The 144,179-nt window shown below is 38.6% G+C and overlaps 1 protein-coding gene across 1 annotated transcript; it reads right to left on the bottom strand.

Moving 5' to 3' along the window:
• Positions 1-50,325: 50,325 nt before the first annotated feature.
• On the bottom strand, positions 50,326-113,786 carry LOC131030411 (protein HHL1, chloroplastic). Its single transcript, XM_057961242.2, has 6 exons — positions 113,302-113,786; positions 113,081-113,218; positions 63,949-64,035; positions 63,784-63,831; positions 51,082-51,239; positions 50,326-50,758 (listed from the first exon to the last, which is right to left on the bottom strand). The coding sequence occupies exons 1-6, from the start codon at positions 113,617-113,619 to the stop codon at positions 50,740-50,742; spliced, it is 768 nt and encodes a 255-aa protein (XP_057817225.2). The 5' UTR covers positions 113,620-113,786; the 3' UTR covers positions 50,326-50,739.
• Positions 113,787-144,179: the final 30,393 nt, after the last annotated feature.

The raw sequence follows: 144,179 nt of genomic DNA, 5'->3' as shown, positions 1-144,179 counted from the left end.
GGCTTTCTTATAAATATCTAAGTATAATAAGACTGCTTCCTCTACCTCTCTTAGTATAATAAGACTGCTTCCTCTACCTCTCTTTGTTCATCATCCTCTAAATGTTCATAATAGAACTATACATTCTTTAGCATGCAATCCTTGGTGATTTCATCTACTAATTCTGCACAAGTTTTAGGTGGAACCTTACCAGATTGAATAGTTGTATCAGTGTCATTCTTCTTCTTCCTCTTTACAGTACTGGATGCAGCTGAAGGTGTTGCCTTTGGTTCTTGCTTTTGTGCCTGTATTTTGAATGCAACCTTTCTAACTGGTTGCTTTTTAGCTTCTACCTTTGTTTCCTCTGTTTTCTTCCTAACAACCCTCTTTAATGCCAACAATGTGTCATCCTCAAATTCAGACTCGGCAGTAATAGGCTCAATGTGTACCTCTGGATTCTTCCTCTTCCTGCCTTTCTCTGGGACATCATCAATTAATGCTTTGATGTCCTGTGAGACCTTCTCCACAAATTTGCTAGCCTTTCCTTCCTGCTTCTCTCTCTTCTTTTGGTTGAACTTTGTTTCAACCTTATGTGTTTTCTGTTGTGCAGTACCACAGGGCTTCTCTGCCTCATCAACAGGTGCATCAATTAGCATTTTCTCATAGGCATCAAGAATCTATGCATCCACCTCATAGCCCATTTCCTCAATCCAAATCTTTCAGGGCTTAACTGCTTCCATAAGTGTTTCATCCTTCTTCACCATTAAGCATATGTCGGTTGAATATTTTTCTACAATATGCTCAAGTACCCTTACCCTAGACCTCATAGATTTTTGAAATGCTTTGAAATATCCCCAAACTTTATCATCTCTCTGACTTCCTAAGGAAGCAATTGACTATTTTAATTGTCTCCCTACCAAAATGTCAAATGCCCACTGCCTTTTACCAAAACCGAGTGTATCATTCATGAAAAATAACATTAAGCAAACTATCAAGTTGCCATACCGGAAGGTTCCCTTCTTTTCACCCTTAATCTTTCCTAGGTTTATTAACAACTCATCTAGCATCCAACTGCATAGATCCAATTACACATTCTCTCTCATCATTTTGTATGCAGATAAAATGCAGGAACTGGAAACAGAATTCAGTCGGTTTAACTGAGTTACCTTATACCTGATGATCATGCTACTGATTCTAATGTTTGTGTCGGTAATAGTTCTCGCTCTCATAGATCTCCTGTCAGATGTCGCATCAGTTATCTTGTGCATGAAATCATTCAGAACCTTCTTATCCGGATGTTGCCCAACCAATGGTAAACCAATGATTGCCCGAATGACTTCCTTGGTGATTTTGTAAGGTCTGTCTAACCATATATATTCCCCATGCATTCTGCTCAAAACATATCTAATTATCTCATATTCAAATTTTGGAATGTCTAGAATGTCGGTAAACCCTAAGTCTTCAATATGCTTGTATGCCAGTTTGATCTTTCTAGATTCTCCCATCAGGTCTCTCATGTACATGCCCTTAATTTCTGATGTTCCCAAGTCCTCAATGTGATAGTTAATATATCCCCTTACATCTTATACATAGACAAATCCCTCTAGAACACGAGAAAATGCTCCAACCAAATCTTCCAAGGTACCCACATGTGGATACCGCTTGAAAATTGGCCCGAGGCGGTCCTTGACCTCTACTATAGTCGGGTTTGCAACAAAAATAGGAGTAGATGATGATCATGCTTCCATGTTTAAAGATAAATACCTTTTGATCGCTCTTGGTGAAAACCTCCAACAAATTCTTCCAAACACCGGTGAAATTGCTCAAGAAGAAATCTGATTTCTCTGAGATTCCTTGATCGCTCTTACTCGCTCTGAAATCGCTCTGAATGCAAGGTGATCAATATGAAGTCAATTCAACATTTTAACCTTTGAGAAAAACCCTAATCTTCCATTCACATAAATGACTGTCGGTGAAAGATACTGGATCTCGAACAAAACATATCCATGTCAGATAACCCTCTCCAATGTCTAGAACATCTTCCAGAACCTCTTCTCGAGGCATATGCAGCATCTTCATGAATTTTGCCTACCCCTAAGGCATCTGCCTTAGTTACCGGATGAGCTACCTGTCGTTGAAGGAGCAACATCCTCTTCTAGATAAGTGACCGGTACATTTCCATCTGATGATTGTTCTTCAGTCTTCCTAACCCATCTCTGAGCATGATCTTGTTGTATTTCACTAACCTTCTCTTTCCCTTTCTCATTTGATCCTCCATTATCAACTGGTGGATTTTTGCTTCTACAGAATTTAGCAATATGTCCAACCTCATTATATGCATAACATGCAATATTGTTCCTTTGAATTGCTTTTCTAAAACCGGTGAAATTGCTTGACCTGCACTGATTTGCCATATGTCCAAACTTTCCACATGCATAGCATTTAACATTCATTATGCAATCTTCTGTCTTATGACCATACTTATTGCATTTAGAACATTTACCGAGAGCAAAATCAGGGTTATGATTTGCTCTATTTCTATATTGTCTAGCCATGTGACCAAATCTATTGCAAACAAAACATCTACCATTAAATTTATAAACATTGAATTGCCTTACCGGTGCCTTATGGTTTTGATCTTCATTAGCAGTACTGGAACTTTGTCCTTGCTCAAATCCAAGCCCACTGGAATCTCCAATCTGCCTTTGTCTCTTCAATAACTCATCTAGTTGTGCTGAGCTAATTTTGAATTTTTCTTTATACTCACTTGCAGTAGTTAAATCTTCTCTCAGAATTATCATTTGTCTCTCAAGCTCTTGTTCATTACTATGGGATTGTACTAAATTAGTTCTCAACATATCATTCTCATGAACCAACCTACCACATTCTTCAAATTTGTTCTTCAGGGATACATCAAGATTTTCTTCCTTTTTCTTTCGGTCCTCAATCTCCTTAGACATTCTCATAGTTATAACTTGCATTTCATTTTTCATAAGCATGTTCTCCTGACTCAATTTCAGACATTGTTCCTTAAGTGCATCTTTCTCTTCATCATCCTCACTTTGCAAACATTCCTTCCTCCTAGCTTGAACAAATGATAGCCTCTCTTGTAGGACAAGAATGAATTCCTTAGCAAAATTCAATTCATCTTGTAGCTTTAAATTCTTCAACCTTTCAACATCATAATCTTCAAGTGCCATCTCAAGTTGCTTCTCCAAAGCCATATCCATGGATTTCGGATTTAGGATCTTCCTCAAGCTATTAAACTTCTTTCGAGGCACGAGGCTCTGATACCAACTGTTGGAATCCAATAACACTGAGAGGGGGGTGTTATATCAGAATGATCAATTTTAGCCTTATTAAAACATGCATACACCAATTGGTATACCGGTACATACACAATTGAAAGAAGTAAAGCAACCAATAAGCCAATCACATACATAAGAATCATAACACACAAAATTATACGTGGAAAAACTCAAAGATGAAAAACCATGGTGGAATCTGTGACCTACAATATCAATCCACTAACCATATGAAGAGCTATTACAAAATATGAAGAGCCTGCACTTGCAGGAAGGCTTGCAGCCTAGAGCACACTGCTCAATCACAAAAGGAGCCTCACTGACTACATTTAAATCTAGACTACAATCTGAAGAAGTGTGAACTACTAAGATAGAATCTTTTATGCCAGAATACAGCTACGATTTAAGCTATGTTTGTTTCGGTCTGAAACCCTAAACCCTTTACCAAAATAACCCTTACATGAATTTCCTTACATACATAATCTCTCTGATATATTTCGCATCATATTACATTCGCATATCCATAATCTCCTATATAAAAAATGATCTAATCCAACTGACCTATATACCCTATTAAATTTATCATGCCTTATGTTGCCTTACAAAGATATATACAATATCAAATTACATGTCGGCCATATAACATAAATGCATAAATATTAAAACCAATTGCCGATGTTGGATCCAAGAGATGTTGGCCTCCAATACCGATAACCTTTTTTCTAAACCATGTCGGCCTGCATTGTCGGTAACCAAAGAAATCCTTTTGTCCTGTCGATGTCGGTGTAGTGTCTATGAAGTGCCTGTCGGTACACAACTGAACCAAAACATGAAGTCGGAACACAATACCATGTTGCCATCAATGAGAACATAGTGAAACCAACCAATTGAGTGTCAATTGCCAACACTTTACTACTTGGTTGCCTTCATAAAGAGTTTCAAGCTTCAATCAGATCTGCTTTGCATTCTCCAACTCTATGGCATTCAATATATTTTCATTAGATAGGGCACTCAACAATGCTTCTTTTTCTCTAACATCATTTTCAACTATCTCTTATTCATCAACAGGTGTCGGTATTCCAAAATTAGGATCATGAGGTATATACCCTTTCTCCACTATCTCCCAAACTTCAGCTCCAAGACATCTCAGATGAATCTTCATTCACTCCTTCCATATTTTATAATTTTTACCATCAAATCTAGGACTCTCCTTCCGACAGGGGTTGAATGTAGAAATTAATTCTAATGCCATCAGATCTCCTCAAACGGTTAAGCTTCTATAGAGAGGACCTCGCTCTGATACCTATTGTTGGAATGATCTAATACCGGGAGAAAACTGAGAAGGGGGGGGGTGAATCAGTTTTCTCACAAGTACAAAATTTAATGCAAATTATAAGATTAATATCGAAGCACAACACAATTAAAGATAAAGCATGAAACAACAGTACACATGACACCAATATTTTGACGTGGAAATCCCGATAAAGGGAAAAACCATGGTGGGAAACCCTACCCACAATCAGATAATACTTATGCAGTAGTATGTGAAATCATTGCAATGGGGATTGCACTTGCAATCAAGCCAACATCCTAGAGCTCATTGCTCATCACAAAAGAGAAGTCTCACTGACTTACAAAACATCGGACTACAATCTAGAGAAAATGAACTGTGAAAGTAGCATCCACTTAAGCTTGATACAGTTTTGGTTAAGCACAGATGTCTGCCCTCAAATACCAAATCCTTTTGATCCCTTCGCTAAAATATATGACTTTAATCACACATAAACCTTTCTCTCATTATGCAGACATAACCATCAATCCCAAATACCATACCCAATTACATGAATAAGTTACCTATAAATATAGATCATCAACCTTAATGATACGATCGGCTAAACCCTAAACCCAAAAACCATAATTACAAGAATTACATCACACGATACCATCAGACCAATATTATGATTTGCATTACATAGCATGGTCCTAATTCAAATATCCAAACAATTATATCCATCATAAATTCTGCTAAGACCAAAATCCAACACGTTTCATCACTCAGTAGAAACCCTCAGTGCAATAACACAGAAAGTCTAACCGGATCTAAATAGGACCATCATAACAGCAAGCCAGCAAATGCAAAGTCACCAAACACTCAGGACATGATCAAGAAGCACCTTCAGCATGATAGAAATTGATTCCATAATCCAGACCAAAATCATCTAACCAAAACATCAAATATCGCTAACTAGTAAAGCTAACCGGTACCAAGAAATATCAACTAGAAACATAAGCGATAGTTACTGGAGCATCAAATCATGAACCAACAGAATATGGCAAGCATATATCCATCCTGAATAAGAATCCAAAACCGAATCCAAGGATTTCATCATACTGGATCAGAATCAAAGCCAAAACCAAGATAAACACCAAGTCTAACCGGGGTAGCAGAACCATATCCAACCGGGATATAGTGTTGACATCAATGACAACACTTAACCAAATCCAGCATATGCCAACAGTTTCATGAAGGAAGAGTTAGTCTATTTGGGGTTTGTGATATCTATAGATGGATTGAAGATGGATCTTGAAAAGGTAAGAGCAATTGTTGAATGGCCTACACCTGAAAGCATTGGGGAGGTAAGATCATTTCATGGATTGGCTAGTTTCTACCAAAAGTTCATTAAAAATTTCAGTTCAATTTGAAACCCTATGACAAAAAAAATGAGAGATAGGAAGGATTTCAAGTGGACATTTGGAGCAAATAAGAGTTTGAGTTGTTGAAGCAAAAGGTGATAGAGTGACCTGTGTTGGATTTACCAAACTTTAGCAAAGTTTTTCAAGTGGATTGTGATGCAAGTGGGAATGCAATTGGAGCAGTATTAAGTCAAGAGGGAAGACTAGTAGCTTATTTTAAGGAAAATTTCAATGATGCAAGGAGAAGATATTATGTGTATGATCAAGAGTTTTATGCAATAATTCAAGCATTGAAGAAGTGGAGTACTTGCAGAGTTATACCTTTGTTTTGAAGCATAGAAGTGGTAAGTCAAATAGAGTTTTTTATTCTTTGAGTAGAAGGAAGAACTTGCTGACAAAGATGAGAATGGAAGTATTGGGTTTTGAGGAATTGAAGAACTTGTATGAGAATGATCTTGATTTTGCAGAACCTTGGAGAGCTTGCATAGAACCTGTTGTGGTGGATAGGACTAAGTGGTTACATTATTTCATTCAAGAAGAGATTTTGTTAAGAGGAAATCAGTTGTGTATACTTTGAAGCTCTATGAAGGAAAACATGATAAAAGAGAAGCATAGTGGAGGATTAACAAGACACTTTGGTGTTGATAAGATAGTAGCCTTGGTTATTGAGAATTACTTTTGGCCTCAGATTCATAAGGATGTTAGGAAATTTGTTCACAGCTGTAGAATTTGTCAACTTGCAAAAGGTAGTAGTCAGGATGTTGGATTGTATAAGCCTTTGACAGTTCCAGAGAGACCTTGGGAGGACATAAGAATGGATTTCATACTTGGATTGCATAAGAAACAGAGAGGGAATGATTCTATATTTGTGGTGGTAGACAGATTATCAAAGATGGCACATTGCATACCCTATAAGAAGACAACAAATGTTGTGCATATAGCTGAACTATTTTTCAAGGGGGTGGTGAGACTACATGGATTACCTAAGAGCATTATTTCTGACAAAGACACTAAATTTGTTGGATATTTTTGGAGAACACTTTGGAAGAAGATGAAGACAGATTTGAAATTCAATTCTACTTTTCACCCACATACTAATGGATAGAAAGTAAGTAGTAAATAGGAGTTTGGGAAATTTGTTGAGATGCTTAGCTAGAGAGAAAAAAAAGTTGGGACTTGGTTCTTGCACAAGCAGAGTTTTCCTACAACGATTCAGTGAACAAGAGTACCGGAAGAACACCTTTTGAGATTGTTATAGGAGTACACCCTAGAGACAATCAGAGTTCAGGGATATCAGTAATGAGGATAAAAGTAGTGCAGAAGCAAAAATATTTGTAGAACATATGAAGACAGTACATAGTCAGGTCAAACAACATCTAGAGGACATGAACAATAGGTATAAGGAGAAGGAAGATGAAAGGAGGAGACATAAATAATTTGAAGCTGGAGATGAAGTGATGGTGTATTTGAGAAAAGAAATATTTCTAGTTGGTACCTATAGCAAGTTGCAGATGAGGAAGTTTGGACCTTGTAAGATTTTGAGGAAATTTAGTTCTGGAAATGCATATGAAGTGGAGTTACCTGATACCTTGGGTATTTCACCTATTTTCAACATTGCAGACCTACATTAGTATCATAAGGTGGAATTCAGTGAAGACGACACAATAGATTTGGAGAAACAGATGCCTCAGAGGGTACCGAACCAAATTGAAGATATTTTGGATAGTAGAATTGGGCATAGCACCCAAGACAAACAATACATAGAGTATCTTGTGAAGTGGAAGGATAGACCAGTTGAAGACTCATCATGGATTTCTCAGGTTGAGGTAGATTGTCTTGGTTTTCCTCTAGCCCTTGCAAAGTGAGGGAGTCACTTTTGTCAACCTTGGATGTCTGATGCAAGAGCATCCCTGCTTCTTGGCAATCTCGCATCAGCCAAAAACATTTTCATTTCAGTTTGTTTTTTGTTTAGTTTGGCTTTGCAATTTCAGCATTGCATTTTGCATTTTTTCCGTATTTGTTCACCGGATCTTGCAGAGCTAGATTTTGTTCATGGACATGATCATCTACCTTATCCTAGGTTCACACGTCATTTGGATCTTTTTCCGGCAAGTTACCACTTCCGGAATGTAGGATAGTTTTCTAACCTCTGCACTGGAGCCGCTTGGACCTATTTGCTAATGGAGAATCTTGTGGATCATTTATGTAGCTTGCAGAGCCTAATTTTGTATCATCTAGTGTTCCTTGGTTCATTGTCGACCTTCCCCTGGGTTTGCACATTATTTTATGTTGTTTCCGAAGGAATTCTTTTGGCAGAGGTTGGCTTAGTTATTCTACACATTACATCTTCTTCAGCGGCGTTTGTTGTCATCTTAGGTCGACGCGGATCATCTTAGAGCTATGAATATCATATAAACCAATGTAATTAATCATATGGAAGAGAGATCTTTAGATATAGAATAATCAGAATATTAGGACATCCAGAGTTGGCTCGCAGTCTTTCTTGAGCCTGGATGCTTTATTTTGTGCATGTTTGTAATTAGGCTTGTGTGTTGAATCTGAAAGCCTGCATGTTGCTAGCCAATTTGTATTTGAATTCCATGATTTAATATAAGTCTGATTATGCTTTGCCTCCATCACATTGTATAGCTTCTATTGTGTTTACTCTTGTTGCACGGTCTAGACCATTCTCCTTTGAGGACTCTCTTGTCGTGACTGCTTCAATAGTTATCTTACTATTCAACATGAGCAACATGGACGTACTAGACATATTTTAATGTTATTCAATGTTCAAACACAAGAAAGAAACCAAAGGAAGTTCACTATATTGGATGATCCTCGACATTTATTGAAGCAATTTTTGCAAGAACAACTTATCAAGTTGCCTCCAATTAAACTCATTGATACCTCTAAAAATATGCCAAATAATTCTAAAACTTATTACATGTTTTTCTATCATTAGATACATAGACACACAAAAAGTAGATGCATTTCACTAAAGCATAAATGTCAATATTTTGTTGAGAAGGCGATTCAAATTGAGTATATCGATGGTTATGAACATATATTTTTAATCCGTCATCAATATATGGTAGAATCTTCCAAGGTTAGCGATAAGACAACAAATGGTTGTGTGGACAACATTACATATACATATTGCACAACTTATGACACACCATGAACAAATTAAGGTACATACATACAGGTACACATCAATGGAGCCATATATGATGGTATGCTTACAAAGGTACTTATGGTGAACAAAGTGAGGCAAAGATTACAAAATATACATCTCAAAATCAAGTAGAAAACAACATCTAAAGATTACACCAATAGTGTCATCACTACATGGAATCCTTGGTTATATAAACAAGAGCAAACAACATTTTTCTTGTGCACTATAATATAAAGCACAACACCATTGGGGCAAAAAAACTCAAGGGATATATTTTGTGCTTCCCTCTATCATAAGTTTCTTCCTATTTCTCACTGCATGTGCTATTTTATGTTCTTCCATGCTTTTCACTTGATCTTGTCACTTAGGAGAAAGTTTGTCAACTTTTTTAGATTAAATGCATCTATGATTGCTCAATTGGACAAAATACGTGGCCAAATTTCATTTTTGTCTCCTCCTCCCCCTCTCCCTTACTCTCTCTTGCATAGATAAGGAGACCAAAATGAAGGGGCAAAGCCCAAATAAAACCATAAGAGTCAAACAAATAAAAAGATTAATAACCACCATGATACATATTGGTAGAAGCGTCAAAAATCATAACAATAGACAGTAATAACAATCACAATAGAGGTGTAAAGCCCCACTTATCGACACCACTACAACTACAAGATGCCCCCATCCTTAAAACTAAAGCGGTCCATACATTCTTCCACTTGCCAAGGCAATGTATTGAAAGCTAAATAAGGTTGATACATGAATGACCTTATGCATCTTAGTTATGCACAATGGAACACCATCCTCAAGTTATGAGAGGGTGTACTCAGTGGTAATCTCTAAAGTGCCTCCATGGTGAGTGACAAGAAATTTTTCAGCCTTCTATATATCAATTATGAGTTTCGCAAATCATAGATTTAATTGATGACTACAAACTCCTATATTAGAACCCTTAATTCATCATGAGAAATATCTACCCCATGACTCCACTTGCAACAAAAGTAGATGATGACTCATTTAAACATAATAAGAAATTCTCGTGGTAAGTCAGTCTTGCCCTTCCAATCTCTAATCATCAATTGCAACTTTGGCTTCAATCAAGCCAAAAATTCAGCTCAAATAGACACCTTACTTAGTATCTTGTCAAAATCACTAACACCTTCCTCACCCAAAATGCCCTTAACAAAACCTAGGGAGCTCAAATAGGTGCAATCATATATAAATATAATGCATATAATTAAATAAATCCATCAACAAGATCACATGGAGTCCTTTTCTGACCATGAGCCACTAGAGAAGGCCCCCAAAGAAAACTAAACTAAACAAATGCTATAGCATGTACCTAATATAGACAACAATGTCTTAAAGAAATCCTCAAGTTAACACATCAAAATGCAAGGCCACAAGTCATTTATCTAAAATAGACCCATCAAGATCACATGGAATCCTCTTCTAACCATGAGGCACTAATGAAGGGACCCAAAGAAAAGAAAACCAAACATCACAATTACTTTGACCCCATGATAGGCGAGGTCAACTAAACAATTACATTTGTGATAGAGTGGGAATTAGTTTTAAAAAAAAAAATTAATCATGAGAGTTTCAATTAAATGTGTATGACATATTGTAAGAGCCTCAATTTAGGCCCTAAATGACATTGTTGAGTTGCCTTCCACCATTAATTTTTTCAACTAGTTGCTCAAGCTATGTTCAAAACATTGACTTCTATCACCCATCCCGTCTCATTGTTAGTTATGATCCCTACAAAAAAGGAACCACCTATAAGATCACCTCTGAGAACTGTTGGCAATTTAGAAGAATTGATTATGTGTTGCATTGATGTTTTGTTATTGATGGCAACACCGGCTATTTTGGTTGTTTACCGATTTTCGCTTGGTTCCGATAGAGTGGTTGGATTATGATATTGATCCTGTATGCTTCGGTTTGTAGAATTGATTTGGTTCTATCATTTATGCTATTCAGATGTCTATCACAATCAGTTGGTTCAGGATTTGATGACTTAGATACTATCATTTGTTCTAGTAAGCCTTTTGGTCACCGGTAAGGGTTTTACCGGCAGAGCTTTGTTGAAGATCTTTTGATGCACGTGATAAGTGGTGTTTGTGTGGCTTCTAGATGCCTTTCGGTATGTTTTTGGTTATCTTGTTTGTGTTCCTGTTGATCGGTGGTGTTGGATTTGGGTCCAGACCTAATGTTGTCTTATTCAGCTAGGTTATAGACTGATTTATGTAATGTGTTGATGGGTGATCTTGATGCATTACCGGATGGATTCCTTGATTGGATTATGTTTTTTTAGTCTTAGGTCAACTTGGTTGATCATTGGATTGTGGGTTTATGTTATGAATTTATTGTATTATCTTTTACGTGGCCGACCTAATTGTTTAGGTCTCGGGTTGGTATAAATATGATGTAAGATCTCTTTGTAGATCATGGGATTATGGTTATGGGATGGTTATGTGATTATCTGTGTGTGAATAATGTTGTAATCATATGTAGGAGTTTTGGTTAATCATAGGTAATCGAATTGGGATGGTAAGAGAGGTTTAAGACCTCTGGTAATAAGCTTAACTAGAACTATACTCAAGCATAGGAGATGTTATCTTTGCAGTTCACTCTTCTTTCCAGATTGTAGTTTGGATTTATTTTGTAGTCAGTGAGGCTCCTTTTGTGATGAGCAGTGCGCTCTAGGTTGTTGGCCTTCCTGAATGTGCAAACCCCTCATTTTGTAATCACATACTTACTGCAGAAGTATTATCTGACTGTGGGTAGGCTTCCCACCATGGTTTTTTCCTTTACCGGGTTTTTCACGTACAAATATTGGTGTCATGTGTTCTGGATGGATGATAATTGTTTTGTGATTTATGTTTATGCTTAATTGTTATATCAGTTATTTTGATATTTGGTTTATGCATTCCAGTATTGAGTTTATGTGTTCTGGTGATAAGGATTTGAATGCTTAAAGTTTTGTAATCCGTTGACAACTGATTCACCCCCCCTCTCAGTTGTCCTCTGGTTATTTGATTTGTCTAGCAAGAACAACCCCCATGCTTACTTACCTTACCTAGATTACCCCTAAACATGCTATCAAATTTGAGTTCTATGAAGCTAGGTCTCTTATCCATTAAAAGGGAACTTTGGATTATTACTCCAATAATCCTACTTCTAGCTATTGTTATCTTTTTTATTTTTAACTTGATACATTTGTTCATGTAGACTTCCATAATATGCATGTTGAAGTAGGGGTAAAATAAAAGGGTTATGATACATTTGCTCATGTAGACTTCCATGATATGCACACTAAAGTAAGAGTAAAATGCAAGCATGAACAATTCAATCCTTGTTCTTTTCCCCTTGTTTATACCATATTGTGTAGGTGTGCTAAATACATGGCCCCAACCCATGATTTTAATTAATTTGACACTGCCATTTACCCCAGAATCAAATTTACACAGTTTAGAAACATCACTTTACCTTTGGTCAAAAAAGCACCAAATCTCAAAACACCATTTCCTCTATAGAGTTCAAGACCACATGGGAAACCTTGACATAGTTTAAGGTTGCACTTGTAGCCTTGATCATCTTTGTCCAATTTCAAAATTAGTTGTGACCCCAAGGCAACTAGATTCCAAGGTGTACCAACTCCATGCCAAAAGGTCAAAATTGATCACCTAGGACATATAAAAAGACATCAGTCATTTCATTTGTCCATCATTATTATCCCAACTACTAGCATTCATAAAAGGTTCATTTAATCTCTATTGGTTAACAAATTTTCCCGTTAACTCTATTTTCTCATGCCAAAACAAGTGGCAATTGAAACCATCGGTTGAGTCAAATGTAATGATATTTTACACCTACTTTTTGCTTACTAACAAGGCACAACTACCTTCAAATAGAACATAATAAACAAAAACCATCCATATTTTCAACCAAAAAGTAGAGGAAAGGAAAAGCTTTTAATCAGAAAGCTTTAAAGGGAAATATTAATTACTTAATTTAGAACAAGATAGAATACAAAGATTTTATACCAAAAAACACACACCAGATTGCAACAACCTCTAATTGAATGATTGTTCTAATTAATTAGAAAATTAGGTTTTCAGGACCCAAAACCTTTAACAAAGGAGATTAAATAAGACACCAAAAAGTCTAGTGCTTAAGAACCGCATACAAAAAGACTGGCAAAAAGGCCAGCAAACCAAAAAGACAGCTAAGAAAAACAACAACAAAGAAACAAGGAAGGCGCTACATAGCTATAGTCTTCAATGGGTCCTCTGCCTTTTTCACCAGTTGGTCATAGGTGGCCCCAACAGCTTTGAGATCTTCCAGGTCCTTGTTAGGTTTCTTTTCTTTCTTTTTGCCTCTAGTACGGGTTCTGGGACCTTGAGCTTCCCCTGTTCCTTCAGTGTCCGGGTCAATATCCAGTATTTCCTTTTCTTCATCTAGTTTGTTGATGAGAGTGTTAGTGTTGCTAGCAGAAACCTTCAGGATGCTTAAACTCTGTTCAACAATGCTCTTCAGACACTCCTCAATTTTGCCGACTTTACTGACAGTATTCGAGATAGTTTGGTCATTAGCATCAGCAAGATTTTTCCTTTCCAGCAAATCTTTCTCTATTTTCTCAAACCTGGGGTTGAAGGCATCTCTTATGTTTTCGGCTTTAGCAATGGTATTTTTCAGGTCCTCTATGTAATTAGCCATGGTCTTCCCTTTCCCAGTGTTGATGGTTTCCAAAATCAGAATTCTGTTGCAGATTTTTTTGTTGTCGTCCACAGCTTTCTTGTAACCAGTTATAAGCCACTCCATAGTATCCATGAAACCTTGCATACCCTCTGGAGGAGGGTTAGGGGGGGGATCGGTCTTATCAGGGATATCCTGTTCCTTTTTTGGGGTGTCCCGAAAAGTAGTTGCAACCCTAAGAACCTCGTCAATGGTCACCTTCTCCGGATTGTGTTCGGCTTCCAAGGTCCTTTCCTTCTTATAGACCTCCAGCTCTTTAACATTCTCCTTCTTCCATTTGTGCTTATTTCTGGTCTGGGTGTGGATCTAATTGAATGACTATTATAATATCTATTCAAAGATGAAATATTCACAATAGATGCTCAAATATAAAATGTTAATAACTTATGAAAATAATAAAAAAATATGTAAATAGGGGTACATTCCACATAAGAAGAATAAACCATTTGATCATCATAATGCAAAGTTTATGATTCTCAGGTGCTAATTCAAATAATTTTAATTAATTGCTCCTTCAGTAATTGTATTGCATCTTCTTCTCATTCTCTATCTATGTATAAAAAAAGAATCCCTCCATTCTAATTTATAGCTAAGTTTTAATAACTACCATAAGAGGTAATGACTTCTTGAGGACAACCATTGCAAAGATAGTTAAACGAGACTTCAAGAAAAATGACCTATATATGGGGGGAATGTGGCTTCCTCATTTACTTTCTCCATATCATCTAGGTCATACCCTACTCTTAGTGGCATCAAGAAGGACCAGAATTTCAAGCATAGTAAAAAATCAACCAGAAGAATTATCTAGTACTGGAATTCAACAAGTGAGTTTGTAAAGACAGGGGAAATACATTGCATGGGACCATGAGAGGAAGATTTAAGGCCTTCAAGATAATTTTCCTGAAAGGACACCCTAAAGAGGTGAGCATAAATAAATGGGGTGAATTGATTCTAACCTATCTCTTTGCTTATCTACAACCTCTTTCAGGATGCAAAAAACACAAAGGTCTTGTCATTGCATGTTTGGGATGAAAAAAAAGTTAAAAACATGGTGGCCATTTCAAAGATCAAGGCATTAAATGCATTTAATTATGGTGGCTAAAGTACTGCAACTTCTCTTGAAAATTGTGCTAACACACTTCTCATGTCTTCTAACATATGTTAGTCATGAATGAGCCAAACTAGCTAATGTGACGAAAAGACAATGCCTTGAGAGTTGAAAATGATTTGAGTCGGGTGATTTGCAAAATGTTGAGTTGCGGAACTAGGCTAGCAAAGGATGCACGGGTTCCAATATTTCCTGATTGACTGACTACAAGAATTCCTACATCATAAGGATTGACAATGTTTTAAGGAGGGTCAAATAGTCAAGAATTTCTTGAGCTTGTAAACCCAAAAGAAAGGTTTGGGGACTTGTTAGCCTACCAACTGGGTACAAAGGTTCGACAAAAGCCTAACTACAAACAAGACTTGGCAATGTTAAGTAAACGAGTGGGGGTGAAGAGTGACACATGAACTCAAATTTTAGGCTTAAGGCGTGAAAATGAAAATTTTAAAAATTGAGGCAACAACAAGCTTTGAAGGGGGGACAAGGACTAATTAGGATGCAGAGAATCTAGAACACTTGGCCGAAGGCCTTATCCATTAGGTGACAAAGTCAAAACAAAAATAGGAGGATGGAGAAACCAAGTACAACATCAAAATGAGAAAGCCAAAACAGGAAAATAAAAGAACATGGCAGACAGATCCCACCTCAAGAGGTGCCCAAAACTACTAGATGAACCCATCAACAGGCTGAGAAAATTAAGATCCTCTACGAAACAATGGATTGTGGCCAAAATGTGAGGTTGAACATTACTACCATAATGTGGTCACTTTAATGCCCAATTTTAGATTGGTGGAGTGTAGGAACATTTCTGACACATATTCAAGCCCGAACAACCACTTTTCATCATGCTTCACTTCCTTAATGGCTCCATATGCAACGTTAGTGAAATAATCTGGTTTTGTATTGACCACATCTTCAATGATTTCATTTGAATATGCAAAGGAAGTATCAAAACTCAAAGATCCTTTATGAAGAGTGCAAGCTAAGGCAATCTCAGGACATGCATATGTTTGCCCTAATTTTGGGACACAACATTCCAAAAGGATAGGATCTAATCTAACTGTAATAATTTCTTCATCTCTCGCACTGAGGAAATCATCGCTAGGAATACAAATAAATTGAAAAGGCAATTTACCCATACTTTCATCGGACTCCATTAAATGATGATTCGATTATTCGGTTTTATCTTCACTTACATATATTTCTTTTATTGAACTAACATCACCAATAATAGGGAATTGAAATGAAACCATTTGAGCTTGCATAATGTCTCTTAGGAAGAGAATTTATGAATATAGAAGGATACACTACCTCGTCTTGTGGCTCTTTTCCTCTATTTTCTTCATCAAGAAACTTGAATGGTAGATATTGAGATGAAATGCAAGGGTTTGATTCTTTGATTTCTTTTACATCAACTTTATCAATCATGGAAACAATATCCTCAAAGACAAAAGCCTCCAAAGTTAAGCTATGATTCAAAAACCCCTCTGCAGTCTTACAAGAAATCATTTCTACCACTTGGTCTTTTCCACTAATATCAAAAGTAAAGGGTGATCCCATAATATTGGGTTACACATTTTGGCCAAACTTGACACTAAAATTAGAATTTTGCACCAAATATTTACTTTCTAACACTTACAACAACGAAACCATTAAAATTTTGAAGATGAAGTAACTACTGATTTGTGAGATTTTTCATATAGATTCTAATTTTTTTCTTTTTAAATAATTAGAAATGAATTGTCCATATTGTTATGTAGCTTTTAATAACTTTTTTTTTTCAATAAAAGTGGAAAACCACTAATTTTATTAATATTTATAATTTTTACAACCTGGTTCAAAGAGCACCAGTAAGAAAGAACTAGGCAAAGAAAACCTTTGGTCTTGCTCATAAATTCCCAAAGGGAAAATAGTAAAGTTGCTTACAAATGAAGATGTGAAGAGAATAACCCAAACCAACCCCAATACATCCCCCAAAAACTAGAAGGGCCAACAAAGACAGATACATGAATAAATCCCAACCCCCCAGAATATGTGAAGCCGATACAAAAACTATCAAAAGGTGAACCTGAAAAATTAGGAGTGCAAAAACCAAGTACTGGAACCTTCCTCAGGAGGAGACAAAAGCCGGGAAGTCTCCTCATTCTGATCATCTAAAACTACCACCTGTAGCGGCACAACTGCACTTGGAAGAGACATTACCGCCTTCAACGAGTCAAGAAGAAAGTGAATACCTAAAAAACACATTAACAATCGTAGCCAAGATATCTGGAGACACATGATCTAAAAAAGCTACAAGAACAAACATTGTGTCATCATAGAGATTAGAAATCAAACCACCTCTTCTAACTAAGAGTGGCTCACAGTACCAGCCACTAGATAATAATTCAAAACGAGGTACAAAACCACCATAAGGAAAAACACCAAACTCAAAATGATAAAGAGACAAAGCATTATCCATATCAAAAGTAGAATAAAGAGAGGGATGGACGTATGTATCCAATAGCGCCCGAACCAGAGAAGCATCCAAGAGCATGTCCATACACACAATAGTAAAACGAAAAGCAACTTCCGCAAAAATAATATTTGCATTCTCCACCAACCAACGTTTGTCCACCACTTTACAAAAAGCAAGAGAGAATTCCAAAGAATGAACTTTAAATAGTCGACCAAGTTTCTCATCATCAAAAACGTGAGGATCTTGAAAATCACACTGCTTAACAGGCAATAAAATTCTATAATCAACAGCCTCCATCACCAAAAAAATCACAAAGGAAAATAATGCATCCAACAGATCGAGCAAGCTTATAAAGAAAAAATAAGCCATCATTAATAAAGAAGCACATCCTCTGAATGGATTAAAATGATATTAGATCAAAGATCAACACGAGCTAATTCACATAACACCATACCAACAAGCTTCCATAGGTCGCCACCTTTTAGAAAAAATAATCAAACCTCCTCATTAATCCACAAACATAACTTTCACATAATTCTCATAATGAATGCAAGATATTGACACGAGCCAAATCCCCAAGACCATGTTAATAAGCATACACAAATCGCCACATCAAATATCAAACAATAAAGCAACATAATTAATCATACGTGCAAGCCGCCACTGCAAGTGCAGAGGATAATCATTAAAGGTTAACTAAAAAGATAAACCATGTAAACAATCCAGTACCGATCAATCAGTACAGTGCGAAAAATAATGCAATCAAGAGTAGTACAACGTCCATAGACAACCCAAGAACTAGACACCAGCCATCACCATGATTAAAAATACAAGCAAATGTGTAGAATCAATATGGTGATGTAAAGCGGCCAAGAAGGCCCCATACATCCCCACACAAACTGCACACATATACCAACCCAAAAGCTAGGCACCGGCCAACACCATGATTAAGATTACAAGCAAACGTGCATAATTAATGAGGTGATATAAAACAACCAAGAAGGCCCCATACACCATCACACTAAGTTGCATACATGCTGACAATCCCAAACAAGATGCAAGGTTGAGGCAAAGCCAAAGAGTTTGCAGCAATAACAAGGCTTCAAAGGATGAGGGGGCAGGCAACTCTCTTCAATATCAACCAAAGATTGAATATTTTTATTTAAGGCCTTATTTGCCAAGAAATCCGTAACACTATTAGGTTCCGTATAACATTGAGAAATAGAGAAAGAATTAAAGAATTCAAGCTGCAATAGAGCCTTGTCCAACCAATATTTTAAATGCCAAGAGTTAGAAGAGCGATTTGTGATCGCATAAAAGACAACTAAAGAGTCTCCTTCAATCACCACATCTGAGACATGTAATGTAAGAAGCAAATCAAGCCCAACAAACAGAGCGTGCAACTCTGCCACATTATTTTTCCCGTCATGAATACACTAACACTGAGCTTTGATGACTCTGGACTTATCATCAGAAACCACCACCCCAATGGCAGACTTCCTCGGATTGCCTCGAGAAGCCCCATCAAAGTTTAATTTATATTTGGAAGGAGGGCGGGTAACCAAACCACTTATTTTCTGTTAATTGGGGGAGACCTTTTCTCAGAAATGGCCCCTTCCATAGGAAGGAAATGCAAATCCGGCCAATGCCTAATGACCCAACTATCCCACGAAGTAAAAATGCATTTAGGGCTAAGGCCCTTATAGATAAAGGCCAAAGCAGATTCTGAGATGGATTTCTCAATACAGAAGAGTACATCCGATAAAGAGGAAGAGAGTTTCCTAAAAATTCTATTATTCCATTCCAGCCAAATCTTCCAAATCAGAATAGAAGGGGCAATTATCCATATACAAGCATAAAAAGAAGATGAACATAACAGTGGTCAGCCCATAAATTGAGATCGAAGATCCCCACATAAAGTCGCAGACCAATTTAATTTCTTAAACAACCAGTACCAGCATTGAGAAACAAAAGGGCAATGAAGAAAAACATGATCAGTTGATTCTAACGACCCTCCACACATGAAACATGGAAAAACAACAGTGATACCAAGCCTATCCAGCCTCATACCCATGAGAACTCTATCTTGGATAGCTAACCAAGCAAAAGCTCCTACCTTTGGAAGACAGGTAACATGCCAAAACAACCAATAGGGAAAAACCTCCCACCAACAATTAGCAGACAAATATTTATATCAAGATTAATCAACATTCAACATTTTTTAGAATTGACATTTATTTTGTAGTGCATAAAAAAAAATTATGGCAAGAAGGAAATTCTAATATTTAAAATATAGATTTGTCACACCAATATCTAGTGGATGGATGTTTTTCATAATTTTTAGTTACATATATATTTTCTAGTTAATTTTTTAAGTTGGAGTAATTTTAATTGGACAGAGGTGTATTCCGTAATGCATAACTTTTTTGTATGCATTTGAATTAACTTATTTTTTTGTGTTGAAATGGGGATATCAATACCTAGGGAAAATATATTTTTTACAAAAAAAATTCTATTTTTAAAATTTTCCACGTGTGAAACACAATCCTTAATGTTTGATGAAAAACCTACATTCATAAGAAATAAAACATAAATTTATTAATAACATTAAATATATTAAAAATTATACTATTTGGAAAGCTTATAATAAAGATTGCAAAAAAAAATAAAACTTTTAAATGAATTCATTTGACCAATTGAAAGCTAATGTAAAAGTAGTTTTTATTAGCATTTTGATAGGTGTGAAAGAGACTCCATTGCAGTTATGATTTAAGAGTAGAGAGGTTCTATCCAAGAGATTTTGATCTAAGAGGCTTTGATCTAACTTTCTTCAATTAATTACTTCAAAGGGAATCTCTCAATGCTTAAATCATTATATTTTCTAAAAAATGTATGATTTCAACAAAAATTAAGATGTACCAGAAAGTGTAACCCAATATTGTGGGATCACCCTAACGGTTTTTGATTTAGGAAGAAACAAAGGCATAGATATAGCACCAGATCTAGAAGAGGAACAATTTCTATGAAACTCTAAGGTCCACAACTCATTTGACAAACCAGAATTGATTGTGTCGATACTCTTTTTAGTAGTGGAAGTGAACATATAAGCACCAGGGCATGTATCAACATACAGAATCTCGGACCTTACGTCTCCAGATTTTGCTTTGGGTTTCGGCTCTAGGTGAACCTTTTTCTCGCCTATGGGTATGGTATCATAAGGCCAGTCCATTTGAATATCTTCCCCTGTCTTTGCAAAAATTTCTACTTAGTAGCATCTTGTAGCTTGCAGGAACATCAACCACTAGGATGGTTAGCTTCAATCTCCTTTTAGGGAACAAGGCTAAACCGGCTTGAGCATCTTTAATTAGGCCTAAGATGGGTACCTCAAAAGAGTCCATGGAGTAGCATTTTCCATGAGCAGAAGTGATTGTTAAACCAAGGACTTTGTCTACTTGAGAAAACATAACATTATCTGAAGCTCGAGTCTCACACAATTACTCAATTTATACCTATTTATATATAGAGATACAAAGAAAGGCTCTAGTTTTTCAGGTGGACATTAGAGAATAGAATAAGTCGAATGAGAGTTCGAGCAAATTTTGTATCTCAATGGTGTTAGGGCCTTCATCAAACACTTGGGTGTTTAAAGGAGAGGGTAAAGGTTCTTCTTTTATAAACCTGACAAGCCTATCCAATTCAGCAGGGTTGAGTTTAAGATATTCAGCTTGGGAAATGTCATGTCCCCTTCCTATGGCAGTAGTGTTTTAGTAGGATTAGCCTATAGATAGGAGTCCCCATAGGCTAATATAGTGGACAGGGGACTTATAAAATGGCACAAGAGGTTTTGGGGAGGCATGAGTCATTTATGGAGTCTTGAACTAGTTTCCTATTTTTTAGGGAGTGATTGTTAGTTAGTTCACTTGGAACTTGGGGAAGCATAGTAGGAGGCACTAAGAGCATCCCAAATTATTTGGAAATTGTCTCCTAATTTTTAGGGAGGTTCCTATTTTTTAGGAGCAGACTGGTAGTCGCCAGCGGACCCATCAAGATGTTGGGAGGATTGATAGGGAGCCAATGGAGTCAATTTCACTGATTAGGGATGGTTCCTTAGTCTTTGAGGAGGATCCTTATTTTTAATGGTGACTGGTAGTTGGAGCTCTATGCCTAGTCATCACCCTGGGTACCAGCGGCACCACCAGTTTCAATTTGGAGGTGATTGGATGTGATTTCAGGGAATAATCTAAATATTTAAATAACTTTAATATCTTCATTTATTTAAATAAAATACCTAAATAAGGTTATTATATTATTATAATAACAAAGGGGCCAAGTGGACCCCCTTGGGAGCCATGATGCTTAAAGACATAATGTTATTTTTTTAAAACTTAATGCAATGAACAAAAGTCTTCCCCAAGAAGGTTCGAACTCATTAGAGAGGGGATTATTCCAAGCATAAGCCATAGAATATGACAAAAAGATGCTCCTTGAGAAAGTCTGACCCATGTAGATGTTAAAACATAATTTGGTGGGAATAATTATCATTATTGAACTTATTTTTTACAGTAGCAGCTTGTATTGGAGCCATCGACAAGGTTTCAGCAGTGGATTGGAGCTATTGAGAATGAAATATCTCAGAAGATTGGATGCCTATAGGTGTGTGAGATCATCCAAGGGTTTTCCAACAAGGAAGAACATCATTTCCAATATTTGTAAGGGTTAAAACAATGGATCAAACTGTTAGTAGGGCAAATTAGAAGAGTTTCACAACATATCTGAAGCATTGGGAGGCTCTACAACAATCTCTAGCATCATACTAGCCTATTTGTACCCTTCTTTTGTTCATTCATTGAAAAATTCAATTGGGACGTGGGGTTTCAAGCCATCAAATCGGTATAACTAACCCTAGGTTAAGACTTTAACAACAGATCAGACCTTGAGAAGCATTCCATGGTTGGAAATTCATGTTTGGTATGACTGAATTGTTGTCTCAGACCTAGATCAGACCTATATTTGGGTTGCATGGGTATGTAATGGTCCATTATATGCAAATAAATATCAATAATATTTTTTGTCTTTGTTGTAGTTTACTTTCCTATCCTTTAAATTCTAGTTTGTCTCTTGTATTTTCTCATTTCATTGGCAAGAATCAACATAAACCAAAAACACAAAAAATCATAAAACTCAAAACCCCCAAAAATTAGAAAAATTCAAAAAAGAAACAAAAAAGTCACATTTGCATTCAGTTATGTTTTCGTGATCTAGGGTGGGTCACTACAGTAGTATCGGAGCAGTTGTATCCTTCCAACCTGTAAGACAAACCTATATGACTGATCCAAGATTTAGGACTTATTCCAGAGGGCATAAAGTCAATGGTGGCAACCTCCACCTATTCCAGAGGGTGAGATAGTTTATGATCTAACTGGGTTTCACAAAGCTGATTCCAATGACAGTGAGAGTGTGACAAGGGCCATGGCAGATAAGGAGAAAGGATGAGCTATGTCAATCAATCCAGGTGTTCGAATGGAGAATAAATTTGATACCATGATGGATATGATGTCTCAGTTACTGGAACAAATGTCCAAACAAAATTACTCACAACATGACCATCCACTCTAGAGAGTCAAGCAAGATGCAGGGAGAGGGGGTATACCACAGTGGCTCAGAGGGGTTCACTACTACTAATGGGTACATTTGTAGGCCTTTACAACCTACCTTCATCCAATGGGAGGCTTCACCTTCCCCACATGGCCAAGAGGTTGGACTTCATATTTCTTTAGCTAAGGAGGTTCGTCACCACTACATGGAGTACATGACACTACCACTAGAGGTTAGGGAGTTTCTAACCCTTGATCAATTCATTGGACAAAAGAGATATAGAGCAGGTCCAAACACTAGAAGAGAGCACAGGGCCTCACAGGGTCAGAGAGATTTCCAGTAAGTGTGAGCAAGTTAACATTGCCACATTATGATGGGAGTGACAAGTATATTGCTCGGGCTTGGGTTTAGAAGCTCGATAATTATTTGTCATTGAGGCCTATGACAAAGGAGCAATAAAGTTCACTACTCTACACTTGGATATCGTAGCACATGAGTGATGGTACCATGGTTTGGTCACATTAGGACATCACTCAATCACCTCATACGATGAGTTCAAAAACGAACTCATCAATCATTTTGATAGGAAGGATCCAAAGATGTACTCCAAGGAGCTTGCCTAACTCAATCAAAATGAATCTCTGGAGGTTTACATAGCATATTTTTAGAGGTTGTCAATTATGGTGTCTAGTATTTTTGAGAGGCGTTTGGTTGTACTATTCATGGACGGACTTACTAAGTCATTGTGTGGGTGTCTTAAGGCTTTTGATCCAATCACCTTACATGAGGCTATGAGGAAAGCACGCAGTATGGAGCTTGCCACTCCAAATAGTAAAGTTGCATCTAAACTATTCCATCCTAGCACAGACAACAAGGAATGAAACTGAAAAAGAAAACCCGTCCAAAATTGGATGATGAGACCCTCAATGACCTTAGAAGGAAGAAATTATGCTTCAAATGTCATGGGTGATGGGAACAAGGGCATAAGTGCTCCACAAAAGGCAAAATTAATTAGGTGGGGTACTATTATGAGGATGATACAGGGTCTGAAAATTCAAACCAACAATCTAATTTGAATGTGAAGAAGCTTGAAAATGCATCAAAAGAGTCAAAAGGGGAAGTGGAAGATGAAGTACCTTAGGCACTACTCTCTAGCATGCATAGTGACAATTCATTTAGGATTAGGGGAGTATTAGATGGTCACCACATGATAACATTGTTGGACATAGTGGCTACTCACAACTTCATAGATGAGGGGCTTGTCGTCAAATTAGGACTTGAGGCAGAGGAGTTTCATGGGTTTCAAGTAATAGTTGTGGATGGTTTCACTCTTACATGCAACAAGAGGATCCATGATCTTACTCTTCAATTGAATGATTATGTGTTCCAAGTTGACTACCATGTAGTTGGTGTAATGCCCCGCCAGGAAACCCCGAAGGGATAAGCTAAAATAACAAGAATAGAGTGCAAATTTTTTTTTTTAAAGTTACAACACATAAGATGCAACAAGATATCTAAGATTCAGATTACATAGCGGAAGACTTCAACTAACTCCTAAAGAGTTTCCCAACGAGATTACTTAAATTCAAAATTCATTTAACTCACACCATTAATCCAATAAGCTAAATATCTTATAACGAGGAAAATTCAGAATCAGGATAATTTCTTCAAAGGATGAAATTATAAATCACAATAAAGATTCATCCATTAAGAACCATTCCTAATTCTCATTCAAGCTTTTCATTTAAAAATTGCAACCCATACATCTACATTTTCTAATACACTAGGATTTCATCATAACATGAGAGATCTTTCCAAGCATATTTAAATTCCTTAACAACCACTGAGGATAATTCATTACTCTAAGATGCATTATTCCATGTTCCAACTTATTGCATTAAACGGACGATTTCACACATGCATTACGATAAATCGCATCTCAACCAATTATGCATTCGATCCACATGGCATTCAAGATAGAACTGAATATAAGCATTTAAAGTTAATTCCATTATCCACTTAACCATTTTACATAAATTAATCATACATGATAAAGCTGAATAAAAGAAACACAAGAGAATACATCACATAACACCATAATGATCTCGGAGTTCACCCCTAAAGGGCTACATCTCCGGGTCTGCTCAACTGCAAGACCCCCTCTGATAAAAAATAAGGTTAAGAATACAAGAGGTTACACCAATTACAATCCAGCCATCAAGGCGATACATAAGCAATATACAAATGACCACACCGGTCCACAATTACATAAACGATCCTTACAAGGAACAGGATCCAGCTGAACATAATCCAAGCTAATACAAGAGGACCAAGAGAACATCCATAAAATTGAACCATCACCACCCAAGGTCTAGCATGAAACCGACACTCACAAGGGCAGCGACAAAGGACGACTCACAAAGGTACTCAAAACAGGACAAGACAACAACACACTAGCGAACGTAGGGACAAGTGTCATCACATGACCTGGTATGGATACCATGGCAAGTCTTCATAGGTCCCGGCCCATACACTGGTAACCCTGGCAACCTAATCCGAACTTCCGGCCCATCCAAGCCTCATGTGGACCCACACATCCTCTCGTGATGACAAGGAAGGTAGTTTTCCATTTCAGGCCTTCTCACAGCATGTCGAGTCTATGCTAGCACTCGTCCCATGTGTGAGGCACATTATCTTATTATATACATTATTTTCTAATCTACTTAGGTTATCACTTATTAGACTCACTTTCGACGGGTTACCCAGCAGCCACTTTGGGCGCGGCCCCCAGTCGAAAGCCACTTTCCCATACGACACTAGACTGACTCAAACGAACTCAAACCACGGAATACACATGGTCAGACGAACGGAGTTCAAGAAGGTACAATCATCAGGTCAAACACGACTCAAGGGTAATCACTTACTGACGGTGCTCTAACTAGAGACCTGACAACTAAGGTTAACCACGAATCATTATTCAACTCACTCAAAGAGGATATGACCAACTATGACAACATCACAATTCAACAATCAACTCGGAATTCGAGGACTGATACAGGAACACCAAATCATCCATACGACAGGGTCCTACTTACAAAGCAAAACATGCCATTTCATAATTAAGGCGAATACAGAAATTAAACTCGCAAGGCAATAATCAGAAAAGACATTATTCCCTCAAATTGATTTAAACATTAAAAACGATCAAGTTTTCTACATGATCTAAAAACATATTACAGTTATCTACCTTGTCAAGGGATAAGTCGTTCTTGGTTTTCTAACTCGTTAAAATTCAAACAACGAACAGGCAAACTAAGCCATAATGAGTTTTAACCAATTCATATTATTAAGATTCAGACAATCCTTAAACAATTAAAACAAGGGTACGTTTAATCTCCAACAAAACGTCATTAACACACTGGTCTAAAACCAACTTCTACAGTTTCGTAATTTCAATTCCAGTTACGTAATACGGATTACGGAAATAAAATGTAGAAAAAGAATCTAAATGGAGATAATCATTTCAAAAGCATATCGTTTCAATTCAAATGCCCAACGATAAATATATCACTTACTTTCCAATTACTCAACTGATATGTTCTTATATAGCATTTAACATCATCACTAGTAATTCCATCGTATTAAAACGATTTTCCCAATAACAGATTGTTCTCTATTATGTTTTCAAGCAATAATACCTTAATCAAACTTACAATTCCATTTATCCTAACATTAAATTGACTATCATTAGAATGATACAAAATATCATAAGTTTTCTTTTTTTGAATGATAGAAGAAAATACACTTTAAAGAAAATCATTTTATAACTAATTTAAAACACAACAAAAAACGCATTAAAAAAATAACGTTTACCACCAACTACGTTTTTTTTTGTTTTTTTTTTTAAAAACTACATTTAAAAACGAAAAAGAAATGCCTTTTAACCCTAGCGGCGAGGGCGAGCTATGCCCTAACCCTAGCCGCAGGGCATTGCCAGGCGGCGGTGCCCGCAGGCCCGCGGCGCCCTGCGGCCACCGCAGTGAGCCGCGGCCGAAGGCCTTAACACCTGCGAATGGTGGGGGGAGGAACCAGGGGGACGAGCTGGGAATGAAGGGGGGTGCGAGCGGTGGAGAGGGGAGGGAGCGGGTGGAGCTCCACTCCCCGCCTCCCATCCCCAAAACACAGTCCGAGCACAAAAAAAACAATGACGCCCAGGTTCGAACGCCAGCATTCGAAACTTGCTTCGAACACACAGTTCGAAATTTTAATAATAATTTGCTAATTAAAAACACACAGTTCGACTAAAATGAACGCCCAGCTCGGCATAATAAATAAATATTTTCCATAGTAAACACAGTTCGAACTATAAAGCAAAACGTCCATCATAGAATTGAAATAAATTTCGATTCAATTTAGATTCGAATTAAACAAAATAAGATTGATATCATGTTTTCACGTAGGGTTTTCTCATTCTCTACAAACGCCCAAGGGTTTCAAACGCCCAAAATCAAGGAGGGATAACCAGCATCTCAAAAACAAAAACTCAAAACCAAAATTTCCAGCCAAATTCATATGAACAATCAAATTGATTTTCAATAACCAATTCAGAATCCTACCTCAATTCGCAATCCTGGTATGGCTGAGGGAGAGCCCACCTGTCTGATTCCCCAAAATCTTCTCCAAAATTGTCCATCCTCTCCAAAATTCCCAAATTGGGTTATATGGAAGAGTTGACTCCCAATTTCTATTTTTGGAATAAAATCTTTTATTTACAAAAAAATTCATAAAATTTAATTCTTTTCAACAATATCAACAATACAACTTGCTTTTCAGTTTTACAATCGATTTCTCATATCAGATCAATTTAACCTTTCAAATTAATAATCTAACGAAATACAATTAACTCTATGGCGATAACATATAAAACTTCCTTTTCAACAGCATATATAGATAATGCATTTAATAATCGAAATCAGCCATTAAATTCAAATTTACTTCCAATCTAAAACGAGCAGTTCATTAACAACGAAAAAACGCATAACGAATACCTGATTAATTGAATCCATTAATCATCAATGCACAAACGCATGTTTAAACAAGTTAATTACTAAAGACTAATAACCAAATTAATCAATCACACCAGGCACGCAAACCGAGAAGGTCAACCAAACAGACGACTCGCAAACCCAAACAAACAGGGATTACCGACGACGACTGGCGATGCTCACTTGAGCACGACTAAGGTCGATTGGGGTCTGACGACCACCTAAACCAACTCTAAGGCTTAAAAGGGGTACACTCAAACCTGCAAAACCAGGTGACGACGAACCTCGCACTCATGCGACTTCGCACCTGAAATCTCCTGCAACAAAAGATCATACATGCATACATTTATAAAATCTAATGAAAGCGTTAGTCCGATACTAAAATCACGAAATAGGTACACTGAATAACCTGCATACAACTAGTGTGAGAACCACATCAATGGCTATGTGTTAAATCAAACATCTGACACTAATCATAATATTACGATAACTAATCCAGATTAAACCAAGGTTAGAAGTAGACTAGGGTAGGGGTACTACAGTTGGATTGGGGAGAACATATGTGGTTCTTTGCATGACATGGCTTCAGTCTATTAAGGAGTTTTACCTCAACCTACGGACATTGGAAATGAAGTTTGAGGTGGATGGGAAAAAACATGTTCTTAGGTGGATAGTTGATGGTAAAATGTATGGAGCTTCCCTCAGGAACATGGAGCATGTAAGTTCTGAATCGAGTGAACAACATAGCAACATTTCACCATCTATGTGTGATAATGAGTTGAAGGAACAATTTGTGGCACTCCATAAATCCCTTATTTGAGATTGGGGCTGACTTGGTTGGTGATAATCCTTTTTACGAGTGGAGATGTGATTCAGAGCATGGGGTTAGAAGCGTTGAGTTTCTAGGATCTGTAATACCCTAAAAATGGTCATCTAAACCATGGGCCTCTAATCTCGACAACATCACCAAGGTCCTAACCAAAGGCAATTAAATCAATCTTGAGCACATAATTAATTCTTTAATCATCAAATGTTACATGGCAAATCAATTATTCTATATTAATTAAATATTTATTTAATTAATTAAATCATTCCAATAATATCATTTTGATCAATTATCCTATTTTAATTTATTAAATATCCTAGCATATTTAATTAATTAATAAATTTGCCATTTAATCATAAAAAAGGAATTAATTTATTACAAAAGACGAATTTATCACAAAGCAAGAGTTAAATTGAAAATAAAATAAAAGAATTGAATTGAAAGAGAAATCAAACTTGAGACATTATTTCTTTTTCTAAATTGAGATTAACTTGAAATCAGAAAAGGAATTAAAAGGAATTTAATTATTCTCTAAAATTGGAACTCAAAGCTTTTGAGAAAAAGAAGTTCAGTTGCATTAAAAGACTCTTTTCTTGAATAAATCAAAGAATTACCTATTTTTATCACAAATGCATGGAATTAATTTAATTCTATCACCAATGCAACTTGAACTTCTTATCTGAATGCATTTTAATTAAACTATAATTGGAATCTATCTCAAGGTTAACTGAATCTGATTTTTCAATTATTTCAATTAATCTTAAATTGTGCTTTTTCTTGATCTCTCTTGTGATTCTCTATAAATTCAACATTTAGCTCTCATTCAAATCACCCTGGAGATTTGTTATTATACACTTTTCGCTCTGGAGTCATTAAATATATCGTCTTGCTTTTTGAGATTATTGCATCTTAGTTTAATTTTTTTTTCTATATTTAGTTTATCCATGATTGCTTGAATTCATTATTGCTTGAATCTTTCATCCATCTTGCATCCATTTAGCTTAATATCATGCTCATATAGATTAAATCATTCATCTTGGTGTATTCTAGTCACTGGTATTGCTTATACAAATCTGAGAGCAATCTTATACTCGCATCTTTTAGAAGGCAATTGGTCGATTTGTAATGGTTTTATTATTCATGCTTATATTTGTCTAACCATACATATAATGACTTAATTGAAGTGTTATGCCTTGCAGCTATCAGACTTATTTCACTTTTTCACACACCCATCTCTAGCGCCCACCGTGGGGCCGAAGACTACATTTTTTGGCCTTGGAGACTAACTTTTTTATTTTTTTTTATTTTTCAAATTTTTATTTTTTCGGATTTTCGTCCGTACAGTTTCTTTGATTTGTCGTACGAGTTTTCCCACAGTGTCGGACGACAAACTACAATTATTGTACGATCCTGTATGAATTATCGTACGGGCCAGCGAGAATTGTCGTACAGATCTGTATTTCTAGGTTAAAAAGAAGATTTCTTTTGTCAAGTTTTCTCATTCAATTTTTTTACTAACGCTGACCCTGGCTTGTTATTTGTCTATTTGAGAAATTTTTTTACAGCCTTATTAGTTTTTGCAGAACGCTTGTCGAAGACTATGCTTATCGCACAAAGACAATATGACTACTGATTCATTGTCTCTGTAGGTTGCCTGAGGAGATTTGAGCAAACATTGTGTATTCATTAAATTCATTTTTTAGGCACCTAACTTGCTATCTGGTTAAAGAACAAATCTGTATTTCGTGTTTTAAGAAAATTCTGAGAGGTAGGAGAGTATGCTCTTGTCTGTATAGACAATCAGAAATCCAGACCCTTGAGGCGTTTTCTTTAAGTTTGAGATTTGTACATCTTTAGCACGCCTGCCCTCCCGAGGAGCTAATAACTCTATAGCCATTACGGTTGGTGAGAGGGGAACAGCTAAACGCCAAGTACTCCAACCCACTATAAAATAAACGTGATTTGATGAAAATCAAGTCAACGGCAGTGCTCGAGAATAGCTCTCCTCTGTACCCTCAGGTATATTAAACCTTGGTTTTCAAGGCAGGGAGACCTCTTAATTGAGTTTATACCTCGACGTGCCGAACGGAGCCCTTACAAGTTCCAATTAAAATTAGAAGCTACCCGGTTCACCTCCGAAAGGGGGGATAATCTTTGTGCAAGAGAGATAGTAACTCTCCCAAGATACTTGTCATTTCGTGATCCCATTAGCATTTGGAGTCGGCTAATACGGCGTTGAGAATCCATCGTGTGAGACTTAGCGGTCGTATTCTGATTAGCTATTGGGTGTGTACCTGAGTCTACAAGCAAATAATTTCTTCTCTCACCAATTTCCGTAGGGTTTGCATGCTGTGATTGGAGTTATTATTCATATTACGCGTTTTCTATGTTTTCATCCCTCAAACTAAAACTGGAATACCAAAACTGGAGAAAACAAGAAACAACTTTGTGATCAAAAACTCTGTTAGTGTCCAAAACTAGTCTATCCTAGTTGAAACTTTGTCCAACACTAGTCTATCCTAGTCAAAACTCTGTCCAAAACTAGTCTACCCTAGTTGAAACTCTGTCTGTGTCACAAACTAATCTAGCTTAGCTGTCAAAAACTCAGTCCACCCCTAAACTGCTCATCGTCAGTCAGCAATCAAAAACTCAGTCCAACCCTAAACTACTCATTGTCAGTCAGCAGACAAAAACTCAGTCCATCTCAAATATGGTCATACTCAGTCATTGAAAACTCTGAATTTTGCCTCTATCCAAAAAACAGTCATACGAGTCTTCTGATTTATCGTCCTGTTTCATTTTCTGTGTCGTACGAAATTCCATCAGTCTTAACAATCTATCATTTGAGCCTGCATCCTGTGTTGTACGAGTCCAGGTTGTCTATCGTCCAGTTCTGAGAATTGTCGTTTTACCTTGCATCCTGTGTCGTACGATAAAGTTTTTCACTGAACAGTTTTTCATTCCAAACATACCCATCTGTCTTACGGTACTAGGCAACAACTCGTATGAAACAATATTGTCATTATCCTGAAGCTAGCATACTGACGTCTGGTCCTACAAAACCTGTTATACGGATCTCTGATTTTTGTCAGTCTAGAACAGTCAAACTTGCCTAAAACAGTCTACAGCGAGCACTAAACTAGTTATCATCATCCTGAGCATAAAACAGATCAAGACAGTGTATCCCTACCATTTGTGTTGCAAGATTTGGTCGATCATCTTTCAGCTAGTTCAATCAACTACTTATCAAACTTAAGTTACTTAGATAACGTCTTATACATGATAGATCGTTCCTGAAACCAGATTGAGTCTTAGTCACTTCTCTCAAATCAACTTAGATAAATGTCTTACACAGGATAGATCTTTCCTGAAACCAGACTAAATCTTAGGTGCTTCTCTCAATCAATACGTTAAATGAACAACTAGCTCCAATTTGATCTTGACTTCTGCAACACATCTAGCTCTCAGTCATGTCGGTTCTAAATGCCTATTCAAACCATAAGCTCTTCTAAAAATTCTGACAAAAGTAAGAAGCTCGTGGCTACCTTGTCTCAGCAAATTCAAAATCTCAAGCAAGAAATATATGGCATCCAAGCTCAACGAAAAGATTCAATGACTGCTCTTGAGATAAAATTTCATGATATCAAAAACACTAGACTTCAAGAAATGCTAAAACAATTAAATAAGTTAGATCAGAAAGTAATTGGAAATCAAAACCCAAATCTCATACAAGATCACAAGACACCTTCACCAAGACAAAAAGACATCTATCCCCCAGATAGACAGTTTACACCTTTGGGGTAATCTATTGAGTCACCTTTGGAAGAGCTTCTTAAGAACAATCTTATCATATTACCTAAAAAGATCACGTGGGGATGTGAAGTTTTGAGTAAGTATTGTGCATATCATAGACAAAATGAACATAAGACTTCACATTGCATAGAATTAAAACATAAGATTCAAGATCTCATTGATAATGGTGTCATTGAAATTGAAGATCCTAATGACTCACCTAAAGAAAAAGAAGGAACTATTTCCAAGCATGATCAAAATTATGAACCTGTGTCTAGCAATGGCTTACATGTAGCCTACATCTCTTCCACGATGCCTCCATCTCCAAAGGCTTCTCAACAACAATCCATATCATATCCCTCAAAGGATGAACCTAATGATGAAACTTCTCATGTTGATCCTCCAGGGCTATCTCAAGGACCAACACATCCAATGGTTGAAAAAGATCTTACCTCCCTGGAATCCCATGAGGATCCCATTATACCTTTCCATTTCTTCCAGGATGATCCCCTTCCATCTTAAGAGCAGAGCATACCTCCTAAGAAAGATCATGATGCATCTTCCACATTTTCAAAAGATCCTATTCAAAATGAAGAGTCAAACACCATTCCTTCTCTATCCAATGGTCCTCTTCCACGTCAAGATCAAAGTATACCTTCATCTCCTTGTCATAATCCTCCATGTTCACCTCAAGGATTCATCATGCCTACAAATCCCTCTCATGATCGTACAAGTCAAAATATTTATAAACGTAAAAGGGTAGACCTTCACAAGCAAGAACCCGTCCATGTTAAAGACAATATTAAGGGTCATGGCCTCAGTGACATTCCTCAAGATGGTGGTATCCCTACTAAACCAAAATCCAAGTATATGCCTTCCCCTTCATCTCTTCCATCCATTTTAGGACCCTATATTCGTCCATCCCTTGTGCAGGATCAACAAAGACGTAAATCTACGCACACCTTCCATCCATCTAGAAAGACACAAAGGCTCACTAAGCAAAAGAAAGCAAAATCAAAAGCTATATGGGTTCCTAAGGCACTTGTAGAAGCAATGCGTTCCAAGAAACTGCAAAAGCATAAAAAATCAAAAACCATGTGGATCCCTGAGCGTCTCCTTGAAGAACAATTGTCTAAAGAAAAACCCAAATCAACAGCCAAGATTGTTGTTCCTCCATCCAAACCTTCCAAATCTATTCTTCCATTATCTCCTTCATCTATTTTGGATCCTTATGTCTCAAAATCCCTTATTGTTCCTCCATCCAAATCTCAAAATCTGAGATCCACTTTTCCTCCATCAATCCACCATCCCTCAAGATGTGTGCCAATGGTGATACCGCAAATGTTTCCATTCGCTCATGCACCAAACTTTCAATATCTGGTCCATTATCCAATACCTCCTTTTCATCCTTCCATGCCCCATATCTAATCCTTTGCATAAGACTTTACCCTAGTTTCATCGCAAAGTCCAAAAACTAAGGAAATCAACATTAGAGATGTTGGACATGCACACTTAGTTGAGTCCTTGGAAAGACATCTTTATGCTGGACCAATGAACTATCGACACAAAAATCCCTAACCCTATGAACAACATGCACCTTCAACGATATCATATCTAAGGGTTGGGTTAGTTCAGGTTTTTCTTTCTGCATTGCATATCATTTTATTCAAAGCACTGCATCACATATAGTTTCTTTTTCAAATGCATCTCATTCACAAAATTCCTGCATTTGCATATAGAAGCATCAATAAAACAAGGTAACTGTCCAAGTTTATCATTTGTTTGCATTCAAGACAAACAAGGGTCATCTTCTTTCTTAGATATTTAGACATGAAGTCCTTGAGGTCATAAGGTCATTCATTTTTTACATTACCCTGTGACGACGCTTTACTTATGGTTGGGTAGTGATTTCACTATTTGAGACTTGTTAACCCAAAATCTATCAATTGCTATATCTCAAACACATTAATAAAATCTCTAATTCATTCTAGACACCTAGGTGATCATATGAATAGTGAAAAATCTAAAATTCTACTTCAGCGCCGCTGTAATTGTCACACCCAAGTAGGTTTCATTACTTACAAGTCAAGGCAAGAAAAAAGAAAAGAAGAGAAAAGTGTTATGCCAAATATTCATCTCAAGGAAAAAGAGCAATGATATATAACTGAAATATCACGCATGCAAGTGCAACAAAAATCTTGACTATGAGAACATGTGAGTAACTCCATCAGGGCTATGGACGCCTACTAGCAATGGAGCAATATTCTAGAAATTACAGTTTATAACCTCATCGGAGCTCTCAAGGCTTGCTGGTAGCGAGACTCTATTCGAGATGCTTTTGAAGTTAGAATAATCCACGTAGCTAATCATATAGGATGCTAAGGATCTTTACTGAACACAAGAGCAGGAATTAACTCATTTGCACTCACATGGGCAAAATAAGATCAAAGTTTCAAGAACCAATGGGGAAGTTTTCCGCGTCTCCATTTGTAAATCCTAGTCACTAAGTGTGTAAATTTGGATGTTCCAAGGGACCTTAAGGATTGATTGACCGCTTATCTAAGGATTGATTGATCGCTTATCTATGAAATGGTTTGTACCTCCAATTCAATTGGTGTATTACAAAGTACTAAACAAACACGGTTATCCTTGTTCAAATAGGAAATGCATCTTCATCATGCATATTGCATTAACATAGGTCATATCAAAAATCATTGTCTCCATATGCATTCTACAGATCATCATGTCATATAGGCTTGCATACTGGGGGCATAGCTGAGAAAATCCTAAAAAATAATAATAATAAAAGGTCCTGAACAAACTCCTAAAAATCATAAAATGTCTTGGACAAAATCCTAAAAATCAAAAAAACTGAAAAACCGAAGCAAGAAAGCATATACTATGCTTCAAACCAAATCAACCATAGACAAACTCTCAAAGTCTGCAATCACATTTACCGCATGTCTTGTTAATTAATCTATCAAACTCTATCCAACATCAACATGTCTTATACAGGGAAGGGTACACCTGAAACCAAACAAATCGGTCTTATATGGAGTACTTACTCTTTGAAACCAGACATTCCTATCAATGATCATCAAATCAAAACAATGACATCGATCAGTATGGCTGCTGGATTTTATCCAAGTTCGTCTTATCTCCTATACTGAAGTGTTGCATCTATGCTTTCGCTTGTACATATATTTCAGTCACTTTTGTGACATCCTGGTTCGGTGGAACCCTCATGGCTTGAAGCTGATCAATGCCCTAGTCTTAGGTTAATCGATAGAGCACATTACATGTCCTAAGCAGTATCAACCAAGTCAACTTTACGTCGGTGAAACCTGGTCATCCAATCCGAGTCAGTCACATGTCTCCTGACTACTGAAGAGTTTTATCACTGAGTACACAAGCAAAACAACATTACTAAAAACAATCACTAAACAGTTTGAGCTATGAATGGAAATTTTCTGTGTGTTGTCTTTTATATTGGTTTTTTATCATTATCCCTCTGAGTAACTCGAGGAAGTCTATCTTGACTAAGAGGAGCAAGGATTGGGGGCATAATATTTTCTTTGTTTTCTGCTTGTAGAAATGATTCTGATGATTTGGAAACATCTAATCAACTGGGTATCTGTGATAAGAGCCTTTACATCAAGGTGAAATAGCCACACATACCTCGACTCCGCTTATTTGTATGCTACAGGGAGGTTCACATCATTTTTTTGTCTGTTTTGAGGGAATTTCTTTATCATGCAATTTGGATCCCTGCGAAATATGTCCAAGGATATGAACGAAAAAAGGGTCATTGCAGACAAGATAATTAATATTTGCACATGAAAAGAAAGGAACTCTAATCTGTCTGTTATGTTTGTTAACGCTCAGTGATGAACTTAAGCATTTTAAATCCAGTGACTAGGTTTAGGTTGCATTTCATTTTGCATCTAATTTTGCATTTCATTCTGCATTTTGTGAATTTAGAGTGATTTGATGGGATCTTGACAACTCTCTTTATTACATATCAACTCCGCACAAACGGCTTGAGTTTTCATGATTTCTTTCCATAATTAGAATTTTAAAATATAATATGCCCAGAATATTCCTTTTGTTGCGCCACCTTTTATGTTATTAATGTCCTCGGGGCCAACTTGAAATGAACTTTTGAACTTTGAACCATTTAACAAGAAGTTCAATGGTTCAAGTTCAATCTTGAGAAAACAAAAGAACTTCCATCTTGCGGCTCAACACAACACCGGGAACGAGCGAAGACTTTTAACAAACATAAAGGAAGACTTTGAACCTTGAACCTTGAACCGCTATAGGAATGGTTCAAAAGTTCAAGTTCAAGACCGACTTAACACATTCACGCTCACTCGCTTAACAATATAACAAAGCCACGACCCACACAAAGGCACCGGCTGAACTTTGAACCTTGAACCAATACGCAAGTTCAACCTATGGGTTCATTGGGGCAAAAAAGGTGAAACATAAAGAAAAAAGGTGCATGGCTAAAGACGGATCAAACCGAATGAGGGAAGCACATTAAATACACATTATTTTGTTCAAGATAAATAATGGGGGTAACATCACCTCTTACAGGGGACCGAGACTGAAAAGGACCAGGAATGGAACTAAGAATCTCTAGTTTCACATGCAAGCAGAGATGGACAAAGGTCCAAACACAACAAACACACAACAAGAAAAACAAACAGCACAACGAAAACCTATGTATAGAGCAAAATGAGATCTACTTGTAACTGATACAACTTTAAATCTTGCCCATTATAGGACAAGGGCAGTGAAAATCCATTAGGGTATTCAAGTTTAAATGAGTTAGGACCCAATACTTGTTTGATCGTGAATGATCATTTCCACAGAGAATCAAAATTCTTATGAGCTCCTTTCGGTTCCCTGCGTTTGTCCCAAAGCAGGACTTGATCTCCCAGCATAAACTGTCGTGGTCTAGCTCTGTGATCAAAAATTTTCTTTACCCTTGCCTAATGTGTAGTGATGTGATCTACCAACTCTCGCCTCTCCTCTTCATTTTTGAAAGGTACATAATTCTCTTTTCTAGAGCACTTTGAAAGAATTCATCTTCTATTACTTTCTGCAACCTAGCAGATGATAATTCTAGAGGTAAGGACAGTTGAGCTTCTATTTCATATACCAGTTCAAACGGTGTCATACCTATGGCCCTTTTAGGTGAGGTCCTGTCTGCCCATAGTGCTTCATATAATCTTTTATGCCAAACCTTTGCATTCTCAGCCACCAATTTTTGCATTATAGAAATCAAATTCTTATTGCTGGATTCGGCCTAGCCATTTCCTTGCGGATAGTAATCTGAAGAATGAGATAAGTAAATGCCATGATCATAACAAAACAGGCTGAGTTCCTCAAAAGAGAAATTTGGGGCATTATCGGTCATGATCTTCCGGGGTACACCAAATCTAGTCAAGATATTTTCTTTCAAGAAAGTACAAACAATTTATGAAGTAGTCTCCCTGACGGGGACTGCTTCTACCCACTTCGTAAAATAATCCGTAGCTATAAGGATATGGGTATGACCAGCACTTAACGGGGGATTCAATGGACCAATAAAATCTAATCCCCACTGCTTTAAGGGTTCATCTATGATTACCGGCCTTAATGGCAATGCAGCTAATTGAGGTCTTCCTGAGACTAACTTGCATTTCTCACAGCCTACAACCCATTTTTATGCAACTTTAAACGTACCAGGCCAGTAGTAACAACTCCTGAGGATTTTGAAAGCTGTTACAGTAGATGAATAGTGTCCTCTGCATGCCTCATTATGAAAAACTTGTAAAAGCTTCTCCTACTATTCCTTGTCAACACACCTTAAGAATGACCCATCCAAGCTTTTTGTATAAGATATCATCCACAATCACATATTTAGCCGCCTTCAATCTTAAATTTCTCTTTTCTTTTGCACTTAAATGCTCAGGGCATTCTCCATAAGTCAAGTAATGAGCCACATCAGTGAACCACTCATCTTGTAAGCTGACAAATAAATTTAGTGGGAGTTTGTCTTCCTCTTCCTTGTTTTCAGCTATCAAACAACATAATCCTTGCCCTCAGACTAACTTGGTCGGTCGGATATCCAGATCAAACTCCTGAACCTTTGAAACCCAAGTCGCTCTATTATTCATTCCTACCTCTTGCTAAGTCAAGACATTTTTCACAATGGGATTTGGTACAAAGACAATTGAATGGGAATGTAGAACATAATACCTGAAATGCTTTACAGCTTTAGCAACTACAAAGGCTTGCTTCTCTACTAATGAGTAATTCAATTCATGCTTTTTGAGCGGAACGCTCATGAACGCAATAGGGACTTCTTCATTCAGTTCATTCTTTTGCAGAAGAATACCAGACATTGTGTGTTTTGAAGCATAACAATACATGATAAAATCTCTCTTAAAATCAGGATTTATTAATGTTGGAGCATGAGCAATTGCTTCTTTTACCTCTTCAAAGGCTCTTTTTCCTTCTTCCTTCCATTTGAAAATCTGCTTTTCACTCATCATCCCTACAATGTGTTTGGTAATTTCAGCGAAGTCTGGTAAGAACCTCCTTAGGAAACTCACTTGCCCAAAGAATGATTTGACACCACTTCTGTCTGATGGAAGACTTAACTGCTGAATAGCTTTTACCCGATCGGAATCTATTTTGATACCATCTTGTGAAACTATATGCCCTAATAGCTTTCCCTCTGTAACATAGAAAACTGACTTCTTTAGGTTGAGAGAAATACCATGGTCTCTGCATCTTTGTAGCAAAGTCTTCAAATCTCTTAGGTGATTTTTCCTTCTTTTAGAGAAAACTGTCAAATCATCTAGATAGATAACTATAGTCTTACCAATGAGGTGACCGAACGAGAGATTCATCGCCCTTTGAAAAGTTGCTCCCGCATTTATAAGGTCGAAAGGCATTCGATTGTAGGTGAAAGTTCCCCGAGGTGTTGTGAAGGTCGTTTTGTGTTGGTCTTCTTTTGCTACACTTATTTGGTTATAACGAGAGAAACCATCAAGCATCGACATCATTTCTGATCCAGCAACAGTTTGGAGAATATGATCCATCGTTGGCAATGGGTAATTATCTTTTAAACTAGCCTGATTCAAGTTTTGAAAATCCACATAGATCCTTATTTCTCCATTTTTCTTGTGAACCGGAACAATATTGGCCACCCATGTAGAATGATGAATAGGATAGATGATCCTTGCCTAAAGCATCTTGTCTATTTCTTTGAAAATAGCATCTGCGACCTTGGGATTATAATTTCTTAATTTTTGTCTAAAAGGAGCCACTTCGGGCTTGAGGGGAATATGATGTTGAAATTGACCATTTCTAAAGTCTTTCAAATCCTCATAAGACCAAGCAAAAACATCTAAAAACTTTTGTAGCAGTTTAACAAACAAATGCCTTTCTTTAAGGCTGCAACACTTGCCTAAATTGACCATCTTTGGGTTGTTTTCATCACCTAAATTGATCTTTTCATATTATCTTGATGTGTTAGCAGTTTGAGAAACATTTTCTTTGGCATACCTGTCATTGCGATCAAAGAGGCGTTCTAAGGATACTAGGCCTTTTGGAATTCGATTTCCCTTCAACCGAAAAACTTCCTTTTTGAAACCTCCCCCTGTATCTGGACAAAACTCATTACATTCATTCTTAGAACCTTCAAAAAAAGAAGAGGTAAACATTTCAGCATTTTGCAAGAATTGATTGATATGTTTATCATTTCCAAACACTTGCCAGAAATTTGAATTGTCAGGTACATTAGGACGATGTATAACATCAATGCTGTAAACATCTGCACCAAAGTCAAGATGTGGGAGCAATAAAGACGCTGACACTGCCAAAGAATCTGCAGGGGAATTTTGATCTCTAGGAATAGATTCAATTGAGAAAGCATCAAAATATTCAATCTCATCCCAGACTCGGTATTTGTAATGTTTAAGCCTTTCATTCTTTACCGAGAAGAGACACATGTTTAACAATCAATTCTACATCGCCTTTGGCACTCAACAATTTGATTCCCCTTTTTCTAGCTTGCTCTATTCCTAACAACAATGCCTCATATTTTGCGGTGTTATTAGTGTTCTTAGATTCTAATTTGAATGAAAAAGGAATCTTTTCACCTTGTGGGGAAATGAGCACCACTCCAACACTAGATCTAGTTGATGCATAGCTACAATCAAATTCAATTTCCCACAAGCCTGCAATAGGATCGACTACATCTTCTGGTGTACCTTTCTTATCATCGGAGAAGAGCAAATAATTGCCAAAATCACATTCTTGATACAATATTTGAGATTTTTGGTCATCAGAGGGGAAAACGGTATATTTAGACTTTGGTTCAAGTTGAAGAGCAAATTTTTGTTTACCAATGGGAATTACTGCCTCTGACCAATCCATTTTAATTTCTCCTCCCAAATCCTTACAAAAAGTCCTACTTAACAACATTCCATAACTTGCGGAAATATCAGCAACTAAAATAGTCAACTTTACTCTTTTGTTAGGATGTACCACCAGAGCGACCTACGCATCTTTGATTTGATCTAGTAAAGGAATTTGCTTTGAGTCCATTGAATAGCATTTACCAAATGTTTTAGTGAGTGAAAGGCCTAATACTTTAGCAACTACAAAAGGCATAATATTATCGGAGGCTCCGGAATCAATAATGCAATTATTAAGTTTAAACCCATTGATAAATAAAGACACATAAAATGGCTCGGGCCTTTGGTTAGGTACAAATGGTGATTGAATTGGTTTATTAGCTAATGTCTTTAGAACAATACTAGACAACTCTGTAGACTTGGTATCATTTTCATCCTATGAAGACTCAGATTAATCAATGGTATGTTGGTGTATTGCAACTGAGAAGTTTCCCCCTGTACATATTTAATCAGCTTCTCTAACTCTTTAGGATTCAACCTAAGATATTCAGCGGGAGAAATCTGAATTTTTTATGCCTTACAAAATTCAACAATATCAAAAGAAGAATTAGTATCAGCACGCTTCAACATCTGAACCTCTTGAACTCTTGAACCATTCTCTGAGTTTCGGTTCAAAGGTTCTTTACCTTTAGCTACAGTTTCGGGAAAGGTTGTGGTACTTATATTTTTGGATTGACGTTGGCCTCTAGTGAGGATGGCACAAGAAGGGTCTCCAAGGGTCACCAATATATCACCTCCTCTGTCTGAATCTGATTCATACTCCAGGAAGTGTATTCCAGAGTCGCCAGGTTGCCCATGGACTTCTTCTTTTGGACCAAGTTCACTTATGGCCTCTCTTGTATTTATCATTTGTGCATATCGCACCATCTCTGGACAAGAATTACCATCATGATCATCAATGAGATGAAAAACACACATATTCCCTTTAAGTGGTGCAGCTTCAATTGCTAGTCTTTGTTGAGCCGAAGGCAATTGTAAGACTTTATTCCCAGTTCCCATAGACTGATTTGTAATCCTCCTTGGTATGTCTTGGTAAGGTTGTGGGTAAGACGTACTAGCCTTAAGTAACTATCTTTTGAGTGTTATGACATCATTCATCAGTCTTTGAATTACAGGGTCTGAAGAGGTAGAGGGTTGTGCATTAGCCACTTGCACTTCCCTCTTTCAATTTCCCGCAGTAATCAAGTCATCTTCTAACTCAATAGCGAGTGTTTTAACATCATTCAGAGTTGCAACTCTCTGTCTGCGACTCAAGAAACTTATCTCTGAGGGCATAAAATTTATAAAAAAACATTTCAAGTTATCATCTGAAGGTTTCTGACTTGCAGGAATTTTATGGACAATTTTATCAAACTTAGCCACGAAATCTCTCATAGATTCAGGGATCTCTTTTTTTAATTGAGCTAACTGGGCCAAAAGAGAATGCTCATCCTCTGCTACTTTGAACCTAGCTTCAAACCTAGTTTTCAAATCTTGCCAGTATGTTATTACATTGTTTGGCAAATGATAAAACCAATCTGCAACGACTTCAGTTAATGTTTGTACAAACAACCTTACTGCAACATCTTCATGCTAGATAACTATTACACCACATGAAACATTAAATGCATCCAAATGTTCATTGACTGTGACCTTCCCATCACCACTGAATTTAGGCAAATGATCTCTCATTTCTTTGGGTAAAACATTCAAATTTGGACCGAGATTTAACAGACCTACTGCGGCCCCCCAAGGATTGTTGGCTGCCATCAGAAGAATGATATTAATGGGTGTTGGGTTGATTACACTGGGTAAGGTAACACCATGCAAGGTTAGGGTTTGACAAACTGAAGATACAGGGAATGAAGGGGATGGAGAAGGAGGTCTACTTCTTGCTCGTCTCTTAGGTGAAAAGGACGGCTAAAAGTTTAGGTTTTGCAATTCCTGAAAAACAGAGTCAACTATTCCTTCATGCCTTTGAGACCCAGTGTATCTTCTTGGCTCCAACCTGTTCACAATGAAAAATCTTGGTAGAACTGGATAAACTCTTAAAATTTCACAAGACAGTTCTTTATATCCTGTAACTAGGCGACCAATCTTATTATTCGACTCCCCAGCAGAGTCGCCAAAAATCTGTTGGTTAACATATTTGTCTTTCCTTTAATATTTGTAATGATGACTCATGCATACCCTTGATGAAAAGCAAAAGAAACCAACAGTTGGGTGAACCGAGTATCAGTGTACCCTCTGCATAAGAGTGCAGCTCCTCATATGATATCCAATGAATTTTTATGCAAATAACTCACAAAGAAATACACTTTTTACCATAAAGAGAGAAAGGCTTTCACATTCATTTGTCAACACAATAAGAATGCTACAAGATAATTACCCATAAATGTAAAGCTCACGGACTTAAACTTTGAACATTTCAATTCAATGTAAAACTTATTTCACCAAGTATACTTAATGTAGCATAAATGTTGATCGATACTCGCTCATGCTTCAAAGGACAAGGGGGATCAGAATCATTTAAATGACAATGTACCACTAATTTACTTAATCAATGAATTCACAGACTTATAATGAACTGATAATGAAGTAAAATCTTCTGCACACAAACATACATCCCAATAGAGATTTGCTCTATCATTCAAACGCATAGATTTGAAGGTCGTACAAAATATATCATTTCATTCATATATAAAATGTCTACACTGAAATTCAAAAGAAAATTAAGTCTGCCAATTCAAATCAAAGTTTTTCGGACCTCCAATAAAGCTTGCTTCATTACATGTATAGCCTCCAGGCTAATAGTTTTTCGAAAATAACCCTAAATTCCGAAACTCTACCCTAGAGTTAAAAGAAATTGTTTGCTTAGAACAGGATAAAACTTAAATGACCAAGAACCACGGACAGAATGACATCTCATCCATAAACCGATCAAGACTCCAACGTGGTAGAGGAAGAAGTTAATTTGTCTTGTTTTGTCGCACTACCACGTACATTTTGCCACTCCAAATGTGTTGTTGAGAAATTGAGGATAACCTGATAGTGCGGGAGTCCAATGTGCAGAATGCACTGCTTCTAGACTTCTTTGTCCATGTTTACCTACATGACCTTAATTTTATGTGCTTCCAAGTGATCAAAGCAAACTGCTAACATTGATTCTATCCTTGCCACTTTGGAGAAGTCATTCGTAGTTAGAGACTTTGTTTCTTTAACAAGTTGCACCCTCTCTTTAAAGGCTTTGACCATATCTGTCGCTAGTTCAATCGTCTGTCCATCCTCCTTCAAGAGCTATATATCGATGCATTTTAAATCTTTCTACATCATATCAATAAGCTCTTTTAATCCTTTTAATAACTTGATGGATTCTTCGTGACCCTGTTTAATGATTGAGTTTATCCATTCAACATTTTTCCTTGATACATACAGTACATTGTCATCTAAATTAGCCATAGGCTTCTCAGCAAGAAATTTCATGACCCCAAATTTTTGTACATCATTCATCTGTGCTAAGACTGCTACCCATTTATGTATTTCTTTGTCCCATCTTGTAGCTTCCAACTCCAACTCTTTACTCACAGTTATAGCATTATCATACACCTTGATCAGGCTAGCAATGTAGTTTGTGCCTTGTTGCACTATGGAGTCAAGCCACTCATCAAAAACCTCAGCTACCATGTGGCTTCTTTGGACCTGATCCAATAGCTTTTGATTTACTGGTGATTTAGGGTCAAAAGACAATGTCATTTGTGTCAAAGGCTGAGGACTCAGGTGATGTATGGCATTGATATATTATGCCATCTTGGTAACAACTTGTTTCAATTCCCGCTTGTCCTCCTCATCTTTCCAGGTTCTAGATATCATTCTGTTAGTGGGGGATTCTAAATGTTTGGCATCCACAGCTCTTGAAGCAACTCCCAGGTCAATTTTCTCAACAATAAAATCCTTCTCAATGGCTTTTTCTAGGTCTTTATCTGATATAGGCTTAGCTATTTCCGCTACGCAGTGGCCTGTTTCGTCATCAACCTCCATCATTGCCTATGTTTTAAGCTTTTGGGGTTTGGATATTTTCCCAAGGCACTTACTAACCATATCCTCCATGGGAATGGTAATAGGAACAATATTGCGTTTCTTTCCAATTGAAGCTCCAAGCCATCGAGAAGTACTAGAAGTTTCTTTGGGCGGAGGTGTCTGATCATCAGGCAGGTTGACAACAGTCATAGTGCTCATCGGATTTGGATTTTCTTCAGGTTCTTTCTTTGCATCCGCATCATGCACTGAAGGATTATTTAACACTTGTTGATCCATGATCATTTGGGTTTCTTCGCTCGAATCTAAGTCCACAACAATCTGGTCCGCCACTGGTTCCCTGTTTTTCTTTTTGCTCCTTGAACGGGTGACTCGAACCACTGAAGAACTCAATGGCAATTTCTTTGACCTTTTGGTTTGAACCTCTCCATTTTTTAGCCTTGTGGCACTTGCAACATCAATAATTACATTAGAGGAGGAAGTGGGAATCTGTGTTGTAGCATGAAGTGGACCAACTGTTAATTCTTTTGGAGTAATAATCTACTCCTTTCTAAATTTGCGGTCCCTTGACCACTTCTTTGTTCTCCTTATGACATTGAAGGACTTGGCTTGAATATTTTCTTTGTCTCTCCTATCCCAATTAATTTCAGGGATAGGTTGCCCTTGAACCCTTTCATTGAATTTAGGATCCAATACATCTTCCCCCTCTTCTCGTATTCCTGTCACATTAATGGACCTCATTGTAACAATCTGTTGTAGAGTGAACCTTGACCACAATCTCCTTCTCACTTCAAATTCATCACAGCAATTTTTCCAATAGTCTTCTAATTGACGTTCATGGAAGAAATTGTCATCAACATTTAGATGTTCTACAACATAGCCTCTACTATCAAACTTACGACTGACAATGAAGGGCTGTAAATTCATCTTCTTGAACTCTAATTCTAGGTTCAAGGCATCAGAAACAAACTTACAACTATAATATCCAAGTTCAATTGGGAAGGCAACTCCGGATTTACTCTTCGTCCCTAACCTTTTGTCAATGTGGGCTAGCTATCTGCAAACTTCAATAAGCACATAACTATCAAAGGCATACTTGGGCAATTTGAATGGGTCACCTTCAAAGCCCCCCACTCTAATGTAAGTAAATCTGGGAAATTGGATAAAATAGCTTCCATATATACTGACCAGCTCCATGGCCTTGACTGACATTCTTTTATTTGTGTCTCCCTCCAGCTCAAAAACAAGTCTTCCTGCAAAAACATCATTCCATCTTCTAACAATTTTTGCATATCTTTGTTGTTGCAGGTGTGGGTAATAATCATAAACCTTCATGCCATCCACCCAAGGCTCGTGATGCAACCCTTGCCACTCTCTGGTACAAGCCAATATATAAAATAGATATGAGGACATGTAAAAACTGGGCATTCCAACAAAATTACTCAAACCCTCATGAAGTCTTTCAGCAATAACCTGCGCCCAGTCAAGATATTTCTCGCCAGCTAACAATACCTGAATATAAAAGTATATCCAGTCTTCCCAATAGAAAGCGTGTGAATTCCCTTTGAGTTTGTTTAACAATATCACAGTATATCGCACCTCCATTATGAAATGCTCTCTTGTAAGAGGTTTGGGTACCAAGACCCCCCTTTCTGAACCTTTAGAAGCCAATTCCTTGCAATGATGCTTTTATATGCGATTTTCTTCTCAAAGAAAAATGTGTATGAGGTATCAATAGACCAATCTTCATACGGCTCTTTATGAGGGATTCCAATTGCAGCCATCATTGTTTCTCTGTTAATTTCTACTAACAATTCACCATTGTTGGTCCTAATGCACCTACTATCGGCATCATACCTATTCATACATGCTATCACCAATTCTGGACAAGGAGCGGCAGTTGGGAAAGCAGCAGCTTCAATCAAGCCACTTCTAACTATTCTTTCCATCATCGAGTTAGCCTCGAGGTTTCTAGCTCTTTCTAAAAAATCTCCTAAGTCAGCTTGGGCCAAAGAAGTGTCACCCAATTTTGGAAGTGTAATGACTAAGCATGATGTGCGACCAAGTTTTGGAAGAGCCGGCCTCATAATGGCCACTTTTACATTCATCAAACAGTTCCTAGAAAGAACATAATTCTATTCCAAAACAAAAAAATTTCCTACACTAACTTTCTGAGTTAGTAACACAGCGGAGGGGAAATTATCAAAACTCCCTTGTTACCACCATCAAATCTATGAAACCCTCGGAAGTATGGAGTTGAAATTACCTTCGCCGTCCTTCGCTTCTCCAACAACAATAGCTACCACTTTCACAATTTGAGAATTCACATATGAAGAGGTGGAAAAATTGACTAATACCTACGCACGTCTCATGATAATTCATTTGAACGTGTGAGATAACTCATGATTTGATGGGATCCTAACAACTCTCTTTATTACATATCAACTCCACACAAACGGCTTGAGTTTTCATGATTTCTTTCCATGATTAGAATTTTAAAATATAATATGCCCAAAATATTCCTTTTGTCGTGCCACCTTTTATGTTATTAATGTCCTCGGGGCCAACTTGAAATGAACTTTTGAACTTTGAACCATTTAACAAGAAGTTCAATGGTTCAAGTTCAATCCTGAGATAGGAAAAAAAATTCCATCTTGTGGCTCAACACAACATCGAGAACGAGCGAAGACTTTTAACAAACATAAAGGAAGACTTTGAACCTTGAACCTTGAACCGCTATAGGAATGGTTCAAAAGTTCAAGTTCAAGACCGATTTAACACATTCATGCTCACTCACTTAACAATATAACAAAGCCGTGACCCACACAAAGGCACCGGTTGAACTTTGAACCTTGAACCAATACGCAGGTTCAACCTACGGGTTCATTGGAGCAAAAAAGGTGAAACATAAAGGAAAAAGGTGCATGGTTAAAGATGGATCAAACCGAATGAGGGAAGCAACATTAAATACACATTATTTTGTTCAAGACAAATAATGGGGGTAACATAGTTATTGAATAAGTCTTGGTGGTTGAGATAATTTCTCCAGTTAGTTAGGATCCTCCCACCTTTTTCTCAAGACTTTTCTCTTACAAATATTTGAGGGGTTCTATTGTAATCTTTATCTTTTGGAAAGCAAGCAAAAACTCTGCCAAATTTGCAGCAAAGAAGACTTTGAGCTTTATGTGTAAATTGAAGAATTGAAAGGAATAGAAGAAAATTACTCAAGTATTGAGACTTTGTGCTATATTCTTGAGTTTATGTTCAACATTACCTTTCTTGCAAGTGTTTATTAAAGGGCTTCATATTATTTGATTTGCAGACTTTGTGCTGCAAGTATTGAAGATTAATTTAGTTAAAATAGAAGTTCTATTGAGAAAAGTTGTAAGATTTTGTGCTTACACTCGTTCTTGAGAGAGATTAGAAGTAGATTTTATAATAAGAAATAGTTGTGAAACTTTGAGCTCACACTAGTTCTTATTGTCTTGTGTAGAAATAAATAAATTATTTCAAACTTTGTCCTGTCATAATTTGTTTTTGGCATCATTAGAATAGAAAAGGGTAGATAGGACTTCACATATTCAAGACTTTGAGCTTGATATTGTTGTCTCGTCCCGAAAGAAGTGACGGAAGTCTTTGAACTTTCAGGAAACTTTATTTCCTCTCTCTCATTTCATATCAAAAAGTTGTTCTTGTTGTTTTATGTTAAATTGCTATCACTTTTCTGTGAAGAGAAAAGGATATTGACTTTCTTGAGAAAAAAAGAATGACTGTTGTTCCATCCTATTTTAGTTTTAGTATTAAATAGATAGGGGGAGCCTTCCTTTAATTAGGAGAGTTTTACTCGCACACTATGGTTGAAACCACAATTTTGTATATTTCCCCAAGTGTACAAAATTTTCAACCAACATTAGCATTCGGGAAGATTTTGTTCAAAAGAGGATAAGATACCTTGGTATTTTATTCTATGTTTGAAATGCATAAAAAACACATCAACAGACAAGAAAATGAAAAACAATCTCACACCACTATCATAGCTATATTTTGCATAAAAAAATTGTTTACAACTTTTGCATCAACAAATATCAACACCCTACATCATTGTCAACTATTTACACATATGTTGCTCAGTGTGCCTTCCAAATTTTTATCAAAATTGTTGAATCAGTCAATGGAGTTTGTCCAAGGTATAAAGTGGGAAGAAAGTTGATTTCCCTTTTCTAGCATAGCAAGCTCCAAAAGCGTTCTTCAGCACCATCATGTCTTCCATTTACAAATGTGGGTATAGCCAGGTTTAAGGCAGCACAGGAAGTTTAGGGCTGCACCATTGCAGTCAAAACCACAAAGGCAGGAATCAAGGTTGCAGATGCAAGATTGATCCAAATTCACTCAATTCCAGACTTCACAGAGCACAGATTGTGCCAATGTATCCTAGATCCAATTTCAAATTCAAAGCACCCATCATTTGTTACAGTCAAATTTGTCTCCTCTTTGACAACAAGGTACACTTTTATTGTAATTATTTCATTTATATTTCAATTCAGGAATCACGTATATGTTTCAGCTCTTTTATCTAAATTGTGTGTTTATTGCATTCATTAATTGATTAGCCTGGATAAGTTCAAAAAGTGAATGTTTTTTTTCCTTTCATCCCTAAAGCAGCAACTTGCCCTTGCCCAATCTTTCGATAAGCATACATGGATGACATATAAATAGATGCTCATAATATCATTAGTTATTTCCACCACAACAGAATAGTCGACGAGGACCAGAAAAGTGATATTACAACATTCTAAAGTCAGCCACCACGTGGGCCTCATTTGCTGAGTCACAAAAGTCGGCAAGAGTTCAAGATTGATATGCGAGCAGAGAAAATAAGCTCCAGATGCTGCTCACATCTTTTGAAGAGTCGATCTTCTGCTTTAAACCTTAATCATAAATGCCCCTACAATGAAATGGCAGGAAGCACTTCAAGCCCTACATAAGCCCACCTTTTCCCATTTTCACAAATTTCATATGACCATTCTGCCCCATTTTAGACTAAGGAAAGCATTTCAAGCCCTACTCGAGTGCAATAATAATGAAAGTAGCTCAAGGTCACATAATGTGAAATCAATGGATGGCACCAAAGGAATTACAGTAGTGGGCAAGAGGTGCATGCACACTTCGTTTAATAACATCTGACATGATCTTGCATACAAACTAAAGAAGGTTCCAATTATATGTAAACCTTAGTCTTGCATACAAACTAAAGAAGGTTCCAATTATATGTAAACAATTGTATTGACTTGTAACATTCCTCTGCGGCTAGTAGCTTGTACATTAAACTTTCACACTCTCTCGTTTGGCCAGTTATGCAAAAAGATGTAACTATTAATGAAAATATTAATAAAGAAAATTCAAATTTTTACAAGTAGATACGTTATCCTGTTTTTCAGAAATGAGATAAAATCAAAATCTGCAACAGCTCCTTGAAAGTCGTCTGAAGAGGGCAATTTTTTAACAAAATCAGGAAATTAAGAAGTCCTTCCAGCCCTGAAATAATACCAAATATTTTGTCATTTAAAAGGTCTCTTTAATCTAACTGCTATATCTAAAATAGTCTGGATGTGAAGTACGATAACAATTAGACTTCAAAATTAGAATTATATCCATATGCCATGCTTATATGTAAAACTGAATCTACAGACATCACTTAAATTGAATTAAAATGAAACTACTTCACATCTTATTATAAGCGAAGAACAATAATATTGAATTTGCATTATCACCAAACAGTTTGCTCAGTTCAGGGTAAAAAATGTAATAAGTAGAAAATTCTATCTCCACAGAGCAATAATGCAAATAGAAAAACTTACTCTGATTTCTCTTCCTTTTTTGGAGTTGCCTCATTTTCCTCTGCTCCCATTTTTAAATTGGAAATGTTACCAAAACTTTCTTTCACACCACTTATAGCATTCCCAAAATAATCTTTCACCTTCTCAACCACCGGTTTTAGTTCTTCTTTCGGTGGAATCTAATATTTGCACACAGCCATCTTGTATTATATTAAGAAAACAAATTTTAACTAGGACTCTGTCATAAAAGCAATAAGCATTTAAACGTTTTTATTAACCAAAGAAGAAATTAAGTGATGTCCATCAAACAAGAATATTACTTAAACGAAACTGCTAGCAAAGTTTGCATTTCATGAAAGCTGAACTTTTTATACAAGAGCAACTGAGTTAATAGATTCAGTAGTTTAACCCATAAATGCTAATATTGTTCTCGGGAATTTCTTGGCATCCCAAAAGATAAGATTATTAATGTGTGCTCCCTAAATTTAATTTTAATGTCATTGTCATATACAATAATTTTAATGTGTGTTCCCTAAATGTTGTGATCATTTCAACTCTCTTTTCAAAGTATTTTCCTTTATTGTTTTCTATTGGGCACTAGTTTCATGCAATTTAGGCAATCTAGAAAGTGTCTTTTCAATGTGCTGCCCTGTACCAGCATTCGTATCAGCTTGTAATCGTTATCAGTACTTAAATAGCAGAGATAGCATTGTTTCAGTTTGCATGGTTCTTATGCTTGTTATGAGAGAATTTCATGAATTGACTTCATAGAGCTTTTTATTTAAAGAGAAAACTTCAAGATCAATAATTTTAACCCAATTGTGTTAGCCAAGGAATTGTACTTCATTTAGGTGATGGTGCATTTTCTTAGAGGTGGAAGCTGCTGAGCAGGCAAGACTGAAACTTCTTACAATTTTAACTTGTCAAGATTTTCCGAGTTCATCAATTTTGGTTTATTGTTAAATATTTATGATAATTCTAGAGTTTGGAAATACGTGTGCTTCTCTCTTAGAAGTGATTGTGATGGCTTGTCACTATTTCTCCAAGAGGTTTGTGTTGGTTTGTCTTCTTGATGTTATGGGAGTGGGTTGCCTTCTTTATGTTAGTGCAGATCCTGGACATTTCACATTCTTCATTAGTTCTAGTGGAGGCCTTGTCCATCAAGAAGCTGGTTGAAGAAGATAGCCATTTCGATTTTGTGTGCACGTTCATAGAGCATGGTTGGCCAAGAACAAACCACACCGGAGATACAAACTATCAGCCTACCAGTTAAAGTTCCTCCTTTTGGAAGTTCAGATGCGAAAATTTTGGCTGCCATGTACTCTCTTGAGCATCATTTTCAGTATGAATATATTATGCTCCAAGTTGAAATGTGTGACCAAAGAAAGCTCTTAGAAGAAGCAGAACAAGTGGCTTTGACGACTGCTACCCAACTTACAGAAGCTCAAAAGATTAAGATGGGAGCAACTGAAGAGGAAGTTGTTCAACTGAAACCAATCGTAGCTGAAATTACAGCAGCGCAGGAGCAAACCCAGAAGAAACTTATGGAGGCAATTCACATGGTCTAAAGGTCCAAGGAACACAAGGTCATAGCCACCCATCAACTAACACAAGCATTGATGAAATTTACAAATTTCTGGCTGCAGTACAAGTACAAACTACTGGTGCATCCTCTTCCATTTCAGCAGGTGCTGATATACCTCCAAGGACATTCCCTTCTCTAAATATTACATGATATGTCAAATTTTTTATTTGTTTGTCAACTAAGATTCTAACTTTTCTTTTTGAGGGGATAATGTAGTAAGCATAATTAGAATTTGTTATGCTTTGTTAGTACTTGTGTAGCTGACTTATTTTGTGAAAATTTAATGTCAGCTTTGGGTGGTTGTTAACAAATAGTTAATTAAGTGGTTACCAGCAGCCGTCGTCCCACCAAAACCGTTGGGCCCTATAAATAGAATCGCCTGAGGCAGGGAGAGAGTTTGATCCATGGATGGTCCTCCATGACCTACTTTTGTTGTAATCAAGCGCTATCCTCAATAAAGCATTTGTTGTGTTATTCTCATACAATCAATCTGGTATATGCTGTTATCGGGAAAAAGTGTATAGTTAGTAATGTTAATTATCAATAGTTAGTTAGCCGACGGGTAGGTAGTTGGAGTCGCGACGGTTGGGTCGCACCCCTTCGGCAGTCATATATTGTACCACCTTCGGGTGTTGAGACAGGTAATGTTAGCCGTGTCAGATGTAATGTATTGTTAACGACGGATATAATATGAACATCCTTTGACATTAATGGAAAGCTTATTCTGGTACTTCTTTTATATTTGCATTGTACATTGCTGTTCAGTTTCTGTATTCTTCCTGTTTACCCAGTGAGGTAAACATTTGGCGCCGTTGCCGACACGAACTCAGGAACGGAAGACACGGATGGCGCACAGACACAATGGGCCTACCCGTTGGTGAGGTGAATCCCGAGGTCGACGATGCCCAAACAGAACTCTATATAGGAGAAGACACTGCGAAGAGAGAATTTTCGATTCTACTCCAAGTAGCCATTCAGACCCACGTGCGACGAGAGGCGGCGGAGGCAGGAGTCCCACCAAGTGCCGTGTGGACAGCGTTGGAAGCGAGTCCGGAGGTAAATCGGTTGATGAACCATCTCCCTCGACTGCTAGCACAAGCATCGTTGGCACAACAAGCTCGCCTGGAGGAGATTGCCCGGGAGGAGCGACGCCAAGAAATTTTGCAACAGTACGAGGAACGGGAAGCAGAACGAGATGGCGCCAGGGGCATTTGAACCGTGACCCATACGGGACGGAATAAAGAACACTTACTGTAATAATTATGTCATATTGTTGGCATAAACTTGTCTTCCACATTATGAATGAATAAAAGTGTTCTACTTTTTATGTCATTAAAGCGGTCTGGGAATTAATGCCCAATACACTGAATAAAGACAAAAATAAGCAACAATATATAGATGAACGTGCAGTAGCCCAACGTGCCTTGATCCTTGAACAGCAAGCGGAAAGGCGACAGAGGTATAAGCGAAGAGAGGAGGAACGCTCCGAAGGGGACGGTGAGGCCAGAGGCCACCCACGGAGTCGGGAGGAGTTACTTGCGGAAACCCGCCGCAGGATAGAGTGTACCCAAACTCAGTTGAGGGAGTTGAGGGACTTGCCACACACACCAGAGGCTAGCAAAACTCCAAGGAGTGGGGAGGAGGCAGTAGAGGGAGAAGACACCGGGGCTGCCAGGAGTGTCGGAGGGACACCGGGGCACGGCGGTCAAGCACCCCTTATAGGATCTGACCCATCAGGAGTAGGACAACAACCACCACCAGTAGTAAAAAGGCAAGGTATGGCACAAAAACAAAAACTTCCAAAGTTCCATGGGGATGGGAAAGAAGACCCTGTCCGCCACTGTCGCACGTGTGAAACAATTTGGGGAGCGAATGGTGTTACCGACGAGGACGATTGGGTAACACAGTTTCCCGCAACACTGAGGGGCGTAGCCATCGACTGGTTTTCGGATACGGACAAGGCCAAAATTGGCACATGGGCAGACCTAAAGAAGGAATTTCAAGCAGAGTTTCGTCTCCTAAGAGACGATAATGAGATCGTAGCCGAAATCTACGGCACGAAACAGAGGAAGGACGAGACTGTCCGAACCTACAGCCGGCGGCTCAAAGAGCTGCTAGGAAAGATGGAGAACCAGCCGGCAGACGGATTGAAAAAACGGTGGTTCGTGGAAGGCCTAAAGAAATCCCTTAGACGAAAAATGAAGATAGTACCCCCTTCTTCATATTCGGACGCCTATAACAGGGCAATGGATTTAGAAAGTGAACAGAAGACGTCCAAGAAGAAGAAAAATAAATCCTCGACGGACGATGATTCCTCTGAGGACAAAAGTGATAGTAGTGATGACGACTCTAATCGGAAGGTACGGGCTCTCCAAAAAGATATGGAGCGAATGATGAGAGAGATAAAGGCAACAAAAGGAAGCACAAGCAAGGGCGACGAAGGGGAGTTATGGTGCACAGACTGCCGTACCGACGGACACACCAAGGGGTCTTGTCCGAAAAAAGCATTTTGTGATATTTGTCAGATTGCCGGACACCTTACCAAGGAGTGTCCGTACAATATGAGGACTCGTAGCCAACAGGTCCTCTTTGCAGAACCATCTGCGTCAGCTGGCATGTCCCAGCCTGCGAGCAACAACGCCTCGTCTGGCGGCTACCGAAACAACAGGCGAGGAAGAGGCAATAATAACAATACGAATAATAGAAGCCGAATCCAATACGACGCTAAAGGGCGGCTGATGATACAATGCCGAGCTTGCAATCACTGGGGGCATTTCGCTAGAGACTGTACGGTGGAGGAAGCACCACAAAAACTTTGCAAGTGGTGCGGTCCTGGGGACCATGATGATGGCAATTGTCCCAAATCTGGCGTGAACCTATTGAATGTAGAAACGGAGGATGCACTCGCCATAACAAGGTCCAAGACGAAAGCAGCCACTTATCCAGACCCCCGTACGGAAAAACAAAAGGCACTGGAGGCACGAGCGGAATTGGAGAAGGAGATGTTGAGGAGCAAGGGTGCACAAAAGCTGGCGGGTACTTCTCGCTCTGAAGGAGAAACAAACATTATAAACCAACTGTTACAGGTTGAGATACCTGTCAAAATGAAGGACCTCCTGGAAAGTATGCCGCACTTGCGAGCGACGTTGTTGCAATCCGCAATAGTAACCCCAGTAGGCCAACCAATACATGGCAAGGACAACCTTGGCGAGACAGCAGCAGACCCATTAACCCTGACGATCAACAGTGGTAGACACCCAGCAGTGGTGGAAATGGGTATATTGGGCACCATCCTGACCGACACAATTGTCGACGGCGGGTCGGGAGTAAATGTCTTGCCAGAGGAAACATGGAAAAAATTGGGTAAACCTACTCTCTGGCCGTCCACCTTTACTTTATTGGGAGCAGACCAACACGGCATCAAGCCGCTGGGCACACTCATGGCGCAACAGGTGACGATCGGAACACAGCCATTCGTCCTGAATTTTGTGGTCATCCCATTGAAGAAGAAGGGGTACGACGCCATCCTCGGCAGAGGCTGGTTGGTGGCGGCCAAAGCAAATCACAATTGGAAGAAAAACACCTTGTCCATGGAAAAGGCTGGCCGAAGGTATACCATTGACCTCAAAACTCAACGGGTCAGTGAAGAGTTGGCGTCGGAGTCAGAGTCCGACAGAGACGATACCGACGAAGGGAAGGAGGGCAGGGAACCAAATGATGAAGGCATCTTAGGAATTCAAGCCTGTTCTGAGGATGAGACGGATTCTTTGAGAGGGCTCTTCCATTGGCAAATGGAAGACTATGAATTATTGTATGGGTGCAATATGTTGGGGATTGAAGGACCTGACATGAACGAGTTTCCGCCAGAGTACAGACAATACAAGGAAGGGGATGTCCCTGTGGATGACGCACCAGCGCACAAGTTTGACAAAAGTAAGCCCATAAGGTATGAAGAATCCGCACTTCAAGTTACAAATCTTGGAGAAACTTCAGAACAGAAAAATATTCTAGTCGGCGACGACTGGAATCCCGTCTTAAAGACGGCGGCGTTCAAAATCTTCACAGAATACAAAGATGTGTTCGCTTGGACATATAAGGATCTCAAGGGGGTACCACAAGAACTCTGTGTACATCGGATCCCTTTGGTTCCCGGAGCCGTGCCCGTACGGAAGAGGCCATACAGGATGAACAAAAATTATGCGGCCAGGGTAAATAATGAAATTGACCGCATGCTTGAAGCAGGGATTATCTTCAAGGTCCAGACGAGTGAATGGGTATCACCCATTGTGATATCCTTGAAAAAGGAGGCCGATCAGATAAGAATCTGTGTAGACTTCAGGTGTTTGAATGCTGTCACAATTAAAGATCCATTTCCCATACCATTCACAGACACCATCCTCAAGGAAGTCGCGGGTCACGAAATTTATTCATTTATGGATGGATTCTCCGGATATAATCAAATTTCCATTGCAGAGGAGGACAAATTGAAGACCACCTTTATCGTAGAAGATGGCGTCTATGCATACAACCGGATGCCATTCGGGTTGTGCAACGCGCCAGCTACCTTTCAACGGATAATCCTCCATATCTTCGATAAAATGTCCGTGGGAAACTTCAAAGCATTCTTGGATGATTGGTCCATTTACAGCACGGAGGAGGCACATCTGGCCGCACTTGGCGAATGCATGGAGAGATGCCGACGAGCCCGCCTCGCCGTAAATCCCAAGAAATGCAGATTCATGGTGCCTCAGGGCAAGTTACTAGGGCACATCGTCTGCAAGGCTGGACTGAAGACGGACCCTGACAAAATACGAGTCATTGTGGAGATGGAGGCGCCCGACGATGTCACCGGCGTCAAGTCATTTCTTGGACACATCGGGTATTATAGGCGGTTTATTAAGAACTTTGCCCAAGTATCATACCCACTTGATAAGCTGACACGAAGGGGGGAGCCGTACGTCTGGGGGACGGCCCAAGAAGAGGCTTTTCAAGAGTTAAAATCACGATTGGTGGGTGCGCCAATCTTGACATACCCAGATTGGGACAAAGAGTTCCATGTACATGTCGACGCATCCAACTTCGCCATAGGGGCCACCCTAGCACAGGTCGGCAGCCACGGGCTGGACCACCCAGTATATTTTGCAAGTCGACTCTTGTCAAACGCGGAGAGGAACTATAGCACGACGGAGAGAGAAGCCCTCGGCATGGTATACTCCGTCCAAAAATTCAGACATTATTTACTGGCGACACCATTCACATTTTATGTGGATCACCAGGCGTTGATGTATTTGGTGAACAAGCCAATCATCCAGGGGCGGATTAGTCGATGGCTGTTGCTGTTACAAGAATTTACGTTCAACATCATTGTCAGACCTGGCAGGAGCCACGTCATAGCCGACCAGCTATCACAGATCAAGTCGGGAGAGCCGGCCGAAGGCATTAGCGAGGATTTTCCGGACACCCATCTTTTCCGCATTGCCATCCTTCCTCATTGGTACACCAGTGTGGGTGAATATCTGTCAACATCAAAATTTCCGAAGGAAATGCCACCAGGTGAAAGACGGAAACTTGTATTAAGAAGCCGAACATTCCAACTTATAAATGGTCTTCTCTACAAAATGGGACCTGATCAGATCCTACGACGATGTGTCTTGGAAGAGGAAATCCCAGGAGTATTGAGAGAAGCCCATGAAGGGGCTGCTGGAGGGCACATGGGACCGGATACGACAGCAAGGAAGGTCCTACTAGCTGGCTTGTGGTGGCCGACACTGCATAATGATGCCAGAGAATGGGTGACAAGTTGTGATACATGTCAGCGTGCTGTGCGACCATTAAAAAGAGATTTCATGCCACTTAACCCGGCGCATGCTCAAGAATTGTTCGAAAGATGGGGGTTAGACTTCGTTGGTCCATTAAAACCGAGTCGCGCCCGACGATGTAGATACATTGTCGTGGCGACAGAATATTTGACCAAATGGGTCGAAGCCACGGCGTTGGCAGACAACTCCGCCGTCAGCACGGCGAAATTCATTTATGAACAGATTATCACCCGGTACGGAATACCGATTCAACTGACAAGTGATAGAGGGGGGCACTTTGTAAATCATATTGTTCGACTACTGACAACCGAGTTCAAAAATTTTCATTCTGTATCGAGTCCGTACTATCCCAGGGCAAACGGTCAGGCCGAGGCAACCAACAAAATCATCGTGTCGGTAATTTATAAGTCCTGTGGGGTGGAAAAGGAAGACTGGGAAGAGCGTCTGCCTTCGGTACTTTGGGCGTACCGCACAACTTACAAAGTAACCACCGGGCAGACACCCTTCCAATTGATGTACGGCCAGGAAGCTGTAGTGCCGATCGAATTCATGGTGCCAAGTCTCAGAATCGCCATTGACAACAAACTAGGTGACATGGAAAGCCTTCGAGAGAGACTATACACCTTAAATAAATTGGATGAAAGACGAACGATGGCACAATGGGTGACAGACGTGGCCCAACAACGCAGGAAATACTGGCATGACCAACACATTCGGCGGGCGAGGTTCACGCCGGGCCAATTAGTCCTAAAGTATAACGGAAGGAACGAGATTAAGCCCGGCAAGTTTAAGGTGAAGTGGCTAGGCCCTTACAGGATCCAAGAGGTCGCAGCCAATGGATCCGTCAAGCTCTCGACCCTCGACGGACAGGAAATCCCAGAGGGCGTCAATGGGTCGAAACTGAAAGTGTATCACCAGAGGGTGGAAGCGCGCAGGAGCAGCCCGACAGGAGGCGCACAGTCGCAGTCAGGCAATAAATGAAAATGGAAAAAAAAATTTGAAAAAAATTAGAAAATTCGAAAAAAAATTTTGAAAAAAATATATAAAGGAAAAATTGAAAAAATTTTGAAAAAATATATAAAGGAAAAATTGGAAAAATTTTGAAAAAAAAATATATATATAAAAGAAAAATTGAAAAAAATTGATTGAAAAAAATTTTTGAAAAAAAAAAAGTTAGAAAAAGGGAGAAAAAGCACCACCGCACGGTGGCCACGTAGTGGTACCACCGTGCGGTGGCCACGTGGTGGCACCACCCACGGTGGACACCACCGTGCGGTGGCACCACCATAGGTGGACACCACCGTGCGGTGGCACCACCGACGGTGGAAGCCACCGTGCGGTGGCAGCCGGGGTTATAAAAGCCGCACAAAGAAAAAAAAAAGAACACAACACGCGCATAAAGTTGCCGAAGACAAAACGGAGAGAAGGGGAAAGAAGATAAAACACCGCGCGAAGCAAAGGATAAAACACCGCACGAAGCCACCGAGGGTTAGGATAAAACACCGCACGAAGCACAGGCTCCACACGAGACAAAAACACCGCACGAAGCACAGGCTCCGCACGAGACAAAGTCACCGCACAGCCGCGCCTACACCGCACAGCCGCGCCTTCACCGCACAGCCACGCCTACCGAAGGGAGATAAAACGGAGAGAAAGAAGCTACCGTGCGGTAGAAGGAAGAAGGGGGATTCTGGGCGAACAGCGTGAAAAAAAAACGCACCGCACAGTCTTCGCTCTTGGGTGCCTGGAGGCAGTTAGCCGTTTTTTTTACTACAGCTAAAATCAAGAATCAGTTATAGGAAGCTAATGGAGTCTGCAGGAAAAAGAAACTGGAAAAAACAATTGCAGGATAGCAGCCATAGGAAGCCGGATGCACGTATTCTCCCTTCAGGTGTTCGAATAGCAGGCGGCACGATGGAAGCCAGGCAGAAGAAAAAAACACCACAGCAGCCCACTGTACGAGGGAAGAACACCTCCACTTCACAGAATATCACTTTTGAGGGATTGAATGGGGTGGAATGTCGGAAATGGTGGCAAGACACGCCGGATGATAATTTGGTGAAAACAAGTCTTCGCCGAGCAGGGGTAGAATGGGCTATACGGATGCCTGTGTTCCCCATTCGCGAGTACGAGGGAGCATTGCGGTATATGGTTGATACCTTTGATAGCCGCTCACGGACGAGCACATTTGAGTATTTGGGGAAGGATATCACCATATCCTTCAAACCTGCAGATTTCACCAGAGTATTTGGCATCCCAGGCATACATGGCAAGAAAGTGGACTTGAAACCGAAAAAGATGACACGGGAAGAAAAAGAACATTGGATTAAGCGAGTGTCCCGAGACTTGACCCCCGCAGAGTTGGCGAGCATCGTAGACGCCACGAAGGGTCGTGGGATGCGCAGGTCCTTTGTCGCAGAGGGTCACTGGCGATGCATTATGGACGTCATCAAAAGCAGGTTGACAGGGTCGGGTAGGGCATCAGACATCGCTCTACCACAGATAGTATTGATGAACGGGTTGATGAACGGAGTCGTCTATGATTGGGCTACCTTGTTATCCGAGCGGATGTGCGCCTTCTTGATGATGGAGCAGCGCACCTTTTACATGCCCCACTATGCCATTGGACTGTTCTTGGAGGCTACGCGGGAAGCAGTGCCAGAGGCTGAGTTGGAGGTACGGCCACAGGGACCCTTGGTGGAGGGTGAGCCTCCTATCATGCATTGGCGACATCTGGATATTGGACACTCTTCCGCGAAGCGGAAACGGGTATTAGAGACCACCGCAGCAGAACCAGATAGTGGGCGAGAAACTTCTAGCAGTGCAGAGGATTCCGAGGATTCAGAGGATGAGGACGACAGTAGTAGTCGGGCCACAGACGAGGGGAGGATGGAGCCCGCCGGAGAGCGAGTGTTGTTTGCACCACCCACACTTCCACTTGGCACACTTGTGGGGTCGTCCGCGGGCAGTACTTCGATTCCGGCATTTGGACAGAGCCGCACGCCCGTTACACTCAAGCCGGTGCAGCCAGCCGCAGCACCTTCCACCATACCAGCCGAGGCATGTACCGACAGCACGGCAGAGTTGTGTGGTCCACCGCAGGGAGGCGTGGCAGAGGAGATAGTTGAGACGGAGCCTCAGGTGCGACTGGATGTCGTAGGATCTGATGCAGTGGTGACGGTTGCGGCCTCCTTGTTGGAGGAGCCCGTCGCGGGACATGTTTCCGAGGGGGAGAGAGGGTCAGAGGTGTTGAGTGCAGTTCCATCCGTGGCGGCTATGGGGAGTTGGTTGACCCGGAGATTCCAGATGACAGTGACGCCACCCGTAGGAGCAGCTGTACTCTCACCTCGGCGAGAGCCTCCCACTGAGGTGGTGGATCTGGAGGATTCCTCGGCGGAGACGCAGGCACCAGCAGAGGGACAGGTCCTTGGAGAGGGTGTTCCTACCGGCCCAGAGCAGGCGACTGCTACACTTGAGGGGGCGGGAGAAACACCATTGGGCTAGCAGGATGCAGTTGGTGTGGTTGAGGAGACTTTTGAGTTACCACGTGGGCTTCCTGTACCTACATCGGGGCTAGAGGGAGAGGACATTGAGGTTTATCTAGCAGATATGGTGACGAGGGGTCGGCGAGTGGTGGCCGCGGCCCAGACACGGTCTCTACAGCAGGTTGTGGAGGAATTAGAGCAAGTCCTCCAGTTTATGCGAGAGGGCTGTCCCGCAGCTTTTACCTCATGTTTTGAGGCACGAGGGTGGCCAGTTACCCAGACGGAGGCGATGTTGGAGGCTTGGCGTGTGCCTCAGCCCGTCGTGGAGAGTAGGGTGACGACTCTCGTCCGGGAGATTGAGCAGGTTTACAGGGAGGCCTACTATACCTTACGCCAGACACAGCATGAGTCCGCGGTTCGCGAGGCTGCTCGAGTGGAGTTGGAGCGGGACATGGCCAGGCAACAAGCCTCGTGGGCAGCCGAGAGATCAGAGTTGGTCGCACAGCTTGAGGCAGCCCGCGCAGAGAAGGTTGCGGTGGACGCCCGTCTTTCAGAGGAACAGAGTGCGCGGAGTCTAGTCCAGCAGGAGTTAGATGGTGTTCAGGCCCAGTTGGTTCGCATGACAGAGTCCGCCGATACCAAGGAGAGGGAGCTACTGGAGGCTGCGCTTATGGTGAAGACTGCCTTAGAGAAGGTGTTGGTCGCAGAGCGGGATGTGGCAGCGCGCACCCAGCAGGTCTATGCGCTCCGCGCCCGCCTGGCGGCCCAGACACCTGCATCTCACCCTTCGACTTCAGGGACGCTTCCTCAGCCCCCTCCTTGACTTCCACTTGGTTGTATATTTATATTACATTGTCTCCATTTTGTTGTTAGTCGTCGGAGACGACTTCTTTTTTTGGGGGGGATGATGTTATCGGGAAAAAGTGTATAGTTAGTAATGTTAATTATCAATAGTTAGTTAGCGGACGGGTAGGTAGTTGGAGTCGCGACGGTTGGGTCGCACCCCTTCGGCAGTCATATATTGTACCACCTTCGGGTGTTGAGACAGGTAATGTTAGCCGTGTCAGATGTAATGTATTGTTAACGACGGATATAATATGAACATCCTTTGACATTAATGGAAAGCTTATTCTGGTACTTCTTTTATATTTGCATTGTACATTGCTGTTCAGTTTCTGTATTCTTCCTGTTTACCCAGTGAGGTAAACATATGCTGTTCTTTATTTGTCTATTATTGGAATTGGTAGTGTAACTAGATAACATTAAAGACTCAATGTTATCCTTATAAAGTATTTTTGTGGCATAGCCTTCAATGAGAAGATATTAACTGGATTTTATTCTAATAGTCAAATTTCCAACATGAAATTACATTCCAATTTCTACTGGAGTAATTTCTTTCTTAACTTTCTATTTCAGAAATCATTTTAACTGTACCAGCAAGTGTGGTGGATGAGTTTCTGTGACAGAGTTTGATATGGCTTTTCCAGACTTAGTGTGATATGTTCAATATATTTATTAATATATTGATGTAATCAGTTAATTATGTTCTACCCATGTGAATATTTGACATTATTGCCAATTTTTTCTGCATTAACCAACTCGTTTTATGGTGTTTTTACAGTGGCTAAGTCTTCAAATTATTTGTTTTGTGTACAAGCTGTGATGTACATGATATGTGTTAGCCATTAAAATTACTTTCTGTTTAGTTGGTGAAAAATAGACTCAAATATCTGAAAATGAGGTTTGATGATCAATGACTTCACACATTCCATAAAAAGCATAGATCTAATAAAACAACTAAAAAGCTTCCAAGAAAAAAAGTATAGTATCCTACCATTGTGACATTTGAAGGATAAATTGAAGAATCTGGATTAACTGGGTCCTGAATGTTAAAAACAATGAAATGTTACATAATGTAAACCAAGGATTTATAAATAAATTGTCTTAAACATATCGAAATCTGCAACTGATAAAACCATAACAGAAATCATCAACATACTATGAGCTTGTAGCCATACAGGAACCCAGAGGCTGCTTTAAGCATTGGATATTGAGTCAATACAGCATTCTTAATTTTTTCTTCATCCTGTCCAAATCATGTGAGCCTGATAAAAGTCAGTAATGGTTATGAATTAGAATCTTCTGAGCAAGACATGTAAGAAAGGAGTGGGCATTACAAGCGAGTTAAATAAAAGAAAACAATGTATCAGTTTGTTTTGACTTTAGGATTCAACAGTCACTGAAAAAGAGTTGTAATATCTTAAGTATATGTCAATCGATCAAATTCCAAGCATAACATTAAAAGTATGGGCTCTAAAGAATAATATCTTCTTTTGCTTGTGTTGCAGAACATGTCACTTTCAGAATTCAAAGATAAGAAGGTTTCGAAGACAAAATCCAAGTTCTCCAGCCTTTGCTGGCCCAGAATGAAACCAAAAAGGAAAGAATTATGGGTCAAAATTCTTGGAACTTTATCATATAATGAAGGCATTTGTGTATTCTTGTAGATTGAACAGGTAGTGTTTCTTATCGGGTGAAAATAGCTTCAACTACTCCCCACGGCATGCACTTTATCAGCTCTTTTAATACCATGCCCTCGCTGTAATAACAGTAACTATCCCTAAAGAAAATATTGACCACTGATATTCCTTACCATATCAACCTAAAATGAATTCCAACAACATGAAGACGCACACATTTCAAATATTTTCAAATGTGTGGCCATCCAAAGAGTAATATTTTGGTTGAACTCGGCTGAAAAGCATTTATATGCATAACAAGTTAAACTGTGAGGTTTGTTAAGTTTTATTGTTGTGAAACAATGATGTTACAAATTAAGTGGCCATTTTCTCATACCAATTAAGATATCTACTTCATATCTGATCCAAAATTAGTGTGGATATTCCATTACATTATTCATGAACATATATCTTACTCGACCTTAACGTACACTGATTGATTAAGTTGCTGTTCCATATGCAATATATAGGAAAAATAGTCCTATGATCTAAGTTGACATCATTAAATGCAATTAACATCAAAGAAAGTAAGTATGAACCAAGTATGGAGAATAAAACACACATGAAAATAAGTATACAACAGCAATTGACATGGAGAAACCCAAAATGGGAGAAAACTCCAAAAGTGTGAAAGATTTGCTCTCTGAGCCACAACTTTATGAACTAGTACAATAGTTTATTGCCTTCTAGAGGCCTTCATCAAGTTCTCTTGCACAATCAAAAATGTCCGAACACCACACAAGCCTTGCAACTATTTCTTACACTTCCCTAGCATATCTACAACTTTTCCGAGACTCATAGGCTAAAGCAACATAATCTCAATTCAACTAACTTTCTAACAAAACACTAAGGTGGAACTAATTATAATGGCTTCATGTAAGAATTAATAAACATGGGTTAGAAGAAATATTGAAGAAGAGCACAAGATGTGGTTTCTAGAGTTGGATTGAATATAAGTTCAGATAATATTTGTGTAGTAGTAAAAATGGAAGCACCCAAGGACTAACCCAGAAAGGACTCGTCTAGTAGTTGAGTAATTGTACTTTGGATATAATACTAAAGTCTAAAGCCTTAGGCCACCTACCTTTTGCAACAAATCTACTAAAAGATTGTTATTTCTTACCCAACTTGTTTTCACAAGATTTAGCATTGAGAATCAGCTAGCCCTGACTATCATGGGGCATTTATCTTGTTAATGTTATAATTTGCACCTTTTAGTGCAACACAAAACAGAACATATATCATATATGCAGTAAAACTGCTCTTCAAACTAGAAGGGGAAGCTCCATATAAACAAAAGCTAACTTAATCTAAAGAATTGTTCTTGGTATTACAATCTATACAAGGTTATTTATGTGTGGCAAACAAAACAAAATTTGGGTCTTTTTGGATTCACCTAAGGCAAAAGATTGGCATACACTTCAACTCAAGACAAAAAGGTTTTCTATGATTTTGACTGAAAGCTAATTGTTCAACTACACACTTACATTGTTTAGCAAAAGGTAAATACTAAACAATGCAAGTACACATAAGGATTGAATAAGTTGAATTGATGCTCTCTATTGCCGTAGGTTTTGAGTTGGTCGTTGAAGCTTTAAATGCAACTGGTGTACTATCTTGTTACATCTTGTGTATGTGTTTAAATGAATTGACGCTCTCTATTGCCGTAGGTTTTGAGTTGGTCGTTGAAGCTTTAAATGCAACTGGTGTACTATCTTGTTACATCTTGTATATGTGTTTAAATGGTTTAAACACATACACAAGATGTAACAAGATAGTACAGTAGTTGCATTCAAAGCTACAATGACCAACTCAAAACCTGCTGCAATATAAAGCTTTCAATAAAAACATAAAGAGATATTCAACCATAAAAGCACAATATCAAATAAGACATAAAACACTTCAATAGCAATTTGAGTAACAAAATAAGCAAACTAAATTCTATTGAATAATACTCAATTTTAAATCAGATAACTAGAGATGCAATAAAACAATTTTTTTTCACAAGAACCAGCAAGTGAGAAGGATAAGAGGAATGGATGCAAGTAGGGCAATGCATGGGAGTGGCATGATGGATAAAATTCTTTAAAAGGAGCTCTAGCACAAGAATCAACCAGCGATGGGGAGGCAATAATCAGAGATGTTAGGAAAGGGCTTTCAGTTTGGATAGATCTAATTAGTGGGAACCATTGTTCAAATCAGAACAAACATGTGGGGCAGCTTAGCATGAGGAGCACTCTGGAAGAATTAATCGAATCAAGGACAAATTGCCAGATAATGTGCACCACGGAACAGAGAAAGACAGCTAAACAGCCCCTGCAACAAAGAAGGTAAGGAGAATCAAAGGGGTCAATGTCACATCAGGAGGTTTATCCCTCAAAGAAGTTATGGAAACAATAAACATCAAAGCCTAGTTGAATAGAAGGATAACCCAAAAGACAGCAATAACAAGCCAATGATGACAAAGGCCAACAACATTACAATTGAGGAGAGAAACAAGGACCCTGCCAAGCCCTCCTATCCTCCCAAAGCAGAGGCAATTGATTATTTTTTAGACAACACAGCACTAAAAGCAGAGGCTTGAACACTGCAGGAAAACAAATCTAATAGGGAATTTAAAAGAAAAGATTGGAAGTTTAGGCCAAGTAGGATGATGTTGCAGTGAATGTCAAAAAACCAGGATAAATTGGTCAAAATCATTTTCCTGCATAGGGGTTTCTGTAATGGGCTGCCTTATCCAAGAAGAATAGTGTCTATTTTTTTGTGTTCACTGTGTCCAGGTTTTCTCCAAAAACACAATTCCCAAAGCAAAGTCTCCAAGTTTCACAATTTCCAAGATGTCCCAATCTGCATTTAATGCTTTCATTTATAACTCTCATTGGGCTCATTTCCCAAGACACCGTGAATGTAGGATAAATAACTTCTTTTAAAAATATCACTTCTCTCTTAAGTGAATAAAGTGTACCTTCTAAAAATAAAGTGACTATAAATAAATGTACTTTAATTTAATAGTCACTATTAATTTAAACTCTCTTTTTCCTCTGAAAATGACCCTTTCAATAATATAATAATATTTTGACACTTAAGGTCACTGTTTTATGCACCCAAGATTTAAAACTTTTCGCCCCGGTTCCAATGAGCTATAACACTATGGTTGGAATTAAATATTTTAATTAAATTTAAGTGACCTTAGTAAAATAATTAAAATAACTCATTAATGCACCAAATTTGTGAAACCTTGTCAGAACACATCGGAATCAAGTTTCGATCACACCGGAGTGATCCTAATGATGATAATAGCAAACAAGGCTGATTGGGTGACTTACTAAAAATAGACGACTTCTCCAATATTCTTGGAGACCAATCCAAAGGCCAAAAATCACTTCGTAAAATGGCGTATAACACCACTAAACTAACTGAACTCATCGGAAACATCAAATTACTCATCTAAACAAGCTGACGTGAACCCAGAGTGTTAGCTACTAAAACTAGCTAGAGAGCCTAAAATATTGGGGACCTTACAGTCCACCTTGCCCAAAGATTGCTTGTCCTCAAGCAATGCCAATACAAACCCACAAACTTCTGACTGATCCAACTGAAACTAAGAATAATCCCGAGGTCCCAAATCAGTCTAAGAAATCTGTAGCACCATCTATTGAAAGCATTGTCTTGCAAGGTGCCCCAATCAAAGACCTCCTGAAAACCTCCAACAAGAAGAGCAAAAACATACCGTGTAAACTTATTCATCTCCTCAAAAAACTGCTCTCCCAAAGAATCAAACTGCAAAACCATAGGAATAGCTCCAAACCTGACAAACCTTCATCCTCAAATTGAACTGTCAATTCTTGGTTTCCCATCAACAAATTATCATTAAAACCAATACTGAAAATCCTAAGTAAACTGAGATCTACCCCATGCAATATATCTTGCCAAGGTGCCTCAAGGAGATCCATATCTAAAACTCCATTGCCTAACTCGATCATGGGCAATAGGAAATGAAATCTACTCCCCCTCAAAGGATGACCCTCAGCATCCCTCAACAGAATGTCCCAAAAGTGATGGCAATCAATACCTGACCGGAAACTAGTAATCATAGAGTCAACCTCGGAATCATACATCATGACAATGACATTCCGATCATAGACCGTGATTCCCTCACCATCACCTAATCTCCAAGTGTCCCGGAAAGAAACCCGAGAGCACCAACCAGCCCAACTCACTACAATCAACCAATCACCATCTAGGGGCATGTATACTGACATCATGTGACGACTGTAGTGTCTAATGCTCCCACAAGTAGATATGGAAGCTAATTGAGCTATACCCAAGAAATCCTCCACAACTGTCTGCATAGATGACTGGAAGTGCTCAAAAAAGTAAGCAAGAAAGATCGAAACTACAAACTGCAACATCAAATTGACCAAAAGCCAAGTCCTAGCCAAAATTTCCCTCCAATTCACCTGCAACAACTTTAACGGCCTCCTAAAGATTCTTAAGTAGGGAGTAGCAATAAAATTACAACCACACTGTGAGTCCCCGACATAAAGAGTAAGTCCACCATGTTGACGCTGCACCACTTTGATAACCTCTACAATCCAATCAAACCAAATCTCTTTCTCCTGATTTTGTAGGCAACTAGCTAGTGAAAGCAAAGTATGAGACTTGTCAAACTTGGTCTCATCACCTGTCATCAAAAACATGTCATACTAGGATGGACCCCCAAATACTCAAATCACCTTTCCCTACCATCAGTGACATAGTCAAATCCTGTATATGTGAGCTAAAGGTAAACTGGTGAACACACCTCAATATGCAGTCGAGATGAAACACTCATGTTTGCCCCAATGAAATGTCTGAGTGACCATGTGTAATTCCCTTCGTGTTGGTAACAACAGAAGTCGGCTCACCACTCAATGCAGAAAGATCTACTCCATCAACAATATCAACATGAGAACCATCCAACCCTCCAAAGATACCTGAATCTATGACCAAGTTCGTAGTGTATGAGTCATCAACGGTCCATCCCACCCATAGTGGTCTCCTGCAAATATGGATAACACCCAACCTAGGTGCATAAAAACAAATTCCAACTCCTGTCAAGTTGTTGGCATGGATCAGAACAACACCATGCAACCAATAAACCAAATCCAAAATGAAGAAACATGTATCTCTACCACCCCAGGAAGGTAAGAACTCATCATTCACCCATCCTCTAACTCCAATTAGGTGGTTCCAATCTCTCCTATCCAATTCAATAGTTGCTGCCCTCAAAGAGTAACCTGTCCAAATTCTGATCAGCAACGTCGGACAGCCATCAATCAATGAATAGGTGGTAAAAGCCATGAGGAAGGTGCTGGAAAACTGTAACCAACATGCTCCTCTCCAATCTGTAAACTGAAATCAACTAGAAAGGTGCTAAAGTCATGTTGTGTCATTTCTTCCTTACAGATTTTCTCAATCCCCTCAATAACTTGTTTGATCTCCATTGTTCTTGCATCAGACTCCTGGAACCCCGAAGGGCCGGCAATGATTTCCTCCGCTTTGTGTAAGGGAGAATGGGCCATGCTCACCTGTAGACAAAGTTCATCAATTTCTTCCTCTTTCCTTCTCAAGGCATCTGAATAGATCTCAACCAAGTTGAGAAGGTGATAATGATCTGAAAGAAGGTGTAAATAGTTTGTCATCATTGTTCCCATACCTTCTTTGATCCTCTGCAAACTATCAAGAGAAAACTCAACTTCAATTCCCTTTTGTCTCCTCTCTAACTGAATCATCCAAAGGTAATTCTCAACCAGCTTATACATCTCATCATGATGGGATAAGGCTGCCACAATCCCATCCTCATTTACCTTCAACTGATTCCACAAACTGTGCAGACTGTGTGAAGCATCTGACTGTGACTGAATTTCTTCTTCTACAATGTCCTGTATGTTAGTCCCAACCGGTGCTGAGAGGGGAGGGGTGAATCAGCACTATACCGGTTTGTTCCAAATTTAACCTTAATTCAAAACTTCTATTCAAACTTAATACTTATCAGTATAAGCAACATTAATAAGAAACGTGCACACATAAAATCAAACACACATGACTACCAAGATTTATCATGTGGAAACCCAAATGGAAGAAAACCATGGTGTGAGTAGAAACTCACAAAATCTGCACTCTTATGGACTACACCCAGTGAGGAGCCATCCCTGTTAGGAGATTACAAAGACACTGTTAGGTGCCACCCGGTTAAGGGATTTTCGTTAAGGCCTATTAGAACCTTTACCCTATTAGAGGTAGCCTTGTTAAAGGACATAGGATCATCATTTAAGATGTCACCCGATTAAGGGATTTTACAAAGGGACCTGTTAAAGTCCACCCGGTTAAGGGATTTTACTATTGTAGTTATTAGAAAACAACAGAGAGAATGATCTGCTGTAATAGCTACTCTTAGCTTAATCATATCCAAATGAAGCTCTTCAGTTTGACCACCTGTTACACTTGCTCTGCACTCTACTGGTGCTCTGCATTCTTTCTCTGCTCTTCACACTATCCGAGCTCTACACACTCTCTTCACCACTCTGTTATTCACTTAGCAGTTTTGCCCTCTTCTCACCTTGCTGGATCGCCTCTCTTGAAAATTGCATTTTGCAATTTTTACGATCAATCTTTTTGGTTTTTGCCAAAAACCTTTATACCATATTTTGCCAACACATACCCGTTGATTCCTCAATGAGTTTACACCTAACACTCAGTAGATTTGAAATTCAAATCTTCCTAAATCTTCTTGCACTCTCTCTGCGCGCTCTCCATCAATCTCGCCAACAACTCATCCTTATCTGCCTCCGCAACTCATAATTTCACCAACCTTTGGGTCGTGTTTTGTCTCTTTAATGCGAACCAGAAAATCCACACAAATCTCACCTTAACTAGTTGTTAACTGTTGTAGACTTCACTAGCCATTTGTTTGATGATATCTTGCCATGACTCACTCACCTTTGGTCATCGCATCCAGCTTACTGGTCACTGCTCTGAGATTCTCAGTGGATAGCATTCTTCAACCTGTATCACCGGTTCACCGGTGTAACTCTTCATCTTTTGCCATCGGTCACTGATCATCAATCAGACTGATCACATGTCTATCCAGAGTGTTCCGGTCGTGTATAAGACTACTAAACTGTAATCTGAGTCACCTCTTGTGACCGCATCATCATTTCATCTGCCAGTTTTAAGAAACTGATCTCAACACCTATCGGTTGCTTGACTGACCAGTCAACTACTCTGTTTATCCTTCAACCGATTAGTCTTCTACCAACATACTACTTAAGTGTGTCAATAATGCATATTTGGGAAGCACTGAATCCTCCATACTGTTTGCAGCCATGAGTAAACCATTGGGGTTTACCACACCTCCTTGCCTATGAACTTGGCCTTATTCAGCAATAAGTGTTAGTCATCAATGACAATACTAATTGATGAACCGGTTGTGCCAACACCATTAGTTATGCCAACAATCTCCCCCTTTGGCATTGATGGCAACACTTCAAACTTCTCTTTTAGCAACCAGACACTTCTACTTTTGTTGTACCGATCAGCTGCTCTGTTTGAATCTCCCCCTCTCATTAGCTTCCATTCATGTCACATCTGACTTCATCTCCCTTCATGTTCCATCTAACTTCACTCCCCCTTTGACAGCAATGCCAAAGGTGTAGTCTAGACATCCTATTTCATATACTGCTATGACTGCTCCCCCTAACAAGAGCAATCCATAATCATCAATCCAAATACACAAAATTTTCAGGAAAATCATACCGGATTGATGTTGTTCCAATCTTCACTCACCTTAGAGCATGTAGGGGAATTACTCCTAGCTTACCTCTGAGATACTCAAAAGTATCCTTAGGTAACGGCTCAGTGAATATGTCTGCAACCTATTCCTTGGTTGGCACATATTCCAGTCTAACTTCTTTGTCCTGTACCTATTCCCTAAGATAATGATATTTTATTGCAGTATGCTTGGTTTTAGAGTGCATTGCCGGGTTTTTTGATATGTTGATGGCACTTGTATTGTCACAGTGTATCACCACCGGTTCAGCCACCTTTTCTTGGATACCTTCCAAGATATGCTTAATCCATACTACCTGTGTGCAGTTGATTGCAGCAGCCACATACTCTGCCTTAGCTGTGGATTGAGAGATACAATTTTGTTTCTTGCTTGTCCATGACACAATCGTATCTCCAAGAAAGAATGCACCTCCACTAGTGCTCTTTCTGTCATCAATGTTCCCTGCCCAATCTGCATCGGTGAAGACACTTAAGTTGAAATTTCCCTTATGTGGATACCAGAGACCATACTCATCAGTCCCCTTAAGGTATCTGAATATCCTCTTAACCACCACCATATGAGTCTCTTTTGGATTTGCAGCAAATCTAGCAACCAAGCCAATTGCTTGTGCTATATCCGGTCTATTGTGCATTGCATACTACAACTTACCGATCATGGATCGGTATAGTGTCTCATTCACTTCATTAGCCTCATCATCTTTGGAAAGCTTGCAACCTGTAACCATCGAAGTTCCAACAAGTTTGGAATCTTCCATTCCAAAGGTCTTCAATATTTCCCTTATATATTTGGTCTGGCTAATGAATATACCATACTTTAGCTGAGAAATTTGCAGACCAATGAAGAATTTTATTTCACCTATCATGGAAATTTCAAATTCTTTCTTCATTTCTTGTGCAAAACCTTTGCTCATTTCATCATCTCCTCCAAAGATGATGTCATCTACAAAAATCTCTGCAATCAAATGTTTTCCTTCTTTTCCATTCTTCAAATACAAGTTACTGTTGTCACTGGTTTTCATGAACCCTATACTTTTCAAGTATGAGTGCAGTCTCTCATACCAAGCTCTTGGTGCTTGTTTTAGCCCATACAGAGCCTTTTTCAGCTTACATACCATATCTCTTCCATCTTCTAAAGCAAACCCTCCCAGTTGCTCAATGTACACTTCTTCCTCTAGAACACCATTCAAGAATGTCGATTTGACATCCATTTGGTAGACCTTAAACTTCATGTAAGTAGCATAAGCAAGCAAGATTCTGACCCCTTCCAATCTGGCCACTCGTGCAAAGGTCTCTCCGTAATCCAAACCTTCTTCCTGTGCATACCCTTTGCAGACCAACCTTGCTTTGTTTCTTACTACTTGACCGGTTTCATCCATTTTGTTTCTAAACACCCACTTGGTGCCTATCACATTTTTGTTCTCCAGTCTGGGCACAAGGGTCCAAGTTTCATTTTTCTCAATCTGCTCCAGTTCTTCATCCATAGCCTTGATCCAGTCTTCATCTTTCAGAGCCTCCTTTGTTGTTTTGGGCTCAATTTTAGAGAGAAAACGGGTACACTCCCTTGCTTTTCTTCTAGTCAATACTCTTGCATTCTTGTCACCAATAATATTGTCAGCAAAATGATTGATTCTGACATACCTTGGTGGTGTCAGTTCATTTCTTGGAGCTTCTTCTACCGGTTGTGCAAGTTCTACTTCACATGCTTCCTCATTTGCAACTACACTAAGATTCTCTGCAGCAGGTTCGACCGGTACAATGTAATCGAATCCTTGATAGTCCTCTAGTTCACTCTTACTATCTTGTTCATTTTTCTCAAAGAACTCATCTACTCTGACATTTGCACTTTCCACAATTTTACCGCTTTTTTTGTTCAAACACCGGTATGCTTTATTCTTTGTGGAGTAACCTAAGAAGATTCCTTCACCAATCTTAGGATCGAACTTTCCAAAGTACTCATCCCTCTTGATGTAGCACCTACTTCCAAATACCTTGAAGTAACTTGCATTGGGTGAGTATCCACACCATAATTCATAGGGAGTCTTATTTGTCCCCTTCTTCACCTGTATCCGATTCAAGGTATACACAGTAGTACTCACTGTTTCTCTCCAGAAGACATGTGGAATATACTTCTGAATCATTAGAGTCCTTGTACAATCAATTAGAGTTTTGTTTCTTCTTTCAGGAGCCCCATTCTGTTGAGGTGTTCTAGGTGCAGACATCTGCCTCATAATCCTCTGTTCTTCACAGTAATTTATGAACTCTTGAGAGGTGAACTCTCCTCCTCTATCCGATCTCAAACATTTCAGACTCTTACCAGTTCCTCTCTCCACTCGAGCCTTGAAGACCTTGAACCTATGAAAGGCTTCAGATTTTTCTTTCAAGAATACAGCCCACATCATTCTTGAGAAATCATCTACAAACAACATGAAGTATTGGTCTCCATAGAAACTCTTAGTTCTCATAGGACCACACAAATCTGTATGCACTACGTCCTACACATTCTCAAATGAATAAGATTTGCTGTTGAAACTAGATCCGGTCAACTTTCCTAGCTGACAATCTTTACACATAGCATTCTCAGGTTTCATTATGTCAGGCATACCTCTGACAGACTTCATTTTACTAACCTTTGCTATGCTATCAAAATTAACATGACACAATCTTTTGTGCCACAGCCAACTATCTTCTACCTTTGCCATTAGGCAACTTCCTACAGTGGTGTCTAGGTAGAACAAATTACCTTTAGTTTGTTTACCAGTAGCAATCAGACCTCCTGATTTATCACTTATTTTGCATATTCCTTCATTAAACTCCAACCGATAACCCTTATTGTTAAGTTGTGCAACACTTAACAGACTATACTTTAGCCCTTCTACCCAATAAACATCTTCACAATTGGTTTTATCATTTAGGGCAATAGATCCCTTACCTTTTACCGCACAAGGAGCATCATTGCCAAATCTCACCACTCCTCCATCACAATCCTCCATGCTGAGGAATTTGTTCCTATCACCAGTCATATGGTGAGTGCAACCACTGTCAATTACCCAATCTCCACACCGGTTTGAACTGGAAATCAGTGCCATATCACTTTCCTCTGTGCTATCTTCCTTTACCACTACAAATGCAATCCCTTCTCCATCAGATCCTTTTGATTCTTCATCGATAACTCCTTCTACAAGATAGTACTCCTTTCTCTTCTCTTTGTATCTTCTAAAGTTATCCTTCCGATCATTGTCAGGACATCTGGATGCAATATGACCTATTTTATTAGAGGTTCAAGCTCATCTTGTTCTTGTTCTTCAAATAACAAGTTGTCATGTTCATGAGAATGACCGGTTCTTGCAGTAGAACTACTTCCGGTTTCATTTATTCTCATTGTTGGTGCAAGTGTCATGGAAGATTCGAAGGCAACATCAATCTTAGGCATACTGTTATCATAGTTGCTCAGTTCAAAGGCAGTCAACTTATCGATCAAGGAGTCAAGTGTAACATTAACTGTTCCCAAAGATCTGAGTTCCTGAATTGCAGAAACCCTTATGGCATATTGTGGTAGCAAGGTTCTCAGGATTTTGCTGACCACATCATCTTCCTCAAGTTTTCCTCCAACATTTCTGATGAAATTTACCACATCCTTTATTCTTTTGTTGTACTTTTCTATATTCTCTCCTTCTTGCATCCTCATCTCATCAAATTTGCCTCTCCAACTGTCCACCTTAGCCTTTTGTACATGAGGATCTCCTCCATAAATAGTCTTCAACTTATTCCACATCTCATAGGCTGTTTTCAGATCTTGAATCTCAGCATACTCATTATCAGATAGAGTACTAGCAATCACCTCCATAGTTGTGATGTTATCTTGTTTCTCTTTGATCTGATTTGCAGTGAGAACCCCTGTAGTTTCATTGTACTCTATGCTTACATGATTCCAGTATTGATCTCCTAGGGTTCTTAGGTAGAGCTTCATTCTACCACACCATAATGTGTAGTTCTCTTTAGAGAACTTGGGGCCTTCCTTTCGTATCATTTTGGATCTTTCCTTAATTTGTTAAGCTCTTCTGAATCTAAGGACCAGGGCTCTGATACCAACTGTTAGTCCCAACCGGTGCTGAGAGGGGAGGGGTGAATCAGCACTATACCGGTTTGTTCCAAATTTAACCTTAATTCAAAACTTCTATTCAAACTTTAACACTTATCAGTATAAGCAGCATTAATAAGAAACCTGCACACATAAAATCAAGCACACATGACTACCAAGATTTATCACGTCGAAACCCAAATGGGAGAAAACCACAGTGTGAGTAGAAACTCACAAAATCTGCACTCTTATGGACTACGCTCGGTGAGGAGCCATCCCTGTTAGGAGATTACAAAGACACTATTAGGAGATTACAAAGACACTGTTAGGTGCCACCCGGTTAAGGGATTTTTGTTAAGGCCTGTTAGAACCTTTACCCTATTAGAGGTAGCCTTGTTAAAGGACTTAGGATCATTATTTAAGATGTCCCCCGGTTAAGGGATTTTACTATTGTAGTTATTAGAAAACAATAGAGAGAATGATCTGCTATAATAGCTACTCTTAGCTTAATCAGATCCAAATGAAGCTCTTCGGTTTGACCACCGGTTACACTTGCTCTGCACTCTACTGGTGCTCTGCATTCTTTCTTTGCTCTTCACACTATCCGAGCTCTACACACTCTCTTCACCACTCTGCTATTCACTTAGCAGTTCTTCCCTCTTCTCACCTTGCTGGATCGCCTCTCTTCAAAATTGCATTTTACAATTTTTACTATCAATCTTTTTGGTTTTCGCCAAAAACCTTTATACCATATTTTGCCAACACATACCCGCTGATTCATCAATGAGTTTACACCTAACACTCGGTAGATTTGAAATTCATATCTTCCCGCACTCTCTGCGCGCTCTCCATCAATCTCGCTAGCAACTCATCCTTATCTGCCTCCGCAACTCATAATTTCACCAACCTTTGGGTCGTGTTTTGTCTCTTTAATGCCAACCAGAAAATCCGCACAAATCTCACCTTAACTGGTTGTTAATTGCTATAGACTTCACTGGCTGTTTGTTTGATGATATCTTGTCATGACTGACTCGCCTTTGGTCATCGCATCCAGCTTATCGGTCATTGCTCCGAGATTCTCAGTGGATAGCATTCTTCAACCTGTATCACCGGTTCACCGGTGTAACTCTTCATCTTTTGCCACCGATCACTGATCATCAATCAGACTGATCACCTGTTTGTCCAGAGTGTTCCGGTCGTGCATAAGACTACTAAACTACAATCTGAGTCACCTCTTGTGACTGCATATCATTTCATATGCCAGTTTTAAGAAACTGATCTCAACACCTATCAGGTGCTTGACTGACCGGTCAGCTACTCTGTTTATCCTTCAACCGATTAGTCTTCTACCAACATACTACTTAAGTGTGTCAATAATGCATATTTGGGAAGCACTAAATCCTCCATACTGTTTGCAGCGATAAGTAAACCATTGGGGTTTACCACACCTCCTTGTCTATGAACTTGGCCTTATTCACCGATAAGTGTTAGTCATCAATGACAATACTAACTGATGAACCGGTTGTGCCAACACCATTAGTTATGCCAACACTGTATGCACACATTATGCTCTGGAATCAGATCAGCACTAACTCCACCTGAAGAAATTTTCCCAATGCCCAAATTAAGAGTCTCGATACAAGGAAGTCTTGTTCACTCCATACACTCAACTTCTAACTTAGCTGATTCACTAGAAGATGGTATGTTCTCATCATGCAGTTCTACTGTAGCAGTAGTGTAATCACAAGTAGACTCCTCAAGGAAGTCTTTCCCTTCCACTATTTTATCAATGAAAATTTGCACATCACCAATGAAGAGTCTCGTGAACCCCTCACTTGCAGTGAATGACTCTAACTCCATAAACTCCTCCTTAACTGTATGGTAGTCATTATCCTTATTGTTTTCCTCGAGCAAGGTAATAGGTGTAATCATAGCTGAAACGTTCCCATCAACATCTGGATTGTCTCTCACCTGAAGAGGAGGTGATACCTGTAAACCCCACATGACCAATTCTCCTGAAGTCAGTTGTTCCCTGAACTTCTCAATCTTCAACTCAATCAAACTTCTTGTGAAATCATAGGCTATAGCTGAAACATACAACTCTGTTCTCCAAATGTCTAGCAAATCAGACCGCAACTGCTCACAAATAGTATCATTCTCATCTAGGACCATGGACAAGATGTCTAACATATTTGTCTTACATTTGTAGAATCAACTCATCACAGTGAAGATCCAACATAAGGACAAATGATCTAGTACTTGCCATAATGTCTAAAATTTTTGTCCTTCTATTAAAAGTGGGAGCTTTGTCATCATCCAACCCACGAAGACTCTCCACAATCAGTTGTAAGACTTCTTTCATTATATCATCTTTGTAAGGAATTTCAGGAGCTGTAATTCTTATAATTTCACTTAGGCAATTAGAAACAACTAGTCTTACCTCCTTTTTTGGGTGTCTCAGCAATCTATTTTATCCCAAAAAGTTCACTGTCGGAGCTATTGCATTTTGAATCAGCTGAGAGGGTGATTGTTTCACCTCTTGCAAACACACTGCCATTTCCTCCAATGAGCTGACAAGATCTTCTTTTGATAGAGATAAGTGACCCAACTTTTCTCCTGCAATGGACACCCTCTTTCCTAACTCTTGATCACATTCTGAAGTAATTAGTACATCCTTCACCATGTCTTTTTCCCTTTCTTCATTTTTGTTGGCTTTCTATATTTGGTCACTGAAGAAGTCATTTTCATTTGTTTCTGATTTCGTTTTAAAGATGGATCTAAACCAACCAGGATGCTCATGCAAGTACTGGAGATCTTCTAGTAACTCTTCATAACACTTCATCTTTCTAATTATCCCTTCAGGATGGCAGGATGCACCTGCTCTGATACCACTGTAATGGGCTGCCTTATCCAAGAAGAATAGTGTCTGATTTTTTGTGTGTTCACAGTGTCTGTCGTTATGTTGAACTTGGTGCGTTTTGGTTTTGTCTAATGGATTCATTCCATTAACATGTTCATGTGCAATGTACTTAACAACAGTAACTAATACAAACAACGTTTGATAACTTCCTTACAACAGTATGTTTAATTTTTCACGCAGTCAACAACTAATCAAATATGTATTTTGCACCCTTATTACAACTGCTATTCATTTACTCAGAATTAATAACCAATGACACTGTTTTCTTTCCAAATCAATACACACATTCACCAAAACACAATAAGACTGTTTGTTTTTAACTCTCACAACTGAAAACTAGTTGATACCCAAACAATACACTTATGCAAATATAAACACTGAGAACCTGGAGTTAACTGAGTGCTGTCCACGCTAAGTTCGGTAGTGTAACTGCATGCAGCTAGAGTGTGTTGACGCAGGCTCACTGGTAATTTCTAAACTGCCCACGACTTCCACTCTTTTCTACGTTGCATCCCTTTGCCTGATAAACAATGCCCACGATATTGCTGGAATGACCTTCAGGAGCCGCGTTTTTAGCTAAGCTTGACTGTTATCGTTTTTTTGTGTGTTGCGACAAGTTTCCTAGTAGCTATTCGCTGCTGGAATGAACCCTATGTTCACCTAACAGAGGTGTGCTGACTAGAAACTTTCCAGAGGACTGCAGATTGCATAAGAACTACACCTTCACTCTTGTATCTCCTGCAAGTTACTTCAGCACCCAATAATGGTGGCTTCAGTCACAGAAAAGTTCAAATTTTCTTAATAGCAATCCCTATAGCATCGTACCTTCATTGCAATGTCCCTCTAACACCAAATGCATTCATCAATCAACTAGTGAACTTCTGCAACCTTCCAAAATCTTCCAAACTACAGCGGCGCCAGATGTTTGCCACATACGGGTAAACGATTAAATGCAGAAAGTAAATGCACAGAACATAATGGAAATATATTAAAGAACCAGTCCTGTATTAATTCAACAGTCCATGTACATCAAATGCTTATAACATCACACCCCGATACGACCATCATGCCCCTCCTTCGAAGGAAAGGTATGCAATATATAAAAACCCGAAGGGGTGCGACCAACCGTCGCGTCCAATTGCCCTTCGAGAAGACTAACTGACTGTCGTAACCCACAATTACCGACGACAACATCACATAATACGACAACATAACATAATGATTATTCCCGACAACATCAACCCTGTAAAGAACCATTTGATTCCAAATCTGCCATTTAACTTGAGATTTCCCAGGCCTAGTATTGCACAGGTGTGAGAAATGTTGCCAATGAGGGATTTCGTCCCCAATAGCCAATTAGTTTCCAGATTTTCTCCAAAAACACAATTCCCAAAACAAAGTCTCCAAGTTTCACAATTTCCAAGATGTCCCAATCTGCGTTTAATGCTTTCATTTATAAATCTCATTGGGCTCATTTCCCAAGACACCGTGAATGTGAGATAAATAACTTCTTTTAAAAATATCACTTCTCTCTTAAGTGAATAAAGTGTACCTTCTAAAAATAAAGTGACTTTATATATAAATGTACTTTAATTTTATAGTCTCTTTATTAATTTAAACTCCCTTTTTCTTCTGAAAATGACCCTTTCAATAATATAATAATATTTTGACACTTAAGGTCACTATTTTATGCGCCCAAGATTTAAAACTTTTTGCCCCAGTTCCAACAAGCTATAACACTAAGGTGGAATTAAATATTTTAATTAGATTTAAGCAACCCTAGTAAAATAATTAAAATAACTCATTAATGCACCAAATTTGCGAAAACTTGTCAGAACACATCGGAATCAAGTTTCGATCGCACCAGAGTGATCCTGATGATGAATTATAGCAAACAAGGCTGATCAGGCGACTTACTAAAAATAGACGGCTTCTCCAAGATCTTGGAGACCAATCCAGAGGCCAGAAATCACTTCGGTAAATGGCATATAACTCCACTAAAACAACTGAGCTCATCGAAAACATCAAATTACTCATCTGAACAAGCTGACGTGAACACAAAGTGTCAGCTACTTAAGCTCGCTAGAGAGCCTAAAAAATTGGAGACATTACAATTTCTTCATGGTAGCATTTCTAAATGGAGAAAGAAAACATAAAGTGTTCAATGGGGGCACGTGGATTTTGAATGGACTTAGTCTTTTTCTTCAACCATGGCAATCAAACTTCAATCCACTACAAGAAAGGGTGAAGCTAGTACTGTGTGGATCAAACTACATAATCTTCCTACCAAATACTAGCAAATGTCAATCTTGCAAAAATTTGGAAACACACTAGGAGTTTTCTGATCAACAAATTCAAAACAAGTGATTGCAACACAAACGTTTTCATACAAATATTTGTCCAGATGGATGTTTCCCTCCCCTTCCCCACTTTTATTCTTCTCAAATCTAAGCCAAGCTCTTGGCACCACAATATTCAAATAGAAAAACCAAATCCAATATGTTTTCATTATGTTAATGTTATCACAAAAGCTTGCACCCTTGTTGAGCTATCAACTCAGCAACCTTGTGAAACATTGAAACAACCTCGAAGTGTGGGACCTTGCGCAAGGGGGTTGAATCTCCGGAGAAGGCCGGCTTCCTTCTCAATCCAGGTACAGGTGTTGAACCAACTCAAAACTTTAAAACTAACTCCTAAGCCTATCCTAACAACTTGCAGAGGAAAAGGAAGAGAGAATTGCTTAAAATGAAAGGAGATGATGCACCAAGAAGACATAGTTCCTCTCCCTACCGAAATGACACAAGCAATTAACTGAAACACCCTGAAGATGCACAACTTTTCAGTTGTATGAGTGACCCCAATGCATATATGAAGGTTAGAATTCACTGAATGCCAAGAGGGGAGAAGGATTCCCACAAGTCACACTCAGAAAACCAGTTAACACAGCATATATGAAGAGAAGAAACCACGAGACAAACACCTATGATGGAGGTAAGAAATCATACACAGCATACATAAGTTGAAAAGAGGCAAGAATGGTGATTTTCAATTAATCATAAGGCCAAAAGCCAATCTTACAGTTGCAAAAATGCAAAAAATTACAAGTCTTCAAGAGAAGAGAAGAGCATAAGAAAGCTCAAGGCAGCAGGAAGAGAACCCTTTACAATGAGGCTTAACAGCCTTATATAGAAAAATGGGTTACAATGGTGATCATGACCCCTTCATGTCAGTCTAGAGGTGCAGGGAAGTGCATGCACTTGACTTGTACATGCAAGCAACCTAGCCATACCTCCAAAGGCAATTCTGAGGAAGATAGATTGACTGACCTTCCAAAGTCAGACATGACATAAGTCACCCAGCATGGCCCCGTACCTCCCTTGATGGAAACCCTGCCAAAACATTAAATGCACCCCTGTGGCTCCACAAAAAAAGTGCATAAGTCACCAAACTATCGGAGCATTTAAAGCCTTGAGTGTCGATCACGCCATCCGGAAGTGTCGCCAGGAGACTTCGGAAGTTCGGACTCCCGAAGTGAGGAAGACAAGGGAAGGAGCAAGGAACTTCAGAACCTCGGGGTCTCGGAGTTCCGGAGGAACTAGGGAGAGAAGGCAAAAGGGAAAGGAACCTTGGGGTTCCGGAGTTCTGAGGAACTGCTCAAAGGAACTTCGGAACCTCAGGGTTCCGGAGTTTCGGGATAGAGAGAGAAAGGGTTGAAGAGAGAAGGGCAACTTCGGGGACCGAGGTCACCGTAGTTGGGGAACTTCGGAGACCGGGGTCTCCGTAGTTGGGGAACTTCGGAGACCAAGGTGGGTCTCCGTAGTTGGACAAGGAACTTTGGAACCTGGGGGTTCCAGAGTTCTAGGGTAGAGGACTAGGGAACTTCGGAACCTGGGGGTTCTGGAGTTCCACGGAAGAAGGACAAGGAACTTGGGAAACTTCGGAGACCAGGGTCTCCGTAGTTGGGGAACTTCGGGGACCGGGGTCTCCGTAGTTGGACAAGAAACTTCGGAACCTGGGGGTTCCGAGGTTGAGGACTAGGGAACTTCGGAACCTGGGGGTTCCGGAGTTCCGGGGTAGAAGACTAGGGAACTTCGAAACCCAGGTTCCGGAGTAGCGGGGTAGAAGACTTAGGAACTTGGGGAACTTCAGAGACCGGGGTCTCCATAGTTGGGGAACTTTGGGGACCGGGGTCTCCGTAGTTGGACAAGGAACTTCGGAACCTAGGGGTTCTGGAGTTTCGGGGAACTTGCTTCTGACAAGACAACACTTTACACTTCATAATTCCATTGCTTTTCGCCTTGATCAATTGGGCAGCGCTGGTCCATGGAACATATCTCTGATCGGTTCTCACTGATGGACCAAGGCATAAAATGACACCATTTTTGGCGATTTCTGCGGTATGCTTGCCTGCTAAGCATGAAGTCCAGAAGCCTTAAGCATCCATTGGGCACTGAGTCATGGAAGACCCAAACATGTGTGTGCCATCACTTGGAGGAAAACTGAAAACTAGAGCATACACCCTCTTAAGGAGAATGCGGCATGTGCATAAGCACTTATGAAAGCAAAACAACCTCTAGTCTAATATTTACATAGTCATCAACACCCTCTTTAGAAGCAAGGCTTGAGATGAATCCCATTCACTGGGATTAGAAGAACTTCGCCATCAAGCTTGGAGAGATGAAATGCATTGGCCTCCTTGCAACTAGTGATGACATATGGACCACTCCAGATAGCATCAAATTTGGAGTGTCGCCCAGCTTTGGCTCTATCTGCATCCCACTTATGAACTAGGTCTCCCTCTTTGAAGACCCTATTAGTAGCCTTTTTGTCAAAAAACTTCTTAACCTACTCTTGATGAGTCTTAAGTGTATGCATAGCTTGACTTCTAACCTCCTCTAGCTCCATCAGCTCAGCTAGTCTTACTATCATGGCATCATTCTCTATTAATTCCAGCTGATGTGCTAGTTCAAGAGAGGGTAACTCTAGGGAAGTTGGGAGTCTTGCTTCTTTCCCATATACTAGCATGAAAGGGGAGTTGCCAATTGCCCTCTTGGGTGTGATCCGGTCAGCCCATAAGGCTGTCCTCAACTTAGTGTGCCATGCCCTCTGATTGTCTTCAATCATCCTTTTAATTAACCTGATGAGGTTCTTGTTGGAAGATTCAGCCAAGCCGTTACCCTGAGGGTAATAGTTGGATGATGTCTTCAAGTATACACCATGCTTAACTACCCAAGAACTGATTTGGGTTCCAACAAATGCCCTGGCATTGTCTGATATGATGGTGGAGGGGATACTGAATCTTGTCACAATTCCCTCAAGGAATTCTAACACTAAGGCCTCAGTAGCATCCCTCAATGCAACTGACTCTATCCACCTAGTGAAGTACTCTATTGCAGCCAAGATCCACTTATGGCCAGCACTAGAAGGTGGGTTTATCATGCCAATGAAGTCTAAACCCCATTGGCCGAATGGTTGATCTGCTTGGATGGGATGAAGAGGTAGGGCAACTAGTCTTTGCTTCCCAGAGAAGAGAGCACATTTCTTGCAATTCTTCACCCATCTATGTGAGTCACTGAATAAGAATGGCCAGTAATAACCAGCCCTCATTATTTTGATAGCCGTAGTCCTTGCAGAGAAGTGGCCCCCTAAAGAGCCATCATGAAATTCCTCTAACAATCTGCTAACTTGGTTTTGCTTGATGCATCTTAGTAAGAAAAAGAGTGCCATTCACTAAGACATAGGGAATGGACTGCAACCTGAAATGTCTTCTTTTGGTGCGGTCTAGACCTTGGGGGTATCTACCTTCCATTAAGAAGGTGGTCATGTCACTTACCCAACTGAATTGAGTGTTGTTGTCAGTTGATTGATCCTCTTGTAACACAAGGGCGACCTCTGAAGTAGTCTCAGAAGATGAGACAAGTTGTTCACATAGGCCCCTGCCTCTTACAAGCTTGGTGATCTTGATGTTGATGTCATACTCCATGACCTTGGTTATCCACCCAGCCCTCCTCTCACTGATATCCTTGTTTAGAAGGAAATCCTTGGCACTTGCATGCGGAACTAAGAGCTGGATCCTGTTGTTGGACAACATGTGCCTAAAATTTTTTAATGCCCTTACAATAGTGAGGACTTGCTATCTAAGTTCATAGTCCTTTAGCCCCTCACTAAAGAAAGCAATAGGTTGCTCCAACCTGTCATCGTTCAGCTGTGTTAGGACAGCTGAAATACTGGATTCTCCTCCGAAGGTATAGAGGATAAAATCCCTTTCATAATTAGGATTGACGAGGGTAAGGGCCTGAGCAATTGCTTGTTTGATCTCTTCGAAACCAGCCCTTCCTTCCTTGGTCCAACTGAAAGCCAAATTTTTCTTCAACATGGAAGTGAGGGGTTTTACCATGGTGGCAAGGTTAGGAATGAACCTCCTCACAAAGTTGATCCTACCAAGGAAACTTTGCAATCCTTTCTTGTGACTGGGGAGTGGAAGAGAAAGAATAGCCTCCACTCGCTCTGGATCAATGGTCAAACCCTCCTTGGATACGATGTGTCCTAGCAATCTTCCTTGATCAGTAGCAAATACACACTTGCTAGGGTTCAAGGGCACACCATACTCCCTGCATTTCATGAACACTTGCTCAAGATGACCAAGATGGTCAGTTGCATGCTTCGAATAAACAGTTATGTCATCAAGGTATACAAGCACAAACCTTGCTAATACACCCTTGAAGGCCATGTCCATTGCTCTTTGGAACGTGGCACCTGCATTGGTTAGCCCAAAGGGCATTTTACAATAAGCATAGGTACCCCACTTAGTAGTAAATGCAGTCTTGTATTGGTCTAATTCCTGGACCAAGATCTGATTGTAGCCAGAATACCCATCCAAGAATGAAAATCTTTCAGAGCCACTGACCTTTTGGAGAATCTGCTCCATAGAGGGAAGGGGATAGTGATCCTTGAGGGAGGCTCTATTGAGATCCCTTAAGTCTACACATAGTCTGATTTCTCCATTCTTCTTCCTTACAGGGACAAGGTTGGCCACCCAAGAGGAGTGCTTGATAGGGAAGATGATATTGGCTTCTATTAGCTTGGTCAACTCCTTCCTCATTAGTGGCTCAATCTTGGGGTTTATTGGCCTTTGTTTCTGTCTTACTGGCTTTGCATCCGGGTTCAGCTCTATGGTATGCTAGGCTAGGCTAGGATCAAAACCCTTCAAGTCTTCATGGGTCCAAGCAACTATGTCATTATATTATTGGCAAAGCTCAACGAAGGCCTCTTGCTCGGTTGAGGAACACACCTTGCCCAAGTTCAAGGACCTACCCTCAGCAACAACAACTGGCTTGTAATCACCCTTCTTTGCAGCCAGGTTCATCTTCTTTTTCAACTGATCATCCGAGTTGAAAATGCCTTCCAAGGTAACTAGACCTTTTGGCAACTTGTTGGAGTTGAGTTGCATGATTTGATCTCCATACTGGTCTTGCAGCTTGGACTGATTTTTAGCAGAAACTTCGGAGACCAGGGTCTCCGTAGTTGGGGAACTTCGGGGACCAGGGTCTCCGTAGTTGGACAAGGAACTTCGGACCCTGGTGGTTCCGGGGTTGAGGACTAGGGAACTTCGGAACCTGGGGGTTCTGGAGTTCCGGGGTAGAAGACTAGGGAACTTCGAAACCTGGGGGTTTCGGAGTTCCGGGGTAGAAGACTTAGGAACTTGGGGAACTTCGGAGACCGGGGTCTCCGTAGTTGGGGAACTTCGGGGACTGGGGTCTCCGTAGTTGGATAAGGAACTTCGGAACCTAGGGGTTCCGGAGTTCCGGGGAACTTGCTTCTGACAACACAACACTTCACACTTCATAATTCCATTGCTTTTCTCCTTGATCAACTAGGCAGCGCTGGTCCATGGAACATATCTCTGATCGGTTCTCACTGATGGACCAAGGCATAAAATGACAACAATTAACACTAGCAGCGTGAGGAAATTGTGCCCTAATGGATAAGGACTAAGCAAGGATAAAAAACTTTCTTCCTTAAAGAGCAATTTTTTTCCTCCCCAACTTAATGTAGATCCAAGGGAGAAATTGCACACCTTATCTAGTCTACGGAGATGGATATTGGGGCTCAGACAGTGAGAGTTCTTACCTAGAGGCTAATGGTGCAAAGGAAACATCAAGAAAAAGGGATGTAAAGAAGGGGATTGCTTCAATTTGGAGGATGCCCTCTTGAAGTCAATAGCTAAAGACATTGACATTGTGGAGACAATTTTTTGGAAAAAAGTTGAAGAAGAAACTAGGAGGAAGACAAAGACTTGGCCGGTCACAAAAAACTAACCATCTTATGAACCTACACCTAGATGTCTACGCCAAACCTAATCACTAACATGAAAAGAGGCAAAGACAAAAAATCCATAAAGGAGAAATTGTTGGAGGAAATCAATGCTAGCAAGCAAGCCACTATAGACAAGAAAATCCCTTCGTCGAGATCCATGAAGATTATTCTATCGAGTGTTGAGGGCATAAATGCCCCTAACAAAAAATGGTTGGTTAACCATCAACTCAAGACACAAAAGGCAAATATCTCTCTTACAAGAAACAAATTTAGGTTCTCAGTAATTCAATGGCATGCGTGGAATGGTGTTTGTGTGGAGGCTATGGAAGCATCTAAAGGACTGGCCATCCTTTGGGCCTCTTGAACAATCAAGGTGGAGACTATGGATTCAAACCAAAATTGGCAATTGTGTAAGATATGTTCTTCTAGCTTGGATAATCGATATATATGGTTCGAGAGAACATCTCTCTAAGAAAGCATTTGGTCTAGCCTAGAGTGGATCATGGCAAGCCACCCAAATATGGAAATTGCTCTTGGAGGGGATTTTAAAAGAATTATATCTGCAAAGGAGAAATGTGGTGGTGTGGAACATGTAACAAAATCTTAGGTAGAATTTGTTGAATTTGTAAATCATTGCAAATTGATTGATATCCTTCCTAAAAGTGGCAAACTAGACTAGTTTTTCTACTCTCTCCAATCAAGCTCAACAAAAACATAATCATTGAAAGCAACATCTTCCCTATCTTGAGCTCTCATCACTTTCTAGTATCCTTGACAATAATGGGAGACTGCCACAAAGACTTCTTTAAATTCGGAAACATGCGGTTCAAGGATAATAATTTCAAAAAATATTTTGAAGGAAAGATAGTTGCTGGCACCAAATACACCTAGCTCACTAATTTTCAAGATAACAAAGTAGCTGGACCATGTGAAAAACTGTACCAAACAATGGAATAAGGCCTCATTCAAAAATATTTTTGAAGAAAAAAATCAAAATTGATCAAGAGATAAGCAACCTCAATGAAATTGTAATGGATGAGGGGATGGATCAAGTAGCTTTCCTTCTAGAGAAATCAATGTTTGTGAGTTGCAGGAGATACAAATGAGAGAATAAATATATTGGAAACAAAAATATAGAGAAAAATGGGTATTAGAAAGAGATTGGAATACAAAAAAAATTAAAGCTTCCACAAAGGCCAAAAGGTCCTACTTGAAATAGTTTTGCAGAAATAGGGGTGTTTTATTCCAAGTAGAGAAATTAAGAAAGGCATACTTATCACACATGAGATGGTAAACTTAGTGGTTATAACAAAGGAGAAAGCAATGTTAATCGAATTGGATATAAGCAAAGTCTACAACTAGGTTAATTAGAGTTTCTTTAACATTTTGGAGAAGCTTGCCTTTGGTAAAGAATTGCATGATTGGATCTTTAGGTATATATCTGGTACTAAATATTTTGCGCTAATTAATGGTAGCCCTAGCATTTTTCTAGGCAACATAAGGTTTGAGCTAGGGCAATCCATAATCCCCTTTTCTTTTTATTCTAATGATAGAGGTCTCAGGATAAATAGTTTGGAACGTCAACAATTTGTGACTAACACAATGTTATTTGGTGCAGCTGGTGTGAAAGAAGATGAGAGCATCAAAAGGGTCCTTAATTCATACTGCACAGCCTCAAACCAAATGGTCGACAACTCTAAATCAAAAAAGTTCTTCAATACCCCAGCTCTGATTCAAAGAAGATTTGCAAGAATTCTATGATTTTAAATCAAAACACTACCAAGCAAATATTTTGTGTCTTGCTATCTGTTGGGCTTGGCCAAGTGTCCCTTTGGAGTAACTTAGAGGATTCCTTCTGTAACATACATGTAAAGGGAGATGACTACTTCTAGCAAATAGAATAATGCTCCTTATTATGTTCATTCGAGCACCCCCACATACATCAAGGCAATGCTATGTACTCCAAGTAAGGTGGCAATCTTTGGCCAGGATAATGAGGAACTACTTGTGGAAGTTCCCCTTTATTGGCTTGGGAAATTGTTTGTGCCCTGAAAAAGGACAAGAATGTAAGCTTAAGAAGTCTTTGTGACCAAAGAAGGACTTGGCGGCGAACTTTGTTTGGGGCATTTTCTCACATCTAGATATGAAGTGGGGAAGACTGCTACAAGCCAAATATTTAGAAATTGGAGAGTCAAAGAGGATTTTCTAAGTTGCTGATCCCCCTAAGGGCTTCCACATGTGGAATTTTCTTCCTCAATCTAGGTCAATCATCATTGAGCACATCACATGAGAGATGTGAAATGGAAAGAAAGTTATCATTTGGGAAGATTCATGAAATAGGTCCCCACCATTAAATGAAAGATTAGATGTTGTGGAGGCTAGAGAGACTTTCAATTAAAATGGGTGATTAAAGATTATTCTAGGATGGAGAATGAGTTTTTTTTTCATGGCTATCTAGAGGGATGTCTCAACTTGTAATATACCTATTGATGTGTGTTTTATGACACCTCAATCACAGAATAAAGTATTGAATACTCTATCCTCTCTTAAACAAAAACTCCTCAAATGCTGAACGCAAGGATCACTTGAGACGACTCCATGGTTAATAATGTCAGGTCTTGACAAGGAGATAGCTTCAATGGTGGATGTGTTTGCTTCTCTTCCAAGGGGACTTACACAATTGTTCTTTCTAGGAGATGACATTCTTAATCACAAGGAACGCTATTCTTACGAATGATATTGCAATGTTCTTTTCCTACTACTACTAATGATCACTTGATAAAAAATGTGAAAAAGGATGAGGGTTTAAGAATGCTAGACCAACACTACGAATGTAAGAATGATGGATGACTTCAAGTGAAACTCAACTATACTTTTCTTAAACATGCGAAGAACATCTTCGCAAAGTTAGTGCGACCTTCTAAGGATAGCTAATGATATTCAAATCACTACCACGAGCATAGACACCATCAAGACAATGCATATAAAACGAAGAAGTAGCAATTGAAGTTAAGCCCAATTGAAATGAGTTCAATTGACTACACAAGATGCTTCACAATCAATGAAGTGCAAATAGTATGAACATAGGAGCTTCACCATCAATCATGCACATAAGTCTTCCATTCATCTACATTCTTAAGCAAATTTTACTCTATTTTTTTAGTTTTAAATTCTCCCTTAAAAGGATGAAGAAACGAGCAAATGCTCCAAAACACAATAAGTCACCAACACTTCAATGATTTTATTATTTCTGGCAGCATCAAAGCAACAATTCTTCAAATTCTTCTAATAGATCCTTTACAAATGAAATGAGTGGAGCTTATATAGTGCTCTCAAATACAATGAGTGGTCAAGATTAAATCAAAATCAAGGGCCAAGATCTTGCCACCTAAACCCTAATTAGAATTTGTTACAACAAAATACCTAATTTATTGCAAGTTATTAAAAATCAGCCAATGGGAATATGACATCCATTTGGCACAAACTTTGAGAAAAAATCTTCCAATGAGAAAAAAGACGCCACATGGGATCATAACAAACTTTCTTCAAGAAGCTTGTTTCCCTTATCTCTTTCTTTTGATGCAAATTCAACGAATCTGGGCACTACGCTTTCAATCTCGTGTATTGGAGCATTCGGCGTGACTTTCAACTGATCCTCCATGAAACTCACTTCGTCTAAGGCAGTAACAAAGGTCTTCTCCCATTCTGGCCTGAAATCCTCAGTCTTACCAGCAAGTGTCATGAATGACTGTATTTCCTCCAACCGTCTCTCTGAAGGTGGACCGGCTGTCCCAAAGAAAATGAACCTTACTCTCTTTACCAGCTGATCAATATCAATATGGATTCCTTCATTCATCTCCTTCCCCAATATGATTTCAGCTACTTCCACAATTTTATCATGTATCACATTTATTGCATTTTCTACTTGAGTGCAACCACTGTTGACATCTTCAAATGAGACTTTCCACATTCAGAGCAAGTTATACCAATGCTGGAAGTCATATGATTGTCCTTTCAATACTCCCTCATTCACCAAAGTCTACTTAGGTAAGCTCATCATTGCATGTAATCTTGGCATGCTATAATATTTGGTGAAAGTGAAAACATCATAAGCAGCCATGAGGACTTGAGTCCTGTCAAGAACAACTGAAACTTTGTCAAATATCCTCACTAACTCCTTCACGAAAGCATTTGCCTTATTGAAAGACTTATTTATCCAATTCTTCATCACATGTGTTGAAATCCTCATTTCTTCTAAATTATCAACTGAGTCTGGAGGGAGCAATGGTGGAGGCATGTTTGAGGATCATTTTGCCTTATTGGTTCTCTGAGTTGTTGTAGGTAGTTTCTTAATGCATTCATTTCTCTCTCAAGTTTCTTGTTTTTCTCGACCTCAACCTTCAACATATCATGAACTGTCTTCACCGTGTCATTCAAATCTTCCATTGCCTACTCAGTGGTGGGAGGACCTAAGTCAATAGTCTCCAAGTCATACTCCTCTACTGTGATCTCATCTTTGGGCTTGTCTACTCTTGGAGTGGCAATTTGTATAACTCAAGATCCTGTATTATCCTTTGTAATCTTAGACAACTTGGTGGCCTTCTTTTCAACGGCCTCTTAAGCTCTATTCAGGAAGTTGTCTCAATCATCTATTGGCTCCTCTTCTACAACTATTACTTCCTTTGCTAATCTCTATTTTATCCATGGTGGGATAGCGGATCTTTCTTCTCCTACTTGCACCTCCTTGAGTTGTTGAGAGGTTACTTCATCGTCTTCTTTCTCTATTTCCACATATTCATCCTCGGCTGCCTCATTGTTAGCTTCTTGTTGTGGGACTGAATTGTCTTGTACTGGGGATTGCTTCCCTCTATTTGCCTTCTCGCATCTATTGTCTTGAACTGTAGACTTCATGGATTCGTTCACACCTTGATCTATGCTTCCCTTGGGTGGTTGACTCTCTTTGGTGACTGTTTGGTTCATTTCTACTTATTGTATAGATGAGGCACTAGTAGAAGGGCGGCTTGAACTTGATTTATGCTTTTTGTGTGTTGACCCTTCCTTATGACTTCCTTTTCTCTTTAAGCCTCTGGAGTGAGTTGATTGGGTGGCCCTTTCACTCATGTTCATACTTTCTATTTCTTCGTCAGATGAGTCTAAATCTCCCATCAAATCAAATGTCAACTCTGCATCCTGGCTCTTCAACTTTTGAGTTTGAATGTCTACCCATCGTCGTGTGTAGTCCAAGACTGGCTTCATCAAGTCTCTCAAATCAGTGATCTCAACATCAATCCAATTGACTTCTACTTTCTTGTCTTTCTCTCGTTCATACATAGGCTGGAGGCACTTTCCACTATCCTATGCTTGATCTAGAATGTTGAAAACTTTACACATCCTGACGATGTCAATTGGTAGCCTAGAACACATCTTCTTCCTTATCTCTAAATCATCTTGGGCATTCATCCAATGATCCTCTAATTGCATCTTATACCTGTGCCTTCTCCCATTAGCTCTTCTCATGTTGCCATAAGGATCAAATTTTTCTCTGGAAGAATACAAAATGAGGGAATACGATCTCAACCCTTCTTCTGACTTCTCCACTGCCAGCAGGGATGGACACACTTCCATTGATTTCCCAATTCAGATGGAGAAAGCAATCCATGTCTTGTGTCTGTTTTTTTGGACCTTGTCATAAGTGATCAACTGTCTCACTAACTCTAACAATACTATCTTGTCGGTGGGGTAGCGTGGTAGCATTTATGACGGACAAGAGCATCCTTGAAATCTTATATAGGTGAACTTGGGGAATTGGATATACCAAGCACCGTACATCTTTATTAACTCCTTCGCATGCGGAGATAATCTTTGATGAATGCCGCCTTGTAGTGTTCTTGTCAAGTGCATGGTGAAAGCATCGTTCACCCTCCTCAAATGTGCCTTGCCAGGGTAATGCAGTTGTGTATAGGATTCACATGCTCTCATCTCTCCAACTCCAATTCCAACTGGGCCTATATACATCAACCCTGCATATTCATGGGCTCTGGCAAGTGAATATATGATGTATAAACTCATGTAGAATGTCTTAGTACGCCCAAGCCTCTTCAATTGTAGATCAAGGTTGTTACTAATGATTCTTGTCCAATTGATCTTTTCTACACCGATCGACACTACTTCCATGAAGTAGAACATCCAATTCTCAAACTGAGATGCTTGAGAAGTACCCATAACTCAATTGAGCAAAGTTATCAAATCACCAAATTCTTCCTTAAAATCAATCTTGTGAAGCTTGCTAGGTATCTTGGATGTGCTGGGGGTACTCTTCAACAACCAATACTTGTTGATTATGCCAAGGCATTTGTCAGGGTCATCTTCATAGATTGCTTGTGCTCCTTCTTTGCACTGGTAAACCATGCCTTTATGATCGGGTATGTGGAAGGCTTCATTGATGGTTGTCTCAGACAGGAAGGCAAGTTCTCTGCCATCAAGTTCTACTATCTTCCTTGCATTGGCATCATAGTGTTTGGCACACTCACTATCAACTCATTGCATTGGATAACCAGAAGGAAGCCTGCTGCTTGTACTATCCTGCTCTCCATCATCTTCTTTGAAAATCTGGAAGGCTTGCTTGTGTATAGGGGACCCTGGAACTTCTTCATGTCCATTCGGCCTAGGTTGGTATCTCCTGCATTGCTCCACAATGATGTGATCTTTGATTCAAGCATCACTCCCTTCAAGTCCTCCTTAATGAGGGTTTGTCTTGGAACTGCTCCTGCCTTCGGTGCTGCCATGTTCTACCTGCAAGAATTGTCTAAGTTAAGGTTTTAATATGATATTAATGTTTACAAGGCTAAAATTAATCAGCTAGGTTAGCGATTTCCTTCTCTACGGTTGATAATTCATTAACATCTTCTCAAATTGCTAAAACCCTAGGCTTTCATCCTAAAACCCTAGCTGGTAAAATCAGAATTTACTTCAACATAATCATCAAATAATCATAAAATTTTGCATTAAAGCTTGTTAAATGTCAATTCAAGGGGTTTAAAACATGATGAAAAGGAGATTTTATGGCTGAAACTTCTTAAAACTCTAATCATGTAGCTGTATCAGCATCAATTTTAGGTCTGATTCTAAATAAACACGATAACAACTCAATTCAGACCTAATGAAAATCACTGATGTTTAATGTTGAATCTGCTGATTGCCAATGGAATTTGCTGTGATTCGCTGCCTTGCGATCTAAATTGTTATCCTTGCTGGTAAATTTGCTGTCCTGGGGTGAGTTCACTTTGATTTCTGGAAGAAGATGCAAATTCACTGCCTGATATGGAAACAAATCACTGCTGTTGTAGGTGAATTCGCTATGACTCTGCTGGTCTTGAAGATGAAAGTTTGTTGCCTAATGAGGATCACTGTCTGTTTGACGAGCTTGCTAATGTTGAATATTAATTCGCTGTGGTTCTTGGTATAGAAACAAAATCGCTGCTTTTACAAGACCAATTCACTGTGCAAATGATTGTTGATCAAATGCAATGATCAATCTTATTCTTTATAGGCATTGAAGGGATGCATCTCTTGTTCTAACTAGGCTGACTTGTTTCACTTATTGCATTTATTTAAATTTTTGTTATTTCATTTTCCAATGCATAAGAAGCCAACTTTGTTTTTGTTCTTTAAAATTTTGAATTAAAACATTCATCTCATAAGCAGGCCCCTCCTCATAAAATAGCGCTCAAGCATATGTTTCTCCTTTCACAGATTTGGAGGTGAACTAGCAATGCTTCTTCAAGGTCGTGAATTTCACCTCTAAGTGGCAGTTTGTGGACCTTGGGGGTCATAGGAAGTGATCATAAGGAGGTCGGACTTTTCACCTCCAAGTGGCAGTTCGTGGATTTCACCCCTAACTTGAAGTTTGTGGATTTCACCCCTAACTTGAAGTTCGTGGATTTTGGGGGTAACATGCTATGCCTTTAGGTGATCAGACTTTTCACCATCAACTAGCAATCTCATCAAAAGGATTGGGCTTTTAGGTAGTCACTGACAGTGCAAAAATGATCGTGGTTATAGCCCTTGGGTGGAAGTGAAAACCTCCAATCTTTGTCATACGCATGTTTTCAAACACCATTGATCATTCATTTAATCCTTCCTTCTGTTTTATTTGACACATTGAATTCATCTTCTCCTCATCAACATAGACATTATTTCTTGCCATCCTTGATTGCTCTCTCTTTCACATATTTGGTCAGCCTTTTCAAGGCTAACTTGAAATGCTATTAGCATGGTCGGAGTTTTGAGACACTACTGGCAGTGACACTAGGAAGGTCGGAGATTTGAGGGTGCACTGGCAGTGATTGTGGTTTTCACCACTCACTTGAAATCATATTTGCAAGTCGTAGATTTAGCCTTGAACTGGAAGTGCATTCAACAACTGGCAAGGTATAAGGCAGATCGGAGATTTGAGGGTCAAGAGGAAGTGACACTAAAGTGTGAGTTCATCTTACTCACCTAGCATTTCAACATGCTTCAAGCCTTAAGAGCTTACTGACTCAATTCCATTCAAACCAAAGGATCTGATTGCTACCAAACCTATCTAAGACCTAGGACTACAAGCAGAAAGAGGGGGCCCCCATTTATGAAGGGCTGATGTGTGAAACAGTCACAACAATACCTAAAGCTTAGAAAGAATTATCAAACAATGAGTTTTCCATAAGGAATAAATTTGTCACCAATAACGAAGACACTATCAAATGGACAAGTTTAAAGAACAAAGAATAGATATTCAAGATGGTATATCACATTATGCATGGTCAAACTCCTATATCAAATTGGTCATCTTACCTCTATCGGTATAAGGCATGCTTACCCAAGGTGGATGTCTTTTCATGGCTAGCATTCAAAACCACATCTTAACTCGGGATCAATTATTCAAGTTTTGCATTTCAAGTCCTTTTAAATGTGCCTTTTGTGATTTTGAATTTGAAAATGCTAACCATTTCTTTTTGCATTGCCCATTTGCCTCTACATGTTGGGCTTCACTTTTTGCCAAGCTGAATTGGTCCAAGGCCATACTACAGACCTTGCTACAACTTTTCCAAGAGACCAACAACTTTCACAAAGCTTGTTTTCAAATGTCTTTGGTTTGTCTCCACCTCTTTACTAATTTGGCATATTTTGTGGTAAAGGAACTATAGGATTCTCAAACAAAAGTCATCCTCCTAGGAACAAGTGATTTATAAATTGGAACTAGCAATTCTTGAATTGACCGTAAGAAGAGTGAAGAATCAGCCACAACAAAATAGGAGTTTCTTCTCATGGGACAAACTCAAGCTACAAAATTGATATCTCTCAATCCTCCCCTGCATTCAACAGGCACAGGGAGCTCATTCCTCGACAATCAACAAGTCTTTAGTTAAATGGGAGACACCTACATTTTCCTTTTTGAAAAGGAATTTTGACTATGCTTCTTGGCCCATCTTGATAATGCATAAGTGTTGAAGGCTTTGCTCAAGATCAATTGGGTGCCAACATAGAATAATAGTGATCATAATAATTCTCTTTGGATACAAATTAGGCTCCCACGTGCACAAATTACTTCTTTGATGGGTGTTTGGTCTATCTTTCAATGGCATTCAAGTATTTGTTAAATTTTCTTGCTTAGCATTTTAAAATGGGGATAATGACATGGGAAACTTCCTTCAAAGGTTAAATCACAAAGAACATATTGTGTAGGATTTTCTCAAGGTGATAGGCCATTGTTCACCTAGCCATTACCATCATTCTAGGTGAGGAATTTGTCCAAGGGATGAGAGATCCCAAGCTTTTATTGAGATGGCAACTGAATTTAAAATGAATTTTCAATCCTTCATTCAAGACAAGGTAATGGTCAAGTTACTCATTGTGTTCTTCATTTAACCAGATTATAGGGGCAACTAGAGCAATACTAGACCTGGTAGAGATGGTGGCTGCCACTCTCCCTACAACACTAATGTTCCAATGGTGGTTCACCAAGATTTTGTTAATAGATTCCACACCCTAGTTGATGAAGATGAGAAGGATGACCCTCCACCTAGCTTATGGCATTGATTTGTTCTTCCCATGGTAAATTTCATGGCACTAAAGGCAAATTTAGAATGAATTTGGTAGCAATGGAACTTTGGAGATCTTCTAACCAGAATTGGTAGAGTCGGCAACTACTCCCCATTTTTTTGCCTTGTTGAGTTATTCGTCTGGTTTTTGGCAAGTACTTGTCGTTTTTTGGTGAGTACTCGCCAAACTCTAGTTGAGTGACCAAAAACACTCACTAGATGCATTAAAAATGCAAATGAGAAATATATTCATGATCCCGAGGCTAGTTGATGCCATTAAAAAAAATATTTCAACAAACTCCTAGATCTAAAAATGAAATTGTGTCAATAAAAAATACTTGTTACAATTTGCCTAGGCATTGTTGCAAACCTTTTTCACTGACCTAGCAAACCCTAGTCATGGATTCTTTTTCAGTATGCCCTAGCTGCTGGTGTGTAACCCTAACTACCACATTAAACTCTTGGTCATAGGTTTAAAATCATTGAAAAACAACTCACAAAAGAAAATCTTAGTTCATCAGTTTTGCCCTAGCCATAGCTACAAAAAAATGGCTCCAAAAACTCATGAATTTTATAGCAAAATATCTATACAATTTCAAAGAAAACTGGTCGCAACTTTACAATAGTAAAATCTTGTGCATTTTACCAATCATAAACCCATCGCAATTTTTAGAGTCTAGCATTGTGATTTTTTTAGAAACCTCCAATACAATTTTCATAAAAAATCAACACAATTTCATTCAAATAAAATCTGCAATTTCTTTATTTATTTGTGCCAGTAATTTTTATCCACATATTCTACACTATTTTCAACAAAAGTCACCAAAACTCCTTGCAAAGAAAAAGAGTGATTTTCCTTCCTTAGGGCTATTCTATTTTCAAAATGAAAAGCCCCTGCCTATGCTCTTATACCATTAAGAAATTTTCAAATCCAAATAATTGTGTTCTAATGCTAAATAACATTACATAAACCACACAATAATGAAATCTTCAATTGGAGAAGCATACACAAATAATTGTACCTTCAAACCAATTTTCTATTCCTTCAAAAAACTTACAAGGTAACAACCTCCACAAATGATGTTACTCATAATTGCATGGAAATTCATTGTATTCCATTTTACAATCTTTCTATCTTGCTCCTACCTTTATACTAATTTAGCTAAAAATCTAATCTTCCAAAACATTAACTTTACTTACAAAAAGCATCCTTATCACTTATGAGAGTCAAATGGAAGATAAGTCTATATCACTAATATCTACACTTTATTTAGACTTATTTAGCTAAAGAAAATATTTTCACTTTACTCCTTCAAAGCAAAATAAAAATAGAATTGTTCGAACCACTTGAACCTTTTCACACATTCACACTAAACCTATGTGGAAGTTCCTATTCAAGCTAAAAACTCATCACCATTTTCCTTGGGAAGTTATTTGACCTAGATCTCTTGTTGACTTGTCTACTTGACCCTCGCGTCAATGACTTGGTCCAATTCTATCAAAACTTTAGATTCCAGATTGATTTCTATCAACTGAAATGTCTCTCCAATATCTAAAGAATCCAACAAAGGTTGACAGGCAAGAGTTTTGCATTTAAGACCATAGTTTGCAAACTCTACAAGTACTCTTTGAGTTGTTGAGTGCTCTCTATTTTTTTTGCTCTGCGAGTTTTTACAAGTTTAACTTGCAAGTTTTTAAAGACACAAGAAAAACATGGGTAAAAATGCCTGTGAGTAAAATGCTCGTTAAAACGGGTTTTTCACACTTTTTTTTGCCATAAAACTATGCATTCTCTTTTTTGAAATGTAAATCTTTCATTTAATACATTTTGTAATTGAATTTTGCAAAAAATATATTTTTTTAAGAAATTTTAATTGTTAGTACTTTCTAAGTTGCCAAGTTTTTGTCGAGTTCTTGCCTACTATTTGCCAAGTCGAAAATTTTGGGCTTGCCAAGTACTCTCTAAGTCCGAGTGTGCGAACTATGTTTAAGCCTATATGCAACCCAAGGTAAGCAAGATGATTAAGCTCAATGCATTATCTCCTACTTACTTGGTGATGGTGTAGGGCCTATATCAAAGTGGACAAAGCTTTTGGTAAGGTCTTGCCAATCTTTCCTTTGGCAACTGTAGCCAAACTAAATCACCAACATGGTGCTGCCTATACTTTGCATTAGCCTACTGCAAATGGTCTACACTTGCTATTGAATTTGCTCGATGGCCTCAATCAATTGAACAACCTTGTTAATGTCCTTTTAAGTTGAAGGAGTTGTTGATGGAGGAATAGGATAACCTACACCAATTAGTGCCAAAGGTTAGAAATCAAACAAACTTAAAAGGGTTGTTTGCTATAGAATTTTGCAGAGCTCTATTGTACTTGTGCTAAATGAAGGGTTGGCTATCATCCCAAGTGCATTGCTTCTTCAAATTATACACTCAAAAAAGATGCACTATCATCGTGTTTACCACTTCCATCTGTCCATCGATCTAGGGATGGAATGCAGTGGACTTGTTCAACTTTGTGTCTAACAAACCCAAAGTACTTTCCAAAAATTGCTCAAGAAACTTGTGTAATGTCCCAATTTTTTTCACATTGTTGTTCCATGAGCATTTGGCTAGTTTTCAGATCTTCCAATAAGACTTTGGATGTGCTAGGAAGAACTCAAAGGATCTTGGAGAGTTAGGGCTCAATTTTTCTTGCTCTCCAATGTTCTAGTTTGTTGCAACTCTTTGTAGTGTTTTGGGGCTTCTAAGTTGTTCTCCACATTTCTTGGAGGACATTGTTATTTTTAGTAAGTGCCTATTCTAGCACACGACGTCACTCTTCAACGTCAATTGCTTCTTGGCGTGATCAATTTCAGTATTTGATGCCTTGGCAGTGCTTTTCGCAATGTGGTCAGATTATTTAAATTATTACACTAAAGTTATAAAGTTATTGTTATATTATTTACTTTAGTGTTTTAAATTTAATAAAGCGGCATTACATCCCTTCAAGTAGACACCTAGGGGAAAAGGGGAAGCCATTTGAGAGAAAATTATTTATTTTGAATTTTAAATTGCTCTTTTTTCCCTCCAATTCTATAAAAGGAGGATTGGGGCTCCCATTTGGATTATTCAGAAGTGCACACATAATAGGATGTTGTCAGAGTGAATAGAGAGTTCTTCTAAGAATTTATTGAGGATGGAAACCCTCATCAAATCACTGGTTTTGGTGGTAAAATATCCTCCCTAGCTGGTAGAGTGATTTCAACTAAGAAAATTACATTGGTTTCACAGAGTTTTGGATTTCAAGGTTTCATAAAAAATGAGGATTTTCATGGTTTTCTTATTGTAATTTTGAAGGTTTGTTTCAGGTGATTATTTTGAGTTTGGTTTGGTATTTTTGAATGATTTTCAGAGTTCCTTCTTCATCTGGCTGTACACTTTCATTGCTGGAAGCCCTAACAAGGTTGTACTCCTTACCTCCGTTATGAAGGCAACTCGAAGGGCAAAAAAACAGTAAAACTGGTTAGTAACTTCCATCTCAAGGCTGGGGGACTTGTTTACGAATGATTGTATATGTGCTGCTGCAGATACAATTCGACTTTTGGAGTGTCATAACAAAATAGGGGGTGCTGGTTAAGCTTGGCATGAAACTTCCATGCCTGGTCGCTTATTTTCCGTGTTATATTTTTAGTTTATAGTCTGTGCCCAACATGGTAGTATCACCTACAACCCTTCCCTGATGTTCATCAAGCAATGAATGATGTTCACATAGCAACTCCTTCCATAGTACAATGGAAAATGGCAAGATGTAAAGCTACTGGTCAGAGAATAGTCCAAAGTGTACACTCCTATAATTCATAACAGAACAATTCATTGTACTCAATAAAGAGGGCAATAAAAAAGTTAGAAATCAAGTGGAAGAATTGCAAAGTAAAGGTTTGGTAAGGTCATCTTCCCAATACTATTGTGCTTACCTTATTGTAAAAACATTGCAGAAATTAAATCGAAAAAGAAAGAATGGTTATAACTTATATTCCCCAGAATATTGTCACAATTGATATCATGTGGCCAATTCCAAATAAAGAGCAGTTAATTTAAAAGGTGTCACAGGGAACTATAATTCAAAGTTAAATTGTACAAGCAGTTATCATCAAATCGAGGATAGTTTCAACAGCATGTGGATAAAATCTTCAGCCCCTTCTATATGTAAATAGAAAACAATATAGATGATTTTTTTGTTTTCATCTAATGTTGAAGAACATCACTAGCATTTAATGCAATTTTCCAATATGGTGCATCAACATGGAATTGATCTTAGGAAAGACACACAAGAAGAAATTGCATTTCTTGAAGTGGTTGTTAAATATAGAGCAATAAAAATGAAACCACATATTTTGGAGAAGATTGCTCAATTTGAATCAGTTAAGCCCATTAAAGCAATGTCGAAGATTTTTAGGGTGCTTAAATTACGTGCATTAATTTGTACAACATTTATTACCAATAGTCAAGGCAATAAGAGATTGCATGAAATATCAGTCTTTTTCAGATGGTCTACTAAAGCAACAAAAGCAGTGCAATTATGTAACTCAAATTGCTCAAGTTTAACAGTCTTGAGTCTTGACACCTTGTTTCACAAGACCATATATTGTTCACACAGATGCATCTAAAGAGATCGGGAAGCTATTTTATTAATTGAAAAGGCAGGAAAAAATTAATTGTCTACGTATGCCCATGGATAATGCAAAGCTCGTGAATTAAATTTCTAGCCTACAGAAGAAAATTCCTTAGCCATTGTTAAAGAAGACATAAAATGGAGAAACATGTTGCTTCTCGAACAGTTCACAATTTAGACTGATAACAGGAATTTCAACTGGTTTATGTCTAAACCAATTGGAGCACAACTTTGCAGTGGTGGATACACATGGTCCTAATCTTTACTAATGCCATTCAGGTTTGATATTCAGTTTATTGAAGGGAAACATAATTGTGTGCCTGATGAATTAACAAGAGAATTATCCTGTTTTTTTATGTTCCAAGGATGGAGCTCAACAGACAAAAGGAAAACAGAATCAGGATATTTATGTATATGTTACACTAAAGGAACTTTTTCTGTGTTGGTAAACTCACCAAGATAGAGTTTTGCAATAGTAGATACTAGATATTGTTAGATATATTTTAGACAATGAAGTTTTTGATGAAACAATCATCTTGAGAAAATTGTACAACCCCTCTAAGCCATTTGCGTATGCCATTCTCAAGAATAGGTCAATTTTTTTAGCCCTTATATGATGGAGATAAAATTTCCTGAAAATCAGTTGTTCCGTCAGCTCCAAGTCCCATTACCACAAATAGAAGTTGCCAGCCAAAAAAAGACAATAATGACAGAACCAGAACAGCCATTGGGTACGCATTGATATTCCAGACTCCCAGTCATTGTCCCCACAATCTCAAGAAATTAAAGAAATTGCACTGGATGGCAAAGTTACAAGTAGCATGGCACCAATAGTTAGCAGATAGCATAGCTCATTGTCCGGATTGTTATAGATTGGCACATGAAATATGGCAAAATTTGAAATTATTATCAGTATTACAAGTGTCGCCCAGAATCACCAAGACTCGGCAAGTCCCAAGGCAGGCAGAGTAAAACGGGTCTCAAGAACTTGCGACTTGGGTACCCAACAAGTTTAGATAAACTCACCGAGTCTATCAGACTCACCCGACCCAGCAAGTCCTAATGGGTAGACTCAGCCAGGTTTATGAAAAAGGAGGAGAAAAGAAGGCATAAAATTTTGAAAATGATTAAACATAAAAGCATGAAAATCGGACTTTTTTGGAAGGGTTTGGAGGACTCTTGGAAGATGGTTGAAAGTGATAAAACTATGAAAAACGGCATGTGCCATGACAATTTGTGTGGTCTCTAAGGCATTGTCGCAAGACCCCCACAAGGGGCACTACCATTGACCTTGCTAAAGCATTGCTCCCAAAACCCCACAAAGGGCGCCACCCCACTACTCCCAAATCCCTACTCTAATTCTAAAAAGCAAAGAAATGAAAATCTTTTTGGGCCATGTTGGATGGAAGAGCTACATTTTTTTTTCAACTCTTTACCTATTAAATTCCTAGTAATTAAATTACATTTATACTTCCAGTTTGCTGAGTCAAACCTTATCCTAAGTAATGCTCCTAAAGCTGTAGCAGCATTTGCAGAATTGTACAAGCACATAACTCTACATAGAGCTAGTAAAGTTGGGCTGAGGGACAAGCTCCTTTCTATCATACCTCGGGACTCCATATTGTGTTTTTTTCTTTTTATGCCATGGATATCATAATGCATGAGTTTTGTACACCTTAAACACTAGACAACATATACATATCAAAAAGTGTTGTTTTCTTCAGCTAAAAAACACTGTTATATTCCTGTGATCAATGTATACTTGTGTATGTGATCGATGTGTGCTTGTGTATGTGATCAAAGTAGCTTCTATTTGATTATTTTATTGTGTCATTAAAGTTTATTTGTTAAAGGCTGCAATTATATATCCTTCAAAATCTCTATATTTCAAGGTTTTTTCAATTTGCCAAGTTTTGGTAGATTTTGGGTGCCAAGTTCAAATCCACGTCAAAAATCAGCTTGCTGAGTCCAAGGCAAGTCTGAATCTTTTAACACTAAGTATTATTAATGTTCATAAACATCCGCAAAGGATAATAGGACTGACAATAAAGTCCAGGACAATAGGTCAAGAAAGAGTGCTTAAAGCTTATCTAAAGTTTAAACAAAACAAAAAAATGTGTATACTAATAAAAACTAAAAACTAGTCAATTGTGAAAGCAATCTGTACTATGAGTGCTTCTAAGTTCTATCAAGGCAAATATGTCATACTTTATGTCTCCTTGGTTCTGACAACTTCTGTTTTTTGTTAACCATCAGAGACATGCTTCAAGCCATTAAGACAAATGGTTCGAACAGAGAAGGAGGTTATAGTTCTGATGTTAAAGATGCAACCCTTTGAATCTCTTGCTCACGTAATGATGTCTAAACATGCAAATCTTCTCTGATGTATAACACTAAGTACCTCTGATCTTGATACTGAAAAAAAGTTTCCAGACTTCCACGAGTCCCTGAAAGAACACCTAAATCTTCCATGTATCTCAAACATAAACTGTGCATCTAAAAATTACATGCTTACTTTAAACAAAGAGGAATCTCGTAGAGTTGTTCCCCTAATAAAAAGTTATATTGTTTGGTTGATGTTAGATACATAAACACCACTGATAATCTATTGGTAAAAGATAGGATTGAACTTTGTGGAAGATTCTCTTTTCTCATGTATATAGAGCTTTTATTTCATGTTTGGGCACCAGATAATTTCTGTAATTTACTTTAGATATATTAATGAAGCCCCATGCAACCGTCTTTCACAAAATTTCTGCAACAGGTTATTTGTCTGCATCTTGTTTTGCAAGATGAGGCAAGATGAGTACTGAGTAATAGCAAACCCTATCTATCACTCCACCTTTACCCTTAATCGGGGTGCAATTCTGTTAATTGAAAAGGCAGAAAAGAAAGAATTGTCTATATGCTAGTGGAAAATTCAAAACCCATGAATTAAATTACTGGCCTACAGAAAAAAAAATCTTAACCATTATTGAAGCGGTCAAACAGTTAAGAGACTCGCTCATTCTAGAACAGTTCACAATTCAGAATGTCTAAAGCAATCGGGGCACAGCTTTGCAGAAGCAGACATGTAGGGTCGAAGTCATTACTAAAGCAATATAGGTTTGATATTCAAAATATTGAAGGGAAATATAAATGTCTTCCTGAGGCCTTAACTACTGAATTAGCTTGTAGTTGAATGTTCCAAGGATCAAGTTCAACATACAAAAGGAGAACTAAGGAATCTTCTTATTGGCCTCAACTTCCCATCTCCACCCTTGAGCAATGGAAATAAAGAGCAAACGTCAAAAGAAATCAGTATGGGCAAAATCATGAATCATTGGTTATTAATGTATACGTTAAGATTAGTAGAAATTTTCCTGTATTGGTAAACTCACCAAGATGGAGTTTTCCAACGGTAGATATTGTTAGATATATTTTGGAATATGAAGTTTTGGATAAAATATTCATCCTGAGAAAATTGTATAATCCCTGTAAGCCATTTGTGTATGCCATGAAGGAATTCTGCATGATAAAATTTCTTGTTAATCAGTGGTTATCATAGCTTGAAGTGATGTTGCCCCAGATAGAATTTGCCAGCAAAAAGGAGACAATAATGACAAAGCCAGACCAATCATTGGTATGCAGTCCCCACAATCTCAAGAAAGTGAAGAAATCTTATCTCAGTTGGAAAAAGAATAAGAAGATAAACACACCTACTCCAGCTAGATAGCCAAATGAATGCAGTAAGGCACCAGAAGCATCTACCAGTACAGAATGGTTAACAGACAACATAGCTAGCTGCCCCAATTGTTATTGGTCAGCATATGGAATATGTAAAGCACGGATTTACTTTAAATAAAGTGGAATCTTGTACAGTTGTTCCACTAATGTAAAGTTATATCGTTTGATAGATGTTTGACATGTAGATACTACTGATAATTTATCAGAGACCCATGTCCCTCATCAATAGGATAGAAATTTGTATAAGATTTTCTTTATTCCTATATACAGAAGTTCTTGGTTCGTGTTTAGAAACTGATTAATTTTTGTAATTCTACTTTCATTATAATACTGAAGCCTTAGGCCACCTGTCTTCTGCTACAGTTCTGCTAACAGGTTGTTATTCTGTGTCCATCTTGTTTTGCAAGATTGAGTATGGAGGAATAGCAAGCCGACTATCATTGAACCTTTACCATTATTGATATTATGGAGCACTAGTCAGTGTTTATTGGCACTAACATCCTCCTGAATAGGGTCCATTCATATACTGACTTTCACACTTCCCAAGGATCCTACAATTTGGCCTTCATGGGAACCCTAACCGACATTTATCTTACACTATCATCCCCCATTAAACTTTACAAAAGCACAGATGATAAAAGGTATGCACTTGCGACCCCTTTATAGTATCGTGTGGTTAGAAAATGACATTTTATTCAAGCATGTCATCGCAAATTGCCATCCCCACTCATTCTTAACTTGGAGGCCTAAGATAGAAAGGTGTCATTAAATATAATCATGTACTAGCAACCCCCTATATGCTTGACTTGCAAGTATAAGATGGAAATGGGTTATTAAAACATCCCCCTTGATGAAAAATTTCCCCATAAAAACATATGTACACAAAGATGAAGGAGATGTCAAATGGAACAAGCTTAATTGGTAAATCATCAAGATCTCTACAATGACCGCCACTCAAATACCTATGAAAGTACAGGCTAAAATGTACAAAATGTTGAATGTTGAAATTGGGTTGAGCCACCACATCCAATGCTGGGTGAGGCATACCTCAACAGATAAGGCTAAGAGTAAGCCTCAATTAAATTTGATTGAAGAGATTGTGGCATCGAAACCAAAGAACATCCTGCAAGGGGAATTTCAGAATCACTAAAAAAAAGACAAAAGATGATTAAAATATGTTTAAGGCTACATGATCTGACTATTATGCAGCTCATGCAAGAATCAGTATGGGCAAAATCATAAATCATGGTTTATCCTACCATGACTATGTGAGTCCAAGATGATCTTTCATTCGCAAGTCATTTCACACTACCATCCACACTCATACTGGGGGCCCACAATGGTAAGATGTCATTAAATATAATCATGTACTAGCATCCCCCTTTATGCTTAACTTGCAGGCACAAAACAGAAATGACTCATTATAACACAAATTTCCTCAATTGCATAATAAATACTTGATCCATGCATGACAGAAAGGTGGTGGGTGCATTGGTGAACCCAAATGGCATGACCAAGAACTCATAGTGCCCATAGTGACATTTGAAGGCCATTTTGTGCACATCCTCCTAACTCTTATCTAATGATACCCCAACCTTGAGCCAATCTTGGAGAAGTACACTACACCATGAAGCTCATCTATCAACTCATTGATCTTGGGTATGGAGTAGCGATTCTTGATTGTCTTCTTTTTGAGAGCTCTATATTCAATACACATCCTCATAATCCCATCTTTCTTTTTGACCAAAACCACAAATGAAGCAAATGGGTTGGAACTAGGCCATATGCGCCCCCTATCCAATTACTCCTTAATTGCCTTCTCAATTTCTTCCTTGTATCTCCTAGGGTGACAATATGGAGTAGTGATGATGGGTTTTGTTCCTTCCTCAAGCTCAATCACATGCTAAAAACCCCTATCTAGTGGTAGACCATGGGAAATTTTGTTGAACACCTTGCTATGTTTATGGACTAAATATCAACATGGTAGGACCTCTTGTCCTTGGATGGACCTGTATTTGTAATCAAACACTCCACTGCTCGAGCCACTTGGTCTCTACGAAAAGCTCTCTCCATCCTCTTGGCCAAAACCACCATGGGACCTCCATTGGAAAGGCCACGAAAAACTACCTCCTTTCCATTAGATTTGAACTTCTACTCCAAGGTCTAATAGTTTTGAGTGAACTCACCAATTGCACTTCCAAAACCAGCTCTATCTCCCTAATGCCAATCACACAAAAGTCATCTCACATCTTGTGTCATCCTAGGTTCGTGGATTGTAGGGCCTGGTACCAGTTCAATTCATTATGATTACAAGTCCTAGTTTGGTACACCTACAAATCCAGCCAAGGTACGTGCCCTAGCAAGCCGGCTTGTCCAGGGCAAACCCAAGCGAACCCAGACACTTGGGCACCCAAAACATTTTTTTTGCAAAATTTAATAAAATTTTGACATCCGCCACTTGAAAAAAAGAGTAAAAAACCCTAAAAGTGACTTTTAAAATGCTCAATTAGTTCATTTTTGCTCATTTGTTTTGAAAACGGCTGTTTTTTCCTCGCAAGTTGAGCAAATCTTGGCTTCTAGCAACAAATAGAGGGAGTTGGAGATCAAATGTTGAAGTTTGGTCAAGTGTTGCAGCCTCACTCCTACTCATTTGCCAGATTTCATTGGCTTAAAGAGGTAAGTTTTTTTTTCATTTTTTTCATCCATTGTTGTTTCACAAACATGAAACATTATTTGTTTAGTTTACTTATTTTTTCCCATTCTTTTGTTTTTGTTTTAAATGTGTTCATAATATTTCTTGCCATATGAACTAGAATGACATCTACCTCTACCTCCATAGGCACAAATCAACAACAAAACAAAACATATCCAACTTCTCCTCTATGAGAATATGTTGATATTATACAACCGCTTCCAAGAGGTGGGCATACATTTGGAAATGCCAAGGATGTGATAAAGAACATAATAGTTCATGATATCAGGTGGTAGGCCATTTGTGTGGAATACCAGGAAGAGGCATCAAAAAATGCCCTAGAAAAAATGGTGTGCCTATACCACAAGAGGCAGTGTTAAAATATGTTAGGGAGCATGAAGAAGCAAAAGAGAGAGAAGCCCTTAGATTAAATCAAACCGTTTTAAAAAAATAAAAGGGAGTGCAACCCCCATCTAATTCTAATATTATAGTAGAAAACCACCCATTTTTTTCTCTAGCTGAGCCTGAAAGTCAATCACCCATTGTATGCAAAATATCAAAGAGGCTTTAAAGTGCATTTCATAATGAGAGTCGAGACATTGCCGACTAAGATGGATGGATATATGCAAATGGGTTGGCTTTCAATGTTGTTTGCTCCCCATCCTGGGAGAGTTAATGAAGCTCCAAGAGGTTACAAGGGCTCAAGTTATGGGAAGGTACGTGGCACCTTGTTAGAAAGAGATGTCAAGGGGGTTGAAGATTCATTGAAGACCATAAAGGATTCTATGGACTGAAATAGGTGTATCCATTGTTTCAGATGGGTGGGAAAGATTCCAAAAATCGTCCCTTGATCAATGTCATAGTAGTGTCCCCTAAAGGGGCAATGTTTTTGAAAGCTATGGATTGTGAGGGCCAAGAAAAAGATGGGCAATTTATTGCAGATATTCTCATCTCTGCCATTGAGGCAGTGGGACCCCATAATATTGTTCAAGTCATAATGGACAACGCAAAGAATTGTAGAGTTGCTGGTTTGTTGGTTGAGGAACACTATGACCATATCTTTTGGAGACCTTGTGTGGTCCACTCACTCAATCTTATGCTAGAAAAGATTGGGAATAACATTGATTAGATCAAAGAGGTGTATGCAGAAGTTGACGAGATCCAAATGTTCATCACAAACCACCACATGTCTCAAGGGATGTTTAGATCTTTTTCAAGTTTGGAGCTATTGAAGGTAAGTGAAATAGTAATTTAATTTTACATTTTCTGATTTTTTTAATTTTCAATGTTCATAATTCGATTGTGTAATGTGTATTCTTCTTTGAAGTTTGTCTTTAATTTTTAATCATTTTGGCTTTAATTTCTATTATAGGTTGTAAAGACTCGTTTTGCATCTAACACAATCATCTTGAGACGACTTGTGAAAGTTAAAGTGGCACTTTGTAATGTGGTGATCACAGCCAAAATTGGGCTATTTGGAAGCAAAGCAGCATTGAGAGGGCAACAAGAATTAGGCAAAGGATGTTGGATGACTTATGGTGGGATCATTTGAAATATCTCCTTAGTTTCACCAAGCCCATTATGGGCATGATTCGCTACACTGTCATGGATAGGCCTTGCATTGTAGAGGTTTATGATGGCATTGGCTCAATGCTTGAGTAGATGAAGTGCATCATTAGTGTAAAAGAGAGAGACCCTAAGAAAACTTTCTTCAAAGAATCGGAAGCAATTGTTGTAGAAAGGTGGAATACAATGACCACTCCTTTACATCTTCTTGCCTGTGCATTGACACCAAAGTACTATAGCAATTAGTTTCTTGATTTGCCAAGAAGGCTTGCACCATGGAGAGATTTAGAAGTGTCTAAAGAGTACAAGGCAGCATTCCTTAGACTCTAGATTTGATTACAAATGAGTTCACAAATTTTGTGAACGCAAATGGTCTAAGTGTTGATGGTCTTCATCATAGGTTTAAGAAGGATGCTCATAGTTGGTGGCACTACCATGGCCAATGCTTCCAAAACCTGCAGCCCCTCGCAATCATAATTTTATCACAAGTAAATTTAACAATTAATGAATATTTATTTTATCACAAGTTTGTTTTATTTATAGTTTACTTTGTCTTCATAGGTTGCTAGTTCATCTGCATCAAAAAGAAATTGGAGCCCATATTCTTTCATCCACTCAATCAAGCGCAATAGATTGCAATCAAAACAAGCGGAGAGCTTAGCATATGTGCATTCCAACTTGTATCTCCTTTCACACAAGCAACATGACTACAAGCAAGGGGAGTCGAAGATGTGGGATATAGAGCCAAAGCATACTAAGTTGGATGCTTCCACTTCTCAACTTGTTGTATTTGAGGAATCAAAAAGCAAGAACACTAATAGTGCCAATGCAAGTGGCATTGGCATTGGTTCATCTAATGTCAATGTCAATGATGAGGATGATGAGAATGATAACGTTGATGATTTAGAGAATCCATTTGATGATTAAACTTTAAAACTAAAGTTCCAATTGTTTAAACAATGATTCTTGAACTCGATATTATTATTTTGATATTGAATTTGATGTATTGCTATGATCATGATGTTATGAATACAAGTTTATGGTGGTTTTGTTGTTTATATGATGCTATGTAACATTCTAATCTTAATTCATGCTTCTAAGCTGCATATATATAACGAACCCAAACCCCTTTTCAAAATTTTGCCAAACCAGTGAATCGAGTTCTCAAACCCAAACCGGCAACTTAGGTCAATTCTAACTATTGAATCCTTCAATTGCATGTAATAGTATACCCATCCGTAACTGTGAAATTAAACCCCTCAAACTCTTTTGTCTTTAGAACCATCTTCGTCACCAACTCTTCATCAATGAAATTGTGGGTAGCCCCACTGTCGATAAAAACTATCACCCCTTGTCTTTGTAAGACTCCTCTAATACAAAAAGAGTGATATCTAGGTGGTCCCCGAAAGGGCTACAATTGTACCTCCTGAAACATCTCCTTCCTTCTGATGATGTAACAAATTGGATAAACTCCTTTTCCGCCTGGCACTGGTGTAAATATAGTGTGACTGATCATATAGATGTGCTCGCTCCTGGGGTCTGATTGTTGGAAAAGGTTGTCCTAACGCGTGACTCCAGAATAGGTGCTGAAAACTGTTGTTATTGCATGGCGACGACTAATATGGATGTGAATCTCTATTCACCCAGTGGATAAGAATAGATTAGAGACTCATCTAGCCTCCACCAAAAAGCCCTAGATCCCAGTACCCTCCTCCAGAAAATGCCCAAAACTGATGTAGTATGGTCTGCTGGGTGCTTTTGCAACCAATAATTTGTTGTAAGCTAATTAAGTTCACACCAAAATGCCTTGCACAAGGGCTTCCATCCATGCTGTCAAATATGAAATGATTTGAGAATAACTACTATCCAAAGTGATCTTGGAAAACAACATGAATCAATGGTTTTAGTTCAACCTGCAACTTCAAATTGAAGACGCCAAGGAAAGAAGTACTTGGGATTTCGTCCCACCACAGCATGTGAAATAAACAATAACTCAATAGATGACAAAATCGGATGCCTCCCAATGAGAGTTTGCCATATATAACTGTGAATTTGGTAGTGTGAGTCGGCTCCCAGATTGAAAATGGATTGGCGTCAAAAAGACCCAAAATTGGGTTGGCCACAACAAAATAAAAAAGAAACTTATTATTATTATTAGTATTCATATTATTATTATTATTTGAATAGTGTTTGAAAACACTTAAATTAAAAATAAGAATTAAGGAAATTCGAGGGATGGGGTGCAGGGGACGTAACAGCAATACTTAGCTATTAACATGTGTAATAATGAGACTAAATTATCGTTAGCGTCAATGCTGTCTGATTGTATGGGAAGACAAAAGTGTGTGTGAAGGTAGACTTCCATTTATGGATGTGTTTATCATCAAAAAGAATAGATATCATAGAAGTGTAGTTTTACATGTGATGAATAAATTCTATCTAGAAAACTCAAGTGGGTTCAAGTGTATTGTGTTTTGGCTTACTTTAATGTGCATAGTCTATGTTAGATATTCTGTGAAATTCCTGCATCGTTGTACCGACCACAACTCCAATAGAAAAAGGAGAAAAAATATGGTAGGTACTATAGTCTATGTTAGATATTCTGTGAAATTCCTGCATCGTTGTACCGACCACAACTCCAATAGAAAAAGGAGAAAAAATATGGTAGGTACTAATGAATTGAAACGAAAGATAAATGCAAACAGAAGCGAAAGAAAATGGTTTTGAAAGGATGAGATTAGAAGGCTTACATTGTAGACAACTGTACCAATATTTCGTGTGAGCGTGCTCTCGTATATGTATTTACCAATAAAAGTATCCTTGGCTGCAACCATGATCTTTGCTGTAGTGCCCCCTGTAATAATGCTGAGGGGGTACCATCTGGGAACCTGGTGAGAACAATTTAAGATAAGAAGAAGAAGCAGAATTTCGTGGGCAGAAGGGGAATGCAAGAGGAAGATTGGACATTTACTTTGAGCGTTCGGACGAAGACAAGGAATCTGGGATTGTCATCGGGTGCCTTAGAAATGATAGGTCCGGCGGGTCTTTGGTACGTCCTCCCTGTTCCCATGCCCATGCCCCTCCTTCCCTTCCCACCCTTCGCCTCCACCACCCTGTACTTGCTCCTGCTGGTGCTCCATGATTTCAAATTCACTCTTTTCCCTACTCCCATTAACTGCGATCCCCTGAAGAAGTTGGCATCCTGTGATGCTAATTTTAGTTTTGGCCACTTGCAAAAGGAGAGAGCGGGTGAGCTTCTCGCTGCATTCAATGCAATTCCCTTCTCCATACCAACGAAAACTGCCTACTGTGTTTTAGGAGGAGGACACTCAAACCATGTGTACTGTGTTTTACAAGGAGGTCACTCCGTTTACGTATGCCTCGTGTTTGGATAACGGTGGAATCTTTGCTACGATGTGGACCGCTACTTCCTCCTACACGTATGTATTGCAAGAGATGGACCGTTTAAGACGGGAGCTCGTAGCAATTTCTTCCATGGCTTTTGAGCTGTGTTCTAATCTCGTGATTGTCGTTATTTTATTTTAGTTTACGTGTCTAATTTCCGTCAAGAAAGTTTTGGTTGAGTTTTGTGTTTACCGTGGACTCAAATTTAGAGGGATTTGGTTCAAAGGTTCGATGTACCATTTTTTATTAAGGTGAAACCATAAATATTTTATCATCGTGATATTTAATCTGTTATTATTTATTTGTATAATGTTGTAGTTATAGTATATGTTTTGTATTTGTTATATATATATATATATATATTCCCACATCAGTGTGTTTATTTGGGTTGGGAACATGTTGGGAGCCATTCTTATTATTGATTCTAATACCTATCTTAAGCTCATCATGCTCTTCATGAATGTAGAAACAAAATCAAAACCACAATGCAAAACATTTGTTTTTGCAACACTTTAATCCATATAGGCATAATTGCTCAAAACTCAATAATTGCATGAAACTTGAAATCCAAAATGATCCAAATTCGAAATTCATGTAATAAATCTATCTTTCCACATTATAACCCATCAAAATATAACAAGTAATTCACTTTTCAACCTTTTCCAAATTTCATCAAAAAGGAGAATATAGGCTCAACCTCCATTAAAATAGTTCAAGAAAAACCATGAAATTTTCAAAATACAAAAATTAAAAATCAAGGAATGCCCTTTTGATTCTTAAGGGCCCAACACCCTCATTGCATCATAAAAAACCAAAATCCATTCTTTATAAATAAAATTGGGCATGGTAAGAGTATAAGATGGAAATTTCATAAAAAAATATCTATATCAATTCCTTACTCAAATGAATTAATCATTTGGAAGTAATTAGACACACACAAACAAACAAAAAAGAGAAATGAGGGGTAAATGAGGTTCCTACCTCAAATTTGGCTTAAATTCTAAAAGATGCCAAACAAGAGCCCAAATTCATGGAGCAACACAAACTTCTTCCCATTCATAATATAATGCAACAAATCTCTTTTGAATCCCCACAAAAATGGCTTCCCAGTCTCAAAATCAGATTTCATGAACGAAGGAGGTTTTCATGCCTTCAAACACTCAAAAAGGGACTAAGGAATGAGCCAATTTCCCCTTATAAAACCCCAATCACTTTTTGAAATAAAATAATAAAACAATACTTTTTAATTCTCAAATATACATATTTACCCTAATTATGCAATGCCTTTAAAAATAAGTATAAATTAGCCACATTATGATTTTCAAATAATAGAATACCATTTAACACTACAAAACTCATTTTCACATTAAATTTAAGAAAAAATGCAAATCAACATAAACAATCAAACACTCTTCAGTGATCAAACACTTAGGGAATTAGGGTTGTCCAAAACTTACCAATCACGATATTTGGGGTATAACACTTGTAATAGCATGAGAAATTGTACCTGATTGAGTACAACAATTAAGACATAGTGGGAATTGGCTAGTGTGATATGTCCTCGTAACTATCATTTGGTGTAAGGTGAAGTCAATACCTTATACCTACAACCATTCCACACACATCAAGGGTACTTGTGCATATATACATAATAGTCGAAGCACATACAATTTCTTGAATGGATTCACATATCACATACATCAATTTATTACATTTAACTAGTCTAAATCATGTTATCATTAAATTTCAACATCAATATTAACATCACAAAACATCATAAGTCATCATTACATTAAATCCACATTTAACGATATCTCACACCATTGGATTTAAATATTATAAAATTAGGTATAATATCATCTTACACACATCACAAGAACTAGCATCGCAAAGAGCACATCGAGTCCTCACAAGGAATCGGGCACAATGGTATATACACACACATCTCAATGCAATCATATCAATGACCAACATGTAGAGGAATCCTCATCTTGAACATATGGGTGGTTCATACACACCATGATTCATAAAGGCATCATAAACATGTTGAAGCAACACATAGAATAAACACTCAAGAAAAACATACTCACAACCCATGCATCCCTTAGTACATAGTCTAAACATGTCGATTTGTGTGCATATCCAAGCTACAAATGGGAAGGGCATTACATCATCCCCTACAAGATATTGCTTAGACTTGGAAGCCTACAAAAGACCAGGATCAGTGGCTATCCAACCACCACCAGAAAATGTAGGAACAAAAGTAGGAGTTTAAGCCATAGCAGTGACTTCTTTTATAGCCATAGTCTTTGGCTTAAAAGCAAGATTGAGATCCATATCCCACGGTTGATGAACCAATCCTAATTCCTATTTATCTACTTTGCGTCAACTCAATCAGTACTTGGAGTTTCATCTATTTATTTAGCTGACCGAGAATCAAGATTAGCACCAAAAGAAGATATGGTACACCTAGTGCTCAATCCTTTAAACATACCAAACACACAAAGAATGACCTCTCAACTCTCTCCAAGTCTAGACCACAAAACAACAAATCTCACATCGTTATGGTGCATGATTAAGTGAACACTATCCACTATGTGCAACCAACAAGAGATCACCATAATACCCTCAAAAGTGTCATTGCAACTAGGAAAGCACTACCTACATGGTCCAAAAGAGTGCCAATGCTCAAAGTCTTACTTATGGACTACCACAAATGTTAGGATGCTCCGTCTAGCCACTAAATCAACCAAGAATGACACACAAATCCTATAACTTTTTCTTAACACAAGGCAAAAAACATATAACTAAACTTCCTATGGTTTCTCCTAAGACCAAGGCACTTAACCTTTAGGGATACAACCCAAAATCCTAGGTAAAATCATCCCATGAGACTAGAGAAAGCACTGCCACGCTCATTAGAGCAAGCATCACTTCCATGCATGATCTCTCTTCCTCAAGCATTACTCTAGAATAGTGAGGATTTCCTCAACACACCTGTTTCTCTTCAAGGAGTCGGGGGTGACTTAGTGGTTCTTAAAGTCATGAATATATAAATATACCTCACAAGCATAAGCACTCACACTAAGGAGGCTCAATAACCCCAAAAAATCATAAGGAAGGCAACTCAACTAACTACTAAACATAGGCATAAGAGAAAACACATGCTTTTATATGCTATTGTAGGGCTTGAATATGACCAACTAAAGCTAAAATACTCAACAAGATCATGAAAAAATGATCAACAAGGTGATGAAGAACCCCCACAAGGCTCAACATTACACACTCACAACAAGTAACATGCATAGAATAGCCAATTCCTCATTACGAAACTACATCCTCTTCCAGTCTTAAGCTGGGAACACCTCAAAACTACTTGGAGAATTTCTCCAACCATAAGGCTACCCTCAATAGATAATTGAGCAAGAGACATATACATATAAAGGTAGTACGATACATAAAAATAATATGTGTTGAATCACTAACTAGTGTACTTCTCAACCCTACATTATGTTAACCATATGTGTAGTTAGGGAAAACGTGATGTGCACCACCATGCTACCAAATAGCATGGCTCTCACTATATTAAACACCTCCACAAACACTCTACTAATGCCAAAGCACTAAGGAATCATGGTCTCAAGACCATTTAGGCAAGAAAAATCATTGTCGAGGGACTAATCACACCCAATCATCTACTAACAACCAAAATTATTGATAATGTAAACACATGGTTTCAAGCATCAAAAGAATAAGATTCAACATTATGGTGCTCAGGGTAGCGTTTCAGGTGATGCTTATGCGGATCCTAGCAGGTCCCTTCTGGGTTCATAGGGAACTGGCTCGAGATCCCCTAGATGTGCTGGCACTAAGGACAACCAGGGAGATGCAGAAACTGAAGATGGTGGAGACCCAAAACCGGGTTTTCAGGTGGACCCAAGGGATGAGCATCCATCGGGGGTTCCCCCTGTGGATGTTCCTCATGATATACCTTCATCACGGGTTTCTCGAGTAGTCCAACCTATCATAGGGGCCATAGATAATGGCTTTTTAGTTGGTGCCACGAATAGTCATTGGGCATCTTTATTTGGGGTTAAGCCAACTGGAAAGTCTTCCTTTCCCCTTGTCTCTGTCACTTGTGATAAGGTGAGTGGTAAGGTTTCTCTTTCTATTCCTGACCAGGTGATTGACCACAACATTGTTGTCATGGCGTTCACCCTTGTTGGAAAGTTCTCTGAGCCTAGACCCAACATTGACTCGATGAGGATTTTTGTTACTCGAAGGTGGAAGATTAAAGGGAAAGTTGAGGTTTCGACTCTCCCTCAGGGTTTTTTCTCCTTTGTGTTCTCATGTGCTAAGGATATTTCGACTATCCTTTGTGGTGGCCCTTGGATTATGGGGAGGTCTTCCTTAACCCTTAAGAAGTGGAGTCTGAATATGGACTTGTCTGGTGCCTTTTTTGAAACTATTCTTGTTTGGGTCAAGTTTCCAGGGTTTCCTTTGGAATATTGGCATGAAGAATATTTCAAGGGCATTGCTAGAGTGTTTAGGGAACTACTATCCATTGATCCTATGACGGCTTCCAGGAAAAGAATGGTTTATGCCAGGATTTGTGTGGGGGTGTCTAGATCTAAGGTTCTTCCTTCGTCAGTTGAACTGGTGTCGAAGCTAGGAACGTTAGTTCAAACTATTGAGTTTGAATCGTTACCTTTCATATGTTTCTTGTGCAAAAAGGCAGTCCATTGGGAAAAGAAATGCCCTCAGAATACTAAGAAAGAATCCAACAAAGGACCTATTGTCTGGAAACCCAAACTTGTGGACACATAAGCTCAGAACAAGAAGGAAGATATTGTGCACCAAAAAGGGTTTGATGGGAGCCGCGAAATCAATAAGGAAAATAATGTTCAACCATGCCAGAACAGTGAAGTGAAAGAAATGGATCAGGAGGAAGACAATAGAGAGAGTATCCATGAAGATCAAAACCTTGAGGTTAAGGATTTAGATCTGAAGATTATTCCTGAGGAGGCCCCTATTCAGGATGAAGAAGAGATAGCTAAGGGGAATGTGGTGGTTGTAAATGAAGAAGAACAAGAATTGGTAGAGGAATTGGAGGATGGAGAACTTTCACCCCTAAACTGTCGTAGATTCGAGGATATGGAAGAATGTACCTTCAAAGACCAAAAATCTTCTCCAATTGTTGGGTCATCATTCGGTAATCTTGGGTTCAGTGATCTGAAGAAGATCCTTGAGGATGACTCTTCTTCACAACACTCTATCTGTGACTTCCCTGACTTGGACCAGAATGTTATTATTTCAGACACCTTGTAGTCCCCGAAGGTTGATGACTCAACAGGTTTGGAGGGAATTGAATTTGACGAAGAAATGAGCTATACTAAGGTGGTGTCGAAAAAAAAGAAGTCACGGTAGAAACCTGGAGTCACTATTCGCAATAGAGGGAAGGTGGACTGTGGGCCACCTCAAAGTGCAGGGAGAAAATATAATAGGTGGCAAAGAGAGTAGGAGTGCATGCAGAACATAGCAGATGGATCACAGAAAACAATACATGATAGTCTGTTTAATTCTCCTGGTAAGAAATGAAGATCCTTTCTTGGAATATTAGAGGTCTTAACAATAGTCATAAATAGGACATAATCTGTAATATTGTTAGGGATCTTAGACTGGATATTTTACTTATTCAAGAAACTAAAATGTCGAAAGATAAGGTGGAGAAAATGAAGTTTTCTAAATTTTGTGAATCTCAAGGGAGCGGCTCTGATGGGGCTTCTGGGGGAGTTTTTACTCTCTGGGATACTCAGTTCATCCAAGGCACTCCTATCTGTCATGATGGTAAGCATGTGGCTACTTTGTTTAAACATTCAAGGGATGGGTTCTCGTGGATCCTATCCAATGTATATGCTCCCAATAATAAAGTTTGGAGAAGGAAATTTTGGCTAAAGCTCTCTTCTTTTTGAAGTCGTTATCCCAACACTCCTTGGTTGGTGATGGGGGATTTTAATACCCCTCTTATGGAATCTGAGAAATTTGGGGGATCCCAGATACAAAATGATAGCAAACAGTATTTAGCTGACTTCATCAATGGTCAGTGTCTCATTGATTTGGACTTATCTGGAGTTTCCTTCACTTGGGCTAACCATCATGTTGGAGCTGAGATGATTCAAGTTAGACTCGATCGAGCCTTTATTTCAGTTGAGTGGATCCAACATTATGTTTGTTCTTTGAATTCCATGGTTAGAATTGGATCGGACCACTTTCCTATATGTTTGATGGTTGAGCCTAAGAACGGCCCACGAAGGAGGTTTCCTTTTAGATTTGAGAAAATGTGGCTCTCCCACCCAAACCTTTCCAATAGCATGAAATATTGGTGGAATGTTCAAGTGGATGGTTCTGCTATGTTTTGGGTTGCTACAAAGTTAAGGCATGTTAAGGAGAAGGTTAAAATGTGGAATAGAGAAGTCTTTGGGGACATCTTCGTTCATAAATTTGCTCTTCGGGAGGAGTTAGGCTTGATCTAGGATAAAGTCCAAAATGAAGGTTATGTGAATGATAATTTTGCTAAGGAAAGTGAGGTTCTGTCCAAATACCATAAAATTATAGCCCGGGAAGAGACATTTTGGAGGCAGAAATCCAAATCCTTATGGCTTAAGGATGGTGATAAAAACACTAGATTCTTCCACGTATCTACCCTTAAACATAGGGCTGCAAATAAATTGGCCACCTTGTGAAGAATGGGAGAAGAATAGATAATAAGGATGAAATAAGTGGAGCTGTTGTTGAGTTCTTTATTGATCTTCTGAAGAAAGATATTTTATTAGACCCGGAGGCTCAAAATATGTTGGTTGATATCATAGCTAAAGTCCTATCTGATAACCAAAATCATAATTTGGTTGCCATTCCTTCAAAGGAGGAAATTAGGAGTGTTGTATTTTCTTTTGATGGCAGTAAAGCTCCTGGCCCCAATGACTTTTCTATGTTCTTATTTCAGCACTTTTGGGAAGTGGTGGAGAAAGATGTGTTCAATATTGTGAAAGAGTTTTTTGGAGCTGGATCCCTGCTGAAGGAACTAAATGCAACTTTCATTGTCCTCATCCCTAAGAAGCAGGGGGCTAATTCTCTGGATGCTTTTAGGCCTATCAACTTGTGCAATTCTTTCTACAAAATTATCTCCAAGGCCCTTACGTCGAGGATTTTGAAGATTCTTCCTCTTCTGATTTCTCCTCAACAAAATGGATTTGTGCCAGGGAGACAGATTCTTGACTCCATCATCACTGTTCATGAAAACATCCATTCACTTTTGGAGGCAAAGTCTTAAGGCTTTCTGCTGAAATTGGACATTGCTAAGGCTTATGATAGGGTGGATTGGTGCTTCTTAAAAAAAGTTTTTCATAATTTTGGTTTCTCTGGTAAGGTCATCAGTCTGATTTGGCAACTTATATCCACTGCTTAAACTGCAGTTATTGTCAATGGATCACCCTCCCATTTATTTAGAACCTCGAGGGGACTAAAGCAGGGTGATCCTACATCGCCTATTTTGTTCTATAATGGCAAAAATTTTGGGTATATTCATTCATAAAAAGGTAGTGGAAGGATCTTTGAAGTGCCTCAAGCCGTCCTCTGCCAATTTGATCTGCTCTCATCAATAATTTGTTGATTATGCCATTTTAATGGGAAGCTCCTTTTTTGGGGAAGCTAGAGTCATCAGATCGATTCTTTGCCTTTATGAAAAGGCTTCTGGATAGATGGTTAATAGAACCAAGAATTTTATCTACTTCATTAATACTCATGAGCAACGCCAAATGAATATTACTAACATTCTCGGTTGCCTCATAGGTAAGCTCCCCTCTACTTACCTGGGTCTCCCTCTAGGATCTAAACCTTTTGATTCCTTTTGGAAATCTTTAATTGATCGATTTAATAGGAAGTTGGCTGGGTGGAAAGGCACCCTTTTGAGTCAAGCTAGTAAAATTCAGTTGTTGAAAGCTACACTTCGAAACCTCCCAGTGGATGCCCTCAGTTTGTTCAATATTCCCTCTAAATTTGCTAAAATTATTGATAAAATTCTGAAAAGATTCCTTTGGTCTGGGGTTGAGGAAAAGAAATAATCCCTTTGGTTGCTTGGGAGAATGTTTGCAAGCCAAGGAGATATGGTGGATTGAGAATTAGAAGCATTAAAACCTTTAACAATGCTTTTTTGGCTAAACAGGTCTGGAGATCTTATGACTGTAGAAGGGAATGAAACACCTTATGGCACAATATATATCTCTCTAATGTTCATTCTTCGTAGGATTTTTTGAGTTCTTCTCATATCCCCACTAGATCTCATCTTTGGAACAATATCTTGAATGCTAAGGAAGTGGCTAGCTGGGGAGCCTAGTGGAAGTTGGGGAATGGCAGAATAATCCGGTTTTGGGATGCTTGTTGGATCGAAAATCACTCGCTTTCTTCTGATCCTACATTGGGATCTTTAAGGGATATTTGTGTTGCATCTTTTGGTTTAATGGTGGTTGACTATTGGAAGGAGGGTAAGTGGGTGAATCTTTCTGTTGTTAATCCTTCTTTTACTCACTTGCAACTTTCCCTAAATTCTTTTGGTTTGGAGGATGGTGTGGAAGATGAGCTTATTTGGAAATTCACTCCTAATGTGAAGTTTTATGTTTCTTATGTGGATTGTTGTAATGAACCCCATGTTTCTTGGTGTTCTAAGGTGTGGATCAAGGACCTTTCTACTAAGGTCAATATGTTTTTTTGGCTCCTCTTTCTTAATAAAATATTGCTACGGACAATCTTGTTAAGAGATGTTTTTCTATCCCAAATAGATGTTACTTGTGTATGAGGGATGTTGAATTTGTTGATCATTTGTTTTTACACTGCTCTTACACTTCTGAGATTTGGGGTCTGGTGCTTCAGAAATGGGGTCTTTACTGGACTCTCCCGGGGGCCATATAGGAGTTCGTTCACCAATGGAACCCGACCTCAAGAAATCTTCTCCTGAAAAAGCTATGGTCCTTTGTGTTTCCTCACATGGCGTGGAGTTTATGGAAAGAACACAATAATCGTATCTTTAGGAATACCATCTCCCTCCTGATATTGTCTTCATGAAAATTTCTAGAGCCATCTCTGATAATCTCTTGACTGTTGGCTCCAATGTTCTTTTTCAAAGTGGGATCCTTAAGGAGTATGAAGCCAATGTTGTCAAGAATTGGGATTTTGGTCATTTTCTTCATTTGGTCAAACCTAAGGTCAATCCTAGGGACAACATTAGTTGAAACTTTCCACCCCAAGGATGGGTGAAAATCAATTTTGATGGTGCGGCTAGAGGGAACCCTAGTCAAGCTGGTTGTGGAGGGGTGATATGGGATCACTATGGCAACTTCATTTTTATTATTTCTCTCCCTCTTGGAAAATAGACTAATAATGTTGTAGAAGCTATAGGAGCTTATCACAGTTTAAAACTTGCTAAACATAACAACTTTAAGCTTGTTTGGGTCAAGGGGGACTCAAAGAATATTATCAATTGTAGGTCATTTGGTGGAATTGATTATGTGTTGCATTAATGTTTTGTCATTGATGCCAACACTAGCTGTTTGGATGCTTTACCAACACCCTTCTGGTCCTAGTAGGTTGAGTGGATTCTGGTTGTTTTGGATCCAGCATGATCCGGTAGGCTTTGGTATAGTTTGGTGATGAAATTGACTTGGTCATGAAACTCATGCTCATATTTGGTCAGTTGGTTTTGGTCTGGTGATCAGATGCTATCCTACTTGCTTAGAAGCTTAGTTTCTGGTTCCGACAAGGGTTTCACCAGTGGAGCTTTTGATGAAGATCTTTGATGAATTGCATAAGTGGTGTTGGTGCAGCTTTTAGTGGAGTTTCAGGATGTTGTTAGTGATCATGTTCGTGACTTGGCGGATGGAGATCATTGTTGTAGCGTGTGGACCTATACTGGGTCCTGATTGATCTAGGTTATGGACCAACTTTAATGTAACATGTGGATTGGACCTCTCGATGTGTTTTCGGGATGTCTTATGTGTTCGATATTATTTGTTTGGTTTAAGGCCAACATGGTTTGTAAATATGTAATTGGTTTATTATCTGGTGGCCGACCTAATTGTTTATGGTCGAGGGTTTGTATATATAGATGTAAGATCTTATTGTAGATCATCATGGTTATGTTAGAGGTCATGGTCAAGGAATGCAATGTGTGAATAATGTAATATCATTCAGGAAGAGGATTTGGTCGGTAATTGGAGATCGAATTGGGTTTATGTAAGAGGATTCAGTCCTCTGGTATTGAGCTTAATCGGAACTGTACTCGGGCATAGGAGATGCTATCTTTTGCAGTTCAACACTTCTCTGAATTGTAGTTTGGATTTCTATGTAGTCAGTGAGGCTCCTTTTGTGATGCGCAATGTGCTCTAGGTTGTTGGCCTTCCTACAAGTGGAGGCCCCTCAATTGTAATTCACATACTTACTGCAAAAGTATTATCTGACTGTGGGTAGGCTTCCCATTGTGTTTTTTCCCTTTACTAGGTTTTCCATGTATAAATCTTGGTGTCATGTGGATGGTTTTCATTCTGTGATTATTGTTTATGCTTAATTGGTTTAACTGCTATTCCGGTATTAATGTTTTGGGTTGCGGTATTAAAGTTTTAAATTGCTAATAGTTCCAGTAATATGTGATAACTGATTCACCCCCTCGTCTCTCAATTGTCTTTGGGTTATTTGAACTGTCTAACAATTGGTATCAGAGCTTTGGTCCTCACTGCAAAAAGCTTAACTGCTTGAGAAAGATCCTATGGCGACTAACAGTTCAAGTTCATCCAGTTCTTTTGGAGCTATCTTTCGGAGGGATATTCCGAGGCTTGATGGAACAAATTACACAGTATGGAAGATTCCGATGGAGACTCATTTGAGATGTCTTGGCAAGGAGATTTTGGAGATCACACAGAATGGTGTCACACCTTATAATCTGGGATCTAGCAATCTTCCTCCGGTAAACCTAGACAAGGAGCTTGAGAATGATTGTAGAGAAAGAGAAGCCCTCTTGTGTGCACTTGCTGATAAAAAAATAATGGGATTAACTGACAAATCATTTGGAAAGGCTATATGGGATAAGTTTGAGACTCTTAATGAAGGTGACCCTACAGTGAAGATTGCTAAACCTGATGGTTACCGAGTGAGATATGAAAACTTGGAGATGGAAGAAGATAAAAGGATTACTGCATTCATGAAAAGGGTAAATGAGATTGTTATGGGAATTTAATGTTGTGGTGGAACACTGAGTGAAGATGAAATTGTTTCTAAAGTCTTGAGAACCCTACCACCGGCTTACAAAATGAAGGCTACTATTATTAATGAGTTGAGAACAATGGCTAATATATTTGTCAACAGAGATACTTTGGTTGGGAAACTATCTGCTTTTGAGCTTGAAGAATTTGGACCTTCTGGAGTTGTGAAGTTTGAACCTACGTTTCATGCATCTGTTGGAATCCAATAACACTGAGAGGGGGGTGAATCAGTGTTATACCAAAATGATCAATTCTATCCTTATTAAAACATGCATACACCAACCGGTATACCGGTACATACAAAATTGAAAGAAGTAAAACAACCAATAAGCCAATCACATAAATGAGAACCATATCACACAAAATTATACATGGAAAACCTCAAAGAGGAAAAACCACAGTGGGAATTGTGACCCATAATATTAGTCCACAGGCCATATGAAGAGATATTACAAAATATGTGGGGTCTGCACTTGCAGGAAGGCTTACAGCCTAGAGCACACTTCTCAATCACAAGAGGAGCCTCACTAGCTACATATAAATCCAGACTACAATCTGGAGAAGTGTTGAACTGCTAAGATAACATCTTCTATGCCAGAATACAGTTCTGGTTTAAGCTCTATCTGTTCTGGTTTGAAACTCTAAACCCTTTACCGGAATAACCCTTACATGAATTTCCTCACATACATAATCTCTCTAATATATTTCACATCATATTACATTCGCATATCCATAATCTCCTATCACATGTCTATATCAAAATAATCTATCAAACTCACCTATATACCCTATACAAATTATCATGCCTTATGTCGGCTTACAAAGATATATACAGTATCAAATTACATGTCAACTAGATAACATAAATGCATAAATATTAAAATTAATTGTCAATGCCAGATCCAAGAGATGTCAGCCTCCAATATCGATAACCTTATTCTAAACCACATCGGATTGCATTGTCGGTAACCAAAGAAATCCTTTTGTCCTGTCGATGCCGATGTCGGTGTAGTATCTATGAAGTCCCTACCGGTACACAACTGAACCAAAACATGAAGCCATAATACAATACCATGTTGCCATAAATGACAACATAGTGAAACCAACCAAATGTGTGTCAATTGCCAACAATCTCCCCCTTTGGCATTGATGGCAATACTCATGTGAAAAAGGGTCAAGGTTTCATCTGCCAGTTTCATCCTGCCTGCTCCCCCTGAGCTGAATATTCATTAATGCAAAATACTCCACATCTCCATATCTATAAATCCCATATCTCCATAACTCCCCCTAATGTATACAACTGCTTTTTTTATTTTTCACATCTGTATCACTCCCCTTTTGACATCAATGCCATCAAAAATTCTAAAAAGAATGTCAAAGATTCAAAAAACTGTATAATGAATATCCCAAAATATCTTACCAGAGCTTAACAAAATTCAAAATTTCTAGATAAGCCTTCTCTAGTAACTCAAGATAGGTATCCCAACCTGTTTTGAATGTGCCAGAAATAGATTCCATTTAGTATATGTACAAATGACTCTTTCTCATTTACCTCTGCCAGTGTGGGCTTTCCCACCATATCCATACACCCTCTCTTATGTACACTGAGTGAATCCAACTGGGGACTCACCAAGCCTCTCAGACTTTTGTCTCTTCTTATAATTTTGTCTCTCTCCTTCTCAAGAACAGAAATTTGGTTTTCCAAAATCAAAATTTGACCATCAATGGATGTAGTCAATGAAATCAATCCGTCAAAAGAATTAGCTATATTTGCAATTTTCTCTTGAAGTTATTTTATCTTCTTATCCACATTAGCTGTAAGTATATTAGTGCTACAACATACCCTATAAATATTTGTACATTGCTTCAAAGAATTTTCTATTAGTTTCAGCTTTTCATCAATCTTTTTCTTCTCAGATTCAATCACCTGATCAAATGCAACTCTCTTAGCTTGAGTAAACCTCTCCAATGCTTGTCGGTTTGAAATTTGTTGTAAGGATTGAAAATCCTTTGAAATATGCTTAGTAATTATCTTAAGCTTGTCGGATGGACTCGCTTCATTTTTAATCTTGCACTCTAGGGCTAGTCTGTGTAAAATAGTGATTGATTGATCAATAATCCCTTTATATGTGGATCCCTCCTTCATTAGTTTTTGTGCAGCCATCATCATGAGTTCAGTAGGACTCATCTATGTTATGTTTTTCTTTTCAACCTGCGAGGTATCAATTGACAACATTGATGGACCAACTACCGATTCCCTGTCGAATTCCACTTTCTTCTCTTTTGAAGATTTATCCTTTATAACTTCCTCACTTGCACCGGTGGCTTCGCCACTTGGTGCAGTCTATGTAACTGTCGGTTCCTCTGTAGGAACTGTAACCTCAACCTGTACATTTGTATTCGGAGGATTGTTATCCTTAATATTAGTATCCTGTACAACATTTACTTTTTCACTCTTTGTGTTAACCGGTATCTCAATGTTTGTCTGTACATTTGTATCAACTAGGGGCTTGATTTCCACTATTTTAATATTTTTCAAAACTAAGGGTGAAGTACTCATAATCCCCTTCCCTTTTCCTTCAATCGAGGTGTCCGGTGAAGTAAAGAATCCTTTGTTCTCTCCAAAGAACTTAACCCATGCTTTTTGAGTCTCCTTTATTATTTCATTTACCCTTCCTAGCATCAGACTAGTTATTCTATGTTTTCTATTAAAGACTTTTCTATCTGTCACCTCAAGTGTCTTTTCCATTTCCTCTGGAGAAATGGTAACATAAATAGATAATAACTCTTAAATTTTGATATGCTTATCTTCTTGCATAGCTGACAGTCTTCTAGCATCTAAAATATTATACAATTCGGCCGGTATTTGATTTTCAATTTCTATTAAGGCTTTCTTATAAATATCTAAGTATAATAAGACTTCTTCCTCTACCTCTCTTTGTTAATCCTCCTCTAAGTGATCATAGTAAAACTGTAGATTCTTTAACATGCCATCCTTAGTGATTTCATCTACTAATTTTGCACAAGTTTTAGGTGGAACCTTACCCAAATCAGTGTCATTCTTCTTCTTCCTCTTTGTAGTACCAGATGCAACTGAAGTGGTTACTTTTGGTGCTTTCTTTTGTGTTGGTATTTTGAATGAGACCTTCCTAACCAGTTGCTTTTTAGCTTCTACCTTTGTTTCCTCTATTTTCTTTCTCACAACCCTCTTGAATGCCAATGGTGTGTCATCCTCAAATTCATACTCTGTTGTAACAGGCTCAATGTGTACTTCTGGATTCTTCCTCCCTGCCTTTCTCCTGGACAACATCAATTAATACATTAATGTCCCGTGAGACCTTCTCAACAAATTTGCTAGCCTTTCCTTCCTGCTTCTCTCTCTTCTTCTGGTTGAACTTTGTTTCAACCTCATGTGTTTTATGTTGTGCAGTACCACAAGGATTCTCTGCCTCATCTATAGGTGCATCAATCAACATTTTTGCATAGGCATCAAGAATCTATGCATCCACCTCATAGCCTATTTCCTCAATCCAAATATTTTGGGTCTTAACCACTTCCTTAAGTGTTTCATCCTTCTTTACCATGAAGCATATGTCAGATGAATATTTTTCTACAATATGCTCAGGTACCCTTACCCTAGACCTCATAGATTTCTGGAATGCTTTGAAATATCCCTAAACTTTATCATCTCTCTGGCTTCCTAAAGCAACAATTGATTGTTTCAATTGTCTCCCTACCGGGATGTCAAATGCCTGTTACCTTTTACCAAAATTGGGTGTATCATTCATGAAAAATAACATTAAGAAGACTATCAAGTTGCCATACTGGAAGGTTCCCTTCTTTTCACCCTTAATGTTTCCTAGGTTTATTAACAAGTCATCTAGCATCCAACCGCATAGATCCAATTTCACATCCTCTCTCATCATTTTGTATGCAGCTAAAATGCATGAAATGGAAACATAATTCAGTCGGTTTGACTGAGTTACCTTATACCCGATGATCATGCTACCGAATATGATGTCTGTGTCGGTAATAATGCTCATTCTCATAGATCTTCTGTCAGATGTCACACCCATGATCTTGTTCACGAAATCATTTGAAACCTTGTTATCTAGATGTTGCCCAACTGATGGTAAACCAATGATTGCCTGGATGACTTCCTTGGTGATCATGTAAGGTCTATCTAACCATATAAATTCCCCATGTACTCTGCTCAAAACATATCTGATTATCTCATATTCAAATTCCAGAATGTCCAGAATGTCGGTAAACCCTAAGTCTTCAACATGTTTGTATGCCAGTTTGATCTTTCTAGATTCTCCCATCAGCTCGCTCATATACATACCCTTAATTTCTGATTTTCCCAAGTCCTCAATGTGACAGTGAATATATGCCCTAACATCTTCTACATAGACAACTCCCTCCGAAACATGGGAAAATGCTCCAACCAAATCTTCCAAGCTAGCCACATGCGGATATCACTTGAAAATTGGCTTGGGGTGGTCCTTGACCTCTACTACAGTCAGGTTTGCAACAAAAATAGGAATAGATGGTGAACCCGCTTCCATGTTTAAAGATAAATACCTTTTGATCACTCTTGGTGAAAACCTCCAACAAATTCTTCCAGACACCGGTGAAATCTCTCAAGAGGAAATCTGATTGCTCTGTAATGCCTTTGATCGCTCTTAGTTGCTCTTAATCACTCTAAAATCACTCTGAATGCAAGGTGATCAATAATGAAGTGAATTCGACCTTTTAACCTCCATGAAAGACCCTAATCTTCCATTGACATAAATGAATGCTGGTAGAAGATACCGGATCTTGCACAAAACATATCCATGTCGGATAATCATCTCCAATGTCTGGAACATCTTCCAGAACCTCTTCCCGGGGCACATGTAGCATCTTCATGAATTTTGCCTACCCCTAAGGCATTTGCCTCAGTTACTGGATGAGCTACCTGTCAGTGCAGGAGCAACCTCTTCTGTCAGATAAGTAATCGGTGCATTTCCATCTGATGATTGTTCTTCAGTCTTCCTAACCCATCTCTGAGTATGATCTTGCTGAATTTCACTAACCTTCTCTTTTCCTTTCTCATTTGATCCTTCATTACCAACCGATGGGTTTCTGCTTCTACAAAATTTAGCAATATGTCCAACCTCATTACATGCATAGCATGTAACATTGTTTCTTTGAATTGCTTTGCTAAAACCGGTGAAATTGTTTGACCTAAACTAATTAGCCATATGTCCAAACTTTCCACATGCATAGCATTTAACATTCATTCTGCAATCCTATGTCTTATGACCATACTTATTGCATTTAGAACATTTATCGAGAGCAGAATTAGGGTTCTGATTTACTCTGTTTCTACATTGCCTAGCCATGTGACCAAATCTATTGCAAACAAAACATCTACTATTAAATTTATAGGCATTAAATTGCCTTACCGGTGCCTTATGGTTTTGATCTTCATTAGAAGTATCAGAACTCTGTCCTTGCTCAAATCCAAGTCTACTGAAATCTCTAATCTGCCTTTGTCTCTTCAATAACTCATCTAATTGTGCTGAGCTAATCTTGAATTTTTCTTTATACTCACTTGCACTAGTTAGATATTCTCTTAGAATTATCATTTGTCTCTCAAGATCTTGTTCATTACTCTGGGATTGTACTAAATCAATTTTCAACATATCATTCTCATGAACCAACCTACCACATTCTTCAAATTTGTTCTTCAGGGATACAACACGATTTTCTTCTTTTTTCTTTCAGTCCTCAATCTCCTTAGACATCCTCATAGTTATAACTTGCATTTCATTTCTCATAACCATGTTCTCCTGACTCAATTTCTGACATTGTTCCTTAGGTGCATCTTTCTCTTCATCATCCTAGTTTTGTAAAAGTTCCTTCCTCTTGTCCTGAATAGATGATAACCTCTCTTGTAGGACAAGAATGAATTCCTTAGAAGAATTCAATTCATCTTGTAGCTTTAAGTTCTTCAACCTTTCAGCATCATAATCTTCAAGTGCCATCTCAAGTTGTTTCTCCAAAGCCATATCCAAGGATTTCGGATTCAAGATCTTCCTCAAGCTGTTAAACTTCCTCTAAGGCACAGGGCTCTGATACCAATTGTTGGAATCCAATAAAACTGAGAGCGGGGGGGGGTGAATCAATGTTATACCAGAATGATTAGTTTTATCCTTCTTAAAACATGCATACACCAATTGGTATACCGGTACATACAAAATTGAAAGAAGTAAAACAACCAATAAGTCAATCACATAAATGAGAACCATAACACACAAAATTATATGAGGAAAACCTCAAAGAGGAAAAAACATGGTGGGATTTGTGACCCATAATATCAGTCCACTGGCCATATGATGAGTTATTACAAAATATGAGGGGCCTGCACTTGTAGGAAGGCTTATAGCCTAGAGCACACTTATCAATCACAAGAGGAGCCTCACTGACTACATATAAATCTAGACTACAATCCGGAGAAGTGTTGAACTACTAAGATAGCATCTTATATGCCAAAATATAGTTCCAGTTTAAGCTTTGTTTGTTCCAGTCTGAAACCCTAAACCCTTTATCGGAATAACCCTTTCATGTTCCTCACATACATAATCTCTCTGATATATTTCGCATCATATTACATTCGCATATCCATAATCTCCTATCACATGTCTATATCAAAATGATCTATCAAACTGACCTATATACCCTATACAAATTATCATGCCTTATGTCAGCTTACAAAGATATATACAATATCAAATTACATGTCGGCTAGATAACATAACTACATAACTATTAAAATCAATTTCTGATACCGGATCCAAGAGATGTCGGCCTCCAATACCGATAACCTTATTCTAAACCATGTCAGCCTGCATTGTTGATAACCAAAGAAATCCTTTTGTCCTGTTGGTGTTGGTGTCAGTGTAGTATCTGTGAAGTGCCTACCGGTACACAACTGAACCAAAACATGAAGCCGGAATACAATACCATGTTGCCATCAATGACAACATAGTGAAACCAACCAAATGAGTGTCAGTTGCCAACAACATCTACATCTACAACCGGTAAGAAAGACTGGAAAGCTTTGTATGCAAAGGAATTAGAAGATATGAAGAGAGAAGATGATGAGTTTGAACAACTTGAAGCACTATTTGCTAGAAGAGTACCTAAAGGACCGGTAAGAAGTAAGTATGAATGAAAAGCACCTTTTAAATGTTTTGCATGTAATAATATTGGTCATTTTGCATCTAGCAGTCCTGAAAGGAATTCAAGATTTTAATAAAGAGCTAGAAGATCATTTAAGCCTAACCCTGGCTATCAGAACAAGTACAAGTACAAGAAAAATAGAGACAAATCATGCTACATAGTGGATGAGGAAGGCATTACTGATTTTTATGATGAACCGACATAAGACTCTGCTAGTGGTTCCAACAATGGGAAGGAATGGGTGTTCCTAGCTATCAAGGAAGATGATCCGGCATTGGAAGTGAATGTACCTGAAGAGAAGGCACTTGCTGCTAAAATTGAAGACAAGGATGAATGGGTAATTGACAGCGGTTGTTCACATCATATGATTAGAGATAAAGGGAAGTTTCTATCTTTGCAAGAATTTGATGGCGGTCTAGTTAGATTTGGAGATGACAAAGCATGTATGATCAAAGGAAAAGGAACTATATCATTGGATGATAAGAACAATACTTACAATGTTTATTATGTTGAAGGTTTAAGGCATAATCTTTTGAGTGTAGGAAAATTGGTAGATACGGGATTTCAATTACAGTTCAAAGATGGAAAATGCAAAATCATTAACAGATCTGGTTTAGAGATTGCAACCGGTACATAGACAAAAGGTAATATATTTCATTTGAACTCCGGTGAGAAGACATGTTCGATTACACAGATTGATGAGAGTTGGCTATTGCATAAAAGGTTGTGTCATGTGAATTTTGATTGCATTGTGAAGATAAGTTCAACTAAGGCAGTTAGGGATATACCTAAGATTATGAAGCCCTATTATCCAATATGTAAATAATGTCAAATGGGTAAATAGGTCAGAACCTCTTTTAGTAGTATACAAGATAAATCAAATGATGTTCTTGATCTTATTCATACTGATTTGTGTGGCCCTGCTAGAGTTAAAAGGTTTCAAGGTGATAGATATTTCATGTTGATGCACTGCAAAAAGGAATGTTAGGAACACAAGACAAGTCAAATGTTAGTGTTAGTAGTATCAATAATAAACAAAATACAAAAGAAACTACAATCCTAAGCATGTATATCAAGAGAGATATAAAACATATTATAGAAAGCATACAAAAATGGAGAAAAGACACTAAACCCTCCCAAATGCTCTCAAACATGCTCATAGATGCTCCTCCTTTGTTCCTCTCCTCTCCAAGTTCCACATGAGTGTAGCCCTCATCTTTTTGCACTACTATGGGTGTCTTATGGAGATTCAAGATTTATGAATAATGAAGATCAAAGACTATGCCAATGCAAACAAACTAGATATGAGAAAATACCTAATTAATCTATATTGATTTTAGCCCAAAATAACAATTTAGATATGATTTGCTCCTAAATTCTCTCTCAATTTTACTATAGATTAGATGCATACAAGATTTCTGGATCTGGATTAAGAAGGAATGGGCTCTATTTATAGGAAAAATGGAGAAATGGATGGTTGAGATTGAGTAATCTCAACAAGGGCCAGGATTGATGGGTTTGTGATCCATGTGAGGGCTTTCAACCCAATCCCAGGATGACAAATGTCACCATGATATGGCTTGAGAGGAGAGGGAAGAAGCATTAAATGGTTGAGATGACATGAAGGTTAACTTGGGAGGTAAGGTTAGGCTTGAGTTGAATGAATAAAGCCTTTATCCAATGAATAATGCTTTTATCCAATGGAAAAACTCTTGTGCAAGAGTTAGTGGGGATAACCATGGTCAAAGCAATGAATGCTTGAAGAGACCCATGAGTTAAATGGAGGTTGAGTTAGAGGGAAAGTCTCTAACCATGTGGGTGAGTTGAGTTTAACCATTAATGGTTTGGAAAACTTTTAGAGGTTAGCTTGTTGGAGACATAAAGCATTTAATGCTTTTCAAAGACTTTGGAGGCTTTGAGAAGTGACTTCAAGTTGCTTAGGAATGTGACAATAATTAGAAGGGTGATTAGGCTAATTAGGAATGGTTTAGAATAATCTAGAATGGGTTTAGGATGCAAGTGGGTTTGGTGGGTGAGGGAAAATAAGATTTTAATTAAAATAAAATTACTTTATTTCAACAAAATAGGTGCAACTTGCATTTGTAGGAGAATGCAAGTGGGGGGGGGGGGGTAGTTTAGGGATTTAAATAAATGTTTTATTATTTATTTAAAAGAGGAAAGGGGGTTAAATTAACTAAATGTGTTTTATTCATTTAATTGATTTTGAGTGTGGCTTAGTGAATTAATTTAAATAAATTGAATAATTTATTTAATTAATAGGAGAAGAGTTTGAGGATGAATTAATTAAATATTAATTTAATTAACTGATTATTGATGGTTAAATAATCAAATAAATATTAAATATTCATTTAATTAAGTGGACAGATTTATGTGACTATATTTGCCCCTTTTTGAGACGTTGCGGTTTATCACGTCGTTTCAAAGAAAGAAAAATAGGTATGAAGAAATATGCCCATAAATGTTAATTTAGTGGGTGGTATGCCCCCTCAAGAGATGGGCCAATTTTTTTTCAAAATCGGGTGATCTCTCGAAAAGAGAAAGAAATGGGAGGGGAGGTAGAATAGAAGAAATTAGCAATAATGGTGAAAGAATGGGAGAAACCAGGGGTAAAACGGAGAAATGAGAGTCATTGGAAGTTCACATGGACCACGACAGTGAGCGAGGTGAATTAGGGTTAGGGCTAGAGGGTATATATGGGGGGGAACGGGTAAAAATAGGCTCATTTGCACCTATCTCCCTGGTAGTGTGGAGCTCTGATAGTGACTTTTGGCAAAGGAGTGAGCAACAATCATCATGCCTGTGCCTATAGCAGATCATTGGCTAGAGCAGATCCGTCGATTCTAGCATCCAGACGACTACGGACTAGTGGTACACAAATTTTGAATTTTTCTTTTTACGTATTTTTGTCATGTTTTTTCAAGCGTCAAAGTCCAAGCAAGACAATAGCACTAAAACTGTGTTTTAACACTTTTGTTGCCTAAAATAGCGCTATTGTGCCGCAATGGAGTAGCGCTATTGCATAGTAGTTGTAGCGCCATTGTCAAGTTTAGTGCAATTGAGTCATAGTAATAGCGTTGTTGCACTTTTAGCATGTTTGTTTTTGTAGCGTCGTTGTGCACAAGTCGTAGCGCTATTGTCAGTAGAGTAGTGCGATTGTAGTAAAAAATGCCCCAGTGTTAGAGAAAATATCTCTTGATGCCTGTGTTTGATTTCATTGATGAGTTGTTTTGATGAATCATAGCAGCCCCATTAAGACTAGGTCATTTGTGATAAATGCCCGTTGTAGTCTAGGTTTGCCATGATCGATTACCTGTTGAGACCCGAAGATACTTGATCAAAGTATCTGTTGATAGTCTAGGTTGAAACTTAAGAAAGTTTGTAACAAAACAACTGATATGTGTGTCAATATGTGTAGGAGGAGCTTCCCGTTTTACAGATGCGGGAGACGCATCCTGCCATACAACAGCTATGGGTGCAGTTGACGAAGGTAGAGATAGATTGCATCTGTGCGAGAAGTTTGTATGACATGATGTACTTACCCGTGATTCGTATGAATCACGGTCTACTGATGGCCTTGGCGGAGCGATGGCACAGTGAGACATGCACGTTTCACTTAGTGATGGGAGAGATGACAGTGACTCTGGAGGATGTATGGAGGGTTTTGCACATCACAATCAGGGGGGAGCTGGTTACATGTGATCAGTACTTGGGGACAACAGTTGTGCAGAGGCTATTCGTCAATGATGTGTACATTGAGGATGGCTCAATAGCATGGGAGGATATAGCAACACTATATGAGCCTCTACCATCAATGTTAGAAGGGATCATCGAGGTTTTGTTGTGCCCCGATCGATGGTCACATGGATTGGTGGTTGGGTGGGGTCAGGTGATAGAGAAGATGGCGACAAAGGGGACTCGCTATGCATAGGGGGCATGTGTACTAGCACACCTTTACAGGGACTCACATGAGGTTGTATACCGAGAGGCGAGATCACTAGGAGTAGGGATCACATTGCTACATGTCTGGGCTTGGGAGCACCTGCCAGTCACATGGTCGATCAGCTTGAGGTTTAGGGTGATAGACCAGCCCTATGCATATATGTATGGAGGGTTGATGAGCCAGCCCCATCCAGGGAAGTTGGAGTTTTGGCAACAGGCTTTAGATGATTTAGACACAGTCATATGGAGGCCATTCCTTGAGTGTGAGCCCTGGGAGGATGATGGAGAGGCGCTACCATATGTATTTATGACACATTTTTTGATTGGGCGTACATCCTACTTGGTGGAGAGATAGGTGCCAGGGAGAGTGATGAGGCAGTTTGGATGGAGGCAAGGTTTACTGAGGGGTTCAGGGGAGTATCCACGGGTGGTGCGGGAGAGGTTTCAGTGGGGACCAGTGCTACCTTATGATCAAGCCCTAGCAGAGTTTCAGACCTTATAGGCAAGACCATGGCAGATGAGGCCAGAGATTGTGGATACAAGAGTGATAGAGGAGTACACACAGTATCGTACTATGCATCTGATTCCATGCATTTCAGATCCTGTCGAGCCCATACCACTTTTTGAGGATGACAAGAGGTGATGACAAAGGAGGAGAGGAGGCAGGGGTGGAGGAGGAGGAGATGGTGATGGTGGAGGAGGAGGAGATGGGGAGATTTTGGTGGAGCGGGAGGAGGTGGAAGTGGTGGGGGTGGGGGGTGGATTTAGAGGTGGAGGTGGTGGAGGAGGACGATTACAGAGTAGAGGTAGAGGGGGAGAACCGTTAGGACTCATAGGGTCCACTTATACAGGGGGCAACAAGAGCAGGAGGTAGGGATGTTGGTGGGGGTACAGAGCCTATGGAGATGGGAGAGGGAGCCACAGGTGGAGGAGAGGATTCTATGGTGATGGGAGGAGGAGCGATAGGTGGAGGAGAGGGAGATCTGCTGGAGTTTATGATTATACAGTTGCAGATTCGGTTAGAGGACAAGGAGGCAGAGATTGCAGCTAGAGATGTCTAGTTGTTTGCACGGGAGGCTGAGTTGAGGGTAGTGGTGCAAGAGAGAGATGATCTGGTGGATAGATTGAGGGAGGTGCAGGATAGAGTCTGAGTGTTGGAGGGAGCATAGGCATAGGGTCCGACTGAGGCGGTGTTGAGGGAGATGCGACAAGCAGGTGGAGAGATTGACTATTGGCGGGGACTATATGAGTAGGCTATGCCAATTAGTCAGTGAGCACTAAGCTATTCCCAGATGCGGCGGACGAGATCAGAGCGGTCGCAGAGGGCTCAGAGAAGTGGTGGTGTTATGGGTCCTCCTCAGCGAGATGGTGGGGGAGGAATAGGGGGTAGTGAGAGTGTTATCTGAGAGTTTCTATCCACTTATTACTTTTGTTATTTTTGGACTGTGACTTGGATGTCTCTTGGTAGCCGGTATATTTTGACATCATTGTACTCTGATACATGTATTCTTTTGTGATGTGATATATGATGTGATATATGAGGAGTTCTCTTGTTTTGTGATGATATGATATGCATATATATGATGACATGTATGTTTTTATGCAAGATGATGATTTATGAGTTATGATTAGATTCATGTCATGGATGATTTGCTTTCTATATGTACATGGTGATGATATGATTTCTATATGCATGCTATGGATGATTTTGCTAATCATGTGGATGCAGGTAGAAGATGGATGATGCTTTTGTAATGATATAAATGTGATGTAATGATGATGTATTCTAAATGATGAGACGAGATAGAATGATATTTGTGATACTTGCTTATGTTGATGATATGATTTTTTGATGCATGTTGTGAAGATGAATCTAAGTGAATCTTAGTGGATCAAATGTTTATGCAAATGTTTATGTATGCAACTAGATGAATGCACTTAAATGGATGAACAAATGTTTATACAAATGTAATGTATGTTTCTTAAATGAATGCACTTAATGAATAAATGTACTTGAACGATTAAAGGAATGGCCTTAAATGATAATGAATAACTGCACCTTAATGCAATTAAAGAATAATGAATGCAACTTAATGAATCTAGATGAAACTAAATGGGTTAAAATACACCTACGAAATGAATCCTAAATGAACTTAAAGGATAATGAAAGGAATGCATATTTAATGTTTTTAAATGAATGCACTAAATGGATGAAGGAACGTTCTTAATAATGGAGAAACAAATGCACTTAAATGAAATGCAATTAAATGATAATAAATGCACATGATGTGTTAAATCCCCTAATGTGATGAATAAATCAATGCACTTAAATGAATCAAAGTGCGATTAAATGATAATGAATTGAATGCAGTTGATGTAACTAACATGAGAATGTCATGCCTTCATGATATATGAATGCAAGTTGGTGAGAATTTGCAGATGTGGAATGCAGATGTGAGATGATGTATCAAAGAACTCTGTCATGATTTCGTACCCAAGACAAACTATATCAGGTTCTTTCTCATAGAATCCTGAATTACTTGCATGCAAACAATAGATATGAATAATGAATGTGTATACACCTAAAAATTGGCTATGAGCAATTAAATAAATATTTAATATTTATTTAATATTTATTATTCTATTAAATAGTTAATTCGAAAAGATTAATTAATTTAATTCATTTTCATATCTTTCTATTAATTAATATTTTATTAATTAATTCATTATCCTATTCTTCCAAGTTAATTAAATATCTAATATTTAATTATCTTATTCCTCTAATTAATTAAATATCTAATATTTAATTATTCCTCTAACCATGTTAATTAAATATCTAATATTTAATTATCTTATTCCTCTAATTAATTAAATATCTAATATTTAATTATTCCTCTAATCAAGTTAATTAAATATCTAATATTTAATTATCTCCTCCAAGCAATTAAATATCTAATATTTAATAGTTATTCTCTTATCCTATAGTCTCAAATATTAAATAATTCCTAAATTATTTATTCCCTTTTCCAACTCACCCTCCATCTCCACTTCATCTTCCCTTTGCCAACTCATCCAACATATGGCTAAGGAAATTAATATTCCTTAAATATTAATTCATGATTTATCTTCAACCTCCAAAATTAATGAAATTGTGTACGTACACACATTTCATAACCATTTCCTATATTCTCTCCAACACCCCCTACATCTTGGGAAGGACTTGAGTCCACTTGTCCTACCATGCCTAAATTTCTTCCAACCATCCCTAGATTCCCTCAGTCAGCAACCCAGTCAAGGTGAGATGAGCGACACTTGTCTTCTCCTTCCCCCTTTCTCTCAACCTTCACCTTTGCTCATAGCCATTCAAATCTGCAGATCTGATCACGACCCTTGATCTGAGCCACATCATCTTATCCTCTCAAAGTCTATAAAACCAAGAGCTTCAGTTGAGAGGAAGTTAGTCTTCAAAAAAATAGTTTTCAAGCCAATCTTATGCATCCATGAGTTTTTGAAGCAATTAGCAATTAGAAAATATCATTTTAGCAATATTATCATATAGCATAATCATTTTAGCATAATCATGTAGCTTTGCATATCATACTATCAGTTAACTACAAGTTATTAGTCCATTCTTCATATGCCATCTTGGAAGCCAACAGTGCATCGTCTGAGAGCACACCATCTGCAACCAGGAATAGTGGAGTTAGGACACAATGAGACATAAGCCATGAAGGTAAAATAATGATTTATTTTGGTATATATTTCATGTAGTTTCATTGGTAGATTTTGGATTTTCTGTATGCATTTCCATTGTATTTTGTGAAACTAACTTATTACAGGTAACATTCTAAGGATGAAATTCAAGCTCACACATTTTGGCGCCCACTGTGGGGCTGGACCTCGCATATATCTTTAAAAATCTCACAAAAATAAAATTAACATATTTGTAATGCAGATTCACGCATGTGTGAATTTTGACAATGCTTTTGCATCAAAGGTTAGTGCTTTTGCATAATTAGTTAGCGCATATGTCATGTAGGTTAGCGCTTTTGTCTGAAAATCAGTGCTTTTGCATAATTGGTTAGCACATATGTCATGTAGGTTAGCGCTTTTATCTGAAAATCAACGCTTTTGCATCATAGGTTAGCGCTTTTGCATCATTGGTTAGCGCTTTTATAACGCAGGTTAGCACTTTTGTAACACAGGTTAGCGCTTTTGCATCATAGGTTAGCGCATTTGACGGAAAAGTTTGTAACCGTGATTTGAAATTAGGCTTGTAGAAGCCCACCTAAGGTTTTTCACTAACTTTTTACTATTTTGCAGGTTTTTAACAATTTCTTGCAGATTTGGAGGAGTTAAGTCAAGATTTAGTGATTTATTTTCTAGCTTTTTCGAAGTTGGTTAAAAAGAACTCATATTTCCTTTTGGGTAAATAGAACTTCATTTTTCAAATTTGGTGTTCTAAAAAGTACCTCACTTATTTTTGGGCTATAAAAATAATCACATTTGCAAGGTAAAAAGAACAACAAATCAAACATTTACTTTCTTGCAAAGTTAGGATTCGCATCTCAAATTTTGGGCTCTAAAAAGAACAACAATCTTTTATTTTCTTGCAAAGGTAAAAAGCACAATCAATCTTATATTTTGCAAGTTAAAAAGAACAATCAACTTGTCTGTTCTTACGAAGCAAGTTACTTTTTTGCAACTATTTTCATTTTGTTGACCAGGATTTCCAAATCCTAGTTTAGAAAATCATTTGCTATATGGGGCTAAAATAAACACCATGCTTGTCGGCGCAAAATCTCCAAGTAGAGGATAGATCACATTGCTATGGAAAGTTAAAAAGAACACTTGTATTCCGTGTCTCAAAAGTGGTAGGTATATGCTCTCCCCTTAATTAGGTGACCAAAAAGCCAAACCCACTCTTTTACACTTTCTTTACTTTCAAGCAATTAATCCTTTAGAGGGCCTGCCTTCCCGAGCTGCCTTGAGGGGGCCAGTGAGAGGGGAACGACCTAAAGTGGAAATGGGCTAATATCGAGTCCTTCCAATCCACTATAAATAAGTCATGTTTGTGATGAAAGTCCCAAACAACATGTGCTGATAAGTTCATACCGACACTATGTTTCCCCATAAACCCTATGGAGCGTAACCTCTATAGGCTGGGAACCTTCTGTATTTACAGAGCTGAAAGTGCTGCATGTATGGCCACATGACTGGAAGCCTTTACTAAAAACCATTTGTACTAGTTGCCAAAAACCTTCTAGTTGTTGGTGCAGGAGGTCGGACCTCTAAAGCGGCTCACACATACGGTTCCTAGTAGAGATATAAAGTTTGCCATGGGGAGTTTTCATGGAAACTGGTGCTTGGCTGCCTCGAAGAATTGAGTGCCAAGGGTGGAGCCAGTGGGGTCAAGCATCTAAATATTCGCTTTGAATAGCGTAACCTCAGGGGAAACTCCATGTGAGATTCAACAACTATTGTCTCAGCCTACCATAGGGATTTATACTTGCTTGTGATTTTCATTTATTAAAAATTGTGTCTTCTATGTTTGTAACATGTTCCAAATGGTCAAAAATTGAAAAAAATTATCATCTACAAGAGATCGAAAATCAACAAATTTCTGAAAAGTGTGATCAAAAGGATAAAACAAAAAGCATTCCAACACTTGGAGCACCAACTCAAAATCAAAGTATCAAAACATCAAAATATCAAAATAATCCTTGAAGTAGGTTTGTCTCTAAACCATCATGTATTTCAAGATAGCTCAAAACAACTAGGTTGCTAATCCTATAGGTTATTCCCAAAAGGTTCTATAAACATCAACATTCAACAAACTATTGATTCAAACATCTTAAGTGCAAAAATCAACATCCTTGTCAAGTCTCTCATCAGGATAATCAAATCCTCTATCACGAAGCTTGATCAATCTATACTAGGTTCCTAATCTTGGATATATGTTTCCTATTTTGAACTTAGGTTACATCAAAACCAAAATTGTACCAACATTGGAATCAAACTTGTAAACTGTCAAATGCTTATATGACTTTTAAGTATCACCTTAAGAAAATAAAACCCAGTTACAAAGCTACTCAGAAGAGAATAAGATTCTTGTATATCAATCGCAAGATCTTACTGAAACATAGAACATTCCTACATCATTTTCGTCACTACTTACGTGGTTGTGGTACAGAATTTGACGGCGAAACTCTACAAAGACGTGCTTTTCAATAAAGAGACGCTTTATCCCAACGAATAAACAATAGTGGTAAGATCAATAAAGCATATCTTCCTAAACCAATAATCACCTATTAACCTTGTCCTTGGGAACTTTTGACAACTTTGAAATAATCACATGCCGGTTTGGACTAGAGCCCAATACGAACAACTTAGAAAACAACAACAAATGGAGGAAGAAGATACCACTTTTGGATTTACCGTTGTTGACGAAGAAGCTGTCAATAGCACCATTAGAAACCTGGAACAAGATTTCAAATTTGATAGGCTAATGGAAAAATTGTTGGCAAAACAAAAACAAAAATATCTCTTGATGTTGGCAAAATCTGGAGCTAAACTACCACAAGACTTTAACAGAGAAAGCTTAAAACAAGACGCAGAGACAAGTAACACCCAAAACACAAATGAGCAAAATAACGAAGATATGAACAACAAAGAAACAAGGAAAGAAAGGGATGATAAAAGAAAAGAGCGTAGTGACAAAAAGACTCCTGACGAAACAAGGAGAGACTATGCAGATAATCCCTTATCAAACCTTACTCAACAAATACAAGCTCTACAACAGAAAATACAAGACATGAAAAATGGGACAAGCACCAAGAAATATTCGTTACAAGATATATGCCCATATCCTTTTGATAAAAAATTGAATATGATGCCATTTCCGCAACATTGTGAGATCCCTAAATATGACAAATACGATGGAAAATCTAATCCTCAAGATCACGTTAGGGAGTTTTGTACTATGAGCATGGAATTTGCTCACGAGGAAACTTACCTTAAGCATCTTTTTCCTAGGAGTTTAAATGGACAATCAATGGAGTGGTTTTCAAGATTACCATCTGGAATCAAATCCTTTGAAGAACTTGTGAATAGGTTTATTTCACAATATTCCTACAATATAAGGAATGAAATAACAATGCTAGATCTTTGCAATGTTAAACAAAAGAATGGTGAATCCTTTATGATCTTTTTACAATGATGGAAATGCATGTTTAATAGGTATCCCCGGGATGTACCTGATCAAGAAAAAATGGACATATTCATTGATAATCTTATCAGTGAAATGAGTTATCAACTAAGGATGCAATGTCCTCCCTCTTTTGCCAAAATGATCGAAAATGGTCTGAAAATAGAGAACGCAATGGTAAAGAAAGGAGAACTAAAACTTTACAATAATTCATACAACAACAATGACAAACCCAAGTTTTGGTCAAAGAATAGGAAGGTCAGCAATGAAGGAAATGATGATAACAATACTGCAAAACAACAACAACCAATTTTCAATCTATCAAGTCAAATCCCAAGCAACAACAATCTGGAAAACAATAAAGTCAAGTCCTTTTTCTCTAATCCTCAGAGAAAATTCACAAATATTGGAGAATTTTTAGAATCAGCTCTAAAAACTTTGCTTGCTAACAAATTGGTTGTTTTACCAAAAGCAAGAATTTATGAACCACCAGTTAAGCCAAATTGGTGGAATGACAATCACTTTTGCAATTATCATCAGAATAAAGGACACCTAACAAATGATTGTCAAAGATTGAAACACATTATCCAAGATCTAATTGATAATGGAACCATCACGGTGGATAGCCATAAGACGAATGAATCACACTTGGCTTTTAAAACTCCACTTCCAAACTATGATAAAGGTGAATCATCCCAATTAGAAAATGACAAAGGGAAAACCAAAGTGAATTACGCTTAT

This window comes from Cryptomeria japonica, chromosome 7 (assembly GCF_030272615.1).
Source record: "Cryptomeria japonica chromosome 7, Sugi_1.0, whole genome shotgun sequence".
Taxonomy (NCBI): domain Eukaryota; kingdom Viridiplantae; phylum Streptophyta; class Pinopsida; order Cupressales; family Cupressaceae; genus Cryptomeria; species Cryptomeria japonica.
Note: the sequence above shows the minus strand (reverse complement) of the source record. Positions and strands in the feature narration are given on the sequence as shown.

Bases quoted from the DNA above. Each gene is read 5' to 3' on its own strand.
- LOC131030411 (XM_057961242.2), bottom strand. From the start codon at position 113,619: ATGGAGAAGGGAATTGCATTGAATGCAGCGAGAAGCTCACCCGCTCTC. The intron at 63,832-63,948 runs GTATGTTGATGA...TTTAACATTCAG, and splicing joins TGTATGGCTACAAGCTCATA to GACCCAGTTAATCCAGATTC. The intron at 51,240-63,783 runs GTAGGATACTAT...TGCAAATATTAG, and splicing joins ATCCTTCAAATGTCACAATG to ATTCCACCGAAAGAAGAACT.